Source organism: Uloborus diversus, chromosome 8, assembly GCF_026930045.1.
Source record: "Uloborus diversus isolate 005 chromosome 8, Udiv.v.3.1, whole genome shotgun sequence".
Lineage (NCBI taxonomy): Eukaryota > Metazoa > Arthropoda > Arachnida > Araneae > Uloboridae > Uloborus > Uloborus diversus.
Window position 1 is genome coordinate 542,245 of NC_072738.1, and position 131,997 is coordinate 674,241.

Genomic DNA, 131,997 nt, shown 5'->3' on the forward strand with positions numbered 1-131,997 from the left:
ATTAATACATTGCAACCATATATAAAAGCAGAACAAATCAGTTGATTGCGAAAGTCCAATTTGTCTGGGGCGTAAGACATCTCCCCTTGCCAGTTAAAATTAAATAAACAGATTTCAAAAAAAAAGAAGCATTTAAAAATAACAGAAAACACAAGTCTTGCCTTTTTTGTAACTTAATACAGTCGAGCCTCTATATATCGAGCTTCCACATATCAAAATTTTCTATATAACGAAATCCCAGTAAATTTCAATGTTCATTACATAGAAAAATTGCTTCTATGTATCGAAAAAATCTCTATATATCGATTTTTTTTTTCGAGACATTCTTAGATTTTTTTTCCACTTCAGACTGTTTGTCTCATGAAAAATGAAGGTTAGGGGAGAAAATTATGTTTACTAAAGGTTGCTAAGAAACTCATCAGAAATCCGGGTTTGAGGGGTGTGTAGATAGGTCGTTGTTCCGTTCTGGAGTTCTTAAATTCCCACAAGTTTATTTCAAATCCTAGTTGTAACCAGTAACACTGTAAAATCAGTTTCAAATTATCCTTTTTGTCTGTTGATTATCATTCCTAGTCTTTTTAGCTTCAGTCAAAATCATTCAAGTTAAGTAGATTGATATTTTATTTTTCTCTCGATTACATTGTCAAAGCGAAAATCCCCTCATGTTGCGAATCAAGTTGAACTGCCGAAATATGAAGAAGTATGAAGGCATAAAAATGTAATTTCTGTTAATTTTTCAGTTATTAACTTTCGTTTAATTCGATGCTCGTATAAATAAGAAATTGGGTTTCATGCATGAAAATTAGCTTTAATTTTAATGTTTTAGGAGATTTTTATGATAAAGTAAGATCGTTTCTATGTATCGAAATTTCTATATATCGAATTTTTTCCGGCTATTTGCTACTTCGATATATGGAGGTCCGACTGTACATCTTCTTCTTCTATATATATAAAAATGAATGTTTGTCTGTATGTCATCCATGAACTCAAAAACTACCCGGCAGATTTGGCTGAAACTTTCACCGTTTGTTATTTTTGGTACTGGGAATGTTTATAGACCAGTTCGAAAAAAATCCGATCGATGGTTCCTTTTTTATTCCAACTTAAGTCACAATCCATTGGATAAATACGAATAAAATGATCGGCTGCAGAAACTAATTCGCGTGAAAGATCTCATTGATAAGAAGTTAGCTGTTGCCATTTTTCTTGAGTTTGAACAAATAAATTCTTTCTTTATGGCTTTTCATGCAACGGGGGGATTTAAAACTTTTTCTATTTGATATTTTTAGCGATTGATGGATCTTGCAAACTGCGTGAGTACAAAATTTGAGTATAGTCACGGCTTCACTGGATACCTGGACCGATTATTATGAAAATTGCTATATATATGTATTTTTCCTCGGAGAAGGTGCATAATATGCTCATTGAAGCCACTCGCCACCAGGTGGCACTGCAGAGTAGCAACTTCTGCCCCGTTCAACCGATTGTCATAAAAATCAGTATAATGATGTATTTTTTTTTTGTTGGCGTAGCAACGCGCGTCGGGTACAGCTAGTGTTCAATAAAGATAATTACACTAACTTTCAATGCTTTGAAAAAGTATTGTGCAGCAAAACCTCAAACAGAAGCTGTGTTAAATTATCCTAGTAATATTTTAATAGTTCTATTGTACTTCTTGCTACTAAGCAGACAGAATGCCCTGAATTAGTGTATAATTATCCAATTTTAAGAAAAAAAATTTGAGAAAATTGTTTAAGTTCATTTAAAATGAATGTTCATTTTGGTTTTTAGCTATCCTGCCCTACATTGTTATTTTGAGTCACCTGAGTGGTAGGATGAAAAATAAGTATATCATAAGTTAGTCATAAAGGTAGTTAAACTTTAATGCAGCAAGACAAAAGTCCATCATTTATACTATGGAATAAGTAAATACAATGTAAGAAGATTACATTCATTAACTTACAAAAAAGCTTCCTAACGGTAACTAAAGAATGACTGAATGATGCCTCGAGCTGTGTACACTATTGTCAGCTTTCTTTTTGCTAAGTAGAGAGTAGAAAACTTAGTTCATAACCTTTCCTGGTTTGTGCAGCACCGGGCCTACTAGTTTGTTTGAAAGACAAATCGTATACAATTAAAAACTGAGAGTATCTATGTATGTACCTATCTATGTCCGAGTTACTTCTTCCGAATGCCAATAAAGTGACCATCAAACCAGATATCGGATGGATTTGTAATTTTTCCGTCTTTATGTTTGAGTATTTAACATAATCCTTAATAATTAGTGGAGATATCAATTAAAAACTATTAAATATGATACTTAGATTTCTATATAAAATCCCAATTTTTCGGAGGCTTTCCTCCATTCAAATTATTATTCAGTGTTTCATCTCAACTTTCCCTAACAATGCTTTTATTAAAATTTGTAGCGTGAAGAAAATCATTGAGAAGAAAGATCTGTTGTCATTTTTTTTTTCGAATATGAACAAATAAAATTCTGACTTTTGTTTTAAAGACTTTTCCTGTAATCGGAGGATTTAAAATGTTTACTTTTTGGGTATTTGTCCGCAATCTGCTACAAAACTTTAATGATTTTTTTTTTTTTTGGTTCAAGCCTGACTGTTGAACACGCGTCGCTTGAAATAACTTTTATTTTCGTGGTAGACCGTGCAAAGGCGGGCGACGCAGCTAGTATACTAGAAACCTTGAATTGTTGCAAGGTTTACTGGAATAACTGAAAATTACCCTCAAGGCCATGTCACACGTGACGAAATTCGCTCAACCTACCCGTTCAACTTCAAGCTTTCATTCAACTTTCGCTTGGAGAAGTTGAACAGGGTTGCCAGGCTCTCAAACGAAGGGTTGATCCTAAACGTGGCTTCTGTCTACCATTTTAGGCGAGTTAGCACAATGTACTCTGAGCAATGTTTTTTGGATTTAATGGTTTTTTTTTCTCAATTTATTTCAAAGCTGTAAATAAATTACAGTTTTGAAAGTTGCAATCTTTCAAAATTATAAAAAAGGGATTTATAAACATCTTGATTTTACTAGCTCAATGCAGCGATAGCAGCCCTTTTACCTAATAACTATGAGTAAAGGCAGGCCTGGATCTATAAATTTTGATCTCCCCTCCTCCGATAAGAATTGAATAAAAACATGGAAGCTTTTCTTCACTTTTTTTAAACTTCAATATTATTATTTATTTATGTTTTACCTCGCTATTTTAATTTTCATACAAAGGTTTTTTTTTTATTTTTTTGACGTATTTTGCTTTTGAGGGAGTTTGAAATTCTTCACTCCTGATTTTTCTTTTTCTCATTTTACGTATAAGTTCATTACAAAATCAATAGGTTAAAAAAAAAATTACATTAAAAAATGTAAAGATGTGAAAAAATGTGAAGATGCAGAAAGATGAATATGTTTTATTCATCTTTCTATATCCAATAGCAAGGTTTTTTTTTTTTTTTTTTGCAAATGTAGGTAACTCTTTGTGATTATTACGTTTTTTACACTTTGATTAGTCTTGCTGCTTTTCATAATGTATTTAAAGGTGTTTTTGAATAATTTTATTTGAAACGGACATTTTCGTGGCTCATGTTAAGGTAATTCTACGTATTATTTCACATTTGCTGATTTTCCAAAATAAATTTTTTTAAAATTATCCTGATACTTTACAGAAATGTCCCAAATGTGTTTGCAACGTTGAAAATTTAAGTGTATTCGTTTTTTTAAAAAGTTTTCCAATTTCTTGGGTCGTTGCCCCCCCCCCCCCCACCTGCGGGCATGCAGATCTGGACCTGAGTAAGAGTCGATATTTATAAATAACTTGTCTATTAATGTAAAAGTTGTGATTTTTAAACCATTAAACTTGTTTACCACTTTAAAATATTTGACAAAAATTTAATAACAGCAATTATAGATCAAGTAAATGGACATTTCTAAGTTATTACTTTTAAACACCTATCTGCCCAGAAACCTGACTAAAGAAATTGTATTTACTATAAAATTACTACAACAAATGATTCTCAGTTTAAAATACTTTGATTTCATACACTAAAGAAATCTTTTCGACTGTTTTAGATAAAAAAAATATATGTTTAGTAAAAAATAACAAACTATATGTTGATTCAACAAGCTGCGTGTCTGTAGAATGAGAGAGATGAATAAAAGAGCTACTATTAGTATAGGATAAAAAGTTTTGGAAATAGCAGTATATTGAATAGTAACAATAATAATGACTATTTATTTCTTAAAGTTTTTAAAGCTGAAAGTGCAAGGCAATGCATACATTTTTCTAGTTTAATTTGCAAACTTTAATAAAATTTGCATCTTTATTCAACATTTACATTTATTTCCACTCTAAATCTTTTCTCCTCAATGCATACAGTGTGAAAATACTAATTTCAAACCCTTTTGCACACCTTGTCCATTTCTAAGTTTGGAATGGATCAATTAAAAACTGGAGAATATCCTCTCTATTGATGCTGAACAGGGGTATATTGTTTTGTCTAAAACTTTCCCATCATACTTTTTCTGAGACATCCTGAATTTAGAGATAACCGCTACAAAAGCTATTAAAGTTGGTATTTAAGTTTTTAACACTTATGTCTTTGGTTGTATCAAGCAACTATTAGTTCCTCTATAAACAGAGAATATTTATATTAGAGAAAAAATTAAGAACATAAAAAAAAGTAAATAGCACCATTCAAAATACTTAGAAATTAATATACTTAACTATTGAGTGCTGATCAACTTAGTTTCACTTTTACTCAAAAGAAAAGAGACATTTCATAAATCCTTTCCCAGAAAGACTTTTTGATTGATAAAATTAATTGTATCTAATTGTTACAAATAAATTAAGTTATTAAAAAGTTTAAAACAAAACTACGTTGAAAACAAGATGTAACAGTTTTAATATCTATAACTACTTTTACAGTGTAACAAATGTCATGTCAAACACAGGTTTTTTTTTTTTTTTTTTGTCAAAAACTCAACCTCGTCTAAGTATTATTATTTTGCTATTGAATGTAGACCAAGTGTAGTTGTTAAAATAGAAATCTTTTTAGCAATGCACAAAAAGTGAAACGACAAAATTTTCTACTTTTATATATACATGCTACTGTTTTTATATGAAACCTCTGTACATGACCCATTCTATTTTATCTTTCCAACACATGCACATGAAATTTATTACTTAAAAAAAATCAAAACTTAAATTTTTAAATAGTGAAGAGTATAAAGTACTTATTGCATAGTTTATAAGTTACATAGAACGTAAGAATACTAACTTTTCTACTGATTTAGGCAGGTTGGTACTACTTTTCATAGTTTGAAACATTGGACTTAAAATGGTTCTATTGATTAAATTGAGTCATGCAGGTACATTCAATTAAGTAAGAAATTGGGAGTTGTTTTATTTTTGTTCTCTGAGAAGAACAATGCTTCATAGATGTTTTTACAGAGCATACTGAAAAAACATTATCTTTTATAATCTATACGAAGAAAGGAAAAAAAAAATAGTTCATTTTTCTTAGTATTTAATTCTTTAGAGAAACTGACACATAAAATTTATACATAAACTTTATTTACAATAAGTTACATACACATACACTCATATGTATTAATATATAATTTCAATTACATTTCAAAGTTCAACAATAATTAACTTCGGCCTGGTACAAAGTTTTTGACTGCAACCTCTATAACTGTATCTGTACACAATAACATGAAATTCTTTCTCCCATAATCTAAAATTATGAAAACAAATTAGACAAGTATATATAACATGAATATTATACAGGGAGGAGGACAAGCAAAGTACCCCTAGCTTTTATGAAATTAATGTATTACCGAAAAGTATAGGTATGGTATGTGTGCTGTTTTTAAACAATCAACCAATTGCTTCACTTGAACGTAGTTGATGGATATTTTGATTTTCCGACCCAGGATCATGCGAGTTTACGCCACCGCCCAGGAGGAGGAACATTATCGCAGAGGTTGATTGTGTAAAATGGAGAGGGTCGGATATAAATAAAGTTGATTTCGGGAACAAGAACCAGTAGTAGGAGCAAGAAACCCAACGAGTAGGGTCCTAACACAGCTCGTCTTTGCGAAAAGCATAATTTGAATTCAATATGTCAAAATGCAATTTTTCATTTTATTTATTCATTTTGATGAAATATGCATACAGTATGCGTTTACCTCTTCTAGGGGCAGGGGAGGCAAATGTATGTACTAAATTAATATTAAAAGTAATATTCTAAAGATGATCTGCAATAACAGCACACTGTGTCTGCGATATAAAGAAATAACTTCAAGTTAGAAAAAAAAGCTACATTTTAAAGAACAAGCATTAATGCAGATGTATTACATTAGTTGAAAAGCTTTTTTAAAGGTTTTGTTTCAAGCATAAGTAGCTATTCAACCAATTTCAACTAAAAGTCTCTTCTCTGATTACTGTTCTTAGGAACATCAAGTAAAATCAAGTAAACATTTCAATTCAGAAGAAAACTTATCAGCAGTAAAATACCTCCCCTAACCCAGAGCTAAGTCAGAACCACATTTAATCTACCAGACAGCCCGGTTATCATATCCAGAGACTGCAGTTTCTTTCTTATGAGAACTCATCAGTCCGGAAGAGCGAATAACCGAGCTGGAGGCAGATGTCATCTCAACGATAACATCTGCCTCCAGTCTCTGGATGTGATAACCGGGTGTTTGGTATTTTACATGTAGAAGAAAACGTAAGCGAAAGATGATGAATTGTAGCACAAAAATTGTGTTATTATTAATAACAATTGATCTATGATGTGTATATACTTAAATGTTTCGGATACAGGAGCTAAACATTTATTTCATTTATTCATTTGTTTATTTTTTGTGCATATTTCTATTGCATGAATTTGATTTATTAAAGAAGAGGAACTTTTGTTGCTGTTAAATGTTTGGAAAGTGAAGCTTATCTATGAATTAATTTTTAACTTTGTGTATGTGCAATGCAATATATCAACTTTGATGCACTGTAACTCTGACTGTAACACTGTAACTCAGTTGAATCTCAGTCACCAAATTGTAATCACAGGTTCATATCATAAAAAGGTGCTACTTGTATTAATTTCATTTTTTTCCACTCGGTCCCTCTTGAAATATTTCGCTTTAAACTTTGCGAAAATGCAATATTTGACCAACTTTAATGCCCTATAACTCTAGTACCAGTTCATTCTTAGTCATCAAATTGTAATCATATTTTCATGTCAAAGGTGTTACCTGTATCAGTTTCATAATTTTTCACTCAGTCCCTTTTGAAATATTTGACTTTAAACTTTGCCAAAATTCGATTTTTTCCATTTTTTGAAAAAGTTTGCAAAAAAAAGGACGAAGTTCTCAAGTTTAAAATTTCTACAACAAGTAGTCCTATATTATATCTAAACGATGAAAAAAATTAGAGCTGAGTCTCTCTTCCTTTTACTAATTTTGTAGCACTAAAACTCGTATTTAATGATAATTTTCAGTTTGTAATTGTTAATTTTTTTCTTCACCTTTCTCACCATTTAAATAATATTTTGCAAGCAAATCGTATCTACGGCATCCTTCTGGTGATGTAGGCTTTTGTTTTGTCCTGATAGATGTAAAATTAACCGAGTTAGATGCATTTACGTAAAACTTGTTTTTGGTCCAAAAAACGGCAACTAAACGAACTTAAAATGGCGGGTTAAAAAAAAAGTACGAGCCTAAAAAATTTTCTTTCAACACTTTTGAATTCACCTAGTAGTGAGAATTAACTAATAAAATTCCGACCGGGGATTTTCCGGTCGGAATTCGCTCTCGCGGTTGAGTCGAACCGAAGTTGATCGTCAGGTTGAACGAATTTCGCTACGTGTGACATGGCCTTAAAGGCCATGTCACACGTAGCGAAATTCGAGCGTAGCGAGAGCGAATTCCGAACGGCAAATCCCCGTGTGCTATGCTTTCCTAGGTTGAACGTATTCCATTCAACTTTTTATCTTCTCGGCAAAAAAGTTGGATCAACCTCAAATTTCAGCCAATCAGGAGGAAGCAATCCTTTGACCTGTTACGTCAAAATACAACATGGCCGCCTGTAACAACATCCACAGCGTGTGCAAGGAATGGAATAAACTGCTAGACTAACTTCAGGTAAGTTATTATTACTATATTTTCGTCAAAAACAAATATAAAACGTAATATTTCATAAACCTCGACCTTATTATTGTGTTAAAAGGTCAATTTCTAGTTCAAAGTCGTCGTAAGAATTTCCTTGCCAAATTCGCCAATCTCGTAGTGTGCAATCTTGCCAAATCAATGAATGTTTGTAAACTATCTGAAGCAAGAGCAACGGTAATGGTCAATCCGTAGAAATCACCCCGGCCGTGTTGCTCGACATTTTTGATTTTCCTATTTTTTTTACTAGTTAATTCTCGCTACTAGGTGAGTTCAAAAGTGTTAAAAGAAATTTTTTTAGGCTCATACTTTTTTTTTAACCCACCATTTTAAGTTTGCTTAGTTGCCGTTTTCGGACCAAAAACAAGTTTTACGTAAATGCATCTAACTCGGTTAATTTTACAGTTATCAGGACAAAACAAAATCCTACATCACCAGAAGGATGCCCCACATACGATTTGCTTGCAAAATATTATTTAAATAGTGAGAAAGGTGAAGAAAAAAAAAAAACAATTACAAACTGAAAATTAGCATAAAATACGAGTTTTAGTGCAACAAAATTAGTAAAAGGAGGAGAGTCACAGCTATATTTTCTTTTCTTGTGTAGATATAATGTAGGACTACTTGTTGTAGGAATTTTAAACTTCAGAACTTTGTCCTTTTTTTTTTTTTGCAAACTTTTTCAAAAATGGAAAAAATCGAATTTTGGCTAAGTGTAAAGTCAAATATCTCAAAAGGGACTAGTGAAAAATTATTAAATTGATACAGGTAACACCTTTTTTATGACATGAAAATATGATTACAATTTGATGACTGAGACTCAACTGGTACTAGAGTTATAGAGCATTAAGGTTGGCCAAATATTGCATTTTCGCAAAGTTTAAAGCAAATTATTTTAAGAGGGACCGAGTGAAAAAACAATGAATTGATACAGGTAGCACCTTTTTATTATATGAACCTATGATTACAATTTGGTGATTGAGATTCAACTGGTGTTAGAGTTATAGTGCATCAAAGTTGGCCAAATATTGCATTACACATACACAAAGTTAAATATTAATTCATAGATAAGCTTCACTTTCCAAACATTTAATAGCAACAAAAGTTCATCTTCTTTAATAAATTAAATTCATGCAATATAAATATGCACAAAAAAAAAACAAATAAATAAACTAAATAAATGTTTAGCTCCTTTATCCTAAATATTTAAGTATATACACATCATAAATCAATTGTTATTAATAACAACACATTTTTTTTCGCTACAATTTATCATCTTTTACTTAAATTTTCTTCTGCATATAATATACCAGACACCCAGTTATCACATTCAGAGGCTGGAGGCAGATGTTATCGCTGAGATGACATCTGCCTCCAGCTCGGTTATTCGCTCTTCCGGACTGATGAGTTCTAATAAAAACGAAACTGTGTCTCTGGATATGATAACCGGGCTGTCTGGTATAACATGTGGGTTGTTTAAAAACAGCACACACACCATGCCTATACTTTACGGAAATACATTGATTTTACATTTCATAAAAGCTAGGGGGTACTTTGCCTGTCCTCCACCCTGTATAATATTCATGTTATATATATTTGTCTAATTTGTTTTCATAATTTTAGATTATAAGAGAAAGAATTTCAAGTTATTGTGCACAGATGCAGTTCTAGAGGTTGCAGTCAGAAACTGTTTGTTCCAGGGCGAAGTTAATTATTGTTGAACTTTGAAATAAAATTGAAATTATGTATTAATATTAATACATATGAATGTGTGTGTGTATGAAACTTATCGTAAATAAAGTTTATGTATAAATTTTATGTGTCAGTTTCTCTAAAGAATACTAGAAAAAAGGAACTATTTTTTAACTTTTTTTTCTCTTTCTTGGTATATATTATAAAAGATAATGTTCTTTCAGTATGCTCTGTAAAAACATCTATGAAGCATTGTTCTTCTCAGAGAACAAAAGTAAAACAACTCACAATTTCTTACTTAATTGAATGTACCTGCATGACTGAATTAAATCAATAGAACCATTTAACTCCAATTTTTCAAACTATGAAAAGTAGTACAAACCTGCCTAAATCAGTAAAAAAGTTGGTATTCTTGCGTTCTATGTAACTTGTAAACTATGCAATAAGTACTTGATACTCTTCACTATATAAAAATTTAAGTTTTGATTTTTTTTTGAAGTAATAAATTTCATGTGCATGTGTTGGAAAGATAAAATAGAATGGGTCATGTACAAAGGTTTCATATAAAAACAGTAGCATGTAGTATAAAAGTAGAAAATTTTGTTATTCCACTTTTTGTGTATTGCTTTTTAGCAATACACAAAAGATTTCTATTTCAACAACTACACTTGGTGTACATTCAATAGCAAAATAATAATACTTAGACGAGGTTGGGGTTTTGACAAAAAAAAAAAAAAAAAACCTGTTTTTGACATGACCTGTTAAAAAGTCCAATACTGACATTGATAATTTTTATAAACACATATGGTTTCCTGATGCTGAAAAGTTATTTCACATTATATCATTAAAATTAATAGTTCAATTAATAAGTTTGATTAAAGTTAATTGATAAATTTTCCTGTAAACTTGTTACACTGTAAAAGTAGTTATGGATAACTGTTACAGCTTGTTTTCAAAGTAGTTTTGTTTTAAACTTTTTAATAACTTAATTTATTTGTAACAATTAGATACAATTAATTTTATCAATCAAAAAGGCTTTCTGGGAAAGGATTTATGCAATGTCTCTTTTCTTTTGAGTAAAAATGAAACTAAGTTGACCAGCACTCAATAGTTAAGTATAATAGTATCTAAATATTTTGAATGGTGCTATTTACTTTTTTTATGTTGTTTCTTTTTTCTCTAATATAAATATTTTCTGTTTATAGAGGAACTAATAGTTGCTTGATACAACCAAAGACATAAGTGTCAAAAACTTAAATACCAACTCTAATGGCTTTTGTAGCGGTTATCTCTCAATTCAGGATGTCTCAGCAAAAATATGATGGGAAAGTTTTAGACAAAACAATATACCCCTGTTCAGCATCAATAGAGAGGATATTCTTCAGTTTTGAATTGATCCATTCCAAACTTAGAAATAGACATGGTGTGCAAAAGGATTTGAAATTAGTATTTTATCACTGCATGCTTTGAGGAGAAAAGATTTAGAGAGGGAATAAATGTAAATGTTGACTAAAGATGCAAATTTTATTAAAGTTTGAAAATTAAACTAGACAAATGTATGCATTGCCTTGCACTTTCAGCTTTAAAAAATTTAAGAAATAAATGGTCATTATTATTGTTACTATTCAATATACTGCTATTTCCAATACTTGTTATCCTATACTAATAGTAGCTCTTTTATTCATCTCTCTCATTCTACAGACAAGCAGCTTGTTGAATCAACATTCTGTTTGGGATTTATTACTAAACATATATTTTTTTTAAATCTAAAATAGTCGAAAAGTTTCCTCTAGTGTATGAAATCCAAATACTTTTAACTGAGAATCATTTGTTGTAGTAATTTTACAGTATACAAATTTTTTAGTCAGGTTTTGAGCGGATAAGTGTTTAAAAGTAATAACTCAGAAATGTCGATTTACTTGGTTTATAATTGCTGTTATTAAATTTTGTCACATATTTTAAAGTGGTAGACAAGTTTACTGGTTTAAAAATCACAACTTTTACATTAATAGACAAGTTATTTATAAATATCGACTCTTACTCAGGTCCAGATCTGCATGCCCGCAGGTGGGGGGGGGGGCGCAACGACCCAAGAAATTGGAAAACTTTTTAAATAAACGAATACACTTAAACCTTCAACGCTGCAAACACATTTGGGACATTTCTGTAAAGTATCAGGATAATTAAAAGATTTTATTTTGGAAAATCAGCAAATGTGAAATAATTACATACAATTACCTTAACATGAGCCACGAAAATGTGCGTTTCAAATAAAATTATTTAAAAAAAACTTTTAAATACATTATGAAAAGCAGCAAGACTAATCAAAGTGTAAAAAACGTAATAGTTACTTAAGAGTTACCAACATTTGCAAAAAAAAAAAAAAAAAACTTGTTATTGGACCCAGAAAGATGGATAAAACAAAATTTTTATTGTAAAAAGTTTCTTACGGTCCATTGATTTTGTAATGAACTTATACTTTAAATGAGAGGAAAAAAAAATCAGGAGTTAAGAATTTCAAACTCCCTCAAAAACAAAATAAGTCAAAAAAAAAGTTTAAAACCTGTGACCCTCTTCCTCCAGTCAACTCTGATTTGAATTCTGAAACTTTGAATTCAAATTATGTTTTTCGCAATCACGAGTGGCGACAAGACCCTACTCATTAGAGTTATTGTTTCTAGAAATGGCTCCCCCCCCCGAGCATGCCCCTCCTCCTATGTGGCTATGTGTGTACAGTTGTGTGTGTGCAGGCTTAAGTGTGTGCACGTAGGCCTGTGTATGTGTTTAAAGGCTCGTGCGTGTAGGCGAGGGTGTATGAGCATGCGTGTGTAGGACATGGACGCCACTACCCTGCAGAAGTGGATTCCGGGGAACAGTGCTCAGGACCACTGCAGCCGTGCCGCCGCCGGTGGGCGGTGGTGCTGCTGATCCAAGCTGAAAAAGGAACCACAACGTCAAGGACTGTCAAATGAGAACAATAAGCAATCGTGATTGATCAAAAAAAAAAAAAAAAACCTTTGTATGATCATCAAAATATCGAGTTAAAACATAAATAAATAATAATATTGAATTTTAAAAAAATAGTGAAGAAAAGCTTCCATGTTTTTATTCAATTCTTATCGGGGGAGGAGGGATCAAAACTTACAGATCCAAGCCTGCTTTTACTCATTGTTATTAGGTAAAAGGGCTGTTATCGCTGTATTGAGCTAGTAAAACCAACATGTTTATAAATCACTTTTTATATAATTTCGAAAGATTGCAACTTTCAAAACTGAAATTTATTTACAGCTTTGAAATAAATTGAGAAAAAAGAACCCTCATTAAATCCAAAAAACATCGCTCAGAGTACATTGTGCTAAGTCGCCTAAAATGGTAGACAGAAGACACGTTTAGGATCAACCCTTCGTTTGAGAGCCTGGAAACCCTGTTCAACTTCTCCAAGAGAAAGTTGAATGAAAGCTTGAAGTTGAACGGGTAGGTTGAGCGAATTTCGTTACGTGTGACATGGCCTTTAGGGACAAAATTGTGTCTGTTGTATCAAAATGAATAAATAAAACAGAGATCATCGGGAAATTTTCCTACTTCAATTCGCTAAATTTTCTGGAGTGCACAAGAAATATATTGTTGCTTACATACAACCCAACAGAATACTCTCTACATCTTTCCTCATAATCATAAAATCTCCTCCATTTCAAAAATTATTCATCACTCCTTTTTTCAGTGTCCACATTGAATTAAGTTCCTACGTACTGTTTAGTTCCTACATACAGTACATTGTTTGCCTCCAAAACACAATAACTTGAAGTAGCACTAAGTTAACTGAAATGACTAAAAATTTCCCTGAATGGACAAAATTGTGTCCGTTGTATTTGTATGAATAAATAAAACAGAAACCATCTAAGAAATTTTCCTACTTGAATCTGCTAAATTTTCTGTGGTGCACAAGAAATGTACTGTTTACATACACCCCAACTGGATACTATGTTTTACCTCATAATTATAAAATCCCCTCCAATTCAAAAATTATTCATCACTCCTTTTTTCAGTGTCCACATTGAATTAAGTTCCTACGTACTGTTTAGTTCCTACATACAGTACATTGTTTGCCTCCAAAACACAATAACAATTTTGACGTGTCTCACAAAAAGCAAACGACGTCTTTCTAAAGCGATTGAGGAATAAAGAAGTTGAGGATTCCTTTATAAAACACTACGGATGATTGACCTTTGTATTGTATGTAGAAAATAAGCACGTGCCAGCTAATTTGAGGAATGAATCAGTTTGTAATGTGACGACGCTGCCAATTTTCCTGTTTATGAGTCTGGGTGATGTTTTAATTCAAAGACAGTCGAATTTTCTGGAGAGATCTGACTTTCATTTAAAGATTGGGTAAATTAACTCTTAGTCAGTGGCGGATACAAGGAGGGGGGGGGGTCATGATCCTCCCCCCCCCTAAAACCGTCGACAACAGTATCCGTCCATATTGTATTCAAACACTTCTCCACATAGTATAAAATGAAGTCTCCAAAAAGCGTCTGTGTGTTTGAACTCGCAAAACTCGAGAACTACCCGGCCGATTGCGCTGAAATGTTAACAGTTTGTTCCTTTAAGTCCTGAGAAGGTTTGCAGACCAGTTCGAAAACAATTCGATGAATAGTTCTTTTTTTTATTTCAATTTAGGCCCAATTTTCGCATCAATTCCCGAATATGGGGGTGAAAAATTACTCGCACATATTAATATTATATATCGTTGGAAATCCAATGCTCTAACTTAATTGCGGCAAGAGTTTTTTACGTTTTTAGCTCGAATTTTTTTAGGCTTAGCTGAAATTTTGGCACTACTTTCTTCATTAAATCCATCAATTAAAAATGAAGGAATTGTCCCACAGTTTTCTTTTTGACACCATTGGAAAAAGCGACATTTTTTACTCCAGATCTGTCTCGACCTATGGTTGAAAAACTAAGCTTCTATCTCCAAAGCAAAAAAGTCACAAGCCTTTTTAAATCAAATTCAAAAATCGTATTTCCATTCAAATTGTTAACCATTTTCTTTCGCATTTTAATTCCTTAAACTTATTTTATTTTGTGTTTCCATGGTTACGCATTTTAAATCCATCTTTCTGGATTTAATTTCTTAAAAGTATATTAATATCTAACGTCATTGTTTGGAAGGGAAATTTTGCATGATGTTTTTTTTTATTTACTTATTCAAGCCTGATTTTTGTATATACGTCTTTTGACCCAATTTGTGTTTTTAAGGTGGACAGGGAAAAGTCGGGCAACGCAGCTAGTTATGCATAAAATGTAAACAGTTACAGTGCCTTTTAATTCATTATTTTTTTTAAGAGTAAATATTTGAACAACTACTTCGTTTCGTTGCATATCGAACTAATTTGCAACGTTTATTTCCAATTCGGTACCTTATTTCTGACCGATTTATTGTTTTTTATTGACCCCCCCCCCCCAAGCAACGTCAAAAATGTTTCGTACCCAAAACCGTAGGTTTGTTCATGGGGGGGGGGATCATTCTTCTGCTTGACCCCCTAAAATGGTTTTTTGTATCCTCCTCTGCTCTTAGTATACATGGAAAGTTGACTACGAAGAAAATGTGCAACTTTTGGACGCATTTCTACAAACATTCTAACCAATTAATATTCATTAAATACAATGTAACGTTCCTTCTGCTCTTTTTTTCCCTTATTGCACCATTTTCTAACTAGAAACAAGAGATACCAAATTCTCGTATTTTAGGGTTTAATTCTCGACAACTCCATTTTAATAGACCTGTTAATTGCTGCACAACACGCCCTACAAAGACTCCAAATGGGTCACATTTTTGTTTCAATGCACGAACTTTATGAAGAACTTTTACTCTACCTGTATAAAATGCAATTGAATTTTGAAGGATGCCAGGAGCAATGCTTAAATAATACTTTTTAACTCGATTACGGACGAATTTCATGAGATATAGTAGAATCTCATAATCAGGACTAATAATCGATTCGAGCAGTCCGAATGAATGAAAGTACGGGTTAAACAAAGTAACCTATAAATTGAACCGAAGTACATAAACAACTGTACCTAGAAAAAGTTATAAAAGAGATATAAAACTTTATAAGAGAGGGTTTGAAAAATACATTACATAAACGCAAAATACTACGTTCTACAAAAATACACACATTATTCACAAACTCGCCGTTTGCTTATATAGTGTGTACCTACATCTAATTGGTTGTCCAGATGAACTGACGGTGTATTTCATGTATTTCTTCTGCCTTAGCCCTGGCGATAGGGCGGTAACTTACTGAACATTAATTTAATATTTTAATAATGAAAATAGTCACAAAGTTTTAATACTAAAAAACTTTTGATACAATTTAATTGTTAAAATATTATTTTTCTTTCCGGTAGTAATAATGGGGTCGTTTCCAAAATTTTAAAAGTATTTTTTTTTTCTGAAAGAGCATGCTTAAAAACATAGGATCTGACCATTTTTTAAATAATTTGTTTATGTTTAATATCTGTAAAAAATTACTTAAATCGGTGCGCTTTCATTGTTTACGCTTCTGTCGTGTGACATCACAAATGATGAAATGACATTCAGTGTTGCTGTTTGTGATTGACGCGAGCGAAACCTCAGTCTCCAACGCGCGCATGCGCAGACTTTTAAAATAAGACTTTTCAGAACTTTTTCTGGCAACTGTAGATTAGAAATGGATACAGTAGAATGTAGTCGCTAAGTTTTTCGCGCTGTAAATAAAAGCTTTTTTTCCATATTATTTCGAGTAGAATTGCTTACCCTTCAACAAGTTTTGATTTAGAACAATGTATGTATCTTCGCACACAAAGAACAAATCCACTGAACCACGATACATAGAGCCAAACTGTTGCCATTCACAGCTCAAAATATTTAATTCGCATCTTTACTCACGTGTATTGGTAAGGATAGGGTTGATAGCAAGCGTAGAGCGCCATTTTAATTCGCTTCTTGATTATCATAACGTGGAAACGCCGTGAAAAATGCGTCAAAGGACATCATTTGTGACGTCATAAAGACCACGCCTTGTTTGAAAAATCGGACATTTAAAAAAAATTAATGAAAAAAAAAAACTGTTGGAAAAATAAAAATATTTTCTGGGTCCATGTATTTTTTTTTTTTTTTTTTTGCTCATTCTATCCATTTCTTTGACTAAAAGTAGTACTTTTGACTGAAGGAAACCACCCCATTCTGAATTTTATTTAGTATACTATAAGTATAACCTTCAATACTTCATCTCCAATGCTGTAGCTTACGTTTCTTATGAAATTATACTGAGGTACATGCACAGCATGCAACAATTCATGTACCTCCGGAGACGCCTTTATTTAAGGGACAAAGTGTCCAGCCCCCTTTGTGTCCCTTATTATTGAGACGTTCTACTTGCAATTGTATTAGGATACTTGATGAGTAAAGTCCATTTTCTTCATCAAGTTCATGCAATGACAAAGAATTTGTCATATTTCGCGTATTTGTAATTTGTCACGTGTGAATATTGATGCGTCTGTTACCAGAGAATTGCCCTTCGACGCACACAATGGGAAAATTGCTAGAATTAATCAAGCGGTAGTGCTCAACAGCAGAACTTGAACGATGCATTCTCTACGCAAGTATTTATACGTTTTCTGCATGTATTTCTCTAGAAAGTCAAATATATGTCTTTTTAATTCCTTTTACATAGTAAAGGAAGCATTGTTTTCGCGAAGGAATTTCACGCAAAAATCGACCTTAATTTCCATTTTGCTCACCCCCGAATGAATGTTTTTTTTTTTTCGATTCGACTACTCGTGCTCGTGCATATATACCTAAAAACGTATGGACGCCTGAAATATCCATTTTGACGATCCCCAAGTTAATTACAACGAGTTTTCTCGTGACGTCAGTATGTACGTATGTATGTGCGTATTTATCTCGCATAATTCAAAAACGGTATGCCGTAGAAAGTTGAAATTTGGTAAGTAGACTCCTAGTTTGATCTAACTGTGCACCTCTCCTTTTGATTGCATTCGGATGTTCCAAAAGGGGTATTTTTCACGTGTTTGGGGTAAAATCATTGTTAATTTCAGTGCAAACTCAAGTGGTGCTATAATTTGGCGACATATCGCCAGGCTTTTCGTCGCAAACTTGGTGACAAATTTGGCATTTTTTTGAAAAAAATCTGGTTTTAATTTGGCCACTATTGGCGATATTTAGAGAGTTGATCATTGCATCGCCTTAAAATTGCCAATATTGGGAAAATTAATATGTGTAAAACGTTTTTTTGCTTTGGTTCGCAACAAGCTAGAGGTGAAAATATTTAAAGTGTTTCCTCGCTCACTTCAAGGCACTATTATTATTAAATTAGAGTAAAAGGAAGTCATGTGATGCACAAATCAGCTCGTTTTCTGACAATGTAGTAAATATATGTGAAAAAAAAAGAAACCTTTAAGTGTTTACCCTACTCTTTGAAGTTGTCCTGGATGATACTTCTAGAGCGTAAAATGTACTCTACCTTAGCTGATGTCATGCAGATTCTCATTTTCCAAACTCCTGGATGATACTTCTAGAGCGTAAAATGTACTCTACCTTAGCTGATGTCATGCAGATTCTCATTTTCCAAACTCCTGGATGATACTTCTAGAGCGTAAAATGTACTCTACCTTAGCTGATGTCATGCAGATTCTCATTTTCCAAACTCCCGGATGATACTTCTAGAGCGTAAAATGTACTCTACCTTAGCTGATGCCATGCAGATTCTCATTTTTCAAACTCCTGAATGATATCTCTAGTCTAGAGCAAAGAATTAGCTTCAACCTTAATGAGTGCCCCTTGTATATTGCAGGCATCCTCATTATCCAACCTCCAGAGATTTTCCTCTACTCTATGTAATGCCCACGTATGTTTGTACTTATTCCTATTATCCATCCTCCTAGGTGATATCGCCAGAAAGTAAAGAGTTTGCCTCTGCCTTAATTTATTACTATGCTGATGCAAATAGTTTTTTAAATCTTTATTTTTATTAAAAATCCAAAAAAAAAATGTATTTTTTATACTATAAAATGTTTCAATGCGAGTTATTGTGTTTTTTTTTTTCTGGAGTCAAACAGTCAAATTATTGTTCTGTGTGAAATATTTATTACTTGTGTAAAATTAATTTGTAAATATTACTGTTAATACATGTTTGTGTTTGTACTCCATACTAAACCAATTAAAAAACACTGCGGGCAGTGCCTTTGGCGCTCTTTAGTGTTGAATTTACTACTAACTCATGTTGAACTAGAATCAAGATTTTCTTAATGTTTTGTTATGACGTTTGTAATTTATGTTTTATAATTTGTATGTTTTAACTTTATTTTATTTTGCTTACTGTTATGCATGTGTGTTTTGTTAATAAATCTTATCCATCTCATAAAATCTTATCTATCTAAAATCTAAATCTCTATGATACATAATCCTTTGGTGATCTGTCTCTCTAACTGAGGTTCATTTTCCAAGAGGGTTTGTGAGCTTGGTTGGTTCGATTACAAATTGCATTTTTCTGTACTTATATCTTTTACAGCAATGCGTTTTTGATGCAAATAAAACAGACCATCTTTTTGAAAAAAAAAATGCTTTTATTTCATACACACATTAAAAACAATTTATGACAAATGAGATAAATAAATTAAATCAAATCATTCATAGTGCACATAGTTCAAAAGCAAGTATCAGGACTTATGAAGAAAAACAAGTTATAGCTCCAAGTTGCTGTAGGAAAATTTATGATCTCAATTTCGGCACTAATTACTTATGTAATTCCACACAAGCTGAACTAGCGTCTTCTCATGGGTTTGTTTATAATTGTTCTCTGATAAACTTAAAAAATAATGAAGAACCATTTCCAAATTCAACAGTTCAAAATCAATTTACAACACTTAAATGTTCGTTTTAAATCGGGACTTCATGGTACAGCAATTGTCTTGCATAAACAGGAATTGATTAGATTTTCCTTTTAATCGAAATAATTTTTCAAAATACTATTTACATTTACGAAGTCATTAATATCTGATTTATCAAAACGCTTTAGAAGTATTTTATAAGAGTGAAGTAATGGAGCATCATATTTTATTTTAAATATAATGAACAAAAATTACTACAAACTAAAAATTCATGAAATGCGTTGAAACTGCAAATATTTAGTTAAAAGTAAAACATTTTTCACCTTTAAATAATTCTTTTCGTTCAATAAAAAAATACATTGAACAAAAAGGAAGATATTTTAAATATCTTATAATGAATAGGAATTAAATTAAAAATTTTAAACCCAACTGCTATTACTCGTGGTTTTTATTAAGTCCTGATGACCCATTGGTAATGTACATATAAAATTTTTCACGGAAATATAATTTTCTTTTTCTTTAATAGCTGATGAATTTATTTTCGCAATCGAGTTCAAAATTAACAAGTGAGCGCAGAGGTTTAAATTAAAATTTTTGTTCAGTACGATCTAGTTGGCACCATACAGTTGAACTGTGATGAGAAAAAAGATTTCAAAATACAATGAGCTTTGTCTAATTGGTGAAATTGTGTTTGAAGAGGGTTTAATCACAAAGCTTCAACTAGCTTGAAATAATTTTGGATATTTTCCTTATCTAGATTAACTTTCGCTCGCTCTCATCCCGTGTTCTTTCCCATTGCTCCTGCAGAAAAACATGGCCTTCTTGACATGTATGGAAGAACCATAATTTCAAGGAGTTGTCCAAACAAAAGTCGTCTCTTATTTTTTTGCAAAAAAAAAAAAAAAAAAAGTAAAATTTCCCACACATATTCAATCTACTTTTAGGAAATCTGGCTAGGTTTTCAAAGCAAATACCCACAGTATTTGAAAAGGTACGAAATTGTTGTTGTCAGATACATTATTTGTCATACATATTCTCCGCATGTCAATGGCTGGACAAAATTAATTAACAAACTTTTTGTTGCAAATCCCTTATTCATTGGTTGTGATGAAATCCATCATTTAAAATCATTCTCAAGGAGTTGTCCAAACAAAAGTCGTTTGCTCTTTATTTTTTACAAAAAAGTAAAATTTCCTCACATAATCAATCTACTTTTAGGAAATCTGGCTAGGTTTTACCTGCAATGACCCACAGTATTTGAAAAGGTACGAAATTGTTGTTGTCAGAGACATTATTCGTCATAAATATTCTCCGTATGTCAATGGCTGATGGACATAATTAATTAACAAACTTTTTGTTGCAAATCCCTTATTCATTGGTTGCGATGAAATCCATCATTTAAAATTATTCTCAAAGATAGCCATTATTTGATAACTTCACTATAATGTAATATTAGAATGTTGAATCTACCAATTGGTGTGACATCTTTAACACAATTCATTTGCAACATTTCCATTTCGGTACTATCATATCTGATATATTTTTAGCGACTTGTTTTAGAGTTTTCTCGGAAAACTTGCTTTTGCCAGATTTTTTAAACCTAACACATTTCTAATTAGACATAACTTACCGTATTTTTTATTTTTAGTAGATAATGATAGCAACTTGTAGCTATCAAAGTAAACAATTTTCCAACATTAATTCAAAAGACTCGTTGAAATACGGATACAAAATATTTTCCATCCAAGCGAATAAAGAACAATCTATTTCTTTGCTGAAATGCAGAATGATTTATAAAATGAAATCCTTCGAAAAAGGGAATATTTACATGTTGAAGTCGCCCTAAGAGGACAGTATGGAATTGACCTTACATAACATCACTGTAGTAAGGTGCCTATGAATACAAGCTAACATATCAGCCATTTTGATGCCTTCCATATTTGTTAAGTAGCATTGATTGTAAATTGAATTTTCTAATTTAACTGATTCTTTTATTGAAGAGCACGCGGCTCAGAAAAAAAGTTAAAAAAAAAAGCAAAAACTTTGCCAATATAGTAGCATGCTTATGTTTTCTGGCACCAAAATGGCGGCGGAGAGTCCGCCTAGGTTTCATAGTGGTTCTAATGCAGCTGATTCATCCGACACTTTGTTTCCAAGAACTAGAACACTTACCAAAAACTCGTCGAAGAAAACCTACTAATACCTGTTGCTTAATTGATATTATATTGTTTTAATGTACCACAGCATTCGAGTTTAAAATAGACGAGTAAAAGAATAATTTCATTCTTCTTCACAGAAAATTTTTTACGACAACCTCTTTCTGCGATAGAAAGTTTAATGATTTCTGATGATATACTCAAAATAAATTTTTATTTAAATTTAATATTTCGTTTTTTCTTCGATACGGCGTAACAACAAGGGACTAACAGCGAAGGTTGAATATGAGTGGACAAGAAGGAAGTAGTAGTTCTCGAGGATTCAAAATGTGGTTTGGATCGGCATGTCATGATTTAAATCTTGCCAGGGCAAGATTTCGCGTAAATGTAATGTTTTTTTTTTTTACAAAAGACACGATGATGGCTTCGATGGGACATCCAATCAGTTAGCTAGTCTGTCCAGATGTTCGGGCTGCAGCGCGTTCTTGAGCCACGTGGTGGAGTCGTAGTCAGTCAGCTGACCACCGAAGGACACAGGAAGCATAGACGCTGGAAAGTAATCTGTGAGGGTGTCATTGTTCTCATGAAAGATGATCTATGAAAGAAAAAAAACAAGTTAATAAATAAGGAAAAGGTGTTCTGTTATGATAGTTGCCTCTTATGAGATAGCGTCGTTTTTGCATGCATTTAGTACAGGGAGTCTCAAAAGTGCCGCCACCAAATAGTCACTAAGTCCGTGCGTTATCTGCACGTCTATCCAGAAATCCTAAGGCCCCTATATATACGAGCCGACGCATCAGCTTAAGATCAGCCTTTTTGGATCGGAGCGCGTTTTTGAGTGGTTTCCTTTTCTGCCGAGTTATCGCGTTTGGTGATTGTTCACTGCGATCGATTATTCGCGGCACGTGAATTGTTTATTAAATAAAATATTATTTTCGGCAAATTTGGCGAAATCCGAAACTTTGCTGTGGTAACCCTAGCAGTGCAACAATGGAAATCCGATCCAAAATGGCTAAACTTAAGCTGATGCGTCGGCCTATCTATATAGCGGCTGTTAGAAATCCGTAAGATTCATGGGCTGACGTATGGTTTGACTCCTGTAAGGTATCAACCATTCGTTGCTGGGTCAAGTGGTCATGAAGACAGCCAAGAGAAATGGCAAGAAGTCCAGATGGCGCAGCGAGCGTGGATTGGGGAGCGAAACGAGAAAGGGGGGGGGGGGGTATGGAGGAGCTTATTAATTCAGTAACACGCATTGTTCTGCTGTACAATCGTTTCCAGTTTTCTGTTTGAGTTCTACTCGAATTGAATATTCTATTAGCTGTGAAGTTTATTATTATTCTTAACGTTTTTCTTTTATGTTTGCTATAGTGCTTTAGTAATTGCAGCATGAATTATGACAAAGATATTGAATTCGCTGAAACCGAGTTACTTCCTTTACGAACACTGTGGATAGGTTTGTAATTCCTCACTATCTCAGTCATCTCTGACGTCACATACGCATACTGCAGACATCGGAAGATGCCTGGTACACGCACACTTGCGAGCGTATGACGTCACGGTGGCCTGAAGCATTGAGATCCAGAGGTGCTCTGAAGATCCGAGTTTTCAGGCTAACAAAACTAAGTGACAATGAGAGATAAAACTTCGTTTTTTGTATCAAGTTATCAAGTTCTTACTTTCTTTTAAAATTGGTTTTAAGTGCAAAAGCACTATTGTTGCATAAATAAAAAGATTTCGAAAAATAAAATCTTTCTATACATATTTTTCTGTAAATTCAGTTATAATTCTTGAGACGGGTGTTGATAAGGCAATAAGTATGTTTAATTAAATCAATTAAACGTTTTTCCTTGGTGTCACTTAACACGAAGGCTTGTATGCGATGGTTTAAGAAACCATATACAGTATAAGATTTGGTTCTTAACAAGCGGAAAGCGATTCTATGTCTGCATGTATTCAAGAATTACGAGTTAAGAGTGCAAAGTTGCATTCTCGCTGTTAGGAGTGTACTTAAATGCTAAAAGAAAGATATACCTCTTATGTGGACTAAATATCTATACATCACACATTTATAATAAATTATTAACAGGTGCACTTCTGTTCATAAACTGTGGGGATTATTAGTTATTAACTTTAAATTTCTCAAATGCGCTTAACAGAAACGGTAAGCAAAGATGGGAAATCAAGTGCTTCATTACAATAAAAAAATTCATGCATGCAAAAGTGAAAAGATACATACCAAGAAGCTTCTCACATCATCATCTTTGAGTAACTACCACTTATCTCTGGAAAATTTTGCCAAACTGAAATGTTAGTTAAGCCAACATCTTTAAAAAGTTTAAGTGCAGTATTTAGTTAGAAAAAATACTACGGTAACTCCGTCACAAAAAAATACTTTGACGTAAGTTGGAGAAAAAAAATCCTTTGAAATAAATATGAAGTTTTCCGCCTTACACACCGTAATAAGCATCGAGTTGCCTTTTTCTGAAGTGCATCAATACTTGTTAAAACTACTCTAATATAATAGTCTGCCCTAAATAAGCCGCAAGCGCAACCATAGTTCTCTCCTAGGGATAGGTTCTTCATAATATAACAGGTCCGAATTTTCCCCTGGGGAGGAAGTTTGCCCTTTGGTCACTGTAGCTTGCACGTATACACAATACCATACTTGAACTGGCGATACGCCTTAGAACCAAGAGTTCTGTGAGAGGTTTGATCATAAGCCAGATATTTCTCCTGGTGTAGGTTTGGTTATAACAAGAGGTTATAATATATATATTACCATACTAGCATACAAATAAGGATTTTGAGAATAGTTAATAGAGACTGGCGATACGCCTTAGAACCAAGAGTTCTGTGAGAGGTTTGATCATAAGCCAGATATTTCTCCTGGAGTAGGTTTGGTTATAATAAGAGGTTATAATATATATATTACACTGTTATAACCAGAGGTTCCAGACGAGTGAATATATTCCCCCTAAGGTGAAAGCATGGTGACCAAGGGTGCCATACTGGCCAGGAAGTAAAGCAGAGGTGCGAAAGTAGCAGACAGTCGTAGACAGGGGTGCCAAAACAGCAAGCAATCGCTAAATGACTTGCTGGCGCATGCGCTTCCGGCATACATTCACCATTCAACCACTTCAATATGGCGGACGAATGATAGGTTGCACTACGCGTGGCTTCTACGTCTTTCACATTGAATGAAGTACACTATTGGATTAAATCTCAACTTTTGTAGGATAATTCTTTAAAATAACAAGTAAGTACAGCTTTTGATCACTTTGTAGCTTTTAGGGCTTTCAAACATAGTTAAAAGTACGTTTAATGCTTTTCAGTTACCGCTAGTCCGTTACGATACCGTAGTACCGTTAGTTGTTTATTTTCAGGTTACCGTTACTATCGTGAAAATTCCATCATTCACACAAAACGCTACTAAATGTATCTATCATTATTTTCTTGAGTACTCGATAAGCAACATTTAATCACCGAAATAGTAACCGCAATGATATTTTCAATAACCAACAAGTGAGAACCTAAATAAAAATGATTCTTGTGCTTCGTGTAGCGAACGCAAAAAATAAAAAAGAAATCTCTCTCCGTCTATCTTTTTCTTTTGCTTTTTCGTTCAAGTGTTTGAATCATTTCCTGTTAGCGGTTATTCGATAGTGTTAGGAGTTTCTTTAAATTTTTAACTGTCGAAAAATTTTATGCGCATTTTATTTTATTGTTATTTTGATTGAAATGTTGAACGTTTGAGAAACGATTTTGTTTTATCGTAACTTTAATATCATAGAATATTTTTGGCTGTTCATGTAAATAATTCATAAGTACATCTACACTTTACTTTCGGTGCGGTTATTTCTCACAAATGATCATTAACTTAACTATGATTATTCAAATAATTACTCGTCTTTAACTTTAAATATATTTGTGACAACTCTTTGATACCAAATAAAGTCTGTAGATATTTATTGTTTTATTCATCTTTAATATTACTTTGTAAAACAAAAAAAAAAAAGAAAACTCATCAGTACGCAGAATTTTTTCCCAAGTTTTTTACCGCCCCGAGAGTTATTATAATAATTATTATTTATTTTATTTATTTTTAAGAAAAGGATAAAAATTTCACAGGTCCGCAATGTTTTTCATTTGTTTTTACCGACCCGTGGGTCAAAAGAGGTTGAGAAACATTTATGTAGAGAACGATCAGATGAATTAAAGCAATGAGCACTTCTTAACTATGTTGAAAACTCTGAAATATGGTCAAATGCTGTAATTACAAGTTTTAATCATTTCCAGTACTGAATTCATGCAATGTGAAAAGTGTGCAAAACGTAGACTATCATGAATCAAAACAAAACTATTAAAAAAAGAAAAATACACAACTGTATTCAAAAACGCACACAATACGGGGGAGGGGGGGGGGGGAGGATCTACAGTAAGGGGTGCCATTTCTCTCTCCGAAGGTTCATTCTTTTCACCCTGGCTGCCTACTTTTTGAAAGGTGCCTGTTTTTCACCCTAGTTAGAGGTGAAATTTCGGCTCCGTATTGGGTGCCGCTGGTGAACAAGCGTTTCACCCCTGAAAGGTGCCGAATGCAACCTGTAGTTTTAACAGTGTACCATACTAGCATACAAATAAGGATTTTGAGAATAGTTAATAGAGACTGGCGATACGCCTTAGAACCAAGAGTTCTGTGAGAGGTTTGATCATAAGCCAGATATTTCTCCTGGAGAAGGTTTGATTATAACAAGTGGTTATAATATATACATTACCATACTACCATACAAATAAGGATTTTGAGAATAGCTAAATTAAATCTTAAAATCATGTCGTTATTCCCCTGCTCCAAATAGAATAGTACTCTAAACTGCTAGTGCAGTCAGAGGGTCATCCTGTAAGAGGCTTGTATTTTGGTCATAAAAAAGCGTGCATGTATACCAGGTGTTTCGTTTTAATCCTCAAGACCTTTATTTTCGCAACCGTTAGTCCTAGATGTTTACTTCCAATTGCAAAAATGTTCAAAATCAGATGCAGAGTTAAGACATTGAAAGTTTGAAGTGAAAGTAAAAATGAGTCAAAAAATACAAAATTTAACTTTTTATACGCGCCCCAGGTCCCCTAACTTATATTTAGGGAGATAATCTCTGTCGCGGGTCCAATTGGCCACGAACATGAGAACTTATGAAGAACACTTGAATATAAAATAAAATTCTTTTTTTTTACAATTTAAAAATATAGACGTTGTACATCCTACCACTAGCAGGCATGCAAGTGGGAGACCGAATTTAGCAAATAAGCGACTCGCTTTATAAGTAAATTTTTTTGCTGCTGCCTCGCACTAGGTGACTAAACCTTTCAGCATAAAGAAAAATTACATGCAAATTCGACTGAATATGCAAAATTTATAAGTTTTCCACATCTCCATTGAAAAATAATTACTATACAAAATCTTTGACATTAGTACGACCAATATTTGCCGAGACATGAAACGGAGCGTTTTGTGATACACCACTTTACACTCGCCGTCAATAACACCTTTTGGGGAGAAAATATAGAGGTTAACAAGTGTTTAAAATTATATGTGTGCATAGCGTGAGGTTTTTCAAATTGTTCGAGGTTTTGTAGTGTGTGTCTGCGTATCATGGAATAACATTTGCATTTATTTTTGAATATCAATGAAAAATATAAATACACCTAGTTTTTCTTTCCTCCACAACTTGTCATTCCTCTGAAAGGGCGATAAGTTCCATTCTCATCTTCCGTATGGTCCCTAAAACCTTTAAACTGGAATATCTCCTTGAGTTTTGATTGCACAAATGTCGAGTTTTTTGTGTCAGTAATAGTTTTGAATGGAGAATATTTCTCTAAACATTAGTTGGGGACTTAAGGCCCGTATAAAAAGTTAAATTTTGTATTTTTCGACTCACTTTTATTTTCACTTCAAACTTTCAATTTCTTAACTGTGCATCTGATTTTGAACATTTTTGCAATTTGAAGTATACATCTAGGACAAACGGTTGCGAAAATAAAGGTCTTTGCAGGTTAAAACGGAACACCCTGCATACAATACCGTACTAGGTTTTGTACGGTGACTTTAAACTAAGAGTTTTGCTAGCGGTTAAACTCTAAAACGACTCGCTGCGCTACTACTATAAGTAGAATGCAAAATATAAAGAATGTCCGAAAAGTCCTTGACACATTTTAAAAATTTGTAGAAAAGCAATGAATTGATCGTATGAATATGCGGTTTGCGCCATAATACTTCATGGGCTCACGAAATTTTTTTTGACATCGTAAAAAAACAGAAAAAATTGTGGTTAAAGGTAACCGTCACATCCAGCATGGACTGCGGCATAGTTTGTGTTACTGAAATTAATTTTCGCTCCTACAAAATTTGACAGAAATAAATAAATAATAATAATAATAATAAAAAAATTAATTTGAATTCTGAAATTTTGAATTCAAATTATATTTTTCGCAATCACGAACTGCGACAGGACCCTATTCATTAGAGTTATTGTTTCTAGAAACAGCTCCTGTCCCCCCAAGCTTGCCTCTCCTCCTGTGCGGTTACGTGTGCATAGTTATGTGTGTAAGTGTGTGAGTTATAGGCTTGTGTGTGTGCGTAGACCTGTGTGTGTGTACGTAGGCATGTGTGAGTGTATGTGTGTGAAGTCGTGTGTGTGTGAGCGTGCGTGCTTGAGTACTGTCTGATCTCGAAAGCCGCAACTAGCACCGTTGAACGGTTCTATTTTAAAAAGGGGTGACAGCTTGCTGAAGAGAATGCACCATGGTAGCATTTCTGCTAAAAAAAAAAAAAAAAGCCTCAACTCGAACCAACATTTCTAATAAACGAATCCAACGGAAAAAAAAAAAAAAAAAAAAAAAAAAATCCCCCTCACATTCGTTATCTTTCTTATCAATATCTCCCCTATTTTGATAAAATCAGAAGCGACCTGACGCATGCGCAAATTTGAGGAAGGTTGCGGTTTAAAATGTCAAACAGTACATGGACGCCTCCGACCAGGAGAAGCGGATAGCTCAGGACCGGAGCAGCCGCGCCGCCTGCACAGGCCGGTGGGCGGTGGTGCTGCAGAGGCCCCTGGTTCAAGCTGAAAAAGGAACCAGACGCCAAAGACTGTCAAGTGAGGACAATAAGCAATCGTGATTACTCAAAAAAAAAAAAAAACTCTTGAGATTGTGACACGACTTCAGAAAGGGTAAAACAATGTTTTTCACTAAGTGAGATTGAGCAGCAATCAAAGTTAACAAAAAAAAAAAAAAAGAAAAGAAAAAAGAAAAACAAAAGCTCTTAACTCGTAATATTGAGAAACGGTTGCAATCTCGATACAGTATTTCATCCATTAAAGCAATCATGAGATAGGTATCGAACATGTTACTCACTCTCTTTTTGAGCTTTTCGGAAAGGAATGGTTGAATGAGTGTCCAGGCTGCCTTGAAAGTCAGGGACATGTTGATGATGTGAATACCCTTGAATCGGCCAGGAAAGCATTCCTTGAAATAAAAGAAAGGTTAGGACACCTCACAACTAAAGACTGATGGTATGCATACCGCCATTCAAAAGTCAGACAACACTAACTACTGAAATCTCAAAAGGACATAACTACTTTTCATTAACTTGTTTTGTTGATATTTTTGAAACTAATAAATGAATGATTGTTTACTTGGTTTATTGACCAGTCTCGGTTCCAACTATCAAACATTAAAAAATATTTCATTTTCTTATACGTTATCTGAAAATCTAGATTTCTGTGCATTGCATTGTTTTACATAAAAGCAGGGATGTTTCAGATAATGTTTAATTTTGTTTCCTTGTAAGAAGTAAAGGAAATTGTTGCTTTATTCAAGAATTTCTATTTAAATAATTCTAAAATTAATTCTGATAACTTTCTTCGTGATGTCAAAAACATAACAGATTATAATTAAACCCCGCGTGTAAGCAGCATCTTGTAGCTAAATCTGATGGACTGCGAGATTTAGTATCGAGTAAAAGATCTTAGATCTTCATTGTGTAGACTATACCTTAGACGATTTCAAGAAATTTCAAAAGAAGAAAATTAGTAGACAAATCTCTATCACGTGGTGCTTTGCATTGTAAAACTGAAAATTCAATCAAGGAACTGATCAATACTGCATGGATAAACAATATAAACATTTACTGGATATTTTTTCATCCTTGTCATCACAGCGTCATTTTATTTCTTAATCATAAGCAATAAAATAAGACCCAAAAGAAATAATAAAACAAAGTGTTTGTTTGATTTAAGCTCATTATTTCGTTTTATCTGAGAAGTTAACATATTTTTGTTTTAGTGCGGCACACTACTGCTCCGTAAAATATGTTAATATTTAAATGCGGTGCTTTTTAATGTAAATTAAGCATTTTAAAATATGACTGTTCTAAATAAAAAGTACTAGCTACGTCGCCCGGCTTTGCACGGTCCACCTCGAAAATAAAAGTTATGTCAAGTGACGCGTGTTCAACAATCAGGCTCTTGAACAAAAAATCAGTAAAATTTTGCGGCAAATTTCGGAAAAATAACTAAAAAGTAAACATTTTAAATCCCTCGATTACAGGAGAAGCCTTTAAAACAAAACCCAGAACTTTATTTGCTCATATTCGAGACAAAAAATGGCGACAGATCTTTCGTCTCAGTGATTTTCTTCACGCTATAAATTTTAATAAAAGCATTGTTGCGGAAAGTTGAGATGAAGCACTGAATAATAATTTGAATGGAGGAAAGCCTTCGAAAAAAAAAAGAATTTTATGTCGAAATCTAAGTGTCATAATTAATTCGCAACTCCAGAGCTCGAATACGCTACCTTGAGGTGATCAACAATACTACTAAAAAAGGTAAAACATTCCCTTCCACGTGGTTTCTTTGGGGTAAATTAAAGGCTTCAGACAGTTTGTGGTGTAATGTAATTTCAGAGGAATAGAAAAGAAAGCTTTCCACAAAGACGATGAAAAATTAATGTCATTCACTAAGCTTCAAGGAAAGTTCTAAATTACGGCATTTGTTTGTTTTACCTTTCTCATCCGCCATTAGACAGTGGCTGCAGCGCCCCCTACAGTTTATTGGAGTTGCGAATAGTTTTAATTAATATCTCCGCTAATTATTATCGGAGAATTATATTAAATAGCCAAACATAAAAACGGTAAGATTACGAATCCATCGATACCTGGTTCGATGGTCAGTTCACTTGTTCGGGAGAAGAAACTTGGACATAGATGACTACATAGGTACATACACAGATACATAAGTTCAGTTTTTAATTATATAAGATTTTAGCCAGGCTCGATTTTCACTTCACAATTTGTCCCAGGTGGTGTAACAACCAATCCCTGGAGTATGGTAGAAACTTAGACGATCTTTTCTCATAATTCGTCTGTTTATGTCTTTTCCATTAGGATGGCGCCGAATATTGTCTTTAAATTGAAAATCGAAACACCTACTTAATCAAAGAAACCTATATTTACGTAAATCAATTAATTATGCAAAAAATGGTGAAAATTAGGTTTAAAAATGTCACAATCAGCCACACTGCATTTCTTCACAGATTATTGAATAACGAAACGCAAATTACTTTTTTGAATCAACATAAATTCTATTTTTGATCAATCATTGTTTTAAAAGATATTTGAGACACCTTTATATACAATGATTCCAGCCTAAAATCTTGTTTTTATGAAACGTCAATTTCAGTTCCCTCCAGAATCACAGTGAATAATCCAGAGAGATACAAAATCTCCCGCCTCTTCTCCTACTAAGATAGATAGCTTTGAATTGTGTTTTTAGAGTCTCAGTGTCGACAAATTTCTTGGGACGGCCCCCGAACATGTTCACTTTCCCTGATGTAATCAAACATCACTTTAAAGACGTTTGAGACAGCTTTACTGTCTGCCTCTGGCAAGTTGAGCTCCGCTGCCCGAGCGATTAAACGATTCCATTTGTTGAAATAAGGGTGAGGAAGAACGGCTTTAGAACTTGTGGATTTCGTTTGCAGTGTTACTGACCATTTGGCATACAATATCATTCAGGTAAGAAGTAGCAAGCGGTACAGGATTTTCTCCCCAATAAAAGGGTTGCAATGGCAGCCCAACTCTGCGCCTATCAATTCCTCTTCTTACTGACTGCTCTCCCTTGAAAGAAATGGACTTGTTCAAGGCCATAGCTCAACTTCTCAGAGGTGAACAGTATCTCACCTGTGTTCCGTTGTAGAGGAGACAAATGTTGTGAGGTGTGCAGAACCGGAGGTGTTTGAGGGGGTGGCTCTTGGCATCCAGGATGACTTTGTAGCCATTGACCTGTGTCAAGGGATCGTTTATGGAATGATACAGGAACAGGACGATGCCTCGACTCAGCACTTCGATGGAAGCTTCGGATGGACTCCAATTGTCTATAAAGAGAGAGAGATCAATATAGCCCATCGTAACTACTATCAAGTTGGGAAAATAAGCATCATGGCAAAAAAAAAAAATAATAATAATAATAATAACAATTTGGGCTTTGACATCTTGAATTCAAATTATGTTTTTCGCAATCACGTGTGTGTGTGTGTGTGTGTGTGTGTGTGTGTGTGTGTGTGTATGTATGTAGGCGTGTGTGCGTGTGTGCTTGTGTGTGTGGAGGGGGGGTATGCGTATGTGTGTGTATGCATGTGTATTTGTGCGGGTAGTTGTGTTAGGGGGTATGTTTATGTGTGATTTAGTTGTGTGTATGTGTTTGTGTGTGTATGTGTAGGTGTCTGTATGTATGCGTGTGTGTATGTGTGTGTAGGTGTATGTGTAAGTGTAGGCAAGTAAGTGACGCAACCTGGAGACTGTTTTCGCTGGAGGAGCAGCATCGTGAGGCGGCCGGCCGACGGTGGTGTTGCAGAGGGAGGCGGGGGGGGGGGAATAAAACCATAGCACGCCAAAACCAGTCAAGTAAGAACAATAATCAATCGTGATTGCTCAAAAAATAATAATATTAAGTCTTTTAAAACCGATTGCTGCTTTGACCTATGTTATTTGCAAAGTATCATATCCGGCATCTTATTCAGAAAAGTAAAAAGAGGCAACAGCAATTAAAATGCCAATAAAAGTGATAAAGAAAGTTGCATTTATATGAACCTCAAACGGAATATTAACTTAAAAAATATCTGGTCCAAGATCTCGTGTTACAAAGCAACGATTACAATACAGGGAACGAACGAATATCTATTGCCAAAACGACTTCATTACTGTTAAGTTTGACACTTTAGCATCTAAAACTTATTTAATTAAAATGAAACACCAGCTGACCTCGTGGTAGTTGCACGTAACCTTCCACCACTGCCTTATATATATATATATATATATATATATATATATATATATATATATATATATATATATATATATATATATATATATATATATACCAACTGACTCATAAAATTCACTCTGATAACACTGGATGGTTTCACCGTATTCATGGGTCACAGCAACATCAGTTTTTCTCGCCTAAAATTATTATGATTTAAGTCCAAACTTATGATTGGGCGGTCATTCCTAGCTCGTCAGCTTTCGAGATCGAGATTTTCGCTCACGTGATCGGTTGTGATGTAGAGATGTCACAAAGTAGTATTCTAAAGTACTAGAACTTAGCTTGCGGCTAGGTTCGAGTAGATTAGAATACTACTTTGCAACATTTCTACGTCACAACCGATCACGTGAGCGAAAATCTCGATCTCGCGAGCTGACGAGCTTGGAATGACCGCCCAGGACCCTTATCTGGTTACTGGTGCCATTACCATATTTCAAACCTGAAAATTTTTGGAGAAAAACAAAAATGTATCTGTAACTTACTTTTTTCGGAATTTTAGCAGATATTAAGTTGAAAAACTTCCGACTGACTGTAAAAATTACCTCGCTGCTTTTATTGACATGGACTTAAAAGTGAATACTGGTTGCGTTAGTTTTGAACAAAGCAACATATGGAAAAATAACGACTATTCAGAAACAGAGTTCAAAAAGTTTTGGAAACAAGTTAATTATAGGAGGAAACACTTCAAGAAAAGTCCTTGAAACTGCAGAAATACTCCTAATCAATATCTTAGTACAGTTTTAACAATGAAGAATTTAAAGTAATTGAATATAAGAAGTTTTTTAAAAAAATTTGATATTTTCGTTAATTTTCACGATTTAAAGTAATAAGTAAATTTATTTCCTTATTAATTATTATTGTGATTCGCACTTGTAATTAAGTTCCTACTACTAATTAATTTCGTATTCTCTATATATATATATAAATGAATGTTTGTCTGTATGTCATCCATGAACTCAAAAACTACCCGGCAGATTTGGCTGAAACTTTCACCGTTTGTTATTTTTTGTACTGGGAATGTTTATAGACCAGTTCGAAAAAAATCCGATCGATCGTTCCTTTTTTATTCCAATTTAAGTCACAATACATTGGATAAATACGAATAAAATTATCGGCTGCAGAAATTAATTCGCGTGAAAGATCTCATTGATAAGAAGTTAGCTGTTGCCATTTTTCTTGAGTTTGAACAAATAAATTCTTTCTTTATTGTTTTATGGCTTTTCATGCAACGGGGGGATTTAAAACTTTTTCTATTTGAAATTTTTAGCGATTTCTTGATCTTGCAAATTGCGTGAGTACGAAATTTGAGTATAGTCACGGCTTCACTTGATACCTGGACCGATTATTATGAAAATTGCTAGATATACGTATTTTTAAACGGAGAAGGTGCATAATATGCTCATTGAAGCCACTCGCCACCAGGTGGCACTGCAGAGTAGCAACTTCTGCCCCGTTCAACCGATTGTCATGAAAATCAGTATAATGATGTATTTTTTTGTTGGCGTAGCAACGCGCGTCGGGTACAGCTAGTAATTTAAATATGTCACGATTTATGTGTTGAAGATTGATACAACTAATCCAATCTGTTTAAAGGTTTGACACTCACTTTCTTTTTTCAAGCGGAAAATTGGGCCCCAGATGTTATTCATAAATTTAGAAGTCGACGAAACGAATAATGTCTTCCATATCCAACTCCCCTCTTCAAAGCTAATTTCTAACTAATCACGAATAATGTGAATGTTGGAAATTTAGAGGTTAGTGGTTGGTTTCTTATGATATTTTTGTCACTCTGATAAATTACGTTAAATTTAGCTGATGTATAACAGTTTTCAGAGAAATGGTTGAGTTAAGATAAATAAATACCTTTGTGCTGAACAGTAAAGTAAGAAAAACAACGTTAAAAATAGCACAAATTTACCAATTACAGCTGACACGTGTTTCGGCGTTACAGGGAACGCCTTTTTCAATGCAAAAAGTAATGAGCTTATGGATGAAAAGAATGTCTTTTCATCCATAAGCTCATTACTTTTTGCATTGTAAAAGGCGTTTCCTGTCACGCCGAAACACGTGTCAGCTGTAATTGGCAATTTTTTGCTATTTTTAACGTTGTTTTTCTTACTTTAAATGGTTGAGTGCTAGGTGCTGAAGAGTGAATAAAATAGTAATCTGCTTTTTTCTGTCTTAACAATTTTATCAGAATAGGCATATAAGTATATAAGTTTAGCATATAAGTAATTTATTTAATGTTTTTGCGAGAGAAAACTATTCACAATGCCTTTCAAACTAAGTATAGAAGCTTGAAATGGAGAAAAAAAATCCAGCCGCACAACATCTATCCCCTGGCATTAATTTGAATAGGGAAGTTTTCGATTTTCCAATTTTATTTTTTTATGATGGAGTAACATGTATGAACATCATAGGTGAAAAAATTTTTGCGATACGATAGTAGTTTTTTTTTTAATTAATTTTTAAAGTTCAAGCGCTTGTGACGTCAAATGGCATAGGAAGTGACGTCATGCTCTCTTCCGATAGGGGAGAAGCCAAAGTTCACGCATTCGACTTCGAAGACGAAACGTAAAAGGCTTATCTCCTCGCGTTTCTGGAACATTAAACCTCTCATCCTCTCGGAAATATTCGAATATCATCATTGATGTTACATGAGGAAGATTATTTAGATTGTGCTTTAACGAATCCGGCCTCCTTAGTGTGTTCAAAAGGATTATTGAATTTCTAAAAAATATAAATATCAGCGCGCTCAAAATGTCCGTAGCGAAAACAAGGGATCTTCGGCGGAAGGCTGCCCATTCGCGCCCTGTGACATAGGCTCGTGACGTTTCAGAAGAGCGCCCTTTTGCGCGTGGATTTTTGAAAATTCATTAAAAATCAACCACGGTGTTTTAAAATTCGGCGATGGTGAATTTTTTAGTTTTGAGGGTCAATTAACAATATCCAATAGCCAAAATATGAACATTTAATAGGTTGCAACTTCCCTATTTTGATGTCTTGAATTCTCCAACTACGTTTTTCGCAATTGCGAAAGCACCCTACTCGTTTTGTTTCTTATATCAACAAATGACTCCTATCACAAATTATTACTACCGAAGACATAATTTAGATTTAAGACGTCAAAATTCAAATGAATTCCAGGGGCTGGAGGCTGCTTCTGTCTGAAGAGGATTGCGTGAGGTTGAGAGTGTCGGACGTAAATAAAGTCAATTCCGTGAGACATAAACGCCACCGCTCAGGAGGAGTACCAGTGCGTGGAGGCCGGTGAGCCTCAAAAGGGACCTGGCAGGCAAACTTCAATCAAATGAGGACAATTCGGAACTCCAGCGCTCGAATACGCTACTTTGCGGTGATTTACAAAACTGCCTATGAAACTAAAACATTGCCACGTTGCGTTCCACGTGTGTCTGTTGACGTAAACACAGGCAGTTTGTTCTGAGTATTTATTAACGCAATTGATGAGTCTTAGTTTGCTTTCAGTTACAGAAATTAATTCGTCCCCTAGTAGTATTCTCGAGCTTATCAAAATAATGTTAGTTTTCCTTATTTCCTTCTAAAATATGAGTTGATTGAAAATGGTGAAAGCGAAAACTGGATTAACAAACTTGGATAACGTTATACAAGGTAAAAAATTTTATTGTTTTGTATGAATTTGTAAGAATATAAGTTTTTTTAATCTTAAATTAATTTAACTAACCATGTTTTACAGCAGCATTTAGTTGGAATGGACGGTATGCAAAATATTTTCTTGAATATATTATCGTAGAACAAAATGAAAAATGTTTCACCGAGAAAGATTTTACTTTATTCCTTTTATTCTCAGCTGAAAGGTTTCGCCAAATTTGTTTAGGGTTATAGTTTTAGTATTGTGCGAGCAAAGTAGCCTTGGCGAGATTTCGCGTTTTTAATTAAAACATTTTTAATTTTTATCATGAGTGGAATAAAATTGTAGTAAGATTACAGAATTCGATAAGTAAAAAGAAATAATGGTCAATCAACTGAAAAGAAAACTACCACCATATATCCGTAAGAATTGTGTAGATGATTTGCATAACTTGACATAATTAAATCGCAACTCAGAAATTAGAAAAATCGAAACAGAAAAATTTTAAATTAACCGATTCGGGAATTCGAGAGAAATAACTCAGCAACAAATGCAAAACAATAAGCGCTAGCCAAGCAAGGCAAAGAAGTATCATCTTCTTTCGGTAATAATTTGTAATGTCATATTGAATTTTCTAGCATTAATTGTTGTTCTTGTCAAGTCACAATTATTGTTTAGTTTTATCAAGAATTGATAAATATCGAATTCAACATCGTGGAAATGGCTGCTTAGAACTACGAACTACGTAGTTTGCATTAATCTTTGACGTTTAGTAATGCTTCTTGAATTCTCATTTCTTTCTACGTGGGCCAGAATATCCACAAGACTTTGAAAATTAATTTAAAAAGAATAAAGCGAAAAATATCATACATACGAACAAAAATCACAACACTTTTAGCATTTTCTTCGTTACCACATGCGTTTGTTCTAGTTTTTAAGTCGGCCATTAGACAGTGACTGCAGTGCCTCCTATAGTTCGTTGGAGTTGCGAATTAGTCATTTGTGATTGCTCAAAAGTAATAAATAAATCTTTACTAATATAATGAAGAGAGAGGGCGGATTTTTGTGTGTTTATATGTTCGAGGTAATCTCCGGAACCACTGCACCTATTTGAAAAATTCTTTCACTATATGAAAGGTGCTTTCTTACTTAGTAACATAGGCTATAATTCGAAAAAATCCGATAAATAGTTCTTTTTTTATTCAAATTTAGGCCCAAATTTCACGTAAATTGCCCATTATTGGCTTTTAAAGGGGGTGAAGAATTACTTGCACATATTAATATTATATATCGTTAAAAAGGGTAGAATTTTCTGCGTTCTAAACAATTTATTTCAATGCTCTAACGTAATCACGGCGGGAGTAATTTGCGTTTTTAGCTCGAACTTTTTTAGGCTTAGCTGAAATTTAGACACTACTTTCTTCATTAAATCTATCACTAAAAAGTGAACGAATTGTCCCATAGTTTTCTTTTTGACAGCATTGGAAAAAGCGTGATTATTTACTCCAGAAATATCTCGACCTGTGGTCGAAAAAATTAGCTTCTATCTTCAAAGGAAAAAAAGTTACAAGCGTTTTTAAATCAATTTCGAAATATGTCATTTTGATTTAGGTTGTCAGCTATTTTATTTTCACGTTTCCACGGTTACGCTTTTTGAATCCATTGTTAATTTCCTCAGTTTGCATTAAAAATTTTAAACTTATTTTATTTCATGTTTCCATAGTTACGCTTTTATAAAATAATAAAAGACAAATTGATCAGGGAGGATTTCTTTCGTATGAGTATTTAATTAAATATTTTTAGAAAAAAATCTTTTTAATGCCTTTATAAGGCAAAAATTATATTCCAAAAAACTTTACAAGAATTATCGCTTTGATTAAAGTGCATATATTCCATGTAAGTAGTATTTTATTTACAGCGTTTTTGATCGAAAACATATATACATTGTCTTTCAAACAAGCTTTGAAAGTCAACAATACATAAATTAAAAAAAAAAAAAAAACAAGGAGGCACGTAGGTCACGAAAATATTTAATTCGAAAAAAAAATCAGGTAAGTTATAAAAAACCATGAAATTTTGCATCCGAGTCGGAACATTTTCTACGAACAATTTTTATGAGTAAAAATGACAATTTTAGCACATTATTTGGAATTTTTGGTATAACTTCTGGTGTACAGGTTTGGGGTTATCTTGTTAAAATAACTATCTGCGTTTAACTCATACTCTTAGCATCCCAAATGAAAACAGCTTAATCTTCTGATAAAACTTATGCCCTTATGAAAACATTTTTTTTTTTTGATACATAAAACGTATACTGAAATAATGAATTCATTAATGGTTTATACTGTTTTTATACGATTATGGATTTAACTGTTTTTATTGTGTTCAGGCAAAAATAAATCAATTTTTAAAAGGCATGTTACTACTTGTATTGCGTCCACAGCGAAATATACGAATTTTTTTAAAAGGGATATAATTATTTTTATTACTCGCAGACCAGAATGTATGAATTTTTGACATTAATGTAACTTTTTTTTTGTGTGTGTCTAAAGCGAATTAAGACATAAGTTCAGTTTAGAAATATTGATAATATGCATTCAGAAATATTTCAGTTCAGAAGCTAAATTACGGAGATTTAAAATTATTACTAATTGAAAATATAATGTTGAGAACATCTGGTATAAATTTTGGCCAAATTGGAAATTCTATCACACTTCTTACAAAAAAAAAAAAATTAAAAAATTAATTTGAATTTTGACATTTTGAATTCAAATTATGTTTTTCGCAATCACGAGTGTGTGTATGTAGGCGTGTGTGTTTGTGTGTGGGGGGGGGGATGTGTATGTGTGTGTAGACTGTGTGCTGGCATAAGTGTGTGGGTAGTTGTGTGTATGAATGTGTGTGGAGGGGAGGGTATGTGTATGTGTGTGTAGGCATATGTGTTTGTGTCTGTGTGCAGGCATGAATGTGTGGGTAGTTGTGTGTAGGTGTGTGTGCGTGCGTGTGTGTAGTTGTGTATGCATGCGCGTGTGTGTAGGACATGGATGCAACCTGGAGGCGGCATTCGCTGTAGGAGCAGCATCGTGAGGAGTCGGTCGACGGTGATGGTGCGGAGGGTGGCGGTGGGAAAAATCAAAGGAACGTCAAAAATAGTCAAGTGAGAACAATAAGCAATCGTGACTGCTCAAAAAAAAAAAAAAAAAAAAACTTAAATAATAGCAATAATAATAAATTAATCAATATATAAATAAAATAATTACCATAAATAATGACAATATAGTATAAAATATTATTAAAAATACTGTTTATGTAACCAATTCAATCTATCTGTGGCCTTACTAAGTCTAGCAGCGAAGACCACACAACCGTCCGGGCACCTGCTGGGTAGGAGTCCCAGCGTCCGGCTCTCGACCAACTTGTGCAGCTCGTCGTAGTCCATGCCCGTGAAGATGGATACGTTTTTCCTCCTGAAGTTGACGTACTTCTTCAACAGGTGGTAGGCCTTGGGTACGTTGTACTTTCGGGCTCGTAGGAACTGAAGGAGGAACTCGTCGCTCGTGCGGCACGACAGGTCGGAATCGCCTGGAAGTGAAGATGGACACATGTAAATATATTGACAGTTGAAATTTTAAAAGATGAGTAGTTTGAGGGTTGCTCAACGTAATATTTATAACTACTTCAGACATTTGGAAACCTGATTTAAAACGAGCTGATGTGTGCATCACATGACTTCCTTTTACTCCAATTTTAATGTCATTTTCCCATTATTGGCAATTTTAATGTGATAGAAAAGTTTACTCTCTAAATATCACCACCAGTGGCCAAATTGAAAACAGATTTAAAAATTAAAAAAAAAATCGCCAAATTTGTCGCCAAGTTGGCGAATAAAAATGGCGACCAGAAGACTGGCGATATATCGCCAAGTGTCCGACAAATTATAACACCACTTGAGTTTACATCGAAATTAACAATTTCCCCCAAAAAAGGGGCAAAAGACCCTCTTAGAAACATCCGAATGCAACCAAAATTGAAGGTGCACAACTAGGGCCCACTAGGAGTCTTTGTACTAAATTTCAAATTTGTAGGACGTACCGTTTTTGAGTTATGCGAGATACATACAAACATACGTACATACGGACGTCACCAGAAAATTCGTTGTAATTAACTCGGGGGTCGTCAAAATGGATATTTCGGGTGTCTGTAGGTCCCTAGGCATATAACCACGTGTGGTCGGGTCGAAAAAAAACCCTCAACATTCATTCGGGGGTGAGAAAAATGGAAATTAAGGCCAATTTTTGAGTGAAAATTTTTTCGCGAATACAATACTTCCTTTTTTGGTAAAAGGAAGTAAAAATTAAAAAAACGAACTGATGTGTGCATCACATGACTTCCTTTTACGCCAATATAATGATAATAGTGCCATGAAGTAAGCAAAGAAACGCTTTAAATATTTTTACCCCAAGTTTGTTGTGAACTGAAGCAAAAAACCGTTTTATGCAAATTAATTTTCAAAATATTGGACATTTTAATATGATTCAATGGTCAACTCTCTAAATATCGCCAATAGTGGCCAAAATAAAGCCAAATTTTAAAAAACGCCAAATTTGTCGCCAATTTGGCGAAAAACTTGGCGACCAAAAGCTTGGCGATATATTGCCGAGTGTTTGACAAATTACAACACTACTTGAGTTAGCATTGACATTAACGATGATCCTCCCCCCCCCCCCCAAAAAAGGTGTAAAAGACCCCCTTTGGAACATCCGATTGCAACCGAAAAGGGAGGTGCACAATTTGACGCCACTAGGAGTCTACGTACCAAATTTCAACTTTCTAGGACATACCGTTTTTGAGTTATGTGGCATACATACACACATACGTATATACGCACATATATACATACAGACGTCACGAGAAAAGTCTTTGTAATTAATTCGGAGATCTTCAAAATGGATATTTCGGGTGTCTATACGTTCTTAGGTCGGGTTGAAAAAAAAACTTAATATTCGTTCGGGGGTGAGCAAAATGAAAATCAAGGACGATTTTTGGGTGAAAATATTTTCTTGAATACAATACTTCCTTAACTTCGTAAAAGGAAGTAATTAAATTAGTGTAAATGAAAAATTGAATTCTTTTCTGAAAAAATATTTTAGCAATCATGGATTGCTGCTTGATTTTCAGGTAGTGGCTTTTATTGCAAAAGAGAATTTAAAAACTTAAAAAGGCACAGATTTGCAGGAAACTTATACACGTGCTTCAGCGAAGCTATGACTGCTTTTTCTGTGCAAAAGAAGTGAGCTCAAAAGTGGTTGAATATCTTTTGTTGGATATATTTTCAATCATAAGCTCACTTCGTTCTCTTGCACGGAGAAAGGATTCCTTGCAGTCACAAAGTACGTGTACGAAGTTTCCAGCAAATCTGTCTTCTTACGTTTTTTTTTTTTTTACTTCCTTTTACAAAAAAGGAAGTATCGTATTCGCGAAAAAAAATTCACTCAAAAATTGGCCTTAATTTCCATTTTCTCACCCCCGAATGAATGTTGAGGTTTTTTTTCGATCCGACCACACGTGGTTATATACCTAGGGACCTACAGACACCCGAAATATCCATTTTGACGACCCCCGAGTTAATTACAACGAATTTTCCCGTGACGTCCGTGTGTACGTATGTATGTGTGTATGTGCGGAAATATCTCGTATAACTCAAAAACGATCTGTCCTAGAAAATTGGAATTTGGTACTTAGACTCGTAGTGGGGGCCTAGTTATGCTCCTTCTCTTTTGGTTGCATTCGGATGTTCCTAAGGGGGTCTTTTGCCGCTTTTTGGGGAAATCATTGTTAATTTCGATGTAAACTCAAGTGGTGCTATAATTTGTCGGACACTTGGCGATATATCGTCAGTCTTTTGGTCGCCAAGTTTTGTCGCCAACTTGGCGACAAATTTAGCGGGTTTTTTTATTTTAAATTTGGTTTCAATGTGGCCACTGTTGGTGATACTTAGAGAGTAAACAAATGAACCACATCAAAATTGCCAATAATGGGGAAATGACATTAAATTGGAGTAAAAAGAAATCATGTGATGCACACATCAGCTCGTTTTCTTTTACTTTTCAAGTACAAAGGAATTTTTTTTCTTTAAAAAACTTCCTATTTTTGTTTTCGTATTTCTATGCTCTATAACTGATCACTCCATGCTTCAGAAAGTTACAATTTTGTATCAATTTCAGTATCTTTTCCGAGTTTGCATGCATACTAATCACGGAACCACACGAATAGTGTTATAAAGAAAAATAATGTCAAAAATAGTGAAAAATATTTATTGACGCATAACACTTTTACTGAAGTCCACCTGTTATAGAAATATAAGGTTTTAGTGTCAGGTAAAATTTAAAGAAAAGTCGCCAAGTTTAAAGAGACATGGAAGGTTGTGGAAACGGTGATCAGAATGTCGATATCTTTCAATGTTAACTATGCTACAGAAACTCTTTCAGTGTCCATTTCCAGCTAAATTTGGAGATTATTTAAAACTGTTGCACAACTTTTTGGCCTCATATTTCGATAAGAGGGGATGGGGGGGGGGATGTTTTTTGCTTCAAAAAACGTGTTTCACTTTTGCTACTTATTTATTTATTTTTTTTTAATAATCCACTAACACAGAGGCTTCCAAACTTTTTCAATTCACTCTCCCTTCGAAGAATTATATTTTTTTACTTTGTCCTAGTCTGTTTCTAACTTTGTGACACCCTTTGCCTCTTCCTACAGCGATATAGAGCATGGCAATATTTAAGAGGTGAGTTTTTAGGGTTCAAAACACCTAGGAAAATTTTCGACGCTATTTCAAAATATGCTTTTTATTATATGTTTGTTTTATTACTGTTTGTCTTATTACTACTGTTTCATTCTTTCTTTATTTTTTTTCCAATTCCTTTTATAAAGTAAAATTTTTACTATCGACGAATCATACAAACTCAGTATCAATTTTTGTTGTATTTATTATGAACACAATTTTTTACAAAATAATACAGCGTTGCCTTCAGATTTTGAATACCTGACGCGAACAAAATTAGCGCTATTTTTTAAATTTGAAGTTGCCAAATTCTATAGTTCATATATTTTTGTCATTGTCGAAAAATAGAAATGTAAGAAGTATTACTTCGAAAGAGCATACACGAGTATACGGATCTATTTTTTGAGCAATGAAAAATGCATCAATTGCTTAACATTGATGAAGATTTGTGATGTGTACATCTTTTTTTTCTCTCATTTAACAGATATGTCATATTTTATATTTGATCATATTAATGCCCTAAAAGTTGCTTCCTCTCATTCAAATAACCCATTGTAACAAAAACCAATAGAATATTTGAAAATGAAATCGAATTTTATACATCATATAGTTTTCGTGAGAAATCTGCTGGAAAAACCCTACTCAAAATAAACTTCTAGTTACGGCCATGCTCTACGGTGCCACGGCTTTTAGTTCTGGAACTCTGTGCTAACGTATTTGTTTCCTGATCACACAGAAAAACAAGAAAGCTAATGTATCTTAGAATTTTAAAAGCTATAACACTCGAAGCAATAATCAAAAATTATACTTTCTGTACCGTAAGAAATCTGCACAGTTGTGACAATAAAAAGTAAAGTATACTGCAGAAACATTGTAACAATAAAAATTATGTATAAAAACCTCTTTTAAAGCAAACTTAATAAAAATGAAACGCATATTCTAAATGAATTAATAAAAAAATAAAATTAAATCTCTTCATCGATTAAAATATTTTTCCAAAAATGTTAAGCTTTTTTAATTTTTAAAAAAATTGGTCAAATCCTATGTTTTTAATCATGTTCTTTTAGAAAAAAAAATACTTTTAAATTTTCGGAAGCGATCACATTATGGGCATTTCCTAAGGAAATATTTTTTTCTTTCTAGAAACAATGTTACAAAATACCCCAAATAATAAAGGTTTCAAAAGTTCACACAGAAATGCATTAAAAGTAATTAACTTTGCTATTGTCTTTCTGTTTCAAATTAGCTTGAAAATGATTTATCAGAAGTCTAGATAAGATTAAAAAACAAAAAACAACACAAAAAAAAACAATTTTGAATTCTTGCCCTGAAAAAATTATGCGTACCCATTTGCTAGAAAAAAAAAGAAATTTACGGACTCCGAATTCTTGGTACGATTTGAATTTAGGTATTAAGAAAACCAAGGGACTATAAATGGAATTTTACGTCCACCGTAAGAAAAACAATTTAACTCCGTTTGCTACATATAGATGGCAGCACTACCGTTTCTAGATGTCTTGAGAGGCTGCAAAACGACGCTAATTATCGAAACCGAAACTGCGCGAGTATTTCTGTTTTCGGTTTTTGGAGCATCTTATTTTTCACAAAAAAGCCTCTTTGAAAGAATTAAAAAAAAAAAAAAGAAAGGGGGGGGGGTGAGAGAAACTGAATTTTGTAATCCGTTCTAAATGTGATATCGATTTATCATAAGAAGCTGATGGTAATTCTTAATCAAAAATAATTGTATTATTGCTTACGTTATTATTTTGAATTAATATTTTTAGTTTTATGTATTTTGTGATCTATAATATTTTTAGTTCTACATAGACCTAGACATAAACTATCTTCTCTACCGCGAAAAAAATAACCACCTTTTTAATAATGCGTAGATTTTAATGTTTGGCCTATTTCTATCAAAGAGGCGAAAAGCTCTAACATTTTACTAAGCAAACGCAGAAGACGAAACATATTTTCGATTGTTTACAGTTCGAAGTAATTGAACTCGCGTTCGTTGCGTATTTCAAGAAAATGAATTATTATTATTATTATTATTATTATTATTATTTTTGCAGGCAAATTGTGTATTTCGTTGTTCTCGAAATTGGTGTGGTGAAAAGAATATGAGGGTTATTCTCCAGAAAATGTAACTTTTGAACGCAAATATTTTTCAATTTCGAAAAATTTTGTTTTCTTTTTTAAAAATTCTTACATGAAAGTGTTACCTGCTAGAAGTAACCATAAACAATGACCCAGCTAAGTTCCAATTATTTTACTCATAAATTAAAAAAATTAAAAAATGTCTTGTTCACTGAAATAAAAAAAAATAAACTTTTAATGTTTAAAAACTGATGTCAATTTAATATCAAAGTATTAATTTTGTTAATTGTGCAAACAATGAGTTATTTTAATGATTAGTGGGAATCTAATATTGAGCTCTCTTAATTGAGTAAGGGCTTAATTAATAGTTATCCTTTTAGTTCAAATGTGTGTTTAAAAATAGTAGTTAGTAAATTTGAGAATATAATGGCAATTTATAATTTGTTAGAAAGCCTAAAACTGATATATTTCCTTTCCATTATTTATTTTCACCTCAGAAATAATGACATTGATAAGGTCTGTCACGGAGGTGAGGAGTTTTCCATTAATATAGGCCTAATGGATACATTTTTCAGGGGAACACTTTTTTTCTTCGTTGCTACAATCTGCACACGTTAAGCATATGAAAACATGTTCACTTCTTTTTTTACATTAATTTACATCCCTGAAATTAAAGTTCACGGAGGAGAGAAGTCAGAGTAACCACACTAAGTTTCTGAAGCAAAATCTATATCTTCTTGTTTTTCCACAAAAATCTCACACTTTCAACTATGGCTGAAAATAAACAAGAGGACTCTCTTGCGTCATGGAAAATAAAATTTGATGTCATTACTGCCACGTGTTAATGAGGAATGTCATTTTGTGTTTAGATAACAGAGATGAGAATTTATTGTGTCACATGACTCCTTGTACTACTAAAACGAACTAAAACACAATATCAAAAAATTAAATATACTTAAACAATTAATATTTGAGACACTTGTGAAGAGAATGATCAATAAATAAGTATATACTTTTAATTAAACAAGTTGTTAAGTGACATAAACAGTCACACCAGGTGTGTGACATGCCACTGAGGAACTAAAAATATACTAAAATAAAAATTATTACTAAACAATGGTTGACAGGTTTAAATGAATTTATTTTTAATGAAATTAAAATTATTGTTTTTTAAAAGGTTTTACTGTAAAAGGCGTGCGACAGAAAAGTTACACTTTTTCACTTTTTGAAGAATGACCCATATATATATATATATATATATATATATATATATATATATATATATATATATATATATATATATATATATATATATATATATATATATATATATATATATATATATATATATATATATATATATATATATATATATACATATATATTAATTTACATCCCTGAAATTCAAGTTCACGGAGGTGAGAAGTCACAATAACCACACTTTTTTTTTAAAAGCAAAATCCATCTCCTTGTTTTTCGACGAAAATCTCACGACTTCTTTATGAATGAAAATAAAGAGGAGGCTTCCTTGTATCATGGGAAATAAAATTTTATGTCATTACTGCCACGTGTTAATGAGGAGTGGCATTCTGTGTTTTGGTAACGGAGGTGAGAATTTATTGTGTGACGTGACTCATCATCCTACTAAAACAAACTAAAACACAATATTGAAAAACTAAATATGCTCAAACAATTAGTATTTGAGACACTTGTGAAAGGAATAATAAATAATTAAGTGCAGTAAACTCCCGATTATCCGCGGAATAGTGTGGCATGGTAACCGCGGATAAGCGAAAACCGCGGATAATCAGAATAATAATTAAAAAACGATACTACTGTATACAATAGCTAAAAAATATGAATAACACTTACACATACATTTACATTTTTGTTAAAAACATAGCTACATTCCATTTGCTAACATTGAAAGTAAAAAATATACATATGTAAAATCTAAAAACGAACAATAACACGATCAAAAGTTTTAAAAGCATTTAATGACTGTTAAAAAAAATAGTGAAAAGACCCGCGGATAATCCGAGCAGCGGATAACCCGATCGCCGATAATCGGGAGTTTACTGTATATGCTTTTAATTAAACAAGTTATTAAGCAACATAAACAGTCATACAAGGTGTGTGACATACAACGGAGGTGAGAATTCACATGTTGTGAACCAAAAATTTACTAAAATGAAAATAATTACTAAAAAAAAATGTTGGCAAGTTTAAACAGATACATTTTTGATGAAATTAAAAAGCATTGGTAAATGAATTGTTCCTTAAATGTTTTACTGTAAATACGTGGGACAGAAAAGTTACACTTTTTGAAGAATGACCCTTAAGTTCTTTTCAATGGCAACACTGCTGGCCAAGAAGTTATTTGAGATATATGTATTACGTCAGTTGCTGTTGGACTCTCTTGTGTTCGTTCATTCGATTTTTGGTTCAGTTTTGGTACATTTTTGCTACTTGTTTCAATAAATATTGTGCTGTTAATCGTGATAATTGCAGTAAAAGCAGTTAAGGTGTTTATTAGGCTTAAATACACTGTTAAAAAATTTCCGGAAAATTTACGGTAAAAGTTACCGGCATTCATGTTGCCAGTAACTTTTACCGTAAAATGAAATTTAACTGTCATCATGTTCCTACAAATGAAATCATGTTCTTTTCACCCCAGAGGCTAGGGGGTAAATGAAAACATCCCCTTTATCCTCCCATGTGGCTAATTTAGGTAAATAATTTAATAATCACACTATGCACAATCAGATTAGAAGTTTAATAAGTTCTACAACAGCAATACTCAATTTGTGACCCGTGGGTCACATGTGACGCACTGAATTATAAAATTAAGTATAAAATGTTTTAAATGAAAAAGCTTAAATAAAATGAAACGCGCTGAATTTATATAAAATACACTCAAAAGTAAAATTTATATCAATTTAATCTTCCAAAAAAATTAGGGGAATAAAAGACTGAACAGTTTTTATTCACTCCAGAGTACAGCAGTTATGGAGTAAATTGCTCATCTAAAATAGCTGCCGAGGTGAAATTAATAAATAAATGTTTTTAGTAAATTTCCACTTGACTAGTAAACTAGTTGAAAATTTACTTCGCTTTTATAGACCTGCTGGAAAGAAAAATCAAGATTATTAAACTTAAAAAGGCAACCTTTTTCACGATGTCATCTCCAAACGATGATGATGCCTGTACACAGTTGTTTGGAAACAAGCGGGACTCATAGAATCTCTTCCCTACGTTATCTAGTCTTTACTCACCAATAGTTTAATTTCAAAAATTCCTAAAGTGTGGTAATACAGTTTGTTGAGCAATCACGATTGCTTATTGTTCTCATTTGACAGTCCTTGACGTTACGGTTCCTTTTTCAGCTTGGACCAGGGCTGCAGCACCACCGTCCACCGGCGGCGGCGCGGCTGGTCCTGAGCACTGTCCCCCGGAATACACTTTGGCTGGGCGGTGGCGTCCATGTCCTACACACGCATGCTCATACACACTCCCCTACGCGCGCACGCCTTTACACACATACACACGCCTACGTGCACACACCTAAGCCTACACACACAACTATACACACGTAACCACCCAGGAGGAGGGACATGCTTGGGGGGGGGGGAGCCGTTTCTAGAAACAATAACTCTAACCAGTAGGGTCTTGTCGCAACTCGTGATTGCGAAAAACATAATTTGAATTCAAAGTTTCGGAATTCAAATTAGAGTTAATTGGGGGAACTGGGTCACAGATCTTTTAAATATTAATTTCTTCCATTGAGCTCTCTATTTCTCCTTTTTCCCCACAAGGGCGGATTCAGGGGCGGGTCAAAGGGTCAGCTGGCCCCCCCTGTGAGAAGAATTTCATTATGATTATTATTAAACTCCAATTCCTTACATCCGAAAAAATAGTACATGGAATCAATGTCAATTTTTTTTTTTTTTTTTTTTTTGCTCGGTTCTGTAAGGTGTTTTTTTAGCGCGTCATAACTCAAAGAATTGACTAGGTTTGTTTACTGGGGTATTGCTATTTTGATTTCTTTGTTCATTTTCAAAAGCACAAATTTCTCTAATGAGCTTAACTTTTTTCCCAGTTCTCCTCCCCCTCAAACCACATGTTGTGCGTGTCATGTGTGCTTTTTCCTACTATTTATAGATGTAATCTCATATAATCAAAGCTTACGGTAACATGACCAACATATCAGCCGAAAGAATTGTGACTTTTGATGAAACTTTGTGGGAATATGATCCATGGCTCAGGCTGCGGTATTGAAAATTTAGGGGGAGGGAAGGGGAGGTAACTTGAATAGAGTTGGCAAGTTTTTGCTGGGGACGGAAAAACCCATGGAAAAAACCACGGTTTTTACCGCCCGGCAAAAATAGGTTTTTGCCAGTTTTTGCCTAAGTGGCAAAAATGAATTTTGTGGTAACAACTTACGGACAGTTTTTTTTTCCTTTTTATATAAAAGTAAAAGCATGAAAAGATTTTTATAAAATTTTAATTTAATTACTTTTATAGTTCAAAAAAATTTAAGGTTTAACTTACTTTTAAAGTTATGGAGCATTTTTACTTTTAAATTTTCAAAACATTAACATAAAATTTCAGTTTGTAACATCTAAGACAAATAATTAACTTACAGTGAAAATGTAATTAGCTTGTTTATTATAGCATTTTTTACAGAATACTAAAAGTATACTTAATCAAGATGCAACTATAAAATAAAAGAAATAAAAGTTAGCTCATTCTGGAAAAATTGTTTTAGCAAACATTTAAAATCTTAAGTTTTGCAATCCCAACATTTGTTTTTTATTTATTTTTCACCTTATAAATTAGAAGTAACATGGGGAGACATAACTAAAATATTAAAGTGCATTATTTATATTATATTGTCACTATTTCTTGATTAACAATATAATGCTACTTATTTGCAATTAGGTTTTTGCTGTTTTTCCATTTTTGCCGGTTTTTTTCCATATTTGCCATGGTTTTTTCCACTGTCCCCCCCAAAAAATCCAACCCTGAACTTGAATGGGTTTTGACTTGGGGAGGGGGGTACTCCGTAGCATATGAGGTGGTACCGCTCTCATGCATGGAATGATGGGCAACCTTGCTTAACTGCTACTTTCTTACGTAGGAATAATAACGATATCTATTGAAAATTGACCCCCCTTAGAGAAATTTCTGGATCCGCCCCTGTTTCTCCAACTGACTCTACACAACAGTCAAACCTGTTCTTAGGCGTTTTTTTTAAATTTATTTATTTATTTATTTATTTTTTACTTCATTTTATTATTATTATTATTATTATTTTTTTTTTTTGCGACTTAACAGTAAATTTTTTTGCGAGAACAATTTTTACAGCTACTCGTAAGTTTTGAAAGATTTTTTTTTAATGCAATTTGTTATTTATTTATTTTTGTGCGATTTAACAGTAAATTTTGTTGCGAGAACATTTTTTACAGCTACTCGTAAAGTTTTGAATAATTTTTTATGCGATTTTTTTAATGCGGTCCTTATCCACCCCACAAAAATAAGTATAGTGCATTCCATAGTAACGGGATTATACATATTTCCCTAAATAAGTGGGTGAAAAACATTTTATATATTGTATATTGTATGAAAAATAAATCTTCTCTGCAAAAATTGATTCAAGTTTTGATTTTAGTTAAAATAAACGAGATGCAATACACTTGGTTCTACCGTTGGTTGGCTTTAAAAAAATGTTTCGTAAAAATGCACGACAGAAGATAATTTTTTTTTTTTTTTTTTTTTTTGCATTCTGAACTGTAACTTCACCCGCGCGGTTTTTCTCACGCCACGCTCTTGGTCTTTCTGCACCTGACGTAGGCATATTCACAGCAAAATTGCATATTATAATGAAGAAAACATATTACAAACAACGAGAAAACTAAACAATACTTTCAATCCACTTTTCAACTGCTGTCTAAAACAAAGAAAAATAGTTGTGATAGCTTAATTTTTTGAATAAAAGTTATCAAACTTATTTCAAGGCTGATAAACAGATGACTTGACTTGAATCAAAGAACAAAAACCAGCACTATTTGAAAAGTTTAAAATGAAAAAAACCCGCAAATATATGCTTGCTTAGATTTAGCCTTGAAATTAATTTGTTTAACAGAACTAACTTTGTAGTTACTATTATTTTTCGTTGTTTCTGGCAACAATTAAAAAAAAACACCATGTCACTTCCGACACACAAAAAGGTTGAGGATCAGAATTTCGAAGCCCTCGCATAAAAAGTTTTACTTAAAAAAAAAAAAAAAAAAGAAAAAAAGCGAAGGACTAAGGACTATGCACTGTACAAATATTTTCTTTGGAGACATAGCAACTGCTATAGAAACAACTTACAAGCTTAATGCTATGTAATTCTTGTACAGTTTCTCAGCAAATTCTCTCAATTCTTTATTTACTGAAGAAAAAAGTTTTGAAATTTGAAGCCCACTAAAGAAAACTGCAGCAAATCTGAACGAATAGAACTTGAAGGAATCAGTGTTACATAATACGCTTGGGATTCATTAAATGATATTCATCCGCTGTATACCATCTCCAAATTTAACGTAAAGAGAGCCATGCATTTTTTTCCCGTGCTTTATATGAGCTTAGAATTGTTATGATGTAAATCACTCTAAATATAATCAAGAATTATAATTTTTACAAAAACGGAAAGAGAGAAAGAAATGATTTTTTTAAACCTGCCTGCAATCTTTGCAAAATTGTGCAAAATCACTTCAGCTACTTTTTAACTACTTGTACTTAATGAAGTTTACTAAACTGTTTCGGTGGTTGGTAGATAACTAGCTATGCTTTTATAAGTAGGGGAATGTTGGGCAAAGTGAAAAGGAAAAATATTTACTCTACTTTTAGCGCCATCTATCTGATAATATTTTAACCATGTAGTAACACATGTAGTCTATTCCAATCACGAAAAATTTACCTGTGAAAACCTAAGAATACTACTCGTGTTGCAATGTTTTGTTGTAAGTCAAAAATTATTTTTGTTACTATTAAATCATAAAACTCTTGCTATAAACATTTTAAATATACATTGAGACGTACTAATGTTCAGTGCAGTATTTATTTGTTTAATATAAGCTTATTTGTATTTTAAATGATTTGTAGAGTTAATAAAATGCATGCAGGGCAAAGTGAATTAATTCTTTTCATTTACTTATTCAATCTTTTATCAATACACTTACGTATTCATTTATTAATTCTCTCCTTTACATTCCTTCACTTAATAATTTCATTATTTATTCATTCATTCACTCTTTTTCTTACTCATTCACCATATTTTGCTACTTGATTTTTTTCTCACTTGTCTGCGCCATTATGCAAATGCGCTAGCCTCAGAGGGCAGCACAGGTGACTGTGGACAGAAAACAGCTAAGCTCCGTGAGATTGAGTGGCTTCCTACCTGATGTATCTTAACCGCATTCGGACACTCGTTCATTACACTGCATGTTGCAGAACTTTTATAAAACCAAGAACGGTTTCAATTTTATTTATAATGTTATTTTAATTTACTGTACATACGCTAAGTTAAATATAATACTTTTAAGTAAATCCTAGTTTTCTTGACTACAATCATTACAAGAGCAAACATCACTTATTAGCTTACTAATTTATTTATTTCTTTACTTATTTATTGTTTCATTTCCTTTTCAATTATTCATTTTTTCTTTTATTTACTTCTTCATTTCGCCAAACATATCTTTAATAATCGAACAGAAAATATTTCATTAGAATATATTTTATTTTTCACTTTGCCCCATAAAAAAATCAAAAGTTTCCAACTTTTTTTGGAGGTACAAATTTATTGTTGAAAATAAAAAAATAATGTTTCAATGCAAGTTATATTATAAAATTGACTGTTTTTTCTTTATGTAACTTAATTTTCAGAACAAATTTCCAAATTGGTCATTTTGAAAAAAATAAGTTACCTTAACCAGTTCACTTTGCCCCACATTCCCCTACTATAGCTTTGTAGGTACTTTTACGTTACTTTTTTTTTTTGCAGCCAATTTCGCCTTTTTATTGATTTTTTCCTGTCTTTTCTTTTTCTGTTACCCTTTTTTTTTTTGGAAATTTCTTTCGGTTTCGATATTTTTTTTTAATTGTTAGAACTTTACTATTTAAATTTAAACACTTGAATAAGATAATTATAAAGTGATTAATCTTTAAATCGTTTCGATCTTCGAATTTATTAAATCAAAGACATTTAATCGATTGATAATAAAGGCGATTCCACGAAAAGTGGTCCTGGTGTACTGAAATATTTTTTTCACGCAATGATTAAACAACTGTGACAAAAAATTCTTATTCTCAATTTGAGCATCAATTTTGAGACAAAAAGTTTTTACATCATATTTTGAGCATGTTTGATAGCACTCAGACAGCGGAAAAAAAAAACTGCATTGTTAGTGAAATACAGAAGTCATATTTTTATTAATTATTAGATTTTTCTTTGAAAAAACTATAAAACATCATTAAACAAATTTTTCCTGTATAATTATGCGTCATACCTTTTTGATAAAAACTTTTAATAAATTTTTAACTCTATGAAGTACTCAGATCACTTTTTTTAATCCCTCATGTGACACATGGAGTACCTAGTCCATCTCCAAGGTTAAATAGGAGTGCTTAAAAAAATATCTCAGATTATAAATTAACTTGATACATTAGCCATATGAGGAGTCAAAAGTGTTCATATCTCCTTTTTTTTTTAGAAAAGCTGTTGTTTTAAATATGTTTTCTATATCTTTCAGATGGCCTTAACCAAGCCCCCTAGTCTCTAAAATTTCAAACGAAATTTTAACTCCTAGATTAGTTTTTTCTTAGCTTCTTAAAGGACTAAGTTTGAATTTTCCATCAAAAGGCAACAAGTTTGTCCCCGAATATATTCATTTTGAATAACAGGAAATATATCCTGATTGAATCTGTTGATCGAGAACCATTTTTTTTTCAAAAGAGCACATAATGTGCTCTTTCGAAAAAAAAAAAAAAAATCTAAAAAAATCCAAAATCTTCGAATTCTAAACTTCTAGTTTTTAGTTTAAGTAGTATGAAATGAGGATATAACGTGATGATATATTAGGGTTATGGTGAAATTAGCGCTATCAACGTTTAGGTTTTTGTTCAAAATTACTCATATCCAAAATTAAAATTACGATATCTCCTTGATTCTTTTATACGAAAATTTCTTAGTTATGTCTTTGTGCTATGAGTACCCAAAAATCTTTACTAATAATAAAGCTGAAAGTCTCTCTGTCCGAAGGATGTCTGGATGTCTGTAGGATGTCTGGATCTCTGTGACGCACATAGCATCTAGACCGTTCGGCCGATTTTCATGAAATTTGGCACAAAGTTAGTTTGTAGCATGGGGGTGTGCACCTCGAAGCGATTTTTAGAAAATTCGATTTTGTTCTTTTTCTATTTCAATTTTTAGAACAAAAATATCATAAGATGAACGAGTAAATTGCGAAATTACATAACGTGGAACCGTAACATGGGCACAAGCCAATTGGCGAGATACGAAATTATCATAACGTGGAACCGTAACATGGGTACAAGCCAGTTGGCGAGAAGATTCACGATACATTATTTGTAAATATACAGGCGAACCAAAAGACCTTTTATTACGGGCAAAGCCGTGCGGGTACCACTAGTAAGTAATAAAACTATTCTGAGGTGAGCCTAATTCGTTATTTTATCTCCTGAGCATTTTTTAAAATAAATATATAACCATTTGATAAATTCGTCCTCCTATAACTTGACTTTAATCTTTATACAATTAGTAGAAAATATTTAATAAAGCTTTTTAACAGATGTTACTCACGTAACATTTTTGCATGGCGTTCTTTACATGTTGGATATTTACATTCGAGTGTAGGGAAGGATGTTTTAAATGATTACTCTAAAAATATTGTGTGATGTCACTTGCTTTCTCAAATGCTTGTTTCAATCGTACTTTCCTTTGCATTGATATTCACGGGTGTCTTTTGATAAAAAATTGATGAGGTTTTTAACCTTGCAAATAATTTTCCCCCATTTTGTTCCGTTTTCGAGATAGGAGTGCTAATTGCGCAATTTTCCACAAGGTCGCGTCGTAGGAGGTTTTATTAATTAACGCATGGCCACTTTACTATTCCTAGATGACACTTTTTTGAGTGTAGCAGCAGCTGTTCCGAAATGAATGAGAGCAAGTGTTTAGTGTGTGTTTAGTGTTTTTTAATATTTAGTGCAGCAAGGGGGGGAAAAACGCACATACACTGGTCTACAACATGTTTTCCAACAATTTTACCTGTCCATGGGTTAAAAAAGGTTCAGAAAAGCTGCTTTAAAATAAAAAAATAAATACACAATCTTTTCTGCACTATCTTTTATTTAACATTACAATTGAATTATATAAAATTTTTAGCGGCCACTTTACTATACCAAGATACCATTTTTTTGAGTATAGCAACAGCTGTTCCGAAACTAAAAGTGTATCAAGGGACTTTATTGTACACTGTATAATGTTTCAGCATGTAATTCGAGCTCTGAACTTTCGCTTTTTAATTTACCGCTACTCGGAGAGCCAAGTAGGCTGTTCACTCTACGTTTTCGTTTACGCAGTGTATAATGTTACTTCCTCAACTAGCAGAAAATGAATATTTTTCGGATTTGATTTACTAAATGACTTCATTTAATATGTCATACTCTAGAAAGAATTTTAACAATGTGATATCTACATTATATTTGCCATGAAAATTGTAAAGCTTCTAGATATTTCATGTGTAATTACTCATTATTTCAATTATCATCCATAAATGCTCGCCAAAGACTACATCATGTAAATGATTCACCTAGGATGAAATTAAAGGTACGTAAGTAGAAATTATTGGGACTTCATAGTACGTGCCCAAAACTCTATCTACAACACTGTGCCATTTTTAGGGCACTATTTCAATTATGTCTTGTGGGTTTTGGTAAGGTGTGCTGATTTAACCCCCACTGACATAAAAATTTACCTTTGCATACTATCAAAAATAAGTAAGAGAAAAATGCTACTATTAAAGTATTTAGTGATTTTTTAATACATAATAGTTTTTTGCGAAAAAAAAACCCCACTCACATACACACTGGTCTGCGAAATGTTTTTCAACAATTTTACCAGTCCATGGGCGTGGGACAAAAAAGGTTCAGAAACGCTGCTTTGAATCATACTAGATTTTTAATGTCAAACATATTTAAATGCATTCATTTAGAATGTTTTTTTTCCCTTTTGTCTACTTTAAAATAAATATATGACTTTGAAATATTCGTTTTTAACACTATCTTTTATTTAATATTACGATTTAAAATTGTAGAACATTTATTTTTTGAGGACTGTTTTATGTACCAGAGTATAACTCTTAAATTACCGCGTTTTTCTCGCGTTATTTTCGTCTGCTATTTAATTCGATTTTTTTTTTTTTTTGAAAAGATAGGTTTATATTTACGCAAAATTGTAACTTTTAGAAACATAGAGTAATCAACTAAAGAAGCTAGAAATTCGAAAAGAAAAAAAAAAGTTTAAGAATAAGAAAATACAATGCTTCAAAATCTGGCTGCAATCTCTTGCTCGCAAAAAAACTCGAATTTGTCATAAACAAATTCAAATTTTCGATTGTATATATTTTTGTGAATAATTAATTAAATTATTGAATCGTGTAGTCCTACGGTTTCGCGAAATACAGTTTGAAAATGGCTGCTCTACAAGAACGAATAATACTGCCGTGTGCAGGTAAAGGGCAGTATCTGCAGAAATGAGTTTTCGAGATATTTGAAGAAACGCGTTTTGGATTCAATACTAACAATAGGAAAATGTTGGAATTAGACGTCATTTTTGAGCCTTTTTTCCAGCGGAAACCAAATAAGCGAGCTTGCACACTAAAGATAACGTCCAATAGATGACAAAAATGATGAAAAATGAAAAATTTGCAGTTACTGCCCTTTACCTGCACACAGCAGAATAGCTAAATGCACTTACTGAGCACCAGTTCGCGCAGCTGCTCCAGAGCTATTTCCCTATTCTCGGAGGTCTCTTTGAGTTCATCTTCGGCTTTTTTCATGAACCTGTCCGGGATATAAAACACCTCCAGGGGGTAGACACCCTCCGTAGATTTCGTCACCACCATCCTTCCACTCTTCGAGACACCACAAGAGAACAGAAGATTCTGGAGGGAGGAAAGAGTAAAAATTAATAATAATGAAAATCCGAGTAAAGTTATTTAGGATTACTTGAATCTTCATTTTCTGTGCTTGCTTAATTGCCCTCTAACATTTCAATAGCATTATTGAATCTGTTGGCATACAACTAACGAGAAACTCCTAAAGTATTGTATTGTTACCTGAAATTAAGAAATGATAACTGTAAGTAAGGACAGGGGTGATTGTGAGTTCATCAAAAAATATCTTAAAGTTTCAAAGCGAGAACGGGGGGGGGGGGGGTAATCTTTGGCCCCATATTACTTAAGTGCACCTTTGCCATAGTTTTAAATAGTTCTGAGTCAAAATATTGTGTGCACATTTAAGTAAATTTTTTATGGATTACAAAGTTACTTTTGAGCTGGTGCTATACAAGTTATCTTGACATTTGTCCATCTTAAGGATCTTGCAGGTATATTTGATGAGTATTATACAATTTTTAAAAAAATTGAGGAGGTAGGGAGATAAAAGCATAACAAAAAAAACCATACTTCCGGTATTTTTGGACATGAAAATACCGGAAGTACGTCTGAAAATACCGGAAATTCGATAAAATACCGGAACACAATCACCCCTGTAAGGAGCTGTCCATAAATGATGTCACTTTTTTTCAAAAATTTCGACCCCCTACCTGCCTTGGACAAAGTGCCATACTTGAACTTATCACCCCCTCTTGTCACGTGTCACGCTGTTTTTCTTAAGCATATTGTTAAAAAAAAATGTCTGATGCCACATTTCCTTTTACGCCCTCCAATTCTTGGAACCCCCCTCGTCAATTCCTTTTTCACATATTATTATAATTTCACGAACCTCCTCTCCCTTAAAGAGTGACATGATTTGAGGATGCTGCTTAAACAAAAACAAGTAGGTTAAAAAAAAATTAAAAATAATAACAAAACTTTTGAAATGGATGACTTGAATCAAAGAGTCACTAATCTGGATTATTTTCAAAGTTTTAAGAGTTTCAAATGTCCATTATCCATAATTCCATGCTTGTTTAAGTTCAGCCTTGAACACTGTACTACCAATTGTCCAGTTTTGTTAACTTTTTTTTTTAAAAATTACTTCATAGTTGGTATAATTGGTTCTCGTTTTTTAGCATCGATTGCCCTACCGAACAACCAATCCCCACCGAACCAAAAAAGGGAAAGTGTAATAAAAACATTGTAACAAATTTTAAAAACGCTTTTGCGGTAAAGGTTTTTGAATCAGAGAAAACTTCGAAAACCTATTTGAAAAGTTTCAAGAGCCCAAAACCCACAATCAGCTTTATAATTACTCTTATCCGTTTTTATTGTTAACAGCAGTTTAAAAGCTTGTCTTCCCTACCCGTGACCAAGCAATTATAATTAAAGTTAACTTTACCGTTTAAATCGATTAAATTGAATTATTAATAGTGTTCAAGGTTGCCTGTTATTAAGGGTCGTTTGAAATGTTTCAGAAAGTTGATGTGCCAAATACTTATTTCAGTAAAAGTAGCGAATCTTCTCACCAGAAAACGAGAATTCTAAAGGTTTAAAAATTGCCCTTTTATTTTTATTGCATCAGAGGTTTTAATACTTTTTTATGCTGATTGACCAGGGACTCTCAACTTTTGGTCTGGCGGACCGACAACGGTCCCACGAAGATATGATAGGACCCAGGAGATAGGCAGCGACGAAACCTACGACGATGAGAACAATTTTCTTATTTAAAAGTTTTTTTCACTTTTTGTATGTTTTTTACGAATATAATGATTTTAATAATGACATGGCTATATTTACGTAGTATTATGATTAAAATGCAGTTAGTGGTTAGGGGGAATTTGAAGTGTAATCTCTTTTATCCGGACTAACTGCGGCCAAGGCAATCCTTAGAATCCGAAAGCGGAATAATCCGAGAAGTATAGGTAATAGGTAAGATAAATCCCCATATATATAATAGCGAATGATCGAGTGACGCTCCTGATGTCACCAAAAATGAAACTCGCGCGATATAGCTTGCGAGAAGGCATTATTTCATTGTTGCATCATTTAAAATTAAATAATTTTATGCATAATTAGATAATATTTTTTGGAAGCTTTGAAAAGCAAAATAGTGTTTGTTTTAACAAGGCAAAACTTGACCCAATAAGCAACTGCTTTGCTGGTCCGATATTGAGTAAAAATAACTTGGCGGTCCGTTTTAAGTTCAAGCCATTATGATAATAATGAATTTAACTTTTCCCCAATTAATGTTAAACATTTCTTTCTCATTTGAGGCAGTGAGAAGCAAAGGGATGCAAGTGGACACTTTCAAGTTTTGAGTAAAACGCGTTTAAAGATAACATCCTAGGTAGGCTTTCATTGATTTTTTTTAAATCTAAATCATGCCATACAGCAGCACCTACCAGGGCTACTAGTACCATCTCATGTCCCAAGTCAGAGGAGAGGTTCACCTACCATATGTACTGGTTATCTCCAAATTTTTAATTTTGCCATTTGCATCCCTTTGCTTCTCACTACCTCATATGTATCTTTTTGAACAAGCCAAATTTTGCGGTAAATACCTCTAATAAAGAGGCAATTTGCACCCGTCATACCATGACGGAGGATTTTTTAGTCCTTAAGTAAGAAGGCGTACCATTTATAGCAAGAAAAACGACAGTTTGAGATTTAATTGCGTAGAATGGTTTACAAGACATTAAAAAATGTAATACTAATTTTTCGCATCATTTCTCATGAACGAATTATTAGTCCATTGTCTTCTGCTTCGAATCAAGCACGGTTCACGCAAACGTTTTGTCATCGAATAGTTTGCCTGGGGTGGAATCGGGCCGGCGCTCCAATTACACCGTGATTTTTGATAGATTATCGAATACCGTAATTTATTGAACAATCTATATTCCATCAACCGCAAATGAACTTTTGAGACAGTTAGAGGCAATGGAATGCAAGTGGACATTTTCAAGTTTTGAGCAAGGCAAGTTTAAAGTTTCGGTCTCAGGTAGGCTTTCATTGAAAAGGTTTTCTAAATCATGCTGTGTATAGCAGCATCTACCAGGGCTACTAGAACTATCTCTTACCCAAAAACAGAGGGTAGGTTCACTTACCATTTGTACTGGCTGTCTCCAAATATTTAATTTCGGCACTTACATCCCTTTGCTTCTCGCCGTCTCATTAAATCAAAGTAAGTTCGGCATTTTTTTAGTTTCGTTCGTACTATCATAAGCTAAAACTATTATTTGTAAAAAAAAAAAAAAAACATTTTTAAGTCTACAATTTCGATCCGGATTATCGAGGGCAGGATAAACGAGGTTATACTCTACTTACATAATGGTTCTTTAATACACTATTCCGTTTTTGTAAAAGAGTAGGGGGGAGAGGGGACTTCAATGATTTAGGATACTGTTTCAAACTTTTACGAGTCCGCGGGTCCATGAAGGGTTGAGAAAACCTGGCACAGACAATTACAATACAGAATGAGAGACTTCAACCAGTTGAAATTAGCATTCAAAAGCAATAAAAAAAAAGCGTGGGGTGCTGTCTATTTACAGTTTTGCATGTAAACAAATGGAAGAAATTCAAGACAACTGCTAAGAAGCCCCTCCCCCCCCCACGCTTTTTCGTATTACATTTAAGTTAAGTGTTTGGTCAATTACTTTAGATACTCATGATCCAACGATTATTTTTTAGTTTATTTTGCTACAAAAGTTTTTTTTTTTTATATAGTTTTTTAAACTATTATTTTCTTTTTCCTTTTTTTTTTCTGCTCAGTTTGACTTGTTTTACGAAAAAATATTCATTTCAACATAATTCTCTCGGGCAGCATTCGAAACGCGGTCTCTTGAACTCAAAAAGGGGGGGGGGGAATATATATACATATATGTTATACCTTAAGGTGTAATACCAGAGCTCTAAAAGCATTTCAACCTGTCGAGTAATTGCTGCTAATCCATCTCAGTATTTGATGTAGTGTGCGGAAATCATATTTATATTACTGATGTATGTTGAAAATTTGAGATACATTTTAATTAAAGTATTGTTTAACAATGGCCTGATCAATAATGAATTGCCAATTGAAGCATCACCAAAATTTTGGCATGAAATTAGTTAAAAACAATTATAACTCATGTTCTTATACCTTGGAACACTGGAACAAATTTCATCTGATGCTGAAAAATCAAAGATTTCTATAGATATTTTAAAACAATTTCTGCGAGCATTTTTAAATAGTTTTAAAAAAAAATTTCTTCTTCACATTGTTGAATTTATGTCAAAATATTTATTAAAATTGGAATAAAACTAACAATTAATAGTTAATTAACTAATTTGATTATAGAATATTGCACTGTTGTCGGGTCTGAGGTCGCGTGCCAAATTTCAAAAGAATCTGATCGTAGGAAGTGGGCGGAATTTGAGTTGAAAGATTCCGTTACAAGATACATACATACATACACACATACAGGTGAAGCTAATAAAAGCATGTTAAAAAGTAGTAACCATACAACCTTACCAGCAGAGTGGAGCACTAGAAGTTTCTTTTGCAGTTATAGGTATACCAAGAAAATGAAGAGGTGCAAAATTAATCCACATGACTCAAAGTTAATTCTAAACGGACTCTACTCAATTACTGTTGAAGTCTAAAATTCACAGAGTGTTTTGCGAGACCTAAAACAGAATGAGGCGAAAGCCGTTCAGAGACATTATTATGTAGGAGAAGACGTGAAGAGACTAACAAGGCATAATTAGTGCCGACGCATCCAACCATTGAGGATCACAGTACTCATCAGTTCTTGATAAACTGGCAAAGAGCGTGGTAATAAATGAAGGTAAGCTCTAAGTAGAAAAATGGGTGGGTTGTGAAACGGTAAGTTGTCATTACAGTACGCAGAAAGTACTTCATCTCTGATTCCTCAATTAAGATAAAATAAGGAAAAAATTGATTGTTAATTGATGATTGGAAATTCGGCACTGAAATTTGATTGCGTGAAAAAGTAAATATCATTAAGTAAACTAATATAATTTTTTCCGTACGTCTGGAAGCTATGTCTCAAAATCTATTTATTTTTCGGCTCTCCTGTATGTTTAATTTTTAACCGAACTCTCTATTTTCTTGATTTACTTTTTAATGTACCTTTAATATTGAAGAATGTAAGGATATACATCAAAAATTGAGGCAAACCTAACCTGGCAGCATTGTGAAACCATCTCAGATCCTAATCACAGTATTACGACGCTGTCAGGTTAGGTTTGCCCCAACCATAAACGAAACGCATAATATCTAAAGTTCTATATATCTATCCAGTTCAATTCATTTTTTTTTAATTTTACAGGAGTAATAAAACATTTAATGCGCTGACTATTTTATTGTACAGACTTTTTGCTTCGTTTGAAGAACATTCTGCATACGACTTCACTTTTTCTTTATTAAAATAACTGAGTTGATTTTGAAGTTATTCTGTCCTTTTTTTAGACATTTTATATTAAAAGCCTAATTGAAATTATATAGGTTAATGAATTATTATTTTTTTTTGTATTTATCTCCATTTCATTCCATGTAAAAGTTTGTAAAATTAAAATTTAAAAAATGACGTGAGATGTTTGACCAATTTGTTATGGTAATGTTGTTGATGTTACACGCTTTTTACTACCTTTTCCAAAAAAGGAAGTATTGTATTCGCGAAAAAATTTTCACTCAAAAATCGGCCTTAATTTCCATTTTTCTCACGCCCGAATGAATGTTGAGGTTTTTTTTCGACCCGATCACACGTGGATATATGCCTAGGAATGTACAGACACCCGAAATATCCATTTTGACGACCCCCGAGTTAATTACAACAAATTTTCTCGTAACGTCCGTATGTACGTATGTATGTGCGTACGTGTGTATGTATCTCGCATAACTCAAAAACGGTATGTCCTAGAAAGTGGAAATTTGGTACGTAGACTCCTAGTAGGGCCTAGTTGTGCACCTTACCTTTTGGTTGCATTCGGATGTTCCTAAGGGGGGGCTTTTGTCGCTGTTTGGGGGAAATCATTGTTAATTTCGATGTAAACTCAAGTGGTGTTATAATTTGTCGGACACTTGGCGATATATCGTCAGTCTTTTGGTCGGCAAGTTTTGGCGCCAACTTGGCGACAAATTTGGCGTTTTTTTTTAAATTTAAAATTTGGTTTCAATTTGGCTACTGTTGGTGATATTTAGAGAGTAAACAATTGAATCACATCAAAATTGCCAATAATGGGAAAATGACATTAAATTGGAGTAAAAGGAAGTCATGTGATGCTCACATCAGCCCGTTTTTTTTTTTTTTTTTTTTTTTTTTTTTTTTTTTTTTTTTTTTTTACAATGGCGAACTAGTAAAAGCATGATTTGAGCTGATTTTGAAGTAAACTGCGTTCTGTCAGCGGTTTGCGGCCTGATTGAGAGGAATGCGTTCCAAATCGCTTCGCGGCGTGATAACTTAGACAAAAAAGTATCAAATTATGAAAGAAAAAAGACACTTGTGGAAATTCATGGAATGGGCAGACACTCTTAGTATTAAACAGTGTAAGTTGCGGAAGAAAAAGCTATTCAATCTTTGAGAAAAATTAAGGATTCTGTACGCGAAGTTAGATTTGTCATCAGTAATAAAAAGTGTTAATTTATATCGCAATTCAGTGAGCGAGTTTGCTGAAGTTGTAACATCTCGCTTTCTGAAAAATTTATTTTATGACCAGTATGTTCTTATTTACATTTTTGTCTTCGCATTATTCTCAGTTTGCTTCCTTCATCTAAAAAAGAAAGGTTAGCATTAAATTGCCCACTATATTGTGCAATGAGTGATTGATAAGGTGTTGCGACTAAGTTGACGTCCTCTTTTTAAGTTTTATGGAATCATGGTGACGAAGAATGATAAAACCTTACAAAAATTAAATATTGTTGATTATAAAGGAGGTATGGTTTGCACACACACGCCTAAATTTTGAAAAAAAATCTCAACTTAATGATGAAAGCTTTAAAAAGTTATACTGTTGAGTTTAAGTTGTCAAGCGTCATATGTAAGGTATTTGCAGTAGAGTTGCCAAATGTCGCCAACTAAGTAATCGTTAGTTTTCATTACTGAGGCTGATATCGACATTAAATGTACGGTTTGACCACGGATCGTATGGAATTGGCAAACGTCCAGTTAAAACGAGTCTATCTGAATGAAGGGGAAAAGTAAAACCTTGATGTGCGTGTTCCGCTCAGTTGAATATGACTCTGCTTAATTTAGAGGCTAACATACAGGTAGTTATCAAAATAATGGAAACACTTGAGATTTATAAAGAATTCTTTATTTGTATGGTGTAGGACCCCCTTTGGCATGTAATACAGCTTGGATCCACCGATAAATCGATTCATTCAAGAGTTGAATAATGCTCAGTTGAATTTGTACCATTCTTCATGGAGATATTGTGAAAGATTTGAGAGAGACGCTGATGGAGGATATCGATTTCGTATCGATTGCTCGAAAATAGACCATAACGGTTCAATTATAATAAGTTCAGGCGACAGTGCTGGCAAAGGAAGATGTTCAACTTCATCCTCGTGTTCATCAAACCATGATTAGTCAAGTCCCGCTGCATGGCTAGGTGCAGTACCATCTTGGAAAATTCCATATCCTCCAGGAAACAAAGTTTGGATCATAGGACGGATCTGGTTAGCTAAAATGTCTCTATACTTCTCCCCAGTGATCCTTCCTTTTAGGATTACGACTGGTCCCGCAAAAGTCCACGACTTGACAGCCCATATCATGACAGATCCTCCTCCATGCTTGACAGTTGGAAGGAGGGAATCACGATCATACGCTTTTGCTGGTACAGTAAAACCTGTAAAGTTGACCACCCTTGTAAGTTGACCACCTGTCTAAGTTGACCGCTTTTGTCAGGAACGGAATTAGTCCTATCTTATATAATGAAGGAAAACCTCTGTAACTTGACCATCTCTCTATCTTGACCACTAATATACACCAGCTTTGGTTTGAAGTATTGTAAAAAAAAAACCATTTGTAAGTTGACCACTAGGCAAAAGCACTAGATTGTACTAAAAGTTTCATCAGTTATGCCTCAAATAAGTAACCAGACCATTTTAGAAAAACCTATGAATATTTATGTTTCCATCGAAAAAACATTGGGCTAATGTTAAGTCCCAGAAAATGAGCCAAACTTCAATAAGGTGTTATTTTAAGATAAGATAAAATAACACCTTACTTTAAGGTGTTATTTTGTTGGAAAGTAGATTACCATGGTTACAAATGTACAAAAAAAAAATCAAATGAAGAATAGGAGTCACTTTTCACTTGTTATGAATTTTTAGGAATTTTTAACATCAAGTAAGTAGTTTTTCATAAGCAATGAGGCAATTATTATTATTATTATTTGATCGATTTTGATCGATTCACAGAATTTTTAAATTTGTATGATACTTTATGCGTCATTCTGTTCAATAATCTCTAAAAATATTTAAACAACATTTTTTCTTATTGTTTTAAAGTAATGTTAAACAATGAAAGTGAGTTTAAAGCATTCCAATTAGTTAAAAAAAATGAATGCATGGGACAAGAAATAACAAAAAAAAAAAAATCATTACTACCCTCTATAAGTTGACCACTTGTCTAAGTTGACCACCAAAGTACTGCACCGCAAGTGGTCAACTTACACAGGGTTCACTGTATCCTCCAAACGTGTAGTTGTCCTGTAGTAGGGAAAAGTGTCAAAGACGATTTGTCAGACCATATTACTCTCTTCCACTTATGAATCAACCAGGAGTTTTGAGTGTGGCACCCCTATAGACGACGGTTAGCATTAACATCTGTGGCAAAGGTTTTGGGAATCGCTATTCTTCCGTAAATGTTCTGTTTATAAAGGTGCCTTCTACCTATAATCGCTCATACTGGTGAATCCAGATGGTGACTGAGTTCTGTGGTCACTTTTGCTGCCCCCTGTTGTGTGCTTTTTGGACCTTACAATCAACTTCAATACCAGCCGACCTCTTTCACTGAGCTTCTCTTTCCGCCCACTATTTTGCTAGCTTGTCTAACCGCGCTATGTGAACGCTGTCATGACTTTAGATACTGTGCCTCTAGAAAAGCCAAAAAGTTGAGATGTTTCAGTAACACTTGCTCCAGCTAGACGCGATCTAACAATTTGATCTCTTTTAAAATTTGAGAGGTCCGACATTTCAAGCGCTTGAAACAAATCCAAGACTTCTAGAACTTCAATTAAGTCACCACATACTATCAGAATATATACATTGTTCTTTATAAAAAAAATCAGACACCTAGTTTTATTCTTTACTAGCTGTACCCGACGCGCGTTGCTACGCCAGCAAAAAAATACATCATTATACTGATTTTCATGACAATCGGTTGAACGGGGCAGAAGTTGCTACTCTGCAGTGCCACCTGGTGGCGAGTGGCTTCAATGAGCATATTATGCACCTTCTCCGTGGAAAAATACATATATATAGCAATTTTCCTAATAATCGGTCCAGGTATCAAGTGAAGCCGTGACTATACTGAAATTTTGTACTCGCGCAGTTTGCAAATCGCTAAAAATATCAAATCGAAAAAGTTTTAAATCCCCTCCTTGCATGAAAAGCCATAAAACAATAAAAAAAGAATTTATTTGTTCAAACTCAAGAAAAATGGCAACAGCTCACTTCTTATCAATGAGATCTTTCACGCGAATTAATTTCTGCAGCCGATCATTTTATTCGTATTTATCCGATGGATTGTGACTTAAATTGGAATAAAAAAGGAACTATCGATCGGATTTTTTTCGAACTGGTCTATAAACATTCCCAGTACCAAAAATAACAAACGGTGAAAGTTTCAGCCAAATCTGCCGGGTAGTTTTTGAGTTCATGGATGACATACAAACATTCATTTTTATATGTATAGATTGCTTAGGAAGCGTATTGAAAAATGTCACTTTTATTCGCAGGTGTTTCCATTATTTTGATAACTACCTGTACATCTTCAAAAGCTGGTATCCCTGAAAAGTAGAAGCGTCCATTTCCACATCAAAACCGGATGTTTGCCTTTCCATCTCATTGGTGGTCAGACTGTATGTAATAAGCCTTTTTGCCAGTGTACTTTGTTCTAGACATTACTTGCTCTTTATTATTTGATTAATTATTTGACTTGTTTTTCACTGTTTGTGAAATCAGTCATAAATGGTATCATCTGAAATGTGTAACATTAATGTATGAGGATGTGGGGAAAAGTGATGTAGTGAAGCTAACCTACGTTTTCGGAGAAACTTTTGAAAATTACAGCGCGCAAAGAAAGAACATTGTGTGTGGATTTTTTTTTTTCATGAAACTTGCATTGAATTTTTTTTTTTTTTGTAAAATTTTTTGCAGTGAATATAATATTTTTCTTATGAAATATTTATTATTTGATAACTAAAACTTTTTTTCATCAAATGAATGAATAAATAAACAAATGAATGAAAAAATAATGAAACAAATAAATAAATTAATTAATGTACAAGAAAAAATAAATGAGTGAATGAATGATTAAATAAGTGAACGAATAAAGAAGGAATGCCGATGAATTAAATTAACGATTGAATATATAATTGACAAAATAAATGAGTGGATACAATCAAATGAATTAAACTCCTTCACTCTGCCCCATTCACTTGCCTCACTTGCACATGATAAATGATATTGAACCTTTTTACTTCCTTTTATAAAAAAGGAAGCATTGTATTCGCGAAAAAATTTTCACTCAAAAATCGGCCTTAATTTCCATTTTGCTTACCCCCAAATGAATGTTGAGTTTTTTTTTTTTTTTTTCAACCCGACCACACGTGGATATGTGAATAGGAACGAACAGACACCCGAAATATCCATTTTGACGATCCCCGAGTTAATTACAACAAGTTTTCTCGTGATGTCTGTATGTACGTATGTATATCGCATAACTCACAAACGGAATGTCCTAGAAAGGTGAAATTTGGTACGTAGACTCCTAGTGGGGTCTAGTTGTGCATCTTCCTTTTTGGTTGCATTCGGTTGTTTCTAAGGGGGTCTTTTGCCCCTTTTTGGGGGTAAATCATTGTTAATTTCGATGTAAACTCAAGTGGTGTTATAATTTGGCGGACACTTCGCGATATATTGCCAGTCTTTTGGTCGCCAAGTTTTGTCGCCAACTTGGCGACAAATTTGGCAATTTTTTTTTATTTTTTATTTTTATTTTTATTTTTTAAATCTGGTTTCAATTTGGCCACTGTTGGTGATATTTAGAGAGTAAACAATTGAATCATATTAAAACTGCCAATATTGACATTACATTAGAGTAAAAGGAAGTCATGTGATGCACACATCAGCTCGTTAATCTAAACAAGTAAGGAAATGTGGGTAAAAGTGAAATAGCCAGGTAAAGTGAAATGGTGAAATATTCACTCTGCTTTTAGCTGCCCTTATTTGGTAATGTTTTAACTATGTAGTAGCACATGCAGTCAATTCCAGTCAGGACAAAGTTGCCTCTGTAGATTGAGTTAATAGTTATACAGGATGTTTAAAAAAAATTGATACTCATATTAAAATATTTTTTTGAAAATCAAAAATTATTTTTGTTTTTATGAAAGGATGAAGTTTTTGTTATTAGCATCTCAAATATTAATTGAGATCTTCTAATTTTCGATGCAGAATTTATTTTGTTAACATTATGCTTTTTAGCATTTTATACGTTTTGTACAAATAGTCAAGTGCATGCGATGCAAAGTATGTGGGGCAAAATGAAAGAGATCATTTCGTTCACTCATTGAATCATTTACTAAATCTCTTACATGTTCATTTATTAAATAATTTAATGGTAGTCTTTCATTTAGTATTTCACTTCTTTGTTTATTCATCCGCTTATTTTATATTTCAATCACTTTTTTACTCAGTCATTTATTTTTATTCACATTAATTAATTAATTATTCATTTATTGTTTCATTATCCTTATATTTATTCATTTAATCTCTTATTTACTCATCTATTTGATCAGAACGAATTTTTTTATTATCGAATAGAAAATATTTCAAAAGAAAAATATTTCGTTTTTCACTTTGCCCCATGAAAAAAAAAGTTAATTTTTTCCATTTTGTTTCGTAGGGGAAAACTTACTGCCAAAAATTAAAAATAATGTTCCAGTGCAAATTTTATTATAACATACAATGTTTTTATTTTGCTCACTTCAATTTAAAAAATAGATTTATAAATTGTTTCTTTTGAAAAAAATAAGTAATCTTAATTATTTCACTATGCACCTCATTCCCCTGCAGCACTGGACATCAGTAGATCTCGTTTAGTATTTAAAATGTTAATTACAATGACATTATTTTTTATAATGACAACCATTATTTATAATAAACTGCAAAATATTACAATATGTGTATCACGTTTTAAAACGACTTGTGTTACTATTTTCCTTGATATTTAGTGCCATTAACTTTTTAACCGAGATCAACTGTATGTTTAAGAAATTAGTCATAAGATTGAGGGATAAGTGATGCTGCAAACTGCAAAAAATATATCATTTCGTATCGCTCTACTTTTTAAATTCCCCTATGTTCCCCTACTAACTTTTAAGCAATTCAAATGATAAATATAATCTTTATTTTTATTTTCAAAGCAAAATTGCGGTAACACCGCCTTAAAAGTTTTAAATTCAAATAGATTCATTCGACATATTTATGTGTTGAAACTTAAACCAGATTGACCTCGATGGGGTCCTTTCCAAAATTTTAAAACTATTTTTTTTAAAGAACATGCTTAAAAACATACGATCCAATTGTTTTTTAAAGAATTTGTTTAAGTTTAATATTTAAAAAAAAAACTTAAATCGGTGCGCTTTCAGTGTTACATTTCTTACCGATGACATCACAAATGATGAAATGCCATTCTGTGTTGCCATTCACAGAGCAAAATATTTAATTCGCATCTTTACTCACGTGTATTGGCAACGATATGGTTGATAGCAAGCGTAGAGCGCAATTTTAATTCGCTTCTTGATTATCATAACGTGGAAACGCGGTACAAAGATGCGCCAAAGAGCATCATTTGTGACGTCATCAAGACCACGCCTTGTTGGAAAAATCGCACAGTTAAAAAAATTAATTAAAAAATAACTGTTGGGAAAATGAAATAATTTTCTGGGTCCATGTTGTTATTATTTTTTTTTTTGCTTATTCTATCAATTTTAGTGACTAAAAGTACTACTTTTGACTGAAAGAAATAACCCTATCGTAGCAGATATAATCAAAGCTTAATTTTACTTAACAGGAAAATGTATGAGTTTTAAAAAATGCTAACTAATAAGGGGTAATGAAAAAAAATGCTTCAAGATAAAAAAAAATTGTACTCTACTGAAATTTAGTAAAATAATTTTTTAATTCCCTTTTTTCAGATAATCTTTTAAATTGTTTTCTAAAGTCAATCAAATATTCAGTAAGTACGTAAGAACACCAGACGTACATTCATAGCGATAGAAGAAAGTGCTTTAAAAACCAAAGGAGCTTATAAGACAAATTCTTTTGTTACATTGTTGAAAACATTACAGACACAGTTTGACTATCGATTACATGGAAAGGCTAATATTCGGTTTATAGGCGGAAATGGACGTATCTATTAGTTTATAGCGGTGTTAATTGGTTTGTTTCAGATGTGCACTTTTGCATTTCTATTATTTAGCCTTAGTTTTGTAAAAATGAAAATTTGCTCACAGCAACATTTTTTAAAACTAAAGTAGATTCGATCTCTATCCTCACGGCAAAAGTTATAATTGATTTATTTATTCACAACAAAGTTTTGAGCTTACCATTTTGCTTTTACGTTCCTGAACGAAATGAAAATGTTGTATTTTCTTTTTGCTGTTTCCATGGTAACTATCTTTGTTTCCCCTTACTTTATTTCTAAGAATGCAATAAATGAATAAGGCACTAGTGACATTATAAAACGCGTGTATCAATATCCCATCGCTATTTTCCCGTCTTCCCTGCTGGATTCATTCAGATGGAATCGTCTTTACTTGGCAGATTGCCAGATTACATACAATCCGTGGTCAAGCAGTATTTCCGTAACTTTTTCGTTGAAGCCTTAAGAAAGGTAAACCATTGCGATTGAATTAATTAGAAAACCATCAAGTGCTGAGTTAACCGGCAATTAAAATTGTATCGAGCAATCTTCTAAAGAAATGAGTGCTTATCTGGATTACATTCATAAGTTTTATCATAAGGAAGGTCACTATTATTATTATCATTATTATCTTACTAATATTATATATGCGAAAGTTTGTCTGTATGGATGTATGGATGTATGGATGTTTGTTACTCTTTCACGCAAAAACTACTGAACGGATTTTGATGAAACTTTACAATAATATAGCTTATGCATCAGAATAACACATAGGGTAGTTTTCGTCCCGTTATGGGGGGCAAAACCCCCTTAGGGGGGCAATAAAACACAATTTTTGTATAAATTCTCTAATATTGGGATGAAAAAATACTTGCACATATTTACATTACATGTCCATCGAAAGCTCTGATTTTTCTGCTGAAGATGGCACCTGTTCGAAATTTCTAAGTAGAATAAAAAACGAGTTATGAGCTTTTTAGATCCATGTTCGAAGGCTTTCCTCAACTCAATACAGTATTTAGTGTATCATCTCAACTCCCTGTCGATAGCGACAATTGTTGTATTGTTGACTTTCTTTGCTTTTCGTGATTGTTCAAGGCTTTTCTCAAGTCAAATCTTGAAGTAAGATTTTTGCACAAGATTGACAAATAATACATGATTTGGCTGATGATTTCCCATTTAAACGGAACTTTAATGTAATTAATGGTTTTTATTATTATTTATGCTGATTATACTCATTATCCAAACAACCAGCCGATCGCCAAAATTTTTGCAGAAAGATTTCCGCAGCTGATGCATTTGGCAGTTTTTTCAACGTTGCTGTTTTTGAAGCCGAAGACTACGTCATATGTTTCTCAGCTTTCACCATGTAAACAAAATATCGCCAATCAAAGAATTTTCAAAAGACTTTTTTTACTGTGTTAAATAATCCAGCAACTAAATTAGGCAAATCCATAAACAGCACAAAAACTTCCATTAATTTTCCTTTTTGCACAATTTCAAACAAGCACCAAATTTTATTACTTATTTTGGTAACATTTCGGATGAAACTGTTTAGCGCCATTTTATGGTGACCAAAAATATCTCAGCATCTGGCGACGATATCTCTGTAACGAAAATTAATATCATATCGTTTTACAAAGTAAGGAAAGAATGGGGGAGCATCATCGAAGGTACCCCGAAACGACTTTCGCAAATTCGGTAAAATCGCACCAAGAGCCACAATGATTGAAATTTCCCGAAATAACTAAAGCAAGTATAAGGGGATTACGAGCGCAGCTACTTTTTTTTAATCACTTCGTACTTCATTAGCCATACAGAGAAGGTTTTAGACTCCATGTTAAAACAACATGGAGTTTATATCAACAGATTAATCTTTTTAAACATGAGAAGATTAATTTCATGTTTTTTAAATTTGTATATGCTTAAATATAGTGCTTTCGTTTCTAAATCAATACTACTTTGTTCTTTATACTTATTGCTATTTTAGTTTTATGGGTAAGGAAGAAACTCGATTTTTAATCACGTCAAAAAGATGTGTTTTAAATTCTTTCACTTAAAACAGAAAACAAAAGCAAGTAACGATTTTTTCTAATAATTATTACTGACCCAGGCAACGCCGGGTATTTTTGCTAGTTATTAATATTTTATCCTCGTCTTCAGGTTAGAAAACAAATAAATAAATAAATAAAATTTAAATCTGTTGCACTAATATATAGCAGATTTTTTTTAACGAAACAATGGTGAAACAAAAGAACCTTTTTTTTACATCATAAATAAATTTATACTTTTCATTGTTGTTTTATATTTTTTTTCTACTTTTTTCACAAGTGAAATTATATTGAACATATTAAAACCGGCTTAAATTAGAATTAAGTAATTTAATAATAGATAGTTATGAAATGATTTTATTTATATATTTTCCTTCAAGAATGTTTTAAATAAAATCTTAGAGTTGATTGCATAAATGTAATAAAAAGATTAAATGCACAATAATTTCATTAAAAAAGCTTAGTAATTTTACAACTAACATTTGGTTCATGACAGTAAAAACATTGGTTCATGGCAGTAACAACAACCGGGGAAATTTAAATGTTACTGCGTCAAGGTGTTCAAATGAAAAGTGGTATAAAAAGGAACATGTTTGGCAAATAAATGAAAACATTATTTTTCGTATGAAAGCACTTGTCAAATTCTGATTTCATAGAGTGAAAGATTAATTGCTTTATATGTTCCCATTTCTTAATATTTTCAATATATTTATTTCGAATTTTAGTGATAAGAACTGGCCGCCAGGGCGGATAGAATTGCCGCTTTCGACGACCGCCTCGACCTCGCCGCCTATGGCGGCACACTTTCGGAGCTTCGCCCCCTCCTTGCTGCCTGCTGCGGTACAATAACTATTCGGCAGTACATTTATTTTCAGCGCGGCATGGAGACTTTGGTCCTTCCTTGCCGATTGCGGCTGTACAATAACTAATGGCAGTGGATTAATTTTCGGCGTGGCATGCCTCTACCTGTCACACTTAAAGTGAGTCACACTTTCGCTGGAGCCATTCCAAGATCAGCGCGCCGTTAATTTTCCCCTAATAGAACAGATGAGCTAATTCAAAAGCATTCAAATAACGCGCCTTATTAGGTTTTCCACTTCTGCTAGAAATGTGTCAGCAATATGGCCTTGATAAGGAAGAAAGAAGAGGGCGAAACGAAGATGTCTAAAGGAAAAACGTAGAACCGGTTAATTTCCGAGGAAGAACAGAAATCGTTTTTAATGAATACCTCCGCTAATTAAAGTCGTATAATTATGCTACCAAGTCAAACAAGTGGCCGGAAAAATTACGAATCTATCGATACCTGGTTCGACGCTCAGTATTCTCTCGTACTCAGTTTTTAATATGGAAAATTCTCTTGTCTGCTGTAAAATCTTCCAAAAGTTTGGTAAAGTTTGACAGAAAACTCTAGCGAAAAAAATTATATTTTTGAACGAAATACTTATATCTTCGTTAATTTAAGAGACACTTTCACAAAAATCTATAAAATTATTGCACATAGTAAATCAATTTCTGAAATGTACGGCTTATATCGAAAAATTTACGATAAAGGATGATAAGAAAACTTTTTTGTTTCTTCAATTTGTTGCTAGACCGTAAATGCATGAGTGATTCAGTTTTTATTGAAAAATGTTTGCTGAACCATGCTTTGTATGTGACTAAAGGTACACAACAGTTAGTTTCTGATTTCTTGAGAAATTCTTTAAAATATGAATTTTTGAAAGTGTTTGTATGCTTTTGGTTATATAGTGTACGATAAAATAAGGGTTCTCACTGTAATGTGAAGTTTAGAATTCAAAGCACATTGAAAGAAAAAAGGTGCCAGATTACAAAACTATGAACTTGTGGTATTATCGTAATTTATTATAAGAAAAAAAGATCAAAGGCAGATCCTGATACTACATTTGACTTTTTGCCGAGTTTTGAAACTGAATTTTCCGCTCACAAATTATTCCTCTTTGCTCATTCTATTTATTAATAGAAAAATATGATTTTTTAGTTATTTAATAGTTTTTAAGTTTGTGCATTTACAATTACCGTACAGTATTACATTGAAAAACACTTTTTTAATTCGCTATTTATTCGATATTTTATGAGGTAAATGATGTCAAAGTATTTAAGGAATGCATGAAATACACCGCCAACTCGTCAATTCCAGCCGAGGACTGCAGTTTCGTGCTTGTTAGCACTCATCAGCCGGGCGTAGGAGTGACTGAGCTGGAGGTGGAAAACCTCTTAAGGAGCCAAGAGTGCCAAACAAACTGGTAGCTAATACAGAATTAGCACTGACCAGTATTAGCTGTATTAGCTACCAGTTTGTTTGGCACTCTAGGCTTCTTTAAGAGGTTTTCCATCTCCAGCTCAGTCACTTTCCTATGCCGGGCTGATGAGTGCTAATAAGCACGAAACTGCAGTCCTCGGCTGGAATTCACTGAGCTGGCGGTGTATTTCATGAATTTCTGCCTTAGCCCTGGCTATAGGGCGTTAACTTACTGAATATTTCAGGAATGGTTTAAAATAATTTCAGTTTTTTTAACAGGATTTAAAATAATGCGAATGCAGCAGTAAGTTACCGGCTGCAAACAAGGGCTAAGGCAGAACTACATGCAAAATACCATTACCCCTTTAGGAGATCTAGAGATTGCAGTTTCGTCCAGTGTATTCCGAAATGGAAGCATGGTAGTGTAAAAGGGCAACATGAGCTCAAAAAGGCAACTGCTCCCTGTCAGTAAGACTCATGTCTTGATCTATGCGCGTCATTAAATCTAAGTTATATTGTATTTTTATTACTCAATCTTCGTTTGCTTCAACGGCTCTGCACATTATTTTAAAACCTCATTTAAAAAAAAAAAACCTGAAAATATTTTAATCCATTCCTTAGATACTTGAAATCATTTACCTCATAAAGTATCGAATAAATAGCGAATTAAAAAAGTGTTTTTCAATGTAATACTGTACAGTAATTGTAAATGCACAAAATTAAGAACTATTAAATAACTAAAAAATTATATTTTTCTCCTAATAAATAGAATGAGCAAAGAGGAATAATTTGTGAGTGGAAAATTCAGTTTCAAAATTCGACAAAAAGTCAGATGTAGAATCAGGATCTGCCTTTGATTTTTTTTTCCTTATAATAAATTACGATAATACCACAAGTTCATAGTTTTTGTAATCTGGCAACTTTTTTCTTTCAACGATTTCCTAAATTTAATGATACATTTTACTGGTCCAAATTTGACTGCTTTAAAAGTCTACGCTCCTCGATTTTAAGATATCCTTGATTTAGCAATAAGTTTTTTTTTCCAATCCCTTGACAGTTGTTAAATCAGGGCTATACTGTATTTAAAATCACTACAATACCAAAATTATCTTCATATTTTCTATTAGGTTTAAGCTGTAGATAATATAAATCAGTGATAATTTAAATTTTTTCTATGAATCAATCTTTTTTATTTGCTGCAAATATTAAATTTTTATGAATGCTGCAAACATTACATTTTTATGAATATTGCAAAACGGGACAAGGTGCTGTTGAGTTAAGCTGCAAGGTTTGCTGAACTTTGACTGGTTGATCTCAAAACACTTCTCATTTTCGATTCAGTTAAGAAAACTTCCACGTTTATTGAGTTTGCTTGACTAAATCGAAACGAAAATGACAAGTGTTTTGAGATCAACCAATCAAAGTTCAGAAAACCTTGCAGCTTTTACTTCAACAGCACCGTGTCCCGTTTTTCAATACTCATAAAAATTTAATATTTGCAGCATTCATAAAAATTTAATATTTTCAGCAAATGAAAAAGATTGATTCATAAACAACGTTAAAACTTGAAATACACCGCCAACTCAGTCATTTCCAGCCGAGGACTGCAGTTTCGTGCTTATTAGCACTCATCAGCCCGGCATAGGAAAGTGACTGAGCTGAAGATGGAAAACCTCTTATGAAAACCAAGAGTGCGAAACAAACTGGTAGCTAATACAGAACTAGCAGACCAGACGAGTGACCGAAGCAATGGTTCGGTTCAACTCGAAGATTGAACGCGAGGCAGGGTATATTCAGTAACTTACCGCCCATTAGCCAGGGCTAAAGCAGAAATACGTGAAATACACCGCCAGCTCAGTCATTTCCAGCCGAGGACTGCAGTTTCGTGCTTATTAGCACTCATCAGTCCGGCATAGGAAAGTGACTGAGCTGGAGATGGAAAACCTCATAAGGAAGCCAAGAGTGCGAAACAAACTGGTAGCTAATATAGAATTGCAGTCTTCGGCTGGAAATGACTGAGCTGGCGGTGTATTTCACGTATTTCTGCTTTAGCCCTGGCGGTAATTTACTGAATAAACGTTAAAACTATCTTGATTTATTGCGAATGAATGATAAATTCAAGAAAATCTTGCCAGTGGTGTTTCATGAGACTGTCAGTATATATCTCACGAGTACATAGACCCATAACAAGTTTCAAGTAATCTACCACAGTTTGAAGATGGTGAAATGTATAAAAATTACTATATGGAACATCGTACTAGACATAAGCCACTGGGTTTTCTGAATTTTGATCGACTGATCTCAAAACATTCACTATTTTCGTTTCGACCAAACAAACTCCCATGTTTAGGGAGCTTTTTTGGATGACGAAAAGGTCGCAAGGGGGCCTTTGTTAGCCAGTAGTTACTTGGCCCCAATATAGCACTTTGAACCTATTAACTTTTTCAAGCCTTTTCCCCCTTATATATATGTTTTTTTTCTATGTATATGTGTATATATATGTGTGTATGTATGTATGTATATATATGTATGTATATATATATTTATATATATATATGTATGTGTGTGTATAGGTATGTGCGTATATGCGATATGGATATGTATTTCAAGTTTTCCCTTCAGTTTCTTTCCCTCCCCCTCAACCACCATGGTACACTTCATTGGTTAAGCTAGAAATGGCAAGTACGAAGGTATCATTGGTTTAAAATAAAATAAAAAAAATAAAATAAAATTCCGCAGTGAGCAGGACTCCATTAGAATGAAATTCTGTGTACCAGCTCCTTATGTAAAGGCATACACTCTAGCATTCTTCGGGAACTGTTTCTGTAATTCTTTTTTGTTTTTATAAGTGTAAGACTTTATTTTTACAGTAACTGCAAAAAGGAAAAATCTTATGAGTACTGCTATGGGCGAGGTGGGAGTTATGTTACTGAATGTTCCGAATTTGGCAGGTTCAGTTCAAAGCCTTCGCTATTACTAATCAAGGGAGCTTGTTTTTTTCGAAGAAAATTTGGTCAGGGCGTTTCATGATACTTTATTTAGCCCATGAAGATCTCAAATCTGTAATCAATTTCAAGTCCTTCGTAAATGCAATATTTTGTTTGTACAGTAGTTGCAAACATGGAAAAGTATGAATATTGCTTTACGGTAAATGTCCGTCAGGTTTTTAAGGAAATACAAGTTCAGCCCTGTTTTAATTCTCACCACATTGCTTGAACTCCATTGCAATGAAATTCCCGATACAACGAACAAGTTTGGTGCTCCCTCTTAAGTTCTTTGCGAAGGAATCACCGTGTAACACTTTTGTTTTACTATAGCTACAATTCTGTTAAAGTTATGGATATGTCTACACGGGACATGGCGATGGAGTTAAAACTATTGGTTCCTCTAATTGTTGACAAACTGAACTCATAGGTTCACCGTAACTAGCCTACGGAGTTCGTCAGGGTGAAGATAATGTGTTCAGGGTGTTTCATGAGATTGTTATTTAGCTTGGGTCTAAACTAAATTTTAAGCTATAAATTATTTATAATTATACAATAAATCTGGCTACAGCGAATACCATTGCAGCGAAATATCCGTTTTAAGGAAATAAAAATTCATCATGATTTATTTTCCATTACGTTCTTTGAATTTCATTACAACGAAATTCTCGTTACAACGAACACAATTTGCGGGTCCTTCGAGTTCTTTGTAACGGGATTTCACCGCGTAGCACATTTGTCTCACTGTAGCTACAAATCTGAAAATGGTGTCGATATTTCTGCGCGAGATATGGCACTAAAAATAAAGCTGCTGGTTCTTCTAATTGTTGAAAAGGGCCGTGGTAGCCTGATCGGTAGGGCATTGGACTCGGGGCCGGAGGGGCTCGGGTTCGATCCCCGCTGGTCGAAGACCCACCGTCGTCATTAAAGGGGACTGGGCGACGTTAAATATGCTCGTGGTCTCAATGTCCTCCAAGAGAAACGATACCTCTGGGGGTGCTAGTACCAGGTAGCTATTAGCTCTTGGACTAGTTCTAAATTCTCATTAACTGTTCGATCCGGTGATGGTGCTGCCATCTATCGGTATATAAAATAATGGAGGCAAGGCACTAGTATGCAGACCTCGACATAAATACAGTTGTAGTCAGTTGTGACTCTTGAATAGAATAGAATAGAAATAGAAATTGTTGAAAAGCTGAACTCGAAGGTTCACCGTAACTAGTCTAGGGAGTTCGTCTGGGTGAAGAAAATGCGTTTAGCGCATTTCATGAGATTGTTATTTAGCTCACAGCTCATGAGAACATAAGTCTAAGCTAAATTTCAAGCTATAAGTTATTTATAAATACAATAAAATTTGGTTACAGCGAGTACCAATACAGCGAAATATCCGTTTCAAGTAAATAAAAGTTCAGTCCTGATTTATTTTCCATTACTTTTACTTCAGTTTCATTACCACGAAATTTCCGTTACAACGAACAAAACTTGCGTTTCCCTCGAGTTCTTTGTTACGAAATTTCACCGTGTAGCGCTTTTGTCTCTCTGTAGCTTTAAATCTGAAAAAGTTGTCGATGTCTACCAGGGCTGCGGAGTCGGAAGGAAAATGGCCGACTCTGACTCCTGGATTTTGAAGCGCCCGACTCCGACTCCGGATTTTTTTTTTTAATTGTATTTTTTCAACTCCCTCTCTCCCTTCAGGGGAAGGGGGAAAACCTCTGAACAGAGATTGAAATATTAATTCCTTTTTATGAAAATTTCGAGTTTTGTTTTTTATTGTAAACCCAAGACGCATACAACGTTAGAAATTCAATTTAAAAATCAAATTTCCCAATAGTTACGAGTTAAATAGTGAGATGACTTAAAAATCCCTTTTAAAAAATTTGAAAAGGATTATCTGTAACTTGCCCCCCTTTAATGTTTAACAAATAGATATTGATCAAATCGTGTGCTTTCAATTTTTGAAAGCTGTAATTTGAGGGAAAAAAAGCTTTTTTTCTAAATCCAAGTTCTTGAGAGGGGGTGGTTTTCCCGGGGTGACACCCATCTGGTAAATGACACCCAAAGTTAATTTCAGAGTTTATAAAAAATATGAATACTTTAATTCTGAAAATTTTCGCAAATATATTTTAAATTATATTTCATCAACAAAATTTCAACGAAAATAGGGCACATATACGTCAGGAGCTAATTTTACACAAAATGCGGCGGTATAAAAATTTGTACGAATTGCTTTTACTATACCTATATTTCTTCTTCGCTAAATTTTTAATTTACATTTTATTGGCTGCTTTAGAATTAACCTTAATATGAAGATTTTATGATTAACTGCAGTTATTGTGTGTTGTAATCAAGAAATCATTTACACTTATTTTGTTCCATACTTTTTAAAGAGAACCAAGCTTATAGAAATAGTCTTAATAAAGAAAAAAAAACATTAGATTATTTCATCGAATCTTTTGGATTCCTGCTTTCGCGCCAGAACTTCTTTGAATTTGCCGATCACCCTTAAACGTTTCAACCTTAGCTACGGGCTTCGACTTACTAATTTGTTACGTTTCTTTTACTATTTTATTATTGAAATCGAACAAAACACTATATTTCTATTTATTTGAAAGTGATTACTTGAAAATGCTAGGCAACAAAACCGTTTGCTGAGAGTTCTATTAGTTAAGTTAAAAAGCAAGCAAACTAGGGGACGGCTACAGAAAGTTCGGTAAGCACTCAAGCTAGCTGATTGCCATAATGGCAGTTATTTTCCCATTAGTATCTTTTTATACATGTAATCGAACCAATTGGTAGTCAGTTTTTAAAAAATGCAAGAAGAGTCAATGAAAAGGAAAGAAAAAAAGAGGCCCGGAGTCGGAGTCGGCATGTTTTCTAACGACTCCAACTCCTTTTCCCCAATATCAGTCCGACTCCGACTCCACAGCCCTGGTTTCTACACGGGACACGGCACTAGAGTCGAATCTTTTGGTTCTTCTAATTGTTGACAAGCTGAACTCGGAGGTTCACCGTAACTAGCCTAGGGAGCTCGTCTGGGTGAGGAGAATGTGTTCAGGGCGTTTCATGAGATTGTTATTTAGCTCATGAGAACAATTTCGATTTCATGGACGCTTTCTGGGGCGCTTGATGCCCCAGAGGTAGGGAAACGCCGGCAGTTTGTCGGAGATGAAGACACAAAACGGAAGTGTAACCTTTACCAATCATGACTCTGAGTGATGACTTTTTTCATTTTATTTGATAGTAAATACGTAATATAGAGGGCAAACTATACGTTTACGAGAGCATCACCGGATAATGACTTCCTGTTGTTTGGATGATAAATTGTGGTTCAAGTCGGAAGTAATTTTTTTATATTTTGTGTGATCTTTTGTTTAATGACGAAATATATGTGTGAGTTGGAATTTCACTTTAACTCACATGACAATCTTTTTTTTTTTATGTTACTACTTACTGAGCAAAAGAAACACGTGGTTCAGTTCAGGTGTTTTGTATTCCGTGCGTTTGTTTGCCGGCGAGTTTGTCTGTTGCGCAATTAGGAACTTGCTCGTTGCTTGATTTCTATCAACTTTGTCAAGAAAGTTTCTCGCAGTCGTTGGAAAATGACAGCATAATTTTTTTTGTCTGGTATTTATTTCTGGGAAGTTAAAAAATGTGGGTTTTGGCGCGACTTGGAATCGAAGCAAAATATTTAGAAATGTACATTAAAATTTGTACATGTTTGTAGTAGGCAAACATGTCTTTAACACTACTGAAATAATATTGTTACGTAGTCCAGGATGTTATTAAGAAAATAACTCGATTTGAAGTACGTATGTTATGAAAAATACTTAATGTAGGGAAACGGCACCAGTAACAGACAAGGGTCCAGTAACAGGCAGTCGTAAAGTTGGATTTAAATAATAAGAATTTTTGACGGGTAAAACTGATGTTGCTGTCACCCATGAATACGGGGCAACCGTCTAATGCTATCAGAGTGAATTTTATAAGCCAGTTGGTACTTACGAAGCAGTGGGGTCATTCCATGTCAAGTGATCCAAAGTTTTTTCCCTCACCTTTTTGTATTTCTTTGAAATTTGGCTCATCGATTGTACCCATTGAGGTAATCAAAAGTCCAAATTTTTAGATTTTTATCTCTATTATTTTTTTATTTATAACACTTTGATTTTTCGAAAAACCCGCTTTTTTTCATGGATGCTTGAACATAAAATGGACGATAACTCAGCACCAAATATAGATAGAAAGATTTTGTAAAAAGCATTTTAAAGTACATTAGTTGCTGTTTAATGGGATATGCAACATGACTAATTTCAAAAAAAAATTAATTTCAAAAAAATAAAATTTAAATTTTAAATTTATATTTCTCAGAAAAGGTATAATGAATTTTTTTAAAAAAATTCTCAAAAATTTGTGTGTATTTTATCTTTATTTGTGCTAAGTTTCTAGTTGGGATCTCAATGAGATCATATTTTTATGAATTTTTAAATAAAATTTGACTTATGAAATAATGACATTTTTCAGATTCTAACTAGTTAAATATGGGGTTCTTTTACTGGGGATGGTCTAGTAAGTAGTAATTGATCATGACTATGCTTGAAATGAACTGACATGACTTTGTAGATTAGTACCCCCCCCCCCTCCGCCACACAACCACTTTTTATCTTTTTTTTTTTTTTCAAAATTGTATTTAAAAAAAAAGCCGGCACGTAATAACCATAATAAACTGGGACGCACGCTGCTAAACATCAGTAGTGACTAAAGCTTATAAATGGGGGGGGAGGGGGTCATAAAACTAAAAGTCAAAAAAACTGAAGAGAACCACTCATTTGCAGCTGGAATGAAACATAACAACATGGAAGGTTATGCTCAAATTAGCAAAATTTGTTTGATCTATAACTGCTTTTAGTATATGTATAAATAGATCTCGCTGCATTGCTCTCGTTTACAAGTGAAATTAAAAGAAAACTAGCATTAAAGAAAAGAAAAAACAGCTGCTCTCTAAATGTTGTAGAAAGACAGTTAGTTTTATGCGGATAGACATATGACCTGATACTTAGATTTACTTTTAGTTTAGTGTAAAAAGAATGAAACAACACGGGGGGAAACACTCCTATTTTGCTGTGATCTTGGGGCAAACTATTTCTTTCCTCCATCCAAAATTGAAAGTTGGTGCAGGGGTAAGGGACGAAATGAATCATAACTTTCCTTATCAGATAGTGAAATAATCAAGTACACTTTGTGAAGTTTGGATTGAAAAAGAAACACTTGGTCTGAAAAAAAAAGCATCAGGTGAAGCGTGATACAGGTATAGTGTTAATCGTATGTGTGAGTGAGTGTGTGTGTGTGGGGGGGGGGGGGGTAATGTACTTTGTCTTGCTTTAAAGAAGAACATTTACCAGCTTTTACTATGTTTTCTATTCATTTTGTTTTATTTTATTCATTTATTTATTTTTTACATTTTGAAAATAGTTTTGGAAAAAAATAATAAAAGTGGTGGCTTGGGGGGGGGGGTCTTTTTCTTACTTTAAAGAAGAACATTTACCAATTTTTAATAAGTTTACAATTCATTTTGGTTTTTTATTCATTTATTTATTTTTTACATTTTGAAAATAGTTTTGAAAAAAAAAAAATAATAAAAGTGGTGGTGCGGGGGAGGGGGGGGGGGCTTGCCAATTTACAAATTCACGTCAGCTCATTTCAAGCATAGTTATGATCAGTTACTACTTACTAGACAATCCCCAGTGAGAGAACCCCATTTTTAACTAGTTAGAATCTGAAAAATGTCATTATTTCATAAGTCAAATTTTATTTAAAAATTCATAAAAATATGATCCCATTGAGATCCCAACTTGAAACTTTGCACAAATGAAGATAAAATACACAAAAAGTTTTGAGAATTTTTTTTAAAAAAAATTCATTATACCTTTTTTGAGAAATTTAAATTTAAAATTTAAATTTCATTTTTTAAAAATTAAAATGTTTTTGAAAATAGTCATGTTGCATATCCCATTAAACAGCAACTAATGTACTTTAAAATGCTTTTTACCAAATCTTTCTATCTATATTTGGTGCTGAGGTATCGTCCATTTTATGTTCAAGTATCCATGAAAAAAAGCGGGTTTTTCGAAAAATCAAAGTGTCATAAATAAAAAAATAATAGAGATAAAAATCTAAAAATTTGGACTTTTGATTACCTCAAAGGGTTCAATCGATGAGCCAAATTTCAAAGAAATACAAAAGGGTGAGGGAAAAAATTTCCCAAATTTTGGATCACTTGACATGGTGGAACCCAGTGGTGGAAGTTTTTGAATAGACACCACGAGGTCAGCCGATGTTTCCTTATCACTTGAATTAAATAGTGTTTTAGATCTAAAAATGAAGAACTTTTGGACAATTTGAAGAGAAAAGGGAAATTCTGTCCATTACTCATATTTTCCTCATCCTATCTGTTACTGAGTACCATCAGAATTATCGGTGTCTGTTACTGGGGGGTCGGACCTTTTTTCGAAATTGCGCAAATAAAAGTTGAATCAACTGGTTCAGAGAATCCAGAAGCAGCCAAACGTTAGATGAGATGTAGTTGCATGACGGAAAACTAGTTTTAAAAGTCTAAATACATTAAAAGGCACAGAAAATGAAGTTAACCTGAGAACCATGTCTAAAGCATATCTGTTACTGGTGCCGTTACTCTAAATATTTCAGATTAATTTTATATTGCATGGATAACAGTGAAAAGTTTGGAGAGCACAGGAAATGTGTTCAACATGCCCCCCTTTCCTTTGGGATGCATGGCATATTCCCACACAGCGTGAGCTGCCAAGTGGTTTGGTTTAACGCTGCCTGTGTCTTAAAATTGTGTATATCATCTTCTACTGCTCTTCTCGGAGTAGAATAAACCATGTTATTCCCGAAAAAAAAGTTGAACTACTTGAACTGACCCATACTTCACGATGTGTGGAACACAAAAAGGTTTTCGTTCTGCCTGTGTTTTAGAATTGTGTATATCATCTTCTACTGCTCTTCTCGGAGTAGGACAAACCATGGTATTCTCGAAGAAAATAAAGTTGAACTACTTGAACTGACCCATACTTCACAATGTGTGGAACACACACAAATTGTTGTTCTGTCGCCATCGTTACAAAAACTGTAGTGGTCGTTGAATAAAGTGCGCTAACGCTGCCTGATGGCAACTGAGGGAAATTCTAGATTTTTCTCTTGCTGCCTATACATAATTCAAACAAAATAGATTGAAATCCGAAAAAATATCCCCGTATGAAATCGGGTCATTCGTTTCAAAACGTCCTCAAAATCTGTTCTGACTCATTATATTAAACTAATTAATGAAAAAAAAATGAGTGTGTTTTAGGACAAAACGATAGTAAGGAATATGAACTATATTTTAGTCACTGTTGCCGCAAAGTATGGAAGAAGGGCAAATTGGCCCTTTATTTTGCCAATAACTTTTTTAAATGTTTTAAGTTTTCATTTTAATAATATTTTGGCTCAAACACTGGAACAAATCCAGGATTTTGTGGTGAACTATGGTTTGGGACTTTTTTAAGGGTGTGGGATGTTGTTTTAAAAGTAAGATTTGATGGTTTAAGTTCGCTAACTCATGAATTTTACGGCTTTTTTTTTTCTTGACCTCATCCAAGAAATATAGTTAAATACACAGCTTATCAAAAATTGACAATTCCAATATCAACTTTTATGCCCACTGGATATGACAATAAACTTCGCTATATCCTGTTGAATGAGTTACTTCTACTACCATTATTTCTTATTTCTGAACAATTTGCTGAGCCTATGTTCCACTGTTTGTGCTTCTCCATTTTTCATAAAATCACATGCATTAATTGGAACAACTAATTGGAATAAATTAGAATTCATAAAATAAAGTTAATCATGAAATTAGGTTGGCATTCACTATTATTCAAGTACAACTAGTAGCGGTAAAGTTTTGACCTCAAAATACTCGCTAAACTAGTTACAAAACCAACAAAAGTCAAGACTGAAAACCAGAAATAAGTCTTTGAAACTCAATACAAGTATCACAAAGAAGAAAAAAAAAACATTCAAGGTATCTATAAAGTTGAATTCATGACGGAGAATTAACTAAAAAACTGCTTTATCTTATTAATAACCTAATAAAAGACAAGGTTGACGTCCCAGAGGAATGAATGTGTGCCAGTGGAATACAAAACACTGATCATAAAAAACCGGCCGACAGCTATCCAGCGCTCCAAGTTTTCTGAGAGCCCACTTTTGGGTACTGGATAATTATTGTTTACATGATTACTAGCATCATATGAAAACATGTGTCTAATATCACGATGACACCTGTTTCGTGCGATGATGGATTCCTTATGAATTTTCATCATGAAAATGGCCAAGAGCTTAGTTTTTTTTTGCCCTTCAGGCACTCACGTGTTGATAATCTTGTGCCTAAAGTATCCCTGTGAAGGACAAACTGGTGTTTAATTCTCCCGAAACTCCTGCTGAAAAAAATTATATCCTTTCTTAATCATATCTGAAGCTCCTATCTCATTGACAGTTAGTATTGTTTGATAAAGCAAAAAATGTGGATTCTCTCTCTTTTTTTTTTTAATATACGATATATTATGTTTCAACTTAGCTAGATAGGTGGAAATTAATACTAAAAGAATTGATTTGTTTCTGACGTTTCATCACCTGCATCTGATAAGGTTTATAAGGTGTTTACATCAATATTTTTAAAAGTTGAAATGAAAAGCGTAGGATTACCACTCGCCCTGTCTAGTGGTCAGAGAAGTCTGACTGCGATGGGGAGGTCCCGGGTTCGACTCCTGGTTCGGCAATGGATGTACTTTCTCTCTCCTGTCCTTGTCCTTCCTTTGTTTGAATGTGTTGTTATGCTATGTATGATTGCCTACCCTAGAAACGGGTCCCTATAGCATGTGTGTTCTGTGGAAGTCGGACTTCACACCAAATTAAGGTACAGTTGGAAAAGTGAAGCGGCGCACCCTAAATTGCCAGTCTAGCTGAACAAGACGATAACAACAATAGCGTAGGAGTTTTGTTCTAGATTAGTGAGCTCAAGTGTTTCGAAAGTTTGAAAAGCTCTTTTTTTTTTTGTTATAAAAAGGGAATTTGAAATCGAAATTTTTTAAAACCTTTTTAGCTTTTGTACCTTTTTTAGCCAAAGAAAAAATAAATATGCAAGTAATATATTTGAGATTTCTAAGATAAAAAGAACGTGCTTAATATTAGTTATTGAACTGTGAAATTACGAAGAAAAAAAGATAAGAAAACATTTAAAGATTTAAAGTTCTACATCTTGTTTTTTTTTTTTTTTTTTTTTTTTTTTTTTTTTTTTTTAAGAACAATTTCCAGTTTAAAAAAAGAGGGAAATAAATAAGTCATTTCTAAGTTAAAACAAACAAGTAACGAGAAACAATACACTTCGTTACGTTTTCCGTGTAATATTGTTGAATACAATAAGCAAACAAATCAGACCAAAAGCAAAATAGGATCATTTTCAAGCCTTTTTCTAACATGCAGGTTCGGATATACAGTAAAACCTGTAAAGCTGATCACCCTTGTAAGTTGTTTACCTGGCTAAGTTGACCGCTTTTTTCAGGCACAGAATTAGATCTATATCATATAACTCAAACTCCATAAGTTGACCACCTGTTTAAGTTGACCACTAAAGTACTGCACCGCGAGTGGTCAACTTACACAGGTTTCACTGTACTTAAGCAAGAAGAAAATTAAACCTTTGATACAATTAATTGCTTAGAAAATGGATAAAAACTTTTCGATTTGGTCAATTTCGGCCATAGTCATGAACGCCAACAGAATCATACCCCGGGGGTGCACCCGCACGTAAATCACTAAAGAAAAAAAATACTAGTGTTTTAAATTTTATTTTATATACATTTGAAAGTTTTTATTAATCGATTAATGACCTGATTGTTTAAAAGCGAATTTTAAGATGCATTTGGTTGAATTTGTAAATTTTGTTTCTCTGATCATACTTTTTTTTTTTTTAATCTCGTAACTAGTTCTTTGCTTAGAATGAATAAAGTTTCTTATTTAAAATTAATAATCATATTTTCAGAAAATACATTCAAAACTTTTTTTTTCTTTGTGATACTTAAAAATTTCAATCAAATTGAGTCAAAATTGATTGACGAAGTTATCTATTTATTTAAAACGAGTGCGAGGTAGTTACTTCAAATGACAAAAGTGATTTTGAACCTGTTTACCCCAAGAAAGTACGCATGCTGTAAGACAACGAAGGATAAAGGTTAAACGTTTTGAAAAGTTTTGTCAGTAGAAAGTGAAAACACATGTAAATAAAGTTTAAAAAAGAAAAAAAATATTTGCATGTGTAATTGAAAATCAGATTTGAAATGTTTGGCGAGATTCAAGGTAGCTGCCGTGTCTTGAATTCATTAAACAAAAGCAAATTCCTAGTTATATCGTAAGGTCTTGAGCTATTTTCTACTTGAAACTTTTCCACCGAAAAAAAAAAGCAAATCAAATGTATTGCGACAGCTATTTTTATAGTAAATCGTGAGATTTTAAGCAAATTTTATTTTTATTCGATTTTTTACGCTGTCTCTATACACCGCACAGAACAGGTTTGAGTGTATCAATAAATTTTGTATTTATGAAGAAGTATTTTGTAGTTTGTCCTTATTTAACTTATTTTATTTTATTTTAAAAGTTAAGGGATTTGAGAATGCACCCCATTGCACCTTCCAGCTATCACTCGTGGAAATAAACATAAGATTAATCTTACGTGGTGTATTTTGTAGATTTTAAGTGTTTTGTAAACAATCCCATCTTAATTACCTACATTTTATTTTTTAAAGCCATGGGTTGAAAGTTGCCAGCACTCATAGACAAGAAACATGACTTTATTATTTTTCTTGATTTACTTTGTAGTTTGTCCTTTGCTTGAAATAAATTTAATTTGTTTAGAAAAACAACATATTTTTTGAATATTAAAAAAATTATCAAATGAGTTTTTTTTTTTTTTGTATTATTTTTTTCTTAAAAAGTCAATGGGGAAATACCCCCTCCCTACACAACCCTGCCGCTTCTTATGACGACTATGTAAACAATTAAATTGCTATCATTGTCTACGGGAAAAACTCAAATTTTCGCAAACAGACAAAAAACTGAAGACACTAAAATAAAATTTGTACACTAAAAAGTCACTCCACGTTATAATAATGATCACAGTTATTTGCATAGTTAATAGTGATGTGCAACTAATGGTTTTTAAACTGCTTCTCTCGGTAGAGCAATTAAGCAGATTAACAAGGTATAAGTAAAAGTATTTATCAGAAATAATTATTACTTTAATTACAAGAATACGAAGAAAACGTTTTGTAATAACAGATATTGAATTTTCAGAACTCCATTTATTTGGCTTGTGCGTATTAAAAGAAACAAACAAAAAAAAAAAAAAAAAAAAAGCCAAAAACGTAGTTATTTTAAATAACGTAATCATAGTTCGGAGGACGATAAATTAAAAATGTATAGGCCAATTCTGTTGGGGTTTGTAAAATATAAATTTCGTTCAACTATAGCGGACGACATTTTTCTAAATATATCTAAAAGTTGAAAACTATTGCTCTGAGCTTAAACTCTGTGTGTGCAAAAGATTCAAATATAGACAGAAGAGAATATTCAGGAATAAATTTGCTTTCAGTACTGAAAAAACTTCTATTAATAAGGGGAGAGTAACAATCATAAGTTGGAAAAAAAAAAGCAGCGCACCACAAATTGCCAGCCTAGCTGGCACACGACAACAAGTACAACAACAATAATAAATGCGACAATTTTTGACTGGGCACTAGAAATATAATAAAGTACATGGCTGGCTAAAGCTACATGATGTCACAGATAATCTTTCAAAAGGGTTGGAAATAAAGCGTTGGGTTATTCCTTAAGTTTTAAACATATGATGTAATTGCCCGATAACAAATCCATACACTATCTGTTCCAATAGTTTAATTAACGTAATCTTCATCATTTGGCTCCGGTGAATAAAAAACAATCAAGTTCATTGTCAAATCATAAAATAGTGTTATCATTACTGTTCGTGTTTCTTGAAGAACTCAGAATGCTATCGGGTGAATTGCAAACATGACATAAGAATTGAAAAATATGCTGATTCAGAAATTGATCAGATATATTAATAAACACACCCAATAGCTGCTAATCAAGGCAAATAAACTCTTGATCAATACTACAAATACTTCGCTCTTTGGGTTGATGTTTGATTTGGAAACAAATTGAATATTTTATTTACTCATAGTTGCTATTTTAAGCATAGTTCAAGGTCAAATTTGTGAATTTAAAATTTTACGAGTTTTTTTTCGGGTTTTCTCAAGATTTCTGTCGGTTCATTTTATGTTTGACAAAGAGAATAATCAAACATATATTCATTTGAACAATTTTTTTAAATTGAAATTTGTATATATTTTTTGAATTTTAAGATAAGCGGGAAAAGAAGAATATGTTTTCATGGCATACAAGATCTTATAAAAAGCATGACATAGACTTCAGAGCTTGTTTTTCAAGGAAATAAATTCCAGACATTAATACTGCTGATGCAGATATTATTTATTTGAAGAAAATATAGTTCTATGCATTGCATTTAATGACTGCTTCAATCTCCCCTCGCCTCCTAGGAGATAATTCTGGCTTTGTCTGCACTCCACTGTATGTGGTGAATCGCATATTGAGTTTTTCCAGAAGTTCTATTAATCTGATTGATTTAATTGTGCACCTAAGAACAATCAGTTAACTTTACTTCAACAGGTCTCCAAGCGCGATGTAAGAAGAATTTGACGGTGCAAAATATCACTGCAAGATCGAAAAAGACATACAAATGCCTCCCAACAGCTTGCTTTGAGCTTTCACCATACCTAGTTTCATTTTATAAATAATATAATAAGTCACGCCTTAAATTGAAGCGATCAATGTGAATTTTTTTCAGTAAGTTACCGTCCTATAGCCAGGGCTAAGGCAGAAATTCATGAAATACACCGCCAGCTCAGTCAATTCCAGCCGAGAACTGCAGTTTCGTGCTTATTAGCACTTATCAGCCCGGCATAGGAAAGTGACGGAGCTGGAGGTGGAAAACCTCTTAAGGAAGCCAGGAGTGCCAAACGAACTAATTTTGTATATGCTACCAATTTGTTTGGCACTCTTGGCTTCCTTAAGAGGTTTTCTACCTCCAGCTCAGTCACTTTCCAATGCCACGCTGATGAGTGATAATAAGCACGAAACTGCAGTCCTCGGCTGGAATTGACTGAGCTGGTGGTGTATTTCATGATTTTTTTATCTGAAGATAGGCAGCATGTTTTTGAAAACGGCAGGTTAAGTCAGCAGATTTGAGTTTCAGTCTTTTCTAGTTTTAACCTGTTTACAGTTTAAGTTTTTATTGACGCCTGAAATTAAAATGATCATTGCGGTCTTATTTGTCTGAAGCGATTCAGCATGCTTTCTGAAAAGAGCGAACTATGTAAGCAGGGAAATCTTGATAAGCAAAAAATGCAACAATTGTTTGCTACGGGAAAAAATCTGTCTGTATACTTATTAGTCTTACATAATTGAGGAAAAGGGTTACATTTCTGATTGTTCTTTTGATACGGTTTAATATTTTATTAAGTTGCTTATTAACGACCAACACGCAACACATTGTATCGCATTGTTATACTATTCCATTTTAAGTTCAATTTCAAAACCATTTAATTTGAGGCAGTTTTCTTTCAACTGCACAAAAGTCTCAAAATAAACAAAAGATTACGCCCCCCCCCCGCCACCAATTTTATAATGCTGAGGGATACAGTCATTTAAATAACTCTGAACCATGCGCGCTAACTTCACAAAACTGCACTTTTTTTTACTTCAAAAGGAACTGCAAAAGTTTTATACTTTTTGTTTTCGTATTATGATAATATTACAATAAGATTTTTTAGAGGTTTTTTAGAGGAACCGTTGACGGTTATTTGAAAATTGCTATCTTTATTTTTTCAGTGATTTTTAGGAACTGATGCATTTCTTCTAATGGGAACTTTATTGAATTCATTTAGAATATTTTTCATTTTCTCTGCCGAAAATTGAATGGCTTTTCATTTGATTTGTTTATATTACGTTTAAAAGTTTTTAAAATATTCTTTTACAATTAGGCATAAAGAGATAATTTCTTCAAGTATCATGACAAAAATTTTTCCTTGTTCCAATTTATTAGTGTTTTTTTTTTTTTGCGGGGGGGGGGGGGGTATCATATTTCGCATCATTGAAAGATTTGAATCCAAATCATGAGAAACTATACCTGTTACAAACATTGAGTAATCAGCGGTTAATCAGTAGGAGATAGAAATTCAAAAAGAAACGTTTCAAATTCGGCAAAAAATCAGAGTTTCAATAGATGAATAAAATGCTTGATTGCTGAATTGAATTTGTCAGAAAACATTACTATTGTTTTTCTTTTAAATCTTGATTTTAAAGTTCTGAAGAATATAAACCTTTACGCCAAAGATAAGCAGTTTACAAATAACAGTCTTACATCAACCCTAACAGACATTGTGCAGCAACATGAACCTTAATTGAAATTACACAGCAACATAAACTCAGACTGATATTATAAACCTTAACAGACATTATACGACAACATTAACTCTAGCTGACTGTACAGCAACGTAATTCCTAACAAATTACATAGAGATGCGCAGACACTAACAGTCGTTATACAGCAGCGCAAAAGACACATTGTGTAGCAACATAAACCCTAACAGCACTGATAGGAAGATAAGTATTTACATCCTTGACAGCAACATACACCCTGACATTATGCAGCAACATGGACCTTAACTGAAATTACACAGCAACGTGAACTCAGACTGATGTTATAAACCCTAACAGATATTATACGACAACATTAACTCTAGCTGACTGTACAGCAACATAATTCCTAACAAGTTTTATAGTGATGCGCAAACACTAACAATCGTTGTACAGCAGCACAAAGACATTATGTAGCAACATAAACCGTAACAGCACTGATAAGAAGATAAATATTAATATCCTTGACAGCAACATATACCCTGACATTATGCAGCAACATCAACCCTAACGGACATTATACAGCAATATCAACTCTAACATTATGGATAGCAATTCGTTTCACAAGCGAAATTCTCAACAAGTCAAAGTTGAATACTTCGCCTCAAAAAACCATAATAAAAGCAGCATACATTAATTGAAAGATAGGATTGGAAAATTGAACTTACCAAACCATTTAATCATGAAGACCGCAGAAGCATTGTAACACACGGGACTTTATTAGAAAGCACCTTTCACTCTTCCTCTGATTAAACTAACAAGGAAGATATATCCATAAAAAGCCACGATTTATGCATGTCCGCTATTAAGATTCAAGGCATTAATTCCCGATTTGAAATCTGGCCGCGGACCGGTCAAGGTTTATTGGCCACTGGTTTAATCTTTGCTTTTTATCTTCCAGCGATCAAATGAATACAAGGATTTAGCATTTGCATGCAGGGGGCGTTTGCGTTTATTGACAGCTTTTGATTGGCTTCCGGCATTCGTTCGTCAGCTGCAGTTCTCCAGGAAAAATACCTTCATACCGCGCCTCGGTACACCGTACCTGGTTATGCCTCACCTCGGTATAGCACAGAATCGGATAGGCTACTGGTTCAATTAGTGATGCGACAGACCGTTAAAATTGTAAATCCGCGGATACGGATCCGGATCATGTGTGTTTTCATTCACGGATACGGACCTCATTTTTTTTTACCCACATGTAAAATTTGTCACGGAAGGTATTCCCGTTAGGGCACTTGGTACAGGTACTATCTCTTTAAAAATTTAATCCACGGTAAAAACATAATCAAGAATATGATTTATTCTCAAAAGAAGTTTCCGCTAAAATTGGGGGGAGCGGTGGGAGGAATGACACAGGGCTGCAATAATGCTCAGATAAAACTGAAAAAAATACTTCTAGTTTTCTCGGTGGATGTAAGATAATGGAGCTAGAGTTTTTTTTATCATCTTTTGGACAGACTAGAAATAATTTTTTGCATTTTATTTCGGCATAAAAGCAGCACTGACTCATTCCTCCCGACTTACCCCTACCGTCGAAAAAAACGCAGTCGGAACCACCTTTACCTGAACAGATAATTCAGCCTCGCAGTTTTCGAAAGGTGCCGAGAAAACCAAAGTGAAGAATGATACAAACCGTCAAGGACTAATTTTAAATTAAAAAAAATAACATTAGTTCTTTATTCTCAGAAACCGAGACCAAGCTAAGAACACATTCGATCAAGTCACCTTTTAAACGAAAAAATAACTATCTGTTTAGCAGCTACGATGCCACAGACAGACACACAGATACACTTGTCAAATTTATTGTCCCTTTACTTTTTGCGTCGGGGGTGCCATTTTGACGACAGAAATGATACCTAGTTACTTAAGAAGTAAAACCTAATTTGAATATAATTTAAGTGTTGTATACCTACCTATATTTAGAATTCAAATATGGGTTGAAGTTTCAGGATGTAAAAATTCCGTTTAAGATCCGTCCAAAATGTAACGGATACGTGAAAACTAAGTTTTCAAATCCCAAAATTAAGCTTTGCGCATTAAATATCTTTTATATGAAAACGTCTATCGCAGCACTCTAAATAATGCATACACAAGGTGTCCAGCAAAGGATTCCCTGATTTCAAAATTAATTATCTCGAAAACAAAGGACGATATTCGAATAAAATAAGTTTATTGTGAAACCCATTAAAATCATGTACAGAAACTTGGAAATTAGTTACAAAAATTGCCCGCAGGTGGCGTTGCACGCTGTAATTGCAATAGAAGTCCCCTTAACAGTGCTGGAAGGGGTTGGACGACAACTTCTAGCGTAAATGTAAGTACCTCTGAGAGAGGCTTAGTGACACTAAATAACTGCTGAAACGCATAACCCCCTATTCTATTGCGGACTTCTACTGCAATTACAGCGGGCAGCACCACCTGTTGGCGAATTTTGTTACTAATTTCCAAGTTTCTGTACAAGATTTTACTGGGTTTCACAATAGTAATGCTACAGTTTATTTTATCCCAATATCTTCCTTTGTTTTCGAGATATTTAATTTTGAAATCAGGGTGTCCTTCGCTGCACACCCTATACAAGAATAATTTGAAAAAAAAAAAAGACTTTGTTCTCTAGTCTGAGTTTCTTTTGTAAGGAAGTGTGATTGCTGCTTTGTGTAAAATATTGCTTTGAGTTTTAGTATTGTATAGCATGTCAGTGTTTCATTGTATTGGTATATAATAGGTTTTCTCCTATCGCAGCTGAAAGTCATACCGCTAAGCACAAGGGGCACTCTGAAGTTAATTTTTTGGAGCGGCAAAAACTGTCAACTTTACTAAAGGAAGCTCCAAATTTTACCAAATGATAGCGTAAGATCATACATATCTACTTCTGGTAAGACACATTCGGCATCATTACAGCAAAAGAAAACAGGTACGATATTGTCTCCAGAATTAGCAGACAAAATTTGCCGAAAAGGGAAAGATTTTGGGAGGTCACGGAGACCTCCCGTGACTTCACATTGGAGAGTAAGGTCTTATGTACACTTTGCATCTCGGTTCTACTACGCATTATTTTATGGAGCGTTCGGTACCCTGTATACGCGTAATGTTAAATACCAAACTTTGTATTCCTTCTTCCGTTTTTCCCAAAGTTTTAATGATAGAAACTAACAATTTTCACAGTGTTTTATCGAACAGTCTACTGAAGTGAAATTTTATGGCAATTCTGTTTTTCTTTAATAATTTAATAAATCTTTACCAATTGTCAGTTTTTAAATAAAACGAAGAAAGTTAAAAAAATAATAATAATTTGAATTTTGACATCTTGAATTCAAATTATGTTTTTCGCAATCACGAGTGTGTGTATGTAGGCGTGTGTGTTTGTATGTACGGGTTATGTGTATGTGTGTTTATGAATGTGTGTGGGGGGTATGTGTATGTGTGTGTAGGCATATGTGTTTGTGTCTGTGTGCATGCATGAATGTGTGGGTAGTTGTGTATGTGTGTGTGTGTATGTGTGGGTGTCTGTATGTATGCGTGTGTGTAAGTGTTTGTATGTGTGTATGTGTGTGCATGTGTTTGTGTGTGTATGTGTGTATGTGTTTGTGTGTGTGTATGTGTTTGTGTGTGTATTTGTGTATGTATGCGCGTGTGTGTAGGACTTGGATGCAACCTGGAGACGGCTTTCGCTATAGGAGCAGCATCGTGAGGAGCCAGCCGGTCCACGGTGATGGTGCGGAGGGTGGCGGTGGGAAAAATCAGCGTAACGCCAAAAACAGTCAAATGAGAACAATAAGCAATCGTGATTGCTCAAAAAAAAAAAAGCTCTTTTGGGAAAAGTGCAAGTCTTAAACCAAAAAATTTCCTTTCAATCGAACTATAAACATATAAATTAATTATGGTGAAAATTTCAAAGTAATATGTAAACTAGAGAAAATAAAATCAGTTTTTAAAATTGAGTTTATGAGAACATTGCGTTTGGAAGTAAAATTGTGCGTACACTGTAATACGAGTACTTACCTGCTCCATTAACATTTAAATTTTGCAATTTATAATCTACGTAGAAACATGAACTTGATATCGTTTCAAGGCTCTTGATTCGAATATTTTGAATGCATAAAAACTAAAAAATAATTTTATTAAACCTTTAGGGTACCAACTCTTCACGGGTTTCACTATTTTGTTTATTTCAATTCCCTTTCAGACATGGTTCAAGTTTAACAGCAAGTAGCACAATATCTTTGAACCAAGCTAATTATTCAACTTAAATTCTTCAATGGTTTTTTTATTTCTTAATTTTGCTTACAATTTCGATACTTTAGAATTTTTTTAAAATTCTACGCCTATGCTTGCAATAACACTACAAACTAAGAGTTAGATGGTTAAAAATTAGATTAGTTGTGGATTATCATTCCTCTGATTGAGTGTACATGCAATTTCATTTAATCTTCGTGTACAACACAACATGCGATACAATTAATCATTTTTTAAGCCATTAAACAACTATCAGTTTGACCAAATGATGTGCATTTAATTTGATGCCTTACGACACATTTGGTTCTTACAATTTCGTAACATTCTTCCGATACTTTCTCGATATTAATACAGCATATAAAGCATTAACAATAGCCAAGAAACCATACGAATAGTTTGATTTTTAAAAAAATAAAGTGGATAGCAATCGAAAAATCATAATGATCCTCAAAAAGTACTTACCCACGGTCCCCCGTTATCCAGATATAAGGTCTTAAAGTCTGCCGAAGTTTAAAAAAGCGTCCCATTTAGCGACTTGGCGAGAAATTTATCAGGGAAATTCACCGTCTGCATCCATCTACAAATCGTGTGAAAAGATGTCTCAAATTACTGAAATGCGCTAAATTTGGCGACTTCCTAAAATATTCGGCGAATTTTAAAACCTTCGATAACGGGGTCACATGGGCAAATAATTGTGTCCATAAATATGTTTTACACAGCTCTGTAGATAGCTACTTATTTTTCTTTTTTTCATTGTTACACCTCGTGTGGTTTCCTGGTAAATATCAGAAAGTTGAGTCGCATTGGTACGTCTTTCAAAACAAAACATTTATGCTTAAAAAAAAATAATTTGAATTTTGACATCTTGAATTCAAATTATGTTTTTCGCAATCACAAGTGTGTTTATGTAGGCGTGTGTGTTTGTGTGTGGGGGTATGTGTGTTTGTGTGTAAGGGTGTGTGTATGTGTGTGTAGGCATGTGTGTTTGTCTGTGTGCTGGCATAAGTGTGTGGGTAGTTGTGTATATGAATGTGTGTATGTGTGTGTGGGGGGTATGTGTATGTGTGTGTGTAGGCATATGTGTTTGTGTCAGTGTGCAGGCATGAATGTGTGGGTAGTTGTGTGTATGTGTGTGTGCGTGTGTAGCTGCGTATGTATGCGCGTGTGTGTAGGACATGGATGCAACCTGGAGACGGCTTTCGCTATAGGAGCAGCATCGTGAGGAGCCGGTCGACGGTGACAGGGTGCGGAGGGTGGCGGTGGGAAAATAAAAAGATAGGACATCAAAACAGTCAAGTAAGAACAATAAGCAATCGTGATTGCTCCAAAAAAAAAAAAAAAACTATTATGAATAATGCAAAAAAAAATCCTTCTTGCATTTTCTTTATCGTTACTAATCAGTAAATTAGCCATAAAAATGCTAATGTAGCAAAATTTGTAATATTAAAGCATAATTGATAGTTGATTGCTATGAATATTAAAGCTAACTAAGATTTTTCCTTTTACTCAAAGAACAATAAGCAAAGAAACTATTTAGACTAGCTGAAAATGTTTTGATTTGAAATAAATTAATTATTGCTGTCGTTTTAAGTTTTTGAACAAAGAGCTTTGAATCTCGCTTGTAGATGTTAAGCTTAAATATTTTTGCTTTACAAAAATGTTGCTCCTCATAATGACAATCTGTATTTAATTTTTAGCCTATTATTTCAAAACGTGAAAAAAAAGAATAAACACATTAGATAAATATTGAACAAATTAAATACATTAACTACGCAAAAAAAAAAGCATTATGCATTTTCATGGTCCAAATATCATTTTGATATATTTATGTATCAATCATATAATTTGTGCGAAAAGTATTTTGGTACACGTTATAACAAGTTTACATTATTTAAGGGGTCACATTATCTTCGTAACATTTTTTAAAAATTTAAATGAAACATGAAATTCTTTGAATCCTTTGCATGGAAATTTATTTTTCAATAAGGAATCAATTTCAAAAGATTAAAATTAATGCTCCCTTTTTTGAAAATGTAAAAAAATGAAGAAAATTTCAACTTATTAAAAACCTTAAGGCTTTTTTGTTTTTGCACCTACTTTTAAAATGTTTTTTTGCCAAATGATCACAATAATTAACTCCAAAAATCTGTGCATTCATTTGCTTATATAATGGTTAGAAAATATTCTGTGTTCTGTTATGTAAAAAATAAAAAAAAGACAAATCTTTTGAAATTTTGTTTAACACGATCAAAAAATTTTGGAAACTTATAAAATGCACGGTTTTATTAAATATATTATTCTGAGTGCAAAACATTTTTTTTTTTTTTTTGAGGCTGCATTTTTAATAGAAAAAAAATCCTTAGCGATTTCAGTGACATGGAAACACGAAAAACGGATCACCTTGAAAAAGCAGTTTAAAGATTTGCTTTTCCATTAGAACACATACGTGAAGTCACTCATAACTTGTTGCGGTTTTTTCTGTGTGTTTGAAATAATTTTTAGTTTTAAAATAAAGAATAAATTTTCTTTTGATCGTTTGGTCATTCTTGAGGTAATGAAATCCCTAATACGTTTTAATTTACTTTCTCGTAACAAATTGAAAAAAAAAAAGGGGTAAGTACATGAAAAATAGCTAACTATAACGAACAAATATTGTAGACTCAAATTGTAGACTAAATAAAAATATAATAAAATAAATAAAAACATAAATATGTTAATAAACATTGAAAAAGAAATAAAATTGAAAGTATGGCATTGTGAGGGAGATATGTATTTGTGAGACTTTCTGTCCCTTCACTCCAAGTTCTCGATTTGAACAAACCATACTTTGTATGAAAGATTTTGATCAGGTTTGGTTCTATTATTTTATTTTATTTTATTTGAAAATTTTGTGCTCCTTTATGAACAGAGCCAAAAAAAAAAAAAAAAAAAAAAAAAAAAAATTAGCTCTTACGGACAAATTTTAGCATATATAAATCCTAAAATAAATAGTGAATTTGCTTTGAATGAACTGTTTTGAAGAAGAGCTTTTGTTGAAGTATATCGTACAAAAAAGATTTGTACAAAAACAAGGGTACATTTTGGACGATTAAAATTTTTTTTGAGATTGAGATCTTCGGAGGAAGTTTAAATTTTTTACTCAGAGGAACCAATAACTCTGAACTTTTTTTTTAATTCCGAAAAATTGAAAAAAATACAGAGCTTTGAAAGCGTTTTTGATTAACTTTCTAGAAGTAGAAAAAAAATTATTAATAATAATTGAAATTCAATCGGTCGTAGACTTAACATTGAAACAAGTTAGAGATTGATGGAAGACTTAATCTAAAGGAAATGTGAATCCAGATCACAAGAAAGCTGCAAAAGGTTTTATTTCTTACATAACAAAAATTTAAAACTACCAAAATTAATTTTTGTTTTTTGCAACTTTTAAAGAGTAAAAGCAAAACTCATTCGGATTTTTTTTAAAGATGCTTCTTTTTTGTGTTTTTATTTCTTTTTTATCACTACGGACTGAAAAATTTATTTAATGTTTGAAATAAAAGAAAAAAAAATATTTTTTAATTAAAAACTATGTTTTCTCTAAAGATATAGACTTCGAAGAGCCTATTAATTATATATGACATCATTCTTACTTTATTTTGTTTTTTTACTGATTCAAAGAGGAACTTTATTCTGGAATAAGTTTTGATTTTCTGTTGTAATTCATTTGTACAGATCATTTCTCTTATTTTTGCCTACTTGTACATCGAAGGATCGTGCTTGTACATCGAAGGAAAAGTGCCATGATTTTCTGTTCAAAAAATAAAACAAAAAAAAAAAGTTGGGATTTATTTAAGACCATATGACCAACAGGTACAGCAATTAATTTAACTGCATTTTAGCAGTCTAATAGTTTTTTTTTCTTTTAAAAATTTTCTCTGAAAAATATGTTCGCTTAGTTCTGGAAGAACTTTTTTGAAAAGAGTTATTGATTTTTTTCAACACCTATCTATTTTTGAATATTTTCCACCTTATGCTAGCATATACAGTGCAACAAATATTTTGATCCCTGAAATTTGAGGGAAATGTTCTTTTGTAGATTGATCCCCCCCCCCCGAGCTTAATTTGAATACTAAAACCTTTTTGCCTACATAATTCGAATAGCATGAACTTTTTTTTTCTTTAATTTTCCTCAGTGTAAATACACACATCCATTGGACACAGAACAGCAAAACAGCAACACTACACTTTCTAAAGTCACACACACTTATCTAAAAGTTTCTAAAAGAAAACGTCAAATAATTTCAATAACATTAAAAACACTTAAAAAGTCAAAAGTCCGTAAAATGTTTGTTGAAAAGATTTCCCTACCTGTTAGCCCAAAGCGCCCAAAAAACGTGTTCAGGCGGTGCTTGATGTTCAAGAATGAGCTCTAATATACATAAGTATAATACGACATGATTATGCATAATTTATGTAAATGTATTTCTATCTCGTGGACCCACTTTGCTTTATAGATCGTTTAGATCAGCTATTCTCAACCGGTGGTTTGGCGGACCGGTAGGTCCAGACTTATTCTATTCCTATCATATAAATATTTTTTAATAGTTCTTTAAAACGAAGTAAATTTTAATTTATGTGTTTATTAATTCATTTATTTGCATTATTTAAAAAAACGAAAAAAAAAAAAACATTAGCTGTTCGCGGAATTTTTCCACAATTGTTGAACCGTCTACAAGACGGAAGTTTTTTTTTTCTTTGCAAATAAATAAATAAAACAATTAAATAAATAAAAATTGAAGAGAAAGAAAAAAAGTGGATAACATCATCTGTGCGTTAAAATAATTTCAGTTTTTAACGCTCCTCAAAGGCAAGATTTTTCTTCTCTTTTGCAGAAAATTAAAACAAAAGAAAAGAAGAAAAGAAAAAATTAAGATTATATCTGTGCAAAATTACTTTATTTTCTTCTTTATTTCAGGAATTAAACTTTTAAAACTTTTTTTTACCACTAAATAGTACATAAGATTTTCTTGAATAAATTTAGTAGTATTTTATTGTTTGCTCTTTTTTTTTTTTTTTTTTACTGAAAACGCAGTTCGTTGGAGAAAAACTTCTTCCAGTAGATATTGTGTAACCATAAAGAATTGCTTTATTCTAAGCCTAATTTTAAGACTCTAAGAAAATTCTCATTGACATGTAAGGTGAAACGAGCAATAGTTGACACATCACTAGCAGCTTGCACTGCACAGCAGCTGATAGTTGAAAATAATAAATAAAGAGAAAAGTAAATGAACCATAAGATCACTTAAGAAAAGGCTAACATGCAATTTAAACACCAAATTAAAATTTTGCAATCTTCATGAAATTTTGTAGTTTTTCCTGTTATTTTTTTTCTTTAAGTCTCAACTACTAATGCAACGTTGCTGCTACTGGTGGTATTACGAACGGACAAAAAGTTTTAAAACAAATATTACTTATCAACTTAAAACAAATATTACTTATCAACTTAAAACAAATATTACTTATCAACTAATCAGAATTGGAATTATTCTGGATTTACGGCTTCCTTGAGATGGCACGGAAGTCGACTAGCACTGTTACATAATCTTCATCACATCTAATAGTGAGTTTCGCTAGAGTCACTAGTGGCAGGCCCAGCTCTTGGGGTAGGTGACCTAGGCGGTCGCCTAGTACGGAAGATTTTAGGGGCGGCAATTTTCGAAATTGAGTTTTTTTTCCTTTAGAGTAGGAATATCTCTTTCTGCGCCATAAGATTCACTGCTTCGTGGCTAAAAAATATTAATAACAATAATAATAATAATAATAATTTAGAGTGTGTACCAGTGCTTGGATATACAAAACATAGCGCGGAATTAAACTAGAAATTTAGTTTACTTTTAGGGGCGGCAAATTGCGTGATTTAAAAATCATTTGAAAATATTAATATCTGTTTCAGCGCCTTAAGGTGCACTACTTAAATGTTAATAAAAATATAATTTAAAGTGTGTACCAGTGCTTGGATATGCAAAACACAGTTTGGAATTTAACTAGAAACTCACTTTAACTGTAAGCAATAATTTTTATTTTATTAAAATATCATTATTTTATTTTTTTATTATTCTTATTCAATGGGCGGGGGGGGGGGGGGGGGGGGGGGGGGGGGGGGGGGTGCGGCGCTTGTCAATATCGCCTAGGGCGGCATAACTACTAGAGCCGGTCTTGACTATTGGATATAAAATGTCTCAAAACTAGTGTTTTACAAATGAATAGTCTTCATTCTAAATTTAGGCAATCGTTGAACGAAACTAAAATTGAAGTTCCTGTAGTGAATCTTATTAAAAAAAGTTTAAAAAAAAATATTTTGTAATATATCTACTGATGTAGGTTTACGGAAGATATACTATAAATTGCACAGTTGGTAAGCATTGGGAAATAATTTTTTGGGTTGGATATTCAATGTCGGTCAAATGTACTTAGCGACTTCAATTTAAGCATCAAAAGAACTTCAATTAGGAATTAATAAACCAAATAAAATTATAAATAGTTTGATAATGTATCACTGGAACTAGGTTGATAGTCTTCAGCGCACAAATAATTTGAACCATAAAACATTTTTTTAAAAAAGGAAAATATTAAAACTGAAGGTTTAGATCCTATAATTGCATAATTGGTTACCATTGTGAAATAATTTTTTGGAAATTCAATTGATATGCAGCAATCCGTCAAATGTACTTTTTAGACTTCGTGACTTTAATTTAAACAACTAGAAATTTAAATTAATAATAAAATAAATAAAATTGTATAAAAATTTTGATTATAATGTGCGACTGAAAGAAGTCAACAATCATCAAAGCAAACGAAATTTTTACCAAAGAAGAACTCATAAGATTTAAAGCACTCAAAACTTTGGTAGGTGAGTATAATGTTCATAAAAATATATCATAATCAAAGCCCATCTAAGTTCATAAAATGTGAAACAAGCAGTATAATTTAAAATGATAATGAATTTTACATAATTAAAAAAGAATAATAAATATGGCGTACCTTTCAAACACTTTCCAAACAACTTCGAATTGAACCGGTGAAATTCACCGCTAGCACATTTGCTCGACAGGCGCCAATCTCAGAGATTATCTCCAAATCAACCACTGGGCACAAAAATCTAAGTCAACTTCAAGTTTCCTTTCATTAGAATCAAAACATTTCGTGCACGTGCCGCCTTTTATTTATAAAAGAGGGAACGGGTTTTTCGGACGAAAAAAAGAAACAAAGAATCACCAAGGTGGTTCCGACGTCGACGTGACGTCACGAGGTGTCGAAGGTGAGCTCAGGTAGAGATCCTTTTTCTCGAAGTCATTAAGACGATTTTTTTCTCTCTCTCTCAAGGAGATGCTTGGAAGATGCTTCTCAAGGCTGCGCTGTTTTTTTTCATTACGCTCGGTTTCTTTTGTTCTAGGAACTCTTCTTTGTTGGAGGAACACGTGGTCGGTTAAGGACCGATCGCTTTTGGGCTGGGGGAACCCTCCTCCAAATGTTCAGTGGGTTGTGGAATTCGAGAAAGTTTGGTTGTTTTGACAAGAGTTTGAAGATTTGCTCATTTTGTCAACAGAACCGATCTTGGATTTGGTAAGGCAAATCGCCTTTTAACTGAGGAAATTGAATTCCAGTGAATTGTGGAATTCGAGAAAGTGTGATGATTTTGAACTGCTGTTTACTTTGTCAACAAAACTGATCTTGGATCTGTTTTCGCGCCAATTCTTTTTAATGATTCCTATATGCGGCTAACACTCAGGGGCGGACACGGTTCCTCGAGAGGGCGTCTACCATGACTCCCAAAGGATGCAAGAAAGAAAAAAAAAGCGATGGCGCAGAGAATATAAAACACAATGATTTCAAAAAAAAAAAAAAAAAAAATCAAGGAAGCAAAAAAAAAAAAAAAGTAAAAGTAAAAAAAAAAAAACCATGGCGTACGGCCCGAGGGCGCAAAAGAAAAACCGAAGGAGATCAGGTTTGAGAACGCAAAAACAAAAAGAAAAAATAAATAAAATCGCAAAACTTTGAGGGCATAAATAAAAGGACGCTGAGGTTGAAGGGGGCAAAAAAAAAAAAAAAAAAAAAAAAAAAAAAAAAAAAAAAGCAGAGGTTCGAGGGCGCAAAAGATAAAGAAAAAAAAAGTCGCACAGTTTTGAGGGCGCAAAAAAAAAAAAAAAAAAAAAAAAAAAAATTGATGAGTGTTCGATGGAGAAAAAAAAAACACAAAGGCGCACTGGCTCAAGGGTGCAAAAAAAAAAAAAAAAAAAAAAAAAGCGCACAGAGAGCGTTCGAGGGCTCACAGGGGTAGGACCAAAATGAAAAGTTTTGTAAAAATCGAAGAAATCGATGGGAGGTCACTGTGGGAAAATATTAAAAACCTTGGTTGTGAGCACGATAAAAAAAAAACCCCTGATGAGCGTTCGATGGAGAAAAAAAAACACAAAGGCGCACAGGCTCAAGGGTGCAAAAAAAAAAAAAAAAAAGCGCACAGAGAGCATTCGAGGGCTCACAGACGGGAAGGCAGCCAGTCCACCCCTGCTAACAGTCGTCAACTGAAACACCGAGCAGCACAGGGGTAGGACCAAAATGAAAAGTTTTGTAAAAATCGAAGAAATCGATGGGAGGTCACACTGTGGGAAAATATTAAAAACCTTGGTTGTGAGCACTATTAAAAAAAAAAAAAAACCCTGATGAGCGTTCGATGGAGAAAAAAAAACACAAAGGCGCACAGGCTCAAGGGTGCAAAAAAAAAAAAAAAAAAAGCGCACAGAGAGCGTTCGAGGGCTCACAGACGGGAAGGCAGCCAGTCCACCCCTGCTAACAGTCGTCAATTGAAACACCGAGCAGCACAGGGGTAGGACCAAAATGAAAAGTTTTGTAAAAATCGAAGAAATCGATGGGAGGTCACTGTGGGAAAATATTAAAAACCTTGGTTGTGAGCACTATAAAAAAAAAAAAAAACCCCTGATGAGCGTTCGATGGAGAAAAAAAAAACACAAAGGCGCACAGGCTCAAGGGTGCAAAAAAAAAAAAAAAAAAAAAAAAAAAAAAAAAGCGCACAGAGAGCGTTCGAGGGCTCACAGACGGGAAGGCAGCCAGTCCACCCCTGCTAACAGTCGTCAATTGAAACACCGAGCAGCACAGGGGTAGGACCAAAATGAAAAGTTTTGTAAAAATCGAAGAAATCGATGGGAGGTCACACTGTGGGAAAATATTAAAAACCTTGGTTGTGAGCACTATTAAAAAAAAAAAAAAATTATACATTGTCAAAACAAAAAGTATAATCTGTATCAAGTTGGATGTATGTGGGTGTATGTACGGAATAATCCTTCGTTCTTTCCTTCCGGGAGATATTCGAAAAATATTTAAAACTTTTACTCTGAGCGCAATGTTTTGTAATCGATAGTTTTTATCAACAAAGAAAATCAATTTTAACTAAAAAAGAGAGGGAATTATTCGGAAAATGATTGGTTATTTATTAATTGAAAAACAATTAAAACTTGAGTTGTGAGCACAATTCTTCAGAAGGTTACTTTCGGGATCTATTTCTTTTTCCCTTACGGTGGTTTGCTTCCTGATTGGAGCTGAATGGGGAAATTTACTTTTGTTTTGTTGCAAAATAAATCTCAAATTATCCGGCCTGCCGGAAAATTCGAATTTTTCGGCATGCTGGTCAATTTTGCTTTTTTCCGACATGCCAGATAATGCAGGGTAATACGGTAGGAATAAATTATTCATGGAACAAATACATTCGAAATTAATACTCAAAATTAACTTTCACAAAAGGGAAAGTGAGTGATTAGTGAAATAGAAAATATAAAAACACTAGCTGTACCCGACGCGCTTTGCTACGTCAACAAAAAAATACATCATTATACTGATTTTCATGACAATCGGTTGAACGGGGCAGAAGTTGCTACTCTGTAGTGCCACCTGGTGACGAGTGGCTTCAATGAGCATATTATGCACCTTCTCCGTGGAAAAATACATATATGTAGCAATTTTCATAATAATCGGTCCAGGTATCAAGTGAAGCCGTGACTATGCTCAAATTTTGTACTCACGCAGTTTGCGAGATCAATCAATCACTAAAAATATCAAATAGAAAAAGTTTTAAATCCCCCCGTTGCATGAAAAGCCATAAAGAAAGAATTTATTTGCTCAAACTCAAGAAAAATGGCAACAGCTAACTTCTTATCAATGAGATCTTTCACGCGAATTAATTTCTGCAGCCGATACTTTTATCCAATGGATTGTGACTTAAATTGGAATAAAAAAGGAACTATCGATCGGATTTTTTTCGAACTAGTCTATAAACATTCCCAGCACCAAAAATAACAAACGGTGAAAGTTTCAGCCAAATCTGCCGGGTAGTTTTTGAGTTCATGGATGACATACAGACAAACATTCATTTTTATATATATAGGTGGTGCACATTTGTTTAATGATATTCTATTAGTTTGTGCTTTTGAAGACGAATTTTTAAATCAATAGATTGATTTTGGTTCTTCATTACGGAAAGAGAAATGTACATTTAAAATATAAGTAGATATTTAATAAACTAAAATTCTTTAGTTGAAACTATTTATTATTTTCAGCTAATACCGAAAATACCGGTGTTTAAGCTCTCTAAATACCGGTATTACGAAATTGCAAGATCGCTCGAAATACCGGTATTTGGTATACCGGTATTGCAACCACTAGTCAAAATACAGATAATTGGAAAATATTTGAAACCTTTGCTGCAAGCACAGTTCTTCTCAAAAATAAATTTTATCGCCAAACCAATTAAGTTGCAATATCCAAACAGAGATTATTGGAAAATATTAATAACCTAAGTTGTGCACACGATTCTTTGAAATTTTTAATTACCGCAAGAAATCAAATTTTAGCTTAAAATACATAGTTCTGAAAAGAGCAGTTTTTGTAGGTTTTATTTATAACTAAGCTCAATGTTATTCTTTAAAATGTTAAGCAAGCCGTTGCAAAGAAGATTTCCTAAACACATGAATAGAGTAGACGCATAATCATATGTATTATTTCTCAAAAGTGTTTTTTTTTCCTTTTCCTGTGGGAGTGCTATAACCTCGGTAATAATTCACTGCACCATTAAAAAAAATGTTCTCCCCCCCCCCCCGCCACCGCTTTCGGCGAAAAATAAACAATTCATACTGTGGCGTTTTTTCGTAAAACTCGATTTATTTTGTTTTTTATTAGGTAGAGGTTTAATGTATAGCAAATCAAAAATGAGGTCTTTATTTGCTCAGTTGATTAGAGGGTCGAGCGTAGAACACGAAAGTCTTGTTTTCGAGCCTCCATGGAACAGAAAATGTGGTTACAATCGACTAATTTTCCTCCGTAAAATTCTGATAAAAATTTATATATAATATATTTATATATAATATATTTTGTAACATTTTGAACCACAATCATGTTGTGTTAAATTTCGAAAATGAATCATCTATTTTTAAAAATGTAAATCACAAGAAAACTTTTTTTTTTAAATACATATTGTTTTTTAAACAGAAGCATTGATTACAATTTTAAATTTTTTTATTTCGCATTACTTTGATGTACACTGCCCAAATTCAAGCAAATTGGAAAGTAGGAGGATCTCTTGGGTGTTAATGCAAATGAATAAAATCTGGAGGTGGAAGCCCATCAGCTGAGATGGTTACAGCGCCGTAAGACCACCCATGAGCCACAAAATGACGTATTCGAACGAGGGTTCCAATTTTCCATTAGTGTACAGTATGAAGCTCATTGTAAGATTCGGAGCTATAGTTGTGTTGTTGCATTAATTTACACAGAAAAAAACTTATTTTAACATGATAAATTGCAGTATCATACCGGATGTTTCGTTTTAACCTGCAAGACCATTATTTTCGCAACCGTTAGTCCTAGATGTATACTTGCAATTGCAAAAATGTTCAAAATCAGATGCAGAGTTAAGATATTGAAAATTTGAAGAAAAAATAAAAATGAGTCAAAAAGTACAAAATTTAACTTTTTATACGGGCCCTAGGTCCCCCAACTTATGTTTAGGAAAATAATCCCCATTGAAAACTATAGCTGACACAAAAAAATTGACATTTGTGCGTCCAAAACTCACGGAGACATTCCAGTTCAAAGTTTTTAGGGACCATACAGAAGATGAGATTGGAACTTATCACCCTTTCAGAAGAATGACAGGTCGTAAAAGTAAGAAAAACAAGTTATTTATATTTTTCATTGCTATTCAAAAAGTAATGCTAATTTTACGCCGTGATACGCAAAAATACACTACAAAACCTCGAACGTTTTGAAAAATCACACTTTATGCACACATATAATTTTAAACACTTGTTAACAGCTATATTTATAAGTGTTATTGTCAGCGAGTGAAAACTGGTGTAAGTCACAAAACGCTGCGTTTCATATCTCGGTGATTATTGGTCGCACTAATTTCAAACTTTTTGTGTTGGAATTATTTCTCAATGGAAATTATTTCCCTAAACATAAGGTAGGGGACATGGAGTCCGTATAAAAAGTTAAATTTTCTATTTTTTGACTAATTTTTATTTTTACTTAAAACTTTCAATACCTTAACTCTGCATCTGATCTTGAATATTTTTGCAATTGAAGTATGCATCTAGGACTGACGGTTGCGAAAATAAAGATCTTGCAGGTTCAAACGGAACATTCTATATATGTATTTTTCTTTCCTTCCTTCTTTCTTTTTTTTTGGTTACGGTGTTTTTTCTTTTTATTTCTTTTTGGGGACTTTTTTTTTTAAAACTTCACAAACTGCAAAAGTAATACTTTATTTAAAACTATTTTTGTCTCATCTCCATTGGTTAAAAGTCAAAAAAAAAAAAAAAAAAAAAAAAATTTTGGCTGTTCTTTGAAAAATCACCCTTCAAAAACTTGGAATTTTGAACTACCGCTATAGATTAGGAATGCTCGGCACGGATCCTCTAATTAAGTAATAATTTCAAAGGAGGTAATTTTAACTATTTCAAAAAAGATTTTCAATTTTTTGAAGAGTTTTCTTAATTTAAAAGAAAACCGGAGGTCAGAAGTTACACCTGAAAGTTATTGCGAAGATAAATCAATTGCGTTTAAATAGTAATTTGTTTGGAGAAGAAAGATTATTTTGAAAGAATTTGGATCTAATCCAAACGATAACTATTAATGCTTGGAAATTTTTGAAGTATTTTATACAAAACTATATGACTTACATAAATGAAAACTTTGGATAGATGTCTCTAATAGAATTACCGCTGAGACATTCTGTGCTTTTTTTCTTGTCACACGGAGGAAAAATCTACTTATCCCCAAGTTTAATGGCTAATCACCAGTGATATAAACTACCAGTGATATTTGTTGGAATTTGTCTACAACAAAATTGATTGCTGAAGAAACCATTGGCTAAACAAGTTTTCGCGAAGCATCGTTGCTTGTTTATCATTTTACAAGCGGTGTGTACGCAGAAAATTAATTTTTGCTGTTTACCGAGTGCCAAAATTAGTGAAGAGATAATACCAAGGTGCTGTTTTGTAGATTTTAAACATTCTCTTTTGAATTAGTAATTCTTAAGTCCCCTTTTCAAAGGCAAGTTGCTTTCGAGTATGACTATAAAAGTACTTTCTAAAATCTTTGCATTAAAAATTAAAAAGTTTTCTAAGGAATAATCGTCCTTGTAAACAATGTTTTAAAGCCGTCATTTTTAAGATTGCGCAAGAATCTTCACAAAAGGGATACAGTTATATAAATTCTTTAAAAGAGACTGATCCCGACATCATTCAATACCATTACGATTGAAATAAACTCGAAACTGTTTAGAAAATTGCAGTGATACCAAGAATCAAAAGGTTGGTACTACGCATACGTCTGTGCATCAAAACAACTTAGTACGTAAATAATGTGTGGCAGATTCTTGTAAAAGAATCTTTTGTAGTTTCTGCTAGTAGACGAAATTATAATAAATCATATTTTAATCGTACCAAGCGGTACCATTGTGCATTAAATTATATTTTGCTGGATTTTGTAAAGAAATTATAGAAATTATTATTAGTATTCATATTTTAGTCATACCAAGCAGTAGCTGAAAACTTCTCAAGCAAATGTTTGAATCAGAAATAATAATAATGAAAACCTAATATTTTTCTAGAGTTTAACGTTCTTTATTGCAGAACGAGGTAAATTTGACTTTTATTTTTTTATTTTACGATAATTTATTGTAACAGAAAAGGAAATGCTTTATCTTAGAGAAATCCCTTTTTCCCGAATGTAAATTTCAAATGCATAAAGAGTTCATTGCATTATCTTTTAGAAATTTCTTTAAAAAAAAAAAGAAAAAAGAAAACTTGTATAAAGAATTCTTGTAAAAAAGTAACTACAAATGCATAAAGAGCAAATTATCGAAACATCAAACGCACTTACCCTTGACTTTTACGCTTTAATAAGCTTGACTAATTGTTACAGCCATTTAGTTTTTGAATAGAAACGTTTTATTTGTGTTTGTTCTCACATTTCCTTCTTATTATGATTTACTCACAATAGAAAACATTATCTGCCATTTGGAATTTCAATTTTGACCACACGTTTCCTGGAATGTTTAATTATTTAGAATGCTTGAAGGAAAAGAAAGTGGCATTTCACTTAGAACTTTTTTCTTTTGAACGTCCTTCCTATTGTTTTGATTCGGGTGTTCTTTTTCGGAATGTCATTTCGTTTTAGACCATCTGGGTAGCGAATGGAGAAGGGTCCACGTGCTAAAACCTTTACAAAGGCTAAATTTTTCAAGGTTGTTTCGGCTGTTGTGGACATCCGCCATATTTTGTGTTAGAAGAGGTTGTTGATCTTTGAGGGAAGTTCCTTCAGTTGTGGCTATCGACCTTTGCAGTTACGGGCATGATTACATCGCGACATCGTTCCCACCAAAATAAGTTTGTTTGTTGCTTAATCTATCTTCAAGGCTGTAGACATAAAATGTTTAGAAAACAGGTAATGATTGGCACTAATGAGGAATTCGAATGAAATTTCGTGAATTTCTTACTGTAATCTTTTTTTAAGATTAAATAACTGAGTTTATAATCAGGTGAGGCTTACAAATTTAAATGGAAGATATGATTAACAACAGGCTCTATGGCCCAGCTAGGCTGGTTCTAATTAAAGTCATTGGTTTTCAGTGAAACTGAATATCATCTCAATTATTCAATCCAATTTGTAAGTAAAGGCTTCATTATCCCTGAATATGTATAACCCACATTAAAAAAAAATTTGCTTTATAAATGATTAAATAAGAATATTTTATAAATTACATTTTTTAATGTCATTCATTAATCAGAATCGCATTATTGGCAAAAAAGAAAAAAGTTAAAATATTGTTCAAAAAATATCGCTCGTATTTTTGAGAAAATCGCCAATGACCACCAACATCTGGTGGCTTTTAATAAATGAATTAAACATTTATTGCCACTTTTTCAATCCAAAATGTATTTTTTAGAGCATATTAACTCGTATTAAGTTAATAAAATCCTACTTAATAGTATACAAAATTTATTTTCAACTTGATTTATGAAGTAAGCGTAGAGAGACATTTGTCTCTATGATACGTAACAAAATACGTACAAACTAAATTTGGTAAATATTACTCAGTTTTTTGTTTTATTTTCATGGGTCGGTTCTCATGAAAACAGTCATTTTGAGTTTATTAAGTTCAGAAAAATTAAAGTGGGTGGAATCAGATGGAACCTTTTATAAAGATAGATATATATGAGGGCTTTATGAAAAAAATATTGTTCCTGCAAAACAAAAATATTTTTAGGTTAACATTGCACCCGCAGCATTTAACCCTCGATTAAGGGTCATTCCTTCACTAGTGAGGGAATGCCGAGTTCATTAAAATAGGATTCTAGTAGCTATACCTAACTGATATTTGAGGTAATTAGCATGCAAGTATTCTCAGTTTTTTTCATTACTTTATTTTATTTTTCTACTAGTGGTACCCGCACGGCTTTGCCCGTAATAGAAAAATTAAAAGGTCTTTTGGTTCGCCTGTATATTTACAAATATTGTATGGTGAATTTTCTCGCCAGTTGGTTTGTACCCATGCTACGGTTCCACGTTATTATAATTTCGTATCTCGCCAATTGGCTTGTGCCCATGTTACGGTTCCACATTATGATAATTTCGTAATTTACTCGCCCATCTTATGATAATTTTGTTCTTAAAATTGGAGTAGAAAAAGAACCACATCGATTTAAAAAAAAATCGCTTCGAGGTGCACACTCCCATGCTACAAACTAACTTTGGGCCAAACTTCATGAAAATCGGCCGAACGGTCTAGGCGCTATGCGCGTCACAGAGATCCAGACATCCAGACATCCTACAGACATCCTCTGGACAGAGAGACTTTCGGCTTTATTATTAGTAAAGATTTCATGAAAATCGGCCGAACGGTCTAGGCACTATGCGCGTCACAGAGATCCAGACATCCAGACATCCTACAGACATCCTCCGGACAGAGAGACTTTCAGCTTTATTATTAGTCAAGAAGATAAAAACAGATGTGAGGGAAAGACGGATGCGAAAACCTTTACATTTTTTTTTTTTTTTTTTTTATACTTTCATATAGATTCGAAGGAAAAATATCCGACGGGTTAAAGACACAAACCGGCCACAATATTTTTCTGGGTTTACAGCTGTAAATTGCAACACGTTTTGCGAAAAAAAAAAAAAAAAGAAATAGTTCGTTGCGATTTAGGGAAAGAAATTGACTGTTGTGGGGGAGTGACACTAACCGTTGGGAACAAACTTAAAAATAATTAAGTGAACTAATTTTTAGTGAAAATTTAATTTCAAATGTTCTTTTTTAATTGAATTCTTTAATTTTGTGGAATAAAAACCACTAAAATGTGAACTTATTTTTTGTTTGCTAAGAAATAATTTTTGCTTATTTTTTACTGACAGTGGGGACAAGTGAGGGAGTGACGTTTGGGTTTTAGATTTACATTAAAGACGTTTAAAACAAAATATAGAAAATTTACTTTTAATAATCTTGTTAAACTCTATCTTGAAATGCATTTAAACCCCTAAAAATATGCATGAGTAATAAAATACTCGTAAATGGTTGGAGGTTCATGAAAACGAGTTTCTGTGAGAAGGGCCCTATAACTTTTCTCATTCAAAATTACTTTTTCGTTTAAGATTTATTTGTTTCTTTAAATCTTAATTCAGTATTAGTTATATTTATGTTAGGGTTTATAATATTAAACGTCGTGTGCAAGGGATTCTTTTTCGAAGGTTTGTTTTTGTCAGAAGTTGAACTCTAATTTGCATCTATTACATAAAAGGCCGATATTTTTTTAGTTTACATTGCTGGATGTGTTATTTCTTTGAGAGGGTGGGGGAGGGGGACAGGGGCCGACTGGGTCTCGCAAGAGGGCACCAACCTTGATCTCTAGAGGGCGCAAAAAAAAGTACGGAAAAAGATGCCAAAAAAAAAAAAAAAAAAAAGAAGAAGAAGAAAAGAAAGAAAGGAAAAAAAAAAGATGGTACACAGCTTTACGAGTTTAAAGGAAAGAAAAAAAATCGAAGTGAAGTCGCACAGAAAATTGGGAAGTTGCACCCAAAAAAAAAAAAAAAGGATAAATTTAAGAAAATTAGAAAAGGTGTTCAGACTTGAGGGGGCAAGGGCACATAGGTGGGAGGGCGCATCGGTCAGCGGGCCAGTCCGCTCCTTGAGTGGAAGTAAATCTGCCTGCACAGACATCCTACAGACATCCTCTGGACAGAGAGACTTTCGGCTTTATTATTAGTAAAGATTTCATGAAAATCGGCCGAACGGTCTAGGCACTATGCGCGTCACAGAGATCCAGACATCCAGACATCCTACAGACATCCTCCGGACAGAGAGACTTTCAGCTTTATTATTAGTCAAGAAGATAAAAACAGATGTGAGGGAAAGACGGATGCGAAAACCTTTACATTTTTTTTTTATACTTTCATATAGATTCGAAGGAAAAATATCCGACGGGTTAAAGACACAAACCGGCCACAATATTTTTCTGGGTTTACAGCTGTAAATTGCAACACGTTTTGCGAAAAAAAAAAAAAAAAAGAAATAGTTCGTTGCGATTTAGGGAAAGAAATTGACTGTTGTGGGGGAGTGACACTAACCGTTGGGAACAAACTTAAAAATAATTAAGTGAACTAATTTTTAGTGAAAATTTAATTTCAAATGTTCTTTTTTAATTGAATTCTTTAATTTTGTGGAATAAAAACCACTAAAATGTGAACTTATTTTTTGTTTGCTAAGAAATAATTTTTGCTTATTTTTTACTGACAGTGGGGACAAGTGAGGGAGTGACGTTTGGGTTTTAGATTTACATTAAAGACGTTTAAAACAAAATATAGAAAATTTAATTTTAATAATCTTGTTAAACTCTATCTTGAAATGCATTTAAACCCCTAAAAATATGCATGAGTAATAAAATACTCGTAAATGGTTGGAGGTTCATGAAAACGAGTTTCTGTGAGAAGGGCCCTATAACTTTTCTCATTCAAAATTACTTTTTCGTTTAAGATTTATTTGTTTCTTTAAATCTTAATTCAGTATTAGTTATATTTATGTTAGGGTTTATAATATTAAACGTCGTGTGCAAGGGATTCTTTTTCGAAGGTTTGTTTTTGTCAGAAGTTGAACTCTAATTTGCATCTATTACATAAAAGGCCGATATTTTTTTAGTTTACATTGCTGGATGTGTTATTTCTTTGAGAGGGTGGGGGAGAGGGACAGGGGCCGACTGGGTCTCGCAAGAGGGCACCAACCTTGATCTCTAGAGGGCGCAAAAAAAAGTACGGAAAAAGATGCCAAAAAAAAAAAAAAAAAAAAAGAAGAAGAAGAAAAGAAAGAAAGGAAAAAAAAAGATGGTACACAGCTTTACGAGTTTAAAGGAAAGAAAAAAAATCGAAGTGAAGTCGCACAGAAAATTGGGAAGTTGCACCCAAAAAAAAAAAAAGGATAAATTTAAGAAAATTAGAAAAGGTGTTCAGACTTGAGGGGGCAAGGGCACATAGGTGGGAGGGCGCATCGGTCAGCGGGCCAGTCCGCTCCTTGAGTGGAAGTAAATCTGCCTGCACACTGCTGCTCTTCAATTCTTATTCAATATTACGTAAATTTGATCTTCAATAAAAAAAAATGTTATTAATTATACAGATATTTCTGAGTTGAAAAATACATTAATCAAATTCTTATGGGCCACTCAGACACATTTTATCCCATTAATACAAAAAAATCTAATAAATCAGTTTTCACAAAACTTCAGTTGAAGTTTCATGTATTAAAATTATACATACTCAAATGATCCTTAAAAACTAAAAACTATTCCAAATGCCTACAGTTTTATTTAGTTGCTATTTTTCTTAACTTCAAGATTAGCCTGCGATTCGACTAGCTAACAACAGAGACCTTCTTCTTGTTGCCTAATCTTGTCCTCAATCAAATGGGACAAAAATCAGAAGGAATCAAGACCTTCCCCAATCTTGTCTTCTTTTTCAAAAGTGAAACCACAACATCTAATATTCCAATAAGTTTAAACAACTGTTTTCCGCTCCAATTGTAAACGAGAAAATACAAACGGGATTTCTTGCGTATTGGAGAGAATACAAGTTCTTAACAAAAATTACATTAAGGAGTCGAAATTAAAGTTTTGAAGACAGCTTGAGGTCAATAAGGAATTTATTAAACACTCAAAGAAGACGATGATTTTTTTAGAAAATGATTGCAAAGAGTAGAATTGAAAATCTTAAACGGGATCTCTTGTATATGTGTGAACAATAACTTTGAAAAATGTCTTATATTTATAAGAAGGAGGCATATATAACTTTAAAACATTGTTAAAATTTACAAATGTCATCTCCTTCGCCTTGGTAGATTAATCTTAGCTCAGTGTGAAAGGAAGCATCTACTTCCTTAACAGGTCTATTACCTGCAGTTCAGTTATGGCTTCTTTCAAAATGATGATCCCTAAGAAGCGTAAATCTGCGAACTATTGATCCCGTAAGCGAACTGTTTGGGATAAGCATTTGCATTAGGCGGCTGGTGTTGCAGCTTATCTTGCAGCTTAACTTGATGGTGTCGAACATTCTGCTTCATGTTGAAGTACAGCTACGCTACATGTTGAAGCTACATGTTGAAGTACAGCTACGCTACATGTTGAAGCGACATGTTGAAGTACAGCTACGCTACATGTTGAAGCGACATGTTGAAATACAGCTACGCTACATGTTGAAGTACAGCTACGCTACATGTTGAAGTACAGCTACGCTACATGTTGAAGTACAGCTACGCTACATGTTGAAGTACAGCTACGCTTCATGTTGAAGTAAAGCTACGCTACATGTTGAAGTAAAGCTACGCTACATGTTGAAGCTACATGTTGAAGTACAGCTACGCTACATATTGAAGTTACATGTTGAAGCAACATGTTGAAGTACAGCTACGTTACATGTTGAAGCCGCATGTTGAAGTACAGCTACGCTACATATTGAAGCTACATGTTGAAGTACAGCTACGCTACATGTTGAAGCTACATGTTGAAGTACAGCTACGCTACATATTGAAGCGACATGTTGAAGTACAGCTACGCTACATGTTGAAGCAACATGTTGAAGTACAGCTACGCTACATGTTGAAGCCGCATGTTGAAGTACAGCTACGCTACATATTGAAGCTACATGTTGAAGTACAGCTACGCTACATGTTGAAGCTACATGTTGAAGTACAGCTACGCTACATATTGAAGCGACATGTTGAAGTACAGCTACGCTACATGTTGAAGCAACATGTTGAAGTACAGCTACGCTACATGTTGAAGCCGCATGTTGAAGTACAGCTACGCTACATATTGAAGCTACATGTTGAAGTACAGCTACGCTACATGTTGAAACTAGATATGAAACTACATGTTGAAGCTACATGTTGAAGTAACATGTTGAAGTACAGCTACGCTACATGTTGAAGCTACATATTTAAGTACAGCTACGCGACATGTTAAAGTTACATGTTGAAGTTACGCCGCGTGTTATGAGAGCCGTATAAGGTAGAGGACCTCTTCGTGGTGGTGCTTTGAGTTGTACTAGATCCTCAGCATCCACTCTCTATGAATGTTAGGCTAGATCTGTATCTTGTCAGCTGCTGGCGGGTAGTATATTAAGCACGCAACGAGTGTCACCAGACCAGGTCCTATACCTGAATCCGCGTCCCATTGAATCGAAGATTGATTGATCTGTGCTTTTGGAACACAAGGGGCATTTGCAAACCCTCATCGTGGAAGTAAATCTGTGAAAACCTGTATGATAATACAGTAGGATCTCGATAACTTGAAGCTTATCACTCGAATATTCCTTTATCTCGAAGTTATCATTGGGTCCCAAATTCTTGAGACTGTTGTGGAAACTTCACATAACTCGAACTACCGATAACTGGAACGTTTTTTGTCGGTCCCTTTGCACTTCGAGTTATTGAGAGTTGACCGTATATACGGTTAGTTTTTTTCCCCATTTCGTACTCCCTCTTGCAAAAAAATTCATCTATATTCAAATTCATTTCAAATAATAGAAGTTTATAGGTTCAATTTGCAGTTATGAGTGGATACTTCTACCTCATTCCCTTCTTTTTCATATTTTCGGTCACATGAATCACAATCGATGTATCTACTGCTTGATATACTGAATATCTATGTAATCCGTATTACTCTATTCATTACAATCCACTGCCGCAGTTAAAAAAAATTGTTTGGGAGAACTTATCTTAGGTTTGGGGGGAGGGGAATTCACCAAAAGAAAATGTAGTTTGAAATAGTAAACATTGCCTTTGCATTATTTTTGCAATAAAATAACAATTATTTCGTTGAACGGCATTCCCACGCACCCCTCGCCCGCAAACTGTAGCACCGATTCCAACTAAATATATCTACACTGCTGTTAGTTTTTTGAGCGATTTGAGCAAGGCTGCGGAGTCGGAAGGAAAATGGCCGACTCCGACCCCGACTCCGACTATTGGATTTTGAAACACCCGACTCCAACTCCGACTCCGGAATTTTTTTACTTTTTTTTAATTGCATTTTTTCAACTCCCTCTCTCCCTTCAGGGGAAGGGGGAAAACCTCTAAACAAAGATTTAAATATTAATTCCTTTTTATCAAAATTTCGCATTTTGTTTTTTATTGTAAACCCAAGACGCATACAACGTTAGAAATTCAATTTAAAAATCAAATTTTCCAATACTTACGAGCTAAACAGTGAGATGACTTAAAACTCCCTTTTAAACAAATTGAAAAGGTTTATCTGTAATTCCACCCCCCCCCCCCTTTAATGTTTAACGAATTAATATTGATGAAATCGTGTGCTTTTAATTTTTGAAAGCTGTAACTTGAGAGAAAAAAAGCTTTTTTTCTAAATCCAAGTTCTTGAGAAGGGGTGGTTTGCCCCGGGGTGACACCCATCTGGTAGATGACACCCAAAGTTAATTTCAGAGTTTATAAAAAATATAAATACTTTAATTCTGAAAATTTTCGCGAATATATTTTAAATTATATTTCATCAATAAAATTTCAGCGAAAATAAGGTACATATACGTCAGGAGCTAATTTTACACAAAATGCGGAGGTATACAAATTTGTACGAATAGCTTTTACTATACGTGAAATACACCGCCAGCTCAGTCATTTCCAGCCGAGGACTGCAGTTTCGTGCTTATTAGCACTCATCAGCCCGGCATAGGAAAGCGACAGAGGTGGAGATGGAAAACCTCTTAAGGAAGTCAAGAGTGCCAAACAAACTGGTTGCTAATATAGAACTAGCACAGACCAGACGAGTGACCGAAACAATGGTTCGGTTCAACTCGAAGATTGAAGGCAAGGCATGGTATATTCAGTAAATTACATTCAGTAATTTACTGAATATAGCTTTTACTATACCTATATTTCTGCTTCGCTAAATTTTTAATTTAAATTTTATTGGCTGCTTTACAAGTAACCTTAATATGAAGATTTTAAGATTAACTGCAATTATTGAGTGTTGTAGTCAAGAAATCATTTACACTTATTTTATTAAATACTTTTTAGTGAGAACCAAGCTTTTAGAAATAGTCTTAATAAAGAAAAGAAAAAAAAACTTTAGATTACTTCATCGGATCTTTTAAATTCATGCTTTCGCGCCATAACTTTTTTGAATTTGCCGATCACCCTTAAACGTTTCAACCTTTGCTACGGAGCTCGACTTAACTAATTTGTTACGTTTCTTTTACTATTTTATAACTGAGATCGAACAAAACACTATATTTCTATTTTTATTTGAAAGTGATTAATTGAAAATGTTGGCAACAAAATCGTTTTCGGACAGTTGCTATTAGTTAAGTTAAAGAGCAAGCAAACTAGGGGACGGCTACAGAAAGTTCGGTAAGCACTCAAGCTAGCTGATTGCCATAATGGCAGTTATTTTCTCATTAGTATCTTTTTATTCATGTAATCGAACCAATTGGTAGTCAGTTTTTAAAAAATGCAAGAAGAGTCAATGAAAAGGAAAGAAAAAAAGAAGCCCGGAGTCGGAGTCGGCATGTTTTCCAACAACTCCGACTCCGACTCCTTTACCCCAAAATCAGTCCGACTCTTCTACTCCGACTCCGACTCCACAGCACTGGTTTTGAGTAGAACAACATACTGCACAATTAACACTCAAATAAATGTAACATGAAGTACACAGATGCGATGAAACTGCTCAGAGCCATTTCGGCACCGAAATATTTGATACACATCCCATCGAAGATTGCAAACGATCGTCCAAAGTAAGACAATGCCTCAAATGTTTCCGGACTCAGGTGAAAAAATTAGCACAAACGACTCGGATTCGAACAACAAACTTTTCTTTTGCCACTCGCGATTATCTGTGTTAACTTCCTTATTCATTTATTTTACTTATTTATTTGTCTTATATTCGCTGGACTTCGTTGATTTAAATTCTCAACACAATGTGTGTCGACTTCACTTTGGATGTACTTGTTATTTTATCTGTTATCTTTCACTTTCTAAGAGTTATCGGGGTTCGCACTACTCAGAGGCTTCTCGATCTTTGTTTTTCAAGGTTAATGTTTTATGAATCTATGATTATTATTATTTTTTCTTTTGTCAGACAAATAAAACAAAATCAGTTTCAAATTTCCTTTTTTTTAATTATTCAGCAGAAAACCCTATTAACTGTCAAATTTGACAGCATGATAGACCGCATGAAACTTAAGTTATCTGATCCTATGAAATAGGGATATGTAGCGCAAACAGAATTACATATGGGTGTTCCGGTGCAACATTGACGCAACTACAAAAAGAGTAATATTTACCGGAGAATCAAATATACAAAATTATTTCTTATTCATCATCTCATACAATGAAACATAGTTGAATTACTGCTCTGGTGGCAAAAAGTTAAAAAACAAACTTGTCAGTGTTCCTCCAAACAGGTTATAACCAAGTTTGAACCCATCAGCGACGACAATAACTCATTTTCATTAATTTTGCAGTTTCGTCAAAGTTCCACTGGAACAGCAGATATATATATATATATATATATATATATATATATATATATATATATATATATATATATATATATATATATATATATATATATATATATATATATATATATATATATATATATATATATATAATGGGCTTGAACGATGACACTTTTGCACTTTTGCGCCAATTGTTTATATTCGAAGCACCGATTCCCGATTTCGTATCTTGGTCTTCTTTTTCGTTTTATTATTTTATTATCTAATTGTTCATTGCCAATGGTTGACAAGTTGCTACAAACAAATAAATTATTTTGAGTTATTGTTTAAAAAGCTGTACAATGATTTGATTCAATTCTTCATTCTTCCACAGGTAAAAAAAGAAAGAACAATATTATTAAATGCGTCACATTCATCTATCTTTCGGATATTAAAACTGCAAATGAAGAAATTCGAATTATCTATAATTATTTTGGTTGTAAAGCTCTAGACTAGGAATTTTGAGTAGTAGCAATTAGGGTTTCCAATCCCGCGCCAAATTCAGTCCCGTGGGATTTCGGGATTGTAATGGGCCAATCCCGCGGGTTCCCGGGGGGTTGACTTTATTCTTCAAAAAAATAAATTTTTATGACAAAGAGAAAAAGTTGTGCTTTTTAGGATGGACTGCTTGTATTACTTGAGTTAGTAGTCTTCTTGAATTTATGTAAAACAGTTGTAAAGCACTACAAAGTCAGATCCTAATTAGCAATTATCGTTTGGTAAGCAAAAGTGTGCCGCTCGTATGGGATGGTAAAGGATTTTTATTCAAAAAATAATGCGCTTGATGAAAACACGTGCCGTGGCTCCACTGCAATTGGTTTTACTAAAATTAAGAAATTGTGGACAGCGAGAAAAAGATCCGCATTAACTTCATCACCTTCTGAAATAAATTTTTCTTTGTTCATGCTGGGTTTTGCTCAAGAACTGCAAATTTCGGACAAAAGCAATGTCTGTTGCATATGTGTTTTGCTGTATCCAATTTAACTTGCATTGATAATAACTGTGTTGCTTCATTAACGTTGTTCACTGTATTAGTGACTTTGATTCGTTACAGCAAGGGATGAATACTACTTGATTTCACCATTTCAACAAGTTGCAGTCTCAGTAAAAGTGTTTGGATAACTTCGCCAACTTTACCTCTCACTTTAAAGAGGAATTCAAAAACATGAGCAGCTTCAGGGGCTTGCACAGGGGGGGGGGGGGAGAATTGACACATGTTGGCCCGGGCAAGACGCTGAAGGGGACCCAATATTTTTAAGAGGATGGGTGAAATACAGAGTTAAACAATATGAAGGGGGGGCCCGTAAAAGTTATTTGTGATGGGCCCCAAAATTTCTGTGCACGCCCCTGATTAGCTTAACTTACTGCATGTCATGAGAGTCATCCTTTGTTTCATACAAGTTCCTGTCACTCCTTTTAATGTCGTGCCGAATACATAAATAATGTCAGATTTTTCATTGCTTTCTTCTTTGGAGTGGACTTTTTCTAACTTTTAGGTTTTGAGTGCATTACTAAAGCTTGCAGAAGTGCTCCAACATTGCATTCAAGCTACTCAGCGGGTTGCAGAATATGTAACACTTTCACTATTTTTTAAGCGTAATTCACTGGATTTTAAATTTTAGGAATGGTTTTTAAAATGCTTATAAGTTTTACGCATTTTCTCAACTGCTGAACGAATGAAAATTAAAACTTCAAATGAGAGTACCAATTCATTTTCAGAAAAATATACTCTTATTTTTATTGTGTTCTGAATTTTTATTGTGTTCTCTATTGTGAACATAATCGTTTTTATGAGCGGCAAAAGCTGGAAAATAGTTGAATGGAAAAAAAATTGCGGGAATGGGAATCCCGCGGGATTGCGAACGAAATCTTGCGAAAAATCCTGCGGGATTCGGGATCGGGATTTTGGGATTGAAAACCCTAGTAGCTACTGGCTACCAAAGTCACAAAAACTCTTTCTCAACTTTTCCCCCTGTGCAGATAGCAGAAAACTGAAACCATGCAACCAGGAGGTGTTTCGCATTTTCCTAACAGTTCAAAGAATTAAACCTGACCAGCAGGTACTACTCAAGCTCAAAAGAACATTACTCACCCTGACAACTAACAATAGTCCATAGTGTACACAACTGATAAGAGAAAAAAAGAAGAAAACGGATGCATAAAGAAAGGTTCACTTAGCGGTCAAAATGACCGTAGCCAGTCTTTCTAGGTATAAAGATTTCTAGCGACTAAAATAATAATCCTAAAGAAAAAAAAATCACTATTGTAAGATCTTAATAAATAGTTAGAAAAATTCAATGAAGGAAAAAGAGTTTGAAAATTAAACACAGCAAATATGAGCATTTAAAAATAGTTTGCGGTCAAAATGACCGCGTCCGTCTTTCTAGTTAGTGTTAAACAACAAACAAAATTTCACTAATATTATTGTTTCTATATTAATTAGAACGAAAGGTATAATTATTTTTGTTGCATGCATTTAACTAATATTATGTTTATCTTGAAACTTTTAATGCGTTTTTCTCCATCATGCAATTTTTCCTGATTGTTTGCATTCAAACTCCTATTAATCAAGAACTGATAAAGATAAAGCAATGAAATTTGGAGCACATCTTTTTCAAACAATTTACTTTAATTTTATTCAAAAAATTTTAAAAAAAAAGTTTGCTGCAAAAAAAAAAAGATAAAAAAAAATTATCTTTGAACTTTGAAGTTTTCGAAATTTTTCTTCAAATATTTTCTATTTTTTTATTAAGTTATAATAATTTTTAAACCACCGAGTAAAATTAAAGCTTAGATATTTGCATAATTTTTTGAAATCAAATTTGAAAATTGATCAAGAATATTTTGAGTTTTAGCAATTTAAAGCATCTCCATTGAAAAAAAATTTTAAATTAACAAATTTTTTTAAAAACATTTATGTTATGTTTTTGCTTATTGAATAGATGGTAAATCAGTTCAAAAAAATTTCAAAACTCTAAACTGTTTAATATTTTTTATTCAAAATGTGTCCCGGACGCATTTAAGCATACGGTACTCGAATTTGGACATGTGAATAACACTCGCTCTTCATTGGTCGAATCGTCTGTCAATCAATCGCCTTTCGCTGGAAGTGAACTGAGAACGTTATGTTCTAATGTAAACATCGTGTTATAAGCTGTTTATTGAGCTGTATATTTGAGAAATAAATTGTTTTGTTGAGATATAAATTGTTTTGCTATCTTTTTATGTTTCTCGAAAGCATAGTGGCCGCAATTTTGCTCTGATTTCAAAAAAGAAGGTTATGCGTGAGCGGCTACTATTTTGTTGTTTACATTGTGGATTTCTGTTGCTTGCGATTCGAGTATGCTTCTTTATTACCTTTTTTTTAATGAATTTTATGCATAAGTGGCATTTTGTTTTACGCATGGATTGGAACATCAAGAATATTCACTTTTATCTTATTGTTCGATCATTACTAAGGTGAAGTTTGCTAGAAAATAATCTTATAATAAATTTTTTCCAAAGTTACTATGAATCGTTATACCAACTGAAACTCGAGTGATGCAATAACTAGAAGCAAACTTAAAAGAGACATTAAAAAGACGATGATTTAAAGGCCTGCAAAATAGCTCAGAAAAGTTATGTGGAATAGTTTGCTAGACATATCCTTTATAGTATATTTAATTTCTGTTCCACGCTGTCACATACTTTAACGCTGATTTAAAGCTAGAAAAAGCTTTAAGGTTTTGTTTTGTTCAACTATTTCAAGTACTACCAAGTATGGTTTTGTGACTGTCTTTTCACTGACATCAAAAACAATGTGAACATAGTACTTTGAATCAATTAACTAATCAGAAACTTCATCTTAAAACGGCTCTTCATCATTAGCATTCATTTCATAAAATGCATGTAATCATTACGTAAGGAAGCAACTTCAAACAGTACTTTATAGAAATGAGCAAAATGTACAAGAATCTAAAAAACATATAAAACTTTATAAAATTCATTCGTAAAGTTATTAGGTGCCTTATTGCTAGCTGATTTGGTGCTTTTTATTGACACCTAAGCAGTTTCAAAAATTTTTTGTATTCAAAACTCTAAAAATTTCTCAGCAACCATCCTTCACTCTCCCCCCCCCCCCAAAAAAAAGGTAGTTAGTAGCCGCCCTTGGGTATGTGTTTTCTGAAATCGTGTGATTTGACACAAATGAACCCGTTTTTTAAAGTAAATTCTGGTTTAGTTAAACTTTGAAAAAAAAAAAAAGGTACGCAACCACAGATAACTTACAACCAAAGGCTTTAAAACATCAAGTTACAGTTATCATAGTAATTATTTTCATAGGAACATTTTTCTTTCAGTCAATGATAAGCAAAAAATAACCATAATTGCTTAAATATAAAAAATAACTTCTTTTTCTGTTTTGATTGCATTTTATAAGAAATTTTATACATAATTTTGATGTTTAGCTGTATTTCCCTTTGTCAATTAAAACATTTTGCAATTGATTGATTCAACAATAATTTAAAATATTTTAACATCAATGGCAAGTTTTGTACTAATAAATCCTGGAGTATATCACTCTGTAGTTCAACAGTTCAATTAATCAAAATTTACTTTGAAATATTAATATATATATAAATTAGCCATAAATAATTGTTTTTTAATCATTTATTAACACTACAAATCTATAGAAAACATAGCTGCACAATTTAATTTACACGTTCATAACATGTTTAAAAAAATCGTTGAAAAAAACCAAGGTATTCAAAGTTCAATTAAGTATTTTAAAAAAAGGACGAAGGAAAAAAATAAACTTACCAGCAAACGAACTTTTGACCTGATGGGCATGAATTTCTCGTGTTCCACTTAGTATTTGTTTTCTTTCCAAATTCTTGGACGGTATCTATGCCCACCGTGGACGTGACGTTACTTCCTATTTAAGATATTTTCATCATTTTCTACAATAATATTGTGAAACTTAGCAGGTAGTTGTTCGCTTTTCATTTTCATGGAGAACGAGAGCGAATCCATATCGGCCATCTCAGAACAACATGGCGCGCGTTTCAGCGGCGACGGCGCGAAAGGCAATTGATTGACAGACGATTCGACCAATGAAGAGCGCGTGTTATTCACATGTCCTAACTCGAGTACCGTATGCTTAAATGCGTCCCGGACCCCTTAAGTTTTGTCATAACTATTTTACCGGCATTCGGTGAATTTCTGGAAAACTTGACGCTTCATAAATGAGTAGTAAATATTCGAAACACGCTATAGAGTTTGAACGCAAAATTACCAATTTGCCATGTTATTGAAAAAACTTGACATGGTAGAGTTGACCTAAAAGTCCGAAAATGAATGCCAAGCAGCCACCAAAGGCACCTATCGAGCGCGCACAGTGAGCAGGAACTAAGCCCTCTAGTAATTTTTTAAAACGGCATTTTTAAAAAATTCTGTCGGAGTTACATAACATTTCAAAATTTCGGTTCCCAGCTGTTAACTGAATTATTTAAAATAACTTAAAAACTAACATTTATGTTTTAAAAGAGTTTAAACACCAAAAAAGGAAGTACAGTACAACCTTGATATCTCGAATCTCTCGTGATGGGAAAATTTTTCGAGGTATCAAGTTTTTGAGTTATTAAGGTTTTTTAAAAATTACACTAGTAACTCTCACATTTACACACACGTACGCTGTATGCATTTAAATATGTACTATGGGACCACTTTGAATTACGATCAATAAAGTATTTCACTAGATTTGAAATTTTCTAATTGTTGAAAGTGCACAGGGTGAGATTTTAAAATAAACAACAATTTCAACTTGCTTTTTTCACCTAAAAATTTAAAAATTCTAATTTTATCTTTAACCAGTAATATAACATTCAAAAAGTTCTCAGCAGCCATTTTTTAGGAGTTAAAAAAGCTAAATGATGAAAATGAGGAACGCATTTTCCGTTTTCGCTTGAAAACTGATGGACGAAAAATCGAACCCCTTTCCTCAAAGTGGACAACATGTTCGACAGAAATGCACAAAGATTCTGAACTCTGGGGAAAACACACCACCCCTTCATACCAACACTCCCCTATTATCTTACCCCAATCCCCTATTCACAAAATTTCCAAGAAAATGGATGAAAAACATTAAGCAATTGTCCCTGGAACTGATTTTACTACAAAAATTGCCAAAGCAAAACAATAATTGAAACGTGCTTCTGTGCAAAAATTTCGACATATCAAGGGTTTCAAAAAATAAATTTCGAGATAACTATTGAAAATACACAGGGGTTTTTATAGAAAATGCTGCGGAAAATTTTTGTTTCGAGACATCAAGGGTTTCGAGATGAGAAGGTTCGAGGTATCAAGGTTTGACTGTATGAGCATTGTTCAAAGCGACAGGAGAAGGGAAGAGGCAGACCTTAAACTACAGCCAATCTGAAAGCTGCACCTTAAAAGTAATTAAGGCATTTAGGATGTCTTCCCAGAAATAATAATAAAAGATCGAAATTTTTAAAATACCAATTACAGTCAGACCTCGATATATTGTCACCCTCTTAGGAGGTAACCCCGCATATAGGGTCACTTTTCTAAAGTCCCGGGTAGCTGAATAGGAATTCTATGTTATATATTATTGGGTATATGGTCAGGTCATAATACATTAATCGCTTTTAAGGGTCAATTTTGTCTGACTTCTTTAAATGATTTCATTGCCTAATAGATTCACTTCCAAGAATTTTCCGCGATATACGATCCTTAAAAAGTGAAAAATCATTTTTTCTATTAACGTAGTAAATTAACAGTAGAAAGTAAGTGTTACGACAATGATACTAAAATATGAAGTAGTAACGTGGGCACTCAGTATGTACATATCGCAATTTTTTACCAGTCATTAGAAGCCGAAGAACATTTTACTTTGAAACCATTGTGCTTAAACTAAAGAAAAAACGTGTCAATCCTGTATTAATGTAATTTTAAGTAAGGTAAGTTGCACATCAGTTCTTTGCTTGGGTATATTTGAATGCAGTTTTATTCTAAATGGAAGTTTTAAAAAAGCATTTCAAAGTTTCTTATTAATTCCAAAAACTTCAATTGGTTCAAATCGATTCAACTATTATAATTTAATTAACTGATGATTTTGGACGTATTAAATTTTGAAAATAATTAATGTAAACATCCTTGTAAATACATCCTTATTCATCAATAAATATACATATGAATCGGTTATAAGGTCACCCTGCTTATACGGTCAGTTTTGTGAAGCCCCGTGGAGTGACCTTATGTCGAGGTCCGACTGTAGTTGCAAACATAAAAAGACTTCAACTAACTCAACTACAGTTCATTTTTTTGTAACGTTAAACACACGTAAAAAGCAGATTAAAAAAAAAAATTTTTTTTTGAAAAACACAAAACAAAATTATTTCACTTACCTTTTAATCGTTTTTAGGATCTTCAATTGTTTGCCGATCCTTCAAGAAAGGTAGCACCTATCTTCACCTTACCCAACGACCTGCTCCAATCCTAAACGTCTCGGCGAAAGTTACAAACATCTCTACAGGGACTGTTTATAGTTTTTTATTTGCTTTTTTTTTTCTTCGGAGGAATTTCCCATCCCCAGATTTTCCACTGATTAGAACTGCTCTTATCAGGTTGATTCCTGAAAAATTCCGAAGATAGTATGTTTTGCTCACCAAACATTTGTGTGGTCAGCAGCGGTGAGACCATCATAGAAGGCGAGCCGAATCGTCAGACATTTTGGTTCCGCTGAGAATCCTGTCCCTTATTTTAATCTATAACGTGGATCTCCAAACTATGATCCGCGGCAATGGGACTGATTTTACTTCCACAAATCACCCAAGTCATAATTAATAGATATGTTTAATTTAACTGTCAGAACTTTTCATAGATTTACATTTTGAGAGTTTCTAATTACACATACAACATCAATGCAGAACCATTCTTTAAAATATTGAATACTATCGTTTCATTCAGCTCCTATATTTTCTCTTAATTTTATATTTAAAAAAAAGAATAATTTGAATTTTGACATTTTGGATTCAAATTATATTTTTCGCAATCACGAGTGTGTGTACGTAAGCGTGTGCGTTTGTGTTTTTAGTGTCTGTGTGCTGGCATATATGTGTGTGTAGTTGTGTGTATGAATGTGTGTGTGGTGGGTATGTGTATGTGTGTGTAGGCATATGTGTTTGTGTCTGTGTGCAGGCATGAATGTGTGGGTATGTGTGTGTGTATGTGTAGGTGTCTGTATGTATGCGTGTGGGTTTGTGTATGTGTATGTTTTTGTGTGTGTGTATGTGTAGGTGTCTGTATGTATGCGTGTGTGTTTGTGTATGTGTATGTTTTTGTGTGTGTGTATGTGTAGGTGTCTGTATGTATGCGTGTGTGTTTGTGTTTGTGTATGTGTGTGTAGGTGTTTGTGTGTGCGTGTGTAGTTGTGTATGTATGCGCGTGTGTGTGTATGTGTTAGTGAGTGTGTATGTGTGCGCGTGTGTGTAGGACATGAATGCAACCTGGAGACGGCTTTCGCTATGGGAGCAGCATCGTGAGGAGCCGGTCGAAGGTGATGGTGCGGAGGGTGGCGGTGGTTAAATAAAATGATAGGACGCCAAAAACAGTCAAATGAAAGCAATTAGCAGGGCGGCCTGATTACTGCACATGCCTACTAGGCCTGGGCCTGGGGCCCCCTATTCCTAAGGGGCCCCAAAATACTTAAAGGATTAGGCATAGCATTACAACTATACAAAAAAAAAAACACATTTTTAAAATAATAGCCTTCAGGGGGCCTCCAAATTATTGTGGGCCTTGGGCCTCACGATTAGTTAGTCAGGCCCTGGCAATTAGCAATCGTGATTGCTCAAAAAAATCCTTTTCAATTTTACCAGAGATAAAAGAGCGCACGTTCCATCCTTTGCATGCTCCAGAAAAAAGTTTTTCCTCTCTCCTGTAAAATTACCATAATGTGACTTACTTCCTTCCGGCTCTGAGGTACAGATTCAGCGGATAAGAACTGAAGATTTGATGTAAAGTTTGTGTACGTTGCTCGAGAGGAAAAATTTCCACGCACACAAAACGTAACATAATTTTAGGTGCATAAAAACAAGCCACACAACATCATTGAGTTTTCCAGCCAGAACTGCCATTTTTATTATCCTTCCATGGAACAAGACAAAAACAGCGCCCTCTTTAAATTAATTTAGAAGTTACTAAAATAGAAATATAATCAAACAGTTTGAAACTTTTTGAAATTCCTGGAATGTCATATCAAAGCATATTTGCTAACAATAAAGCTGAAAGTCTCTGTCTGGATGTCTGGATCTCTGTGACACGCATAGCGCCTAGACCGTTCAGCCTATTTTCACGAAATTTGGCACAAAGTTAGTTTGTAGCATGGGGGTGTGCACCTCGAAGCGATTTTTTCGAAAATTCGATTTTGTTCTGTTTCTATTCCAATTTTAAGAACATCTTCCCGAGCAAAATTATCATAAGAAGGACGAGTAAGTTACCAAATTATCGTAACGTGGAACCGTGTAATGAGCAATCCATTTGGCGAGAAACTCATCATACATTATTTGTAAATATACAGGC

The 131,997-nt window shown here is 33.4% G+C and overlaps 1 protein-coding gene across 1 annotated transcript; it reads right to left on the bottom strand.

The window, feature by feature from the left end:
• Window positions 1–22,351: 22,351 nt before the first annotated feature.
• Window positions 22,352–104,970, bottom strand: LOC129227649 (retinaldehyde-binding protein 1-like). The gene is made up of 6 exons (XM_054862239.1): window positions 104,833–104,970; window positions 57,824–58,010; window positions 40,245–40,487; window positions 32,152–32,345; window positions 29,328–29,438; window positions 22,352–22,515 (listed from the first exon to the last, which is right to left on the bottom strand). Exons 2-6 carry the CDS (start codon window positions 57,969–57,971, stop codon window positions 22,363–22,365), a joined length of 849 nt encoding a protein of 282 aa, XP_054718214.1. The 5' UTR covers window positions 57,972–58,010; window positions 104,833–104,970; the 3' UTR covers window positions 22,352–22,362.
• Between the last annotated feature and the right edge of the window lie 27,027 nt (window positions 104,971–131,997).

Coding starts and splice junctions, on each gene's coding strand:
- LOC129227649 (XM_054862239.1), bottom strand. CDS start 57,971: ATGGTGGTGACGAAATCTACGGAGGGTGTCTACCCCCTGGAGGTGTTT. Junction 40,488..57,823: donor GCTGCGCGAACTGGTGCTCA/GTAAGTGCATTT, acceptor CTTCACTTCCAG/GCGATTCCGACCTGTCGTGC. Junction 32,346..40,244: donor GGTCTTCGCTGCTAGACTTA/GTAAGGCCACAG, acceptor CTCTCTTTATAG/ACAATTGGAGTCCATCCGAA.